Raw genomic sequence first — 142,059 nt, forward strand, 5'->3', positions numbered from 1 at the left:
TCTTGTGTCTTGACTGGTTCATGAGGATGGGACCTGCCTGATATGATTGCTGGAATCCTGGCCCAGAGCAGGTTGGTAACCGTTGAAGACTCAGATGTTGTATCATCAGGAGATGCCACAGCCATGTTACACAGGCACCTGTCATGTGTTCTGTGTAAACAGATAGCTCCAAGCTAAATTCATGTGGGAACTCCTCCCTGCTGATCTGCACTGTAAGGAAAGTGCAGTGATCTGAGCCAGGAAGTCATGCTTACAGACACACTGTATGTCCTGGGACTACCTCCCCAGTAGAGGACCTCAACTCCAGCTTAAGATACCTCCAAACCTCAGGTGTCACTACTCTTCAAAACAGTCTCACTATACAGAACAAGCTGTCCTGGAATATGCTTTGTAGCCCAGGCTAGACTTGAGCTCATGATTCTGCCGCCTCAGCCTCCCAAGGGTTGGGATCACTTACAGAAGTGCACCGTTGGACCCACACCTGACTAGAACTGATGCTGTTTCCTGCATGAAGTGACGGACTGGGCAGGGTTCTGCCAGCGTCACTGATGAGGGAGGGGAGGTCAGGTTGTTTCTGAACTGCCTAGCATTTTTCAGCTAGAGGAGATATGACCTCCTTGGCTCTTGTTTCTTTGAAGAAAAAAAAAAGCTTGCCATTCTGTACATTGCAGGCTTCCTGGGTCCCTTGGGGTAAAGGCCTGGAGCCTGGGTACTTCTGGTATCTCCTCACTGAACCCCAACTTGTGTGCTGGACCCAATCTGAAAGGGTGTAAGTGTAACAGACCAATGGCCCCAGGGTTACACTGCAGTACTCTTCCATCTCAAGAAGACTAAGAGGCACATTTGGAGAGGGAGCCCAAAGTCCTCTCTAGAAGTTAAGAACAGAAGGCAGCATAGCTGACTCCAAGGTTCAGAGCACTTGCTGCTCTTGCAGAGACCCGTTCAGTTTCCAGCACTCACATTGGGATCATAGCCTCCTGTGGCCCCTGTGCCAGGGAACCTGATGCCCTCTTCTGGCCTCAGAGGGCTACTGCACACTGTATCAGATGGGGGGAGGAGGAGGAAAGGGAGAGAGGGAGGGGGGGAAGAGAGGAAGGGAAGAGAGAGAGAGAGAATTTTTTTTAATATTTAAGTTAAGAACAGAACGATACATTGTTTCTGAGTATCTTTAAGCCTGGAGCAAAAAAAAAAAAAAAAGGCCAGCCCTTACCAACTTCCCCATATTTGAGTAGTCCTCAACCTGGGTATACATCCTTCCTCTGCCGATCGTTTTATAGAGTGTTTATTTGGGAAAGGAGCAGAATAGGGTTTTTGACAAACCTTCATCAAGTGCTTCCAAGAAAACGCAAAAGCCTGAGCAGAGAGGGTGTGGGGTTTGCCTTTCTCGAGTGGAAGCCAACAGAAGTCCAGGCAGGCCGGTCAGCTCTGGATGGGGCTAGCCCAACCAGGGCAGGGGAGGTCATTTGCAGAGGCTCCAAGGGAGCACCCTGGGCAAAGCTGTCCCTCCAGATCTCACAAGTGGCTCATTGTTCTCCAGACAGCCCAGCCCTGGGCTTGGGAGGGAAGGTGGAGATTGCGTGCATCTGCAGAATCAGCCAGGAGGGTCTGGGATAACCCTGCCATAGAGGGATGTTTGCACTCCTGCCCGGTGAAGAAGAAAGCCAGGGTCAGTTCCAACGGGGTGAGACCCTGATGAATTGTAAATGTGGAAGCCTCTGTTTTGAAAGAGATTGGGAGATAGGAGGAGGGGAAATGGGCAAGAATGAAAGCGGAGACCCTGTGTTTCCATGAAGGAACTGGCAGATGCGGGGTGACCCAGAAAGCCCGGCACTCAGCCACTGCATCTCCTCCTTTAAGGCTCAGAGAAACTGTCACCTGGTCACCACTGTCTGATGCCATTAGGAAGAAAAATTGTTAGAACCAGCTTCAGCCAGTCCTTATCACCACATGGACTGGAACAGGTATGTCACACGCTAACATACACACTTCTATAGGCCCGTGCGTGTGGTCCACAAACACGGGTGGCTGACATCCCTGTCCCTGCCTCTCTGCATCCTGGTCACACCCACCCCTTACCTGAGAGCTGTGCTACACACACCTCATGTCCTCCCCTGGGGAGCTGTCACTGGTGACTCAAGCCTCCCACCCCGCTCTGAGGGCTCTCCGACATTGGTGTTTGATGCAGCAGCTCCTTGACGGAGGACATGGACATCAGGCTGTCGTTGGAGATGCTTCTGTTTACACACTGAAGGGGCAGCGCTGGCCTCTAGTGAGCCGAGGTCAGAGATCCAACGTCCCACGATGCTGGGAAAATACCAAAGGCCAAGCTGGAAAGGATCGTCCTAGCTCCACGGCACAACCTTCCCCAGTCTGGACGACCGCTCCCAATGGAAGGGACATTTTCTGCCTCCTAATACTGAACTCCTTCCCCATGGACCATGGAAACATCTAGAACCAGGGCCACAGAAGACAGCCCAAGCCCAGGATATCAGAATGTCTGGGGTTCCCATAGGGCACGAAACCACCTGCCTTGTGTAAGAATGCAGAATCAGGATGCATCTCAAGGAGCCTTAGAGAGTGACTACTGCGGGCGAGCCTAGGTGGTGAGGGGAGCTCGAGGGTGATTGTCCCTGGTGAGCTCCAGCGCAGCCCCACTTTACCCTGGTGCTCTGCAGGATGGCACGGCAGCTACAAGCCAGCCAGGCTCCATAGCGGTGGAGGGGCTGGCCTTACATACTCCCAGTCAACTGGTGGCTGGCTGAGGGTCACCCAGAGTGGTGCTGGCTCTGACATCAGCACTGGGCTGACAGAGCAGCTACGAGCAGACCTCTGAAGATGGTGCAAGCCCAGGAAGAACAAGCTCTCAGTAGTGAGGCTCCGCACAGGAACGGAGAACCCAGGCGGGGCCCCAAACCGAAAGAACCTGCCAAAAGCCCAGACGATCCGGTTTAAATGAATAGCCCCCGAGGCTCTTCCTAATCTGCAAAATGCTCTTGTCTGTCCATATGTATGCCTGTCCTTCCCAGGAGGCAGCAGAAGGGGAAGGGGAGGTTGAGTCAGGAGCAGAGATGAGACTCTGGTGGCCATTCACAGCGGATCCAGGCCAACAATCCATGCTCCTCCTGTCTCTTCCTCCATGAAAGATCATAATTTGTACTTCCACATATGATTTATGGAGCTGTGAAGTTACGGCAACGCTCGGGAGCTGTGTGAGCTTCCAGAGATGCATCTTGGTTCCTGACACCCTGCTCTGGGCCTGCTCACCAGCTCCAGGTCATCCTTAAGCCATGGAGGAGTTTGAGACTGTATAGGGGCTTTCCAAATATTATTGAGAGTGGCTGGGGCTGTGAGGCCCAGTGGGTAGAGTGTTTGCCTAGCACACATGAAGCCCTGGGTCCCATTTCCTGCTCTGCATAAACCAGGCATGATAGCATACCCCTGTAATTTCAGAGACAGAAGGGTCAGATGTTCGAGGTCATCCTCGGCTATGTAGTGAGTTCAAGGGCCAGCCTGGGCTACATGAGACCAAAAGCAAGCCTAAAGACTAGAGTTCCGGAACTGGAGAGATGGCTCAGTGGTTAATAGCACTATCTGCTCTCCCAGAGAATCAGGATTCTATTCCTAGCAAGCAATGGCAACTCACAACTGTCTGTAACTCTAGTTCCAGGGGATCTGACTGCCTCTTCTATCCAACAGGCATACACATGGTACACAGATATACATGGAAGCAAAATATCTACACACATAAAAAATAGACAATTGTTTAAATTTTAAAAAAAGTAAAGGCTAGAGTTCCCCTCTGCACAATTGCTACATTTGCTGAGGGAGTTGTCAGCTTACTGGGACCACCCTAAAAAAAACTACCAGATTAGAAGGCTTAAGCAATAGAAACATTTGACCCATGGTTTGATATGTGGGAGTCCACACCTGAGGTCCGGGTTTGATTTTGAAATGGCAACAGACTCATGTGTTTGAAGGGTTGGTCCCCCAGCGCGTGGAGCTGTTTTGGAGATTGACAAACAGACGTTTATGATGGAGGCAGATCTGGCAGAAGCGGTCCCTGGGGTTCACCTCTGAGGATTCTAGCATTGTCCTGCTTCCAGGCAGGAGCCCAGCTTCCCTATGACCGCTCCCTGATCCACCAAGATGTGAACAAGCTACACTGCAAACTCCTGCCACCAAGGACAGACCCACCCCAGCCACCAAACCTTCGCTCCCAAGCCTTCCTTCCCTGCCATGCCGGACCAATATCCCTGAACCTGTGGCCAAAAGCTCTGAGCTGTTGCAAGGTTTCTATAAGGACAGAGCCTGGAAAGCTAGCACCTGCCCATGGGGTCCTCAGGGAGGGCTGTTCTAGAACTGAATGGTGACTCCGAGGAAGATGGAGAGGACTCCTAGGAATTAGAATACTCTTCACGGGGGTGCTGGTTCCACAGGTGAGTCTATATCCTGACAGTGTGGCATGTTGACTTGGGGCACTCTCGCCAACAAACCTCAGACTTTAATAAGCCTGAGGCTGGGGTCTGGACCATTTGGCTACGTGCCTCACAAGCGTGAGTACATGCACTTGATCCTCAGCACATGCATAAAGAAAGCTGGGTGTGATGGCACATGCCTGTAATCCCAGGACTGGAGAGAGATGGATGGGTCCCACAGACTCACTGGCCAGCCAGCCTCCTCCAGTCATAAGCCCTGCAACATCCAGAAACCCTGTCACAAAAAAACAGACAAAACGGGGCTGGAGAGGCGGCTCGGTCATTAAGAGTGCTTGCCCCTTGTGCAGAGAAGCAGCATTGAGCTCTTAGCACACCTCAGGAGGCTCACACACAGACACACACTCACACAATGTACTTGGACACACACCTTTTTTCATTCTGAAGAGGAGAAGAAAAAAGTTGAACAATTTATGAGAAGTACAAGCCAATATTATCCTCACCCCTTCCCCCCCCCCACACGCACAGGAGCGTGCAAGCACACACACACACACACACATTAAATTCACTGCTGCTGATGATAACACTACAGACTCGAAGGTGTAGGGGACCAGGACAGGATTCTTGGCTGATGCCAAAACACCGGGGACTTTATTTGGGGTCCCTGTCTCTTGTCCATGCTCTCCATTTGGGCTCACACCCAGCTGGTTAAAAGCAGCTTCCTCCTTGTGGGGCCTCCATCAGCAGGACCTCGGTTTCTCCACCTGCCTAGGGAAAAATGATCGTTTCCGGTTTACAAAGTCCTGTATTGGGTCTTCACTTTATGTCTGGGGAAACTGAGACCCCAAATGAGGGTCATCCCAGGCTCTGCCATGGTTTCCAGGGATTGAAGGAAGAATAGCAATGCCATGTAGCACCGGCAGGGGGCGCTACTCTGGTTGTCTTATACATGTCTTAGCTCATTCTGCCACATCTTCTATCCCCATTTTACAGAAAAGGAAACTGAGGCATGGAACTTCAAGGTTATGGAAGCAGTCTACGCTCCTAACTTTTGCCCTTTGTCAGGTAGCAGTTGGGTGTCTTACTCCACCCGCCCCCCTTCATCCCAACCTTCCACCCCTGCCCTTTCCTTTCCCTCCCCCAACCACACATTCAGCCAGGCTGGGTCCTTGCCAAGTCTCAGCTGTCACAACGTTCCCATCTTTGATCACTAGTCAGCCCAGATGTTGGGCTGATCAAAGGCAGCTGCTGCCTAGACCCTCCCCAGAGCATGTGGGACAGACACGTGACAGACGTGGAACCTGGCTGGGCGGGGCTCGGTGGGGCCTTTGGTGGACCTTCTCCATCCATCACTGGGTACCTAGTAGGAGGAAGGCCGCTGGTCAGAGAAGCTTAGGGATGGCTGGTGCTGGTGGCAGGGGCCTGACTCAAAAGGAACCCTGAAGCAAGAACTCGGAGAGGTAGCAGGCTCCCAGGCACTTCCTGGCGGCCATGACTCCCTCACTAGCCAGCCTCTGAACCTTGGCTCCATCTGTGTTTTCCTTGCTGGGCCTTCAAGAGCTGCAGTGTCTACCAATAATAAGCAGAGTGAGCACTGTGCACTGGGGTTAGCTGAGGCAGGAGAATTGTGAGTTCAAGGCTGACCTTGGTTACATGGTGAGACCATGTCTCAAATAGAGATGCTTAGCTCAGAGACAGAACACTGGTCAGGCGTGTGCAGGGAGGGGGCGGCTGGGCCTGAGCAACACTCCCAACACTCCCAGAACACACATGGTAGGAGAGAAGGGAAGTTGTTCTCTGACTTCTATGCTTGAAGGTGCACAAATGCTCACACATACACAAAAAAAGAAAATTTAATGAGATTTTTTTCTATTTTGGACAATTAATATATTTAGTAAATTTTTATTTTTATCCAAATGAGTGTCTTACCATTCATACATACACATATATAAGTGTGTATATGTATACATACATACATACATACATACATACATACATATATGTCTGTGCATGCCTAGTTCCTGAGGAGGCCAGAAGAGGGCATTGGATCCCCTGGAACTGGAGTTACAGATGTTTGTGAGCTTCCATGTGGGGGGTTGGGAACTGAACTCTGGTCCTCTGCAAGAGTATAGATAGAGCTCTTAACTACTGAGCCATCTTCTCCAGCCCTAACATATTGTTTTTATACAAAAGAGTCTTAAAATTTGAGGCAAATATTAATGTGCTTACTCAGATAAAACTTTCTCAAAGATATAAGCTATTTAAGTAGAGAAAGAGGTGCTAGTGTTACAAGCTAGTTATGGAGTGCCCCCCAAAACTCATGTGTTAGGGAGTTGGCCCCAGATGCTGGCACTATTTTGAAAGGTTTGGGGAGACTTTAGGAGGTGAGTCTGTAGGTCACTGGGGATGGTTCCGTGGAGGAATCTTGTCATGGTCACACATGCACAGCAAACATGAACGTACATACTCCCACACATATACCCATACCACAACAAATACACACACACACACACATATATATATATATATATATATATATATATATATATATATATATAAATTCACCACACAGGACATAAACATATAACAGACACACACACACTCAAGGACCCTTCTCCCCTCCCTCAGTCCGCTCCCTCCCTGCTTCCTATCCACCATAAAGTTCTTAGCTTCACACACTCACACTGCCATGATGCTGTCCACTCACAGCATAGTGCCAAGTAACCAAGAATCCCAAGAGCTATTTATTGAACGCGGGCATTAAGATTTAAATGAAAAGCTTGGCATGGTGGCACAAGCTTGTCATCCTGGCACTTGGAAGGTGGAGGCAGGAGAATCAGGAGCTGAAGGTCATCCTCAGCTATCCTGTGAGTTCAAGGCCACTCTGGAGTGCACAAGACTGTCTCATATCACCTGAAAATTTAAAATAAGAGGCTGGAGGCGTAGCTCAGTAGTGGGTCACTTGCAAAGTGTCTTCAAGTTCCATTCCAGCGCTGTCCCCGAAAGTATACGAGCTTACAGCTAAGTTACATTAAAGTAAGGGTATTACCCAGAATGATTTACTTCCTAATTGTTTCACTACATTTTATTCACTCTGGTCAGTGGGAAATTTACACAATGGAAACCCAGCTCCATATTCAAGGACACGGGCTTACAAAGACTGACCACAGCAGTATTGTCACACACTGAGAATTTTTTTAAATGCATTTATTTTTATTTATGGGAAGGGGAATCGCCCAAAGACTAGGAGAGGATGTCAAGTCCCCCCACAGAGCTGGAGTTACAGACAGCTGTGAGTCTCCCTACATGGGCACTGAGATGGGAAATGGGTCCCTCTGCAAGAGCAGCAAGATCTCTGAACTCTTAACATCTCTCCAGACCCGCACAGCAGGAACTGTCCCCCTCAGAGACCTGCTGTGGTTTATGGAGGATCAGAGCATGAACTATGTTACATAGTTATATCCTTTTTCACACCTAACTCAACCACAGCAAGAGCACCACACTGTCACCCAAGCCTTGTCTCAGCCACAAAGTACCAACTCCTTCAGACACATAAATCAAACAAAGAGCCAGCAATATGGCTCAACAGATAAGGCACTTTCTGCCAAGCCTAAAGACCTGAGTTCAGTCCTGGAACCCACACTGTGGAAGGAGATACCTGACTTCTGGAGATCTGGCATAGAGGTTAAGAACACTTGCTCCACACTCATGAGGACCAGGATTCGGATCCCAGCACCCACTTAACCAGGCAGCTGTCCTACACACGCCTATAACCCCAACCCCAAGTGGGACAGAGGCAGGAGGATTGCTGAGGCTTGCTGACATCCAGTCTAGCTGAAAATGCAATTTTCAGGTTCAGAGTGAGTCGGTGTCTCAAAGAATAGACAGTCACAGAGGAGGACACCCAAAACCACCACACACACACACACACACACACACACACACACACACACGTACACACAGAAACATACATTCACACACAGATTACTTTGTAAAAATCAAATGAGGAGCTGGGTGGTGGTAGCACATGCCTTTAATCGCAGCACTCAGGAGGCAGAGGCAGGCAGATCTATGTGAATTCTAGGCCAGCCTGGTCTACAGAGCGAGGTCCAGGACAGGCAGGACTACACAGTGAAATCCTGTCTCCAAAAAAAAAATGAAATGAGGGTCAGCAACAGGGGTGGGGGCATGTGATGTGTTCAGTGTATAATGTGAGCCTTTGGATTCTGGGCATTTCTCTGAGAAGTGTCTTGTGCACTCCAGGCTGGAACTAGACATGGAGTAGAACCCAGGGCTTCGTGCATGATAAGGCAAACACTCTGTGGTCTAAACCCCAGGCCACAATCCTCACTCTCTCCTGTTGTGAGATATGGGATTGCTATATAACCCAGACTGGGCTGTAGTTCATGAGCTCCCTGACTCAAGTGCTAGGGTTACAGGTCTGTGCAGCCACGCCCAGCTCATGACTCTATTCCTGTAAACCAGGCTGTGTGCAGACTTGCAGGCAACTTCCTCTTCCTCCAGCAGATGCTGGGACATTCACTGGAGCTTTGGAATACCTGCCAAGGCCCCAACATCACACCTACCCAGGAGTCTTGGGAATGGAAAGGCAAAGAGACCCACAACCCATCAGTGCCCCAGCTGGCCTCTCAATAGAAACAGCCTGTCTTTAGTCTGCACATATTTTATTGCCCAAGACACGTGAGTAGGGTTAGAAAAGAAATCTCTAGTTGATAGTTTGAAACTTGCTGGGCCCATAATATTCCTAGCCCTTGGGAAGCTTAGGAAGGGGTGGTTGAGATTTGAGACCAGCATGCTTTTACCAAAGTAAAGGGAGGTTGACAAGATGGCTCAGTGAGTAAGGGAACTTGCCACCATTTCTGATGACCTGAGTTTGATACCAGGAACCACGTGGTAAAAGGAGAGAGCCAGGGCTGGAGAGATGGCTCTGTGGTTAAGAGCACTGGCAGATCTTTCAGAGGAGCTGAGTTCATTCCCAACATCCACATGGCAGCTCACAACCACCTGTAACTCCAGCTCCACGTGATCTGATTGCCCTCTACTCTGGCCACTGTGGGTACCTACACTCATGTGCACAGACACATAATTTAAAATCTTTTGCCTTTTAAGGAGCAAGCTGACTCTCATTAGTTGTCTTCTGATTTCTATGTGAGTGTTGAGGTACACATATGCACAGGGTGATCCAGGGAGGAGGGAGGGAGGGAGGGAGGGAGAGGGAGGGAGGGAGGGAGGGAGGGGGAGGGATGTAGCTCAGTTTCTATGGTTCCTGTCTAGCACCCACAAAGCCAAATTTGGTTCCCAATACCACTTAAACTGGGTGAGCATGGCAAGAATCAATCCCAGCATTCAAGTGGTGGAGGAAGGAGTATCAAGAAATTCAAGGACATCCTTGGCTACATAACAAGTTTGAAGCTATCCTGGACTATATGAAGTAGAAACTGGAGAATCAGGGCTGAGAAGGTGTTCACCAGGCCACCAACAGTTCAAGTCAGACCTGTGCCTGCTCCCCTCCCCCCTAAATCCTGCTTTGGGAATGCAAAGCTCTTTGGGGGGATGTCCAAAGCTCTTAGCACAGCCAAGGTCTGGTGAAACTGGAGCCACGTTGGAGTCCCCAGCCTGAGTGCAGTGTCTCATTATGTAGCCCAGGCTTGCCCAAACTGGCAATCCTCCTGCCTTGGCCTCCCCAGAGCTGTGTTTAAAAGCGTGTAGCGCCATAATGGGCTTTTTCACAGTCTTGATCAGTAGCATAGAGCCGAGCCCAGCATCTCTGGAAGCCAGTTCCGGGCCCTCAGTGGTCACCAGGGTCATGGCTTCCAGACACAGCACATATGTGGCCCCCCCCTTGGTTGGCACAGCCTGGCAAAAGCCAAGAGGGGTTTATATTTTTCTGTGCAGATTTTGGTCTGTGGCTCACAGCCTGGACAGTTTACCCTCAGGACGCTAGCAGGAGAGATGGATCAGGCCGTGGGAGGTGTTGCCTCGGTGGCCAGCGGCTCTGCCCTGCACTCCGAGAGCCTCGGGCTCCTCACCCTTCCACGCCAGCCCCCAGAGAGCCTGAGACCAAAGCAGGGCCCATCAATCACCAGGACTTTAAAGGCCCTTCGGCTTTTGTACGCCGTGTCCTCCCGATGTTTCTCTTAGCTACATGCTAACACCCGTCTGTTTGGAAGTCACAGCAAATACATCTTGGAGAGGTCTTTGATCCCTGGCAGCTGTGTACGTGTGAGGAGCCAGCGTCTCCGGGGCAGAGACAGCATGGGAAAGAGGCGAACTGGACTGGTCTCTCTCATGCCCTCTGGGCTTGGTACTTCACCCAAGCTCGCTGGAGCACAAAAGGCCAAGTTTGGACATTAGAGTCCTGGGTTCAAGTCCCAGCTCTGCTGTTTGCCAGCCATGTGATCTTAGACAAGTCCCTCGGCCTCCCTGGGTGTGCCCAGCCTCAGGTGGATCAGTTTTTATTTTTGTCAGGCCTCCCCCTAGGAGCCCATCCGTGGACTCGGGGAGTCCACATGAGTCTGTAGAAAGAGGCCATCTGAGCTAAATAGAGGCATCCCATGCTGTATGAATTGTCACTCATGCACACCTAGGAGTAATGAGCTCTGGTTTGAGGTTGAACATCTTTCTCTGGCTTCTGTCACAGGCAACCAAAGTCAGTGTGGCTTAAAATGGCCTGGAGTCCAGGCTAAAGGCAAGCACAGAGGTGTGCTTCTGCTTGGCTGTTACAAGCAGGACTGCTGGGCACTGGGTCGAGCGCCCTCTGGTGGCTACAGGGAGTAACTGTCGGCTGCAGGAAGGAAGGGGCCTTCATGATGTGGGGTCTCTGGCTGCCTGGTCTCTGAGACCCCGTGTCTTTCAGTGTGTCCTTGAAATTGCTGCTCTGTTGACCCTGTGTTCTGCTGTCATCTTCTTAGAAAAACGCCAATGTAATTATAGGCCCCACTGAGACCACATATTAATGTGATCCCCTCGATCTCTAAATAAGGTCACATTACGGATGTCAGGAATTAGCCATCCAGCACTTCTTTGGAAGGAACACCATTCAACAAAGAACCAAGGCAGGCGCCCCACTTTCCAAGTAAGATGAACAAACTGAGATTCGGAGAGATAGTGTCTCCCCAAGATCACACACCTGAACGGTGGCTGAAACAGGACTGAAACCTAGGACTGGGGGTAGAGGTTTGCTTCTGTGACGACACTGGTATCATGGGGACAGAGTACTAGGCTGGCTCTTCAGAGCAAATCAGAGCAGTTGAGTGATTACCCCATGACCACACAGCTTCTAAATTTACCACCAGGATTTTGAACCCCCAAAGCCAGCATTCTCTGAGCCTTTCTGAATACCCTGGGCCAGTCTGGCTCAGATTGAGGGGTCTGGCTTTCCTGCAGGCCGGGCTCCCTGGGAGACAGCTGATAAGTCAGGCCACCTCCACAGCCCCCCCCACACACACACACATACTTTCATTCATTCTCCTTTCTCTGGCCCGGGCCTCTGGCCTCTGAGCTCCTAAGACATGACAGCAAGTCAACAGTTTGTTCCTCCTTGACCTAAGAGCCGGGCACTGACCCTACAGATAACTCTGAGCCCCCAAAGCAGATGATGACGTGCAGCCCAATGTCACCACCTACCCAGCTTCCTCTCTGCTCCCGCTATCCCGTGAGCACCCGTTGGACACACTGTGGTCCATCCCTCGAGTCTGCCTCCATGTGGATTTGGCCAAAGACGCCGTGATGGATGAGTTCAGGAAGGGAGATGTGATTATCTGAAGTCGTCACGGCCTGAAGTCCTGTCTCGAGCTTTCCCTGCTCATGTGTGGTCACCGCCCTCCTGAGCTTCCCCCTCCTCCATCCCTCTGTAGGAACAGGCCACCACCTCATGCTGGGATGAGGCCATGTCTCCAACTACGTCCTCACTGTCTCTCTTTAGTCTTTCCAGTCCCACCAGGTATCTACCCGGAGTATCCTGGTCTTATACTCAGAGCCCCGCTCTTCATCTGCAGGCTCCACTAGAATGGACCAGGTTGCTGGTGCCAGGAGGAGCCATTAGAGGCCAAGAAATCACAGTGCACCTCAGTCGCTCAGCCCCTGGTGCCTTGAGCGGCCTTCTTCCTGGAGATCCAGAATGCATTGGAGTTTAGAAAGATGACGAACAGGGAAGGCAGTCACAAGACCTCTGGTGCTGTCCTGCAGGGCCCAGGGAGAAGTTTAGCCTGCACAGAGAGGTAAAGCATCATCGCTGAGGTAACACAGCTTGGAGGGCAGAAGTAGAGTTTCCAGCATAGGTGAAAACAGGTCCATGGCCTCTATCCATTCTTCTGACTTTAGGACTGGCCTTCCCCTCCTCCCCCTCCTCCTCCCCCTCCTCCCCCTCCTCCTCCCCCTCCTCCTCCCCCTCCTCCTCCCCCTCCTCCCCCCTCCTCCTCCCCCTCCCCCTCCTCCCCCTCCTCCCCCTCCTCCCCCTCCTCCCCCTCCCTCCTCCCCTCCTCCCCCTCCTCCCCCTCCCTCCTCCCCTCCTCCCCCTCCTCCCCCCTCCTCCCCCTCCTCCCCCCCTCCTCCCCCTCCTCCTCCCCCTCCTCCTCCCCCTCCTCCTCCTGGTGGTGTTGGTGGTAATGATGCTGCTGCTGTTTCAGATGGCAGCCCATCCTGACAGCCTAAGCCCACTACCTACTAATCAAATACTCTGTCCCCTGCAGGTCTCCTGCTTGTGAAGCATATGGACAGGATGAAGGTGGCTGGGAGGTCCCTTGAGGATGGGACTCCTGACTCTTAGAGGTACAGTAACCCAGCTTTCCCACGCTCAGAATCGAAGCTTGCAATCAGATATGTGAAACCACACACACACACACACACATACACAACCAGTCGAGGCACCTTTTGGAACATGTCCTTAAAGACCCAAAGTTAATCCCACAGTGATGTTCTACTTCATAACTCTAATTCTGTGCCGTTATGAGTTGCAATGGCAATATCTGTGTTTTCTGATGGTCTCAGACAACCCCTGTGAAAGGCTCATTCAACTCCCTCCAAGGGGTCTCAGCCCACAGATTGAGAATGGCTGCCCTAGACCTTAGAGGAGGGGAGATGCTGGCCCTGGGTTTTCCACTTGTGGGATGTTCCAAGCCTCCCTCTGCTGAAGGGTCCACCCCTTGCCATCTTGAAGTCTGACCCTGTCCTTGCATGGCCTTCTCTGTGTTTGTCATACCTCCCCCTCCTCCCTCTTAGGATTCAAGTGATGGCACAAGGGACCCTTGGGCCATTACCCTAAAATTTCCCATCTTAAGGCCCTTAACTTCACCACAACTGTAAGGGAGCTTTCCCCCAGGAGAGAAGTGCTTCTCAGGCTACTGCGGACCGCACATTGCAGGTCCAGGTTCCCTGGCCTCCCCTGGTGTCCTTTACTGTGCCCACACCTCCCTCCGGGGACCAACTCTCCTTCAAGTGGCTTGCCCATCCCTGACAAATCCTGCTGTCCCCATCCAAATGACTCTCCGGCTTCTTTCAGTTACTCGGTATTCTCAAATCTATTCATGTTTGCAGAAGTATTTACCAGCCTGCCCTGTGTCGGTCTGGATGGTCCCAGCCAGAAAGCAGGATTGGTTTGTGCTACTCCACGGTCCTCTTGCTCCGCCTGCTGGCAGCTCTGTGGAATTGTAGGCAGCCTTGCTAACAGCCTCGCAAGGTAAGACAAGACTTGCGGTGTTGTGGGTGGCAGATAGCAAAGAGGACAGAAATCCAGACCCAGCCAGTGCGACAGAGGGATGCTGGGGTCGAACCATGAGCAACTACAGATGGCATGGCGGGTAGGACTCGATGCTGCAGCCCTGACCAATGCTCCCAGTTGGGGAAGCTCGGGCAAGTTGCCTTACCATGCTCCCATTTTTGTCCTCCATAGTTGCATGGATTATTGTGAGGTTTGGAAGCTAGTCTCGACAACGCACCAAGACATGGTTTTGTTGTTACCACTGTTGACCTCGTGATAACTAGTGTGGATGCATTCTCCCTGGTCCTCACGTGCACACACCCTACGCTGAAAGTGAGTGTTGGTAGGCTTGTTTCACAAATGACAGACGAAGTTTCCAGAGAGGATGACTGACCTATCCAAGCTCACACAGCAGGAAGTGTCAGAGATTGAATTTGATGCCAGGTCAGGCTCCCCTCTGCTTCCCTCCTGCTGAGTGTGGGCTGGAGGGAAGGTGGGATGTGGTTGTCACAAAAGGCATGTTCACTGGACATTCGAATGACACCTGTAGATCTCATGAGTGGGAGTTGGGACCATGCAAATAGCAGAACCTGAGTGCAGTCCCCAGAACTCGTGGAAAAGCTGGGTGAGTGAATCCCTAACTGCAGAACTTGGGGTGGGGATCCCGGGAACTGACTGGCTTGTCAGACTCCTGAATCTGGAAACTCAGTATTCAGTGAGAGGCGAGGCAGAGGAAGGGATTCAGGAAAACACCATGTGTATGCCCTTATATGTACTCACATACATACATGCAGAGAGACACAGGTTAAGTAACGGTTTCAAATAATGCTAACCCAAGGGGTCTTGGCAGCCCCTCCGGGGTGATCCCTTCATTGGGACAAACAGCAGCTAACACAGGAAACCAAGAGCTCCTGTGAAATTCCTTTCTCCATCTCCCAGAGCAGTGTTCTCAACCTTCCTAACACTGCGAAGCTTTAATGCAGTTCCTCGCATCATGGTGACCCAACCATAAAATTATTATCACTGTTACTTCATAACTGTAAATCTGCTACTGTTATGAATTGTGATGTAAATATCTGCTTTCTGATGGTCTTAGGTGACCCCTGTGAAAGGGCCGTTCAACCTCCTGAAAGAGTCCTGACCCACGGGTTGAGAACCACTGCTCTAGACCTTTCCAGAATCTCCCTGGGGCTTGCCTTTCCCTGGTTCTGGTGCCTCAGGTTCCAAATTCATTCCTGAACCACTGTGGCTGGAGCTGCTGGGACCACCCTGGGTTGTTTTTGTTTTAATTCCAGAGGCCAACCTGGGGGTTCCAGATGCCTCCCTAAATGCTAGGAGGAGAGGAAAAGGGGGCAAGAGGTAGGGGGCAGGACAGGAAGACAGGGCAAGAAGGGCACAATAAAGCTAAGGCGAGCAAGCTTATTAACGCATGGGGACAGAAGGCCACGCACAGAGCGGCCTTCCAGACATGTGGCAACCATATTTCCCAGACCAGCGTGGGGACATGGGATTCATAAAGAGCATTCCATTTTCTTTTAATACCTTTAAAACACCTTTCTTAGTTGAGGTGTCTCTGGGGGAGGCTATATTTAGTTGTATGTTTTAATAACAGCAGTTCATGAAAAATAATAAAATCGAAGTCTATGAACCTGGGACCTGGGGAAGCCGCCTGTGCATGCCCTTCACTTAAAGACTAAGCCCCCAGAGTCCCCCATGAAGATTGAGCCAGCCTCCTATCCTGGCAGGGTCTCGGGGTGTGGTCACATCCCTCATTGCCACTTATTAAGGACATTTCAGTACATTGAAAAGAAATGGGACAGAGTCAAGGAACAACTTTGAAACACGGTGACCCTGCGTTGTCCCCAGAATCGAAGGTATGTTTTAAATTAAAACAGTAATAATAATGGTTCACATGTAATGATTGTATTTTCTTAATCTCATGCATGTGTGTGGGTGTGTGTGGGTGCCATGACATGCATGGAGTTCAGAGGACAATCTCAGTGTTTGTTGTCCACTTTGTGTGAGACAAGGTCCCTTTGTCATTTGCTGCTTCTCTTCCAGGAATTCTCTCCTGTCTGCCTCCCTGAGATTATTGGCGTGTGCTACTGTGCCTGCTTATACATGGGTTCCAAGGATTTGAACTCCGGTCCTCAAGCTTCAGCAGCAAGCGCACTGCCCACTAAGCTGTCACCACAGCCTGATGGATATATTTGCATGTAGGATACAGTGTAACATTTGAATAGATGTATGTAGAAGCAGCAGTCTGGTGGTCTAGAGGTTAGGAGTCAACACGTGCTCAAAGCTATGCATGCAGTGTGTTCTCATCAGGGTAAATCCACATGTCTACACCCACTGCTTCTACTTGCCTTTGAACAGAATTGAGCACCCTTCTCAGAGACGGCGTAGCTCACCAAACCTGAAATACCAAACCTCTGCCCTTTAAGGGGAACTCAATCAACCCATGTATTCGTTTGTTTTCTTGTTGTGGGACAAAAGACCTGATGGGCACAACTTAAGGCATCACGAGAGCAGGAAGGGTTTATTTGACACACAGTTTGGTGGTGCAGTCCATCCCGGTGGGGAAGGCATGGCATTGGGAGCATGAAGCAACTGGTCTCACTGCATCTGAAGTCAGGAAGCAGAGGTGGATACTGGGACCCCAGCCCCAGGGATGATGCTATGCACATTTGTGGGTCTCCCATCCTCAATTAAGTCTTTTTGACAACTAAACCACAGATACACCTAATGTGTGTCTCCTAAATCCATCCAAGTTGACAATCTTTGCCTTTTGTGTGCCCCCTACTGTGGTGATATCTTTTTTAGCCTGTCTGGGGGTCAGAGACTAGAGCTTGCCATGAACTAACCATAGCGGTCTGGAGGTCTGTACAGACAGACAGGAAGTGACATAGCTGGGAAGAAACAGGATATAAGCAGGGAGAAACAGGGAATCACTCCTTTTACACCCTTCCATGCCTTGGGTGATGGCCTCCATGATCATCATTGCTGACCGGATTCTGTGTTAATTTCACCATAGCTATATCCACATGTAGTTAACACTGTTATTTATTAAAAACAGCCAGTAGTTGTTTTGGTGTTTGGAAAGATCAAAAGGACAAATCTCTACGCAATATAAAAGATGTCTTTTGGGGGCTAGAGCAATGGCTCAGTGGTTAAGAGTGTTTGCTGCTCTAGCAGAGGCCCAAGCTTAGTTGCCAGCACCCACATCTGGTGATTTCACAACTGTTGGTAACTCCAGGGTATGCAGTGCCCTCTTCTGGCCTCTGAGGGCACTGCACTCACATTCTCTTGCCCATGCACAAATTATAAATACTTTTAAAAAGATGTCTTCCACCTGCACACTTCTGTTCTCTTTCCACAAGTGGCAATACCTCCTGTCACCACCTCATGGGCCTGTGAGATCATCTTAGCTAATGCAATTGGGTTTTGTGGGGCTTGGTTTTTGTTGTTGTTGTTATTGTTGTTTGCTTGTTTTTAGTTGGTTGGTTGGTTTGGGGTTTTTTGTTGTTTGTTTTTTGAGACAGGGTTTTTCTGTGTAGGCCCTGACTGTCCTCGAACTCAATTGTAGACCAGGCTGGCCTCAAACTCAGAGATCCATCTGCCCCTGCCTCCAGAGTGCTAGGATTAAAGGTGTACACCACCATACCCAGTGGCTGATGAGATTATTAAAGATTGAATATAAACCTGGAGGTGGTGGTGCACACCTTTTATCCCAACACTTGAGAGGCAGAGGCAGGTAGGTAGATCTCTCTGAATTTCAGGCTAGCTTGGTCTGCATTGTGAGCTCTAGTACAGCCAGGGCTATATAGAGAAATATATAGCCCTGTCTCAAAATGGGGGGCCCCCTGCTGGAATGATGGCTCAGTGGTTAAGAGCACGTGTCTGTTCTTCCAGAGGTCCTGAGTTCAATTTCCAGCAACCACATGGTGGCTCACAACCATCTGTTTTTTGTTTTGTTTTGTTTTGTTTTTTTGGTTTTTTTGAGACAAGGTTTCTCTGTATTGTTTTGGAGGCTGTCCTGGAACTAGCTCTTGTAGACCAGGCTGGCCTCGAACTCACAGAGATCCGCCTTCCTCTGCCTCCCAAGTGCTGGGATTAAAGGCGTGCGCCACCAACGCCCAGCTCACAACCATCTGTAATGGGATCTGATTCCCGCTTCTGGTGTGCATGAAGACAGATCACTTATATACACAAAATACATGAATAAATAAATCTTTTTTTAAAAAAAGGCAGGGAAAAGAGTTTGGAAAACACTTAGAAATTGAGACCTTCCTAACTCTAACGTTGAGTGCCACATGGGGGAACCTTATTTGGAGACAGGGTCTCAGAGGTTAAGTGAAATCGTCAGTTCCCCTGGAGAAAAGGCAAGGCGTGGTCTTGCAGTGTGCAGAAGGAGGATGCAGTGCGATGTGTGTGGGGGAACAAAGATGAGCACTAAGGAACACTAGACACCCAGCTAGGCAGTGCCCTGTGAGGAGGAGGAGGGGAGAGCCAGGAGCCGTGTCTACGTGTGAGGCTGCCATGGCAAAGACAGTGCACGTCCTGTTTCCATGCCACCGCCCCGCCCCCTATAGTTGGAAGATGAAGTACGTGACAGTCTTTGGTACTTGGTTTGCTTCTGTCTTCCAGTGTATCATAGAGGTTGCCTGTGGGCCATTCCTAGTAGCTGGTCCCTAGTCGGCCATCCCTGCTCCTTCGCTCTGCCCTGTGCCCCTTCTGCATACCCCTGTCCTTGGTCAGTGTGGTGGTTTGAATGAAAATAACCCCCATAGGTTCCCTTATCTGCAGGCTTAGTCCCCAGTTGGTACACTTTGTGGATAGATGATGTGTGTCCTTGTGGAAGTGTGTCACTGGGAGCAGACTCGAGGTTTCAAAAACCCACAGTAGGCCCTCCCTCCCTCCCCCCTCCCTCTCTCTCCCCCTCCCTCCCACCTGTGATGGGGGGGGGATGTAGTTCTCAGCTACTGCACAATCACCATGCCTACTCATGTGCCGCCATGCTCCCCTCCGTGATGATAATGGACTAAGCCCCTGAAACTGTAAGCCAGTCCCCAATTAAGTGCTTTCTCTTTATCAGAGTTGCCTTGGTCGTGGTGTCTCTCCAATGAAACAGAACAGTGACTGAGACAGTCACCAAGCCCCCAGATTCTGGTTGGGTGACCCAGTGTGAGACTATAGTGGGAAATGGAGGGGAGCAGGCAGACCGAACTGTGATGCCCTGCCCCCCCCCCACAGTCCCTGGGAACTACCCCAGCTGTCATGGGCTCTGCCCTGTGCACCACCCTTCAGAGTTCGGTTTGTGGGGGAGGGGACTGCTAGACCCTGTGCTATGGGGCATGCTGTTTCTCCTGCTTTTTAAAAACATCTTGTTTTTATTTTAGAGGACGTGTACATATGCATGTCTGTGTGTAGTTTTGTGCATGTGAGCTCGGTGCCCGTGGAGGCCAGAATAGGCTGCTGTCCCTCTCAGGTCTCTAGTGAGAAGCCTGAGCTGTGGTTTTCCTTGGGGCCGCACCCCTCTCAAGGTTCTCTGCACACCTGGTCCAGTTTCTGGAGCTACCATGCTTGTCTTGGGTGACATCCACCCGTATCGGCCTCCATCTTCCCACCCAGGGACACTTATCAGTAGATCCGGGACCACCCAGATCTTCCAAGCTGATTTCTCAGGGATTCCGGGGAACCAGGACAGGGGCAGCTTTCAGAAGGGGCCACCATTATTCACCACAACAGCCACATTCTAGCTCACACCCCTCAGATTTTCTTCAGTTGGATCCCCTGAAGTGCCACATCCGCCTCCTGCTGATTTCACTCCCTCAGAGACCAGGCATAGCCACCAGGCTCTGTTCACAAACCACCCAGATGTCTGAACTATAGGGAACTCCACCAGCGATTAGCATTCAATAAACAGCTGTTGCCGACTCTACCTGGCTCCTGGTGGGGAGCTTCGGGAAGGTGGGTCTGATGAGGCCTCTTTGGAAGTATAATCAAAAGGCTCCTTGGTTATGGCTTAGAAATCGGCAGAATATATTCCTGGCAGCGATGTCTTAGAAAATTCCCGAAAATGTGTGTGTGTGTGTGTGTGTGTGTGTGTGTGTGTGTGTGTGTGTGTGTGTACACGTGTTTGGCTGCAAGCTCCTTTGCCCTAGGAGCCATGTTGCCAGCCAGAACCACACTTTAAGTGAGTAAATTGTGTGGCGTGTGAACTCTGTCTTAATAAACCAGCCAGCAGTAACGACAAAGGATACGGGAAAGTGGGGCAAAATGTCTTTTAGAAGAAAATCGCAAAGGCTTTGGGGGAAGTGTCAGGGTGCAGCGGAAGCATCGTGGATAATGATAATAGATTGTGCTCTTTCTGTAGAGAAAACAGGGGTCTCCATCTAAAACATCACTTGCCTAAGAGCAGGTCCAGAGAAAGTTCCAGAACGCATTGGAACAACATGTTAAGAACTGAATAATTTGACACCCTTAGGCCCTAGGATAGAACCCAGCTAACTGAAGCAGGCACAGACCCACAGAGGCAAGTCTGGCCAAGAACTGAGCCCCCAGGCTGGCAGATAAGAGGTTAAAAGCCCCCCCCAGCGCCTAGGATGCCTATACGATTGCCCTTGAACCTATTGGTACTCTCCGTAGGGCTCTGGGTTCTAATCTCTGCCTTTCTACTTAGCACCTATGTCTTGAATCAAGTTGCACCACACATCAGGCCCGCGGTTCACCTGCCTGCAAAACAGGCTGTAATGGCCAGCACTCACACCCTATAACAGTATCCACGGAACATGCTCATCCATCGAGTCAGTGCCTGGCAGCTTCTCTAAGGCTCAGTTTCTCTATCCTAAAAGGGAAGCACCGGGGATGGTGAGACGGTTCAGCCGGTTAAGGCGCTTGCTGCCAAGCCTGATGATCTAAATTTGATCGCGAAACCCATCAGAAGAACGCCTGCAAGTTGTCCTCTGGCCATCACATGTCAAACCTGGAACATGTGCCAAATGTATGCGCAAAAAAAGAAATAAATGAATTTGTAAAATGGTTTTGTTTTGTCTGTTTTTTTTTTTTTGTTTGGTTTTTTTTTTTTTTCCCGAATCAGGGTTTTTCTGTATAACAGCCAGAGAACTCGCTCTGTATACCAGGCTGGCCTTGAGCTCTGCCAACCTCTGCCTCCTGAGTGCAGTGAGTGCCATCACTGCCGGGGGCAGAGGGTGGAGAAAAAGGTGGTTTTTTTCTTCGAGACAGGGTTTCTCTGAATTGTTTTGGAGGCTGTTTTGGAACTCTGTGGACCAGGCTGGCCTCGTACTTACTGAGATCCGCCTGCCTCTGCCTCCCGAGTGCTGGGATTAAAGGCGTGTGCCACCAACGCCCGGTTGGGGAAAGAGTTTTCTTAAGCAAAAATCCCTACTCTTTTTCAGTAGTCATCCTGCGGGCCTTGGCCACTAGCGCTCCCTGCCAGCCTTGTTGAGCAACGGCATCTCCACGCCCCGGAGGAGAAACTGCGCCTGCGTAGAAGGCAAGCGCTCAGTCCTCCCCCCTCCCACTTAAGGGCGTGGCTTCCCTGGAGAAGCTCTAATGAGGCCACACCCACTTCCGGGCGGAACCTAGCAAGGGCCACGTGACTCGCCAAAGATGGCGGCGCCCAGTGAAGTAGCGTGAAAACTTGTGGAAAGTCGGCGTCGCGGGGTGCGTGAATCAGAAGCGAAGAGGACCTGGGAGCCATGTCGCGACTGATCGTGAAGAACCTCCCTAATGGGGTGAGCAGGAGTCGGGGGAGGTTTCCGGAAGTGAGAGCGGGGTCCGGAAAATGAGGCGAAGGGATGGAGGGATTTTTAAGGCTTGGGCTGGACTAGGGAGGTCGGGCACCCAATGGGGCGGGACCCTGTTCTGACTGCTAGAGAGCGGGAAAAGAGGCTGTTATCGTTATAATTGTCACCATTGATTATTGTCACCTCATGGGTGCCTGACTCCAAGTCCTGCTCCAGGGAGATGCCAGCCCCCACCTTGTGCCTCGGACCCCGGTCTCTTCAATGCCGCTGTTGATCCCGATAGATCCCCGCAGTCCTCTCTCCCGAGACCGTTGTGGGAAACAGGAGGGGAGGTGACCCTAAGGTCCTGAGTGACGGGAACGGCATCCAGTGGTGGTGGAGACGGGGTCACCCAGCCTCCTCGATCACTGAACCTGGCACCTGGCAGGCATTCGGTAACTGCGTGCCGTGCCAGATAAAGAAAGAAACCAAGGAGTGTGTGTGGTGATAGGCGACTAGATGCCGAACACTCGAGACCCCTCCTCGTTGTGTTGGCTAATTCTGGTCTATTTAACACAAACCGGAGTCACTTAGGAAGAGGGAACCTCAATTGATGAGTCGCTCCCGTCTGATTGCCCTGAGGACAAGACCGTGAAACGTTGATGCGTGATTGACGTGGGCCCAGCCCACTGTGGGTGGTGTCGCCCCTCGGCAAGAGATCCTTGGCTGTGTAAAAATGCTAGCCAAGCGAGTAAGTCTGCAGGCTTCCTCCATGGTCTCTGTTTCAGTTCCTGCCATGGTTTCCCTGAATGATGAACTGTGATTGAGACATGTAAGCCAAATAAGCCATTTTCCTCCCCAAGTTGCTTTTGGTCTTGCTATGTATGGCAACAGCAGGAAGCAGAAAAGAACACTTACTGTCTCACTATCACAGAGCAAGCTCAGCCACGGACTTGTTTCAAAGCCAAATGTGGTGGTGCACACCGTTGCTGGCTTCCGATGGGATGGCAAGTTCGAGGTCAGCCTGGTTTACATAGCAAGTTGTGTGACAAACAAATAAATACTTTGTTTTGGCTGTTGGTGGGGCCACATGCACTTAGAGCAGTGGCTGTCAGCCTTCCTAATGCTGCGACCCTTTAATATAGTTCCTCATGTTATGGTGAACCTCTACCATAAAATTATTTTTGTTGCTACTTCATAACTGTAATTTTGCTACTACTATCATTGTAATCTAATTATCTGATATGCATCCCTCAAGGGGGGGATCGAGACCCACAAGTGGAGAACCTCTCCCCTAGAGCCGCCACACACACAAATCTGGCTGGTATGAGACTGGTAGGAGCCAGCCGTCTACACTGTGGGACTTCTAAACCATATTATAGTAATAGCATGTTGATTTCCCATTGCTTCCTTGGTAAAGTGGTTGAAACAATATTTGTATTTTGTTGCTTTTATTTTTATCATGTCAGGGGTCAGCAAGCTTAATGTCAAAGTATTGTCAGATGCTGGCAGCAGGCAGGGGTGTCTAACCTTTTGACACGACAGCACCATGGCTGCAGGCTGCAGGTCGGACTTGGCTGCCAGCCTGTCTGTTTAGGCTTCCTCAGCATCTGCTTGGCATTGCTCTCTCTGGTTCATGGCCACTTGTGTCTCCCCCATCCTTCTAAGTCCAGAATAGATCTTCTGATTCTCTCCCCAACATCTTCCTCACTCTGATTGCCCTACCTTGATGATGTCATTGAAATACCAGGAGACCCAGAATACTCTCTCATTGGGATTTTGGTTTTGGTTTTTTTGGGAGGGGGGGGCTTTGGAAAAACAGAATATAAACTGGTGGTGGTGCACACCTTTAATCCCAACACTCGGGAGGCAGAGGCAGGCGGTTCTCTGTGAGTGCAAGGCCAGCCTGGACTACAGGGTGAGTTCTAAGACAGTCAAGGCTATGCAGAGAAACCCTGTCTTGATAAACCAAAAGAAAAATGAAAAACAGAATCTTAGTTTGTAACCCAGGCTGACCTTGAAATTGCCACCCCCCTGCTTCTGCCTCACCATACACAGCTTCATCTCGGGATTCTTTTCTTTTTTGAAACAGGGTCTGGTTAGTAGCCCTGGCTGGCCTGGAACTTGACATGTAGACCAGCCTGGCCCACAACTAAAGAAATCTGCCTGCCTAAGCCTCCAGTGTGCTAGGATTAAAGGCATCACCATGTCTGGCTTCACCACCAGGTTTTTAAACATATCCTAAATATCATTTTCAAAATATCTGGGTCTGGTGGAACACGCCTGTTGGGACTGGGAAAGGAGGCAGGTAGATCTCTAGTTTGAGGCCAGCCAGGCTGCATGCTCCCTTTGTAGTGTTCCACAGTGCAATCCAGGTGCTGGGGATCAGGGTGTGGGCATCTCTAATGGACTCCATTCTCTTCCATGGTTAGTAAACAATTACCCCGTTTTGCTTATTTATTTGTTTATTTGGACAAGCCTCAGCCACAGATGGATGCTGTCATTGATATGGACCGCACAGGGAACACTATAAGAGACAGCGCATTTGAGTTGTTCTAGGGTCTCATTTCCTCATCAGAGAAGGGGATAACCTGCTTAGGGGTGCTCAGCTGGTATCAGGGTCTGAGCTGAAACCTGGCCACCCCAAAAAACACACATGTTGCCATCTTTTCATCTCAGGTCACCCTCCAGGACCTCTAGATTCTCAGCTTGTGTGTCCCTTTGCTCTGGGAATCCCGAGCTCCGCTCATTATACCCCTCTGTCCTAGATGAAGGAAGAGCGATTCCGGCAGCTGTTTGCAGCCTTCGGCACACTGACTGACTGCAGCCTCAAATTCACCAAAGATGGCAAGTTCCGGAAGTTTGGCTTTATAGGTTTCAAGTCAGAGGAAGAGGCCCAGGCGGCATTGAGCCATTTCAACCGGAGTTTTATTGACACGTCCCGGATCACAGTGAGTCTGAGGGAGTCTCAATCCTGCCTGCCATAGAGAGTCTAGGCCTTATTTCAGGGATACACAAGCTTTCGAGTACCCAAGCATCATAGCCTGAGAGTCTGCTAACTGTTCCCTGGGCCCTCTCCAGAGTCCTGAACTAAAGCTTTTAGCCCTCATGGTACTCTTTTCTGTTGTTTGACCTTTGTACCCTGAACACGCTACAATTATGGTGGAACTGATAGAAACAGTTGCTTCTCAAGGGATGCCACTGGGATAAAGTGGTTTGCTGATCAATAACAGCCTGGAATGTTTGAGTGTGGCTCATGGGAGTGTCCTCCAAAAACTGCCTCTGAGTGTGTATCTGAGGTTCCAGGGCCAAGGGATACATCAGTTCATGTGTGGTCCTGGCATTCTTCCACATTCCTGATGTCCACCCTGCTGTCCCTGTTTCCCTGGGCTTGTTTTCTGCTGTGACTGAGCTTGCCTTTTACCCTAACAGTCATCACTCCCTGTTGGCCTGGGACAGGCAGGTACTACCTCCCTGACATCCTTTATTAGATTAGGAGATGAATGTGGACTCCCAATCCCCATGTGCCCCAAGTTCTGTTTCTGCTCTGTTGTCACCTGCTTTCTGGGCCACCCAGGCTCTGCTTTAACCTCTTGGTCTGAGCAGAGGGAACAGTAGCATTTCCTGTCACCTTCTACTGGAGAGCGTGGGAGGCAGAGCTCATCCCTCTGTAAATGGCAGCAGCCAGAATGACTTTTTGGAGAACAATGTCTAGGTTGGGTAATTCGCTTTAATGCATTCAGCTAGTCAGTGACCACTGCATTCTGGGAAACCCATGCTCCTGGAGCTGAAGGGGCCACATGTGCCTGGGTATCGCAGCAGCTGTGGAAGCTGGCTCTCTTTCCCATACAGGTGGAATTCTGCAAGTCCTTTGGAGACCCAACGAAACCCCGAGCCTGGAGCAAGCATGCCCAGAAGCCAAGCCAGCCCAAGCAGCCATCGCAAGACTCCAGTTCCTCAGACACTAAAAAAGTATGTAGGCAGAGCCCGCAGCCCTGTGCCCAGTGTTGGCAGGGTGGACCCTAGCTGGGAGGGAGTTGAAAGTGTCTTTTGGATGGTTTTGGAGGGTGGGTGTGCCCAGGGAAGCGCACTTGCGTCTTCCCTACCCCATCATCTCTGTGACCCTGTCTGCCTTCCACTTTCAGGATGACAAGAAGAAAAAGGTGCCCAGTGACCTGGAGAAGGTGAGTGTTCTGTGGGTAGAGAGGAAGGGCTGGGAACATGGAGGGCTGGAGAACTGAACCTCCTAACCCTCTGCCTCACATCGCTCCTTCTGCCTCTCCTACCTGGCTGCACTGCCACAGCTGAAGAAAGATGCCGAGTTCCAGGAGTTCCTGTCCATTCACCAGAAGAGGACCCAGGTGGCCACATGGGCGAACGATGCTTTGGATGCTGAACTCCCAAGAGCAAAGACCAAGGCATCAAGTGACTATCTGAACTTCGACTCCGGCTCCGACTCAGGACAGGAGAGTGAGGAGGAGCTGGCTGGAGAGGAACCTGAAGGTGAGTATGCACCCTGGGTACACATAGGCCTTTGCCTGGCCCTGACCTGATGGGCACAAGTATGATATACTTGGCATAAGCATACAAAGGACACTTTGTGTGACATTCTCTGGTGACACAGAAAAGGGACAGCCAGGTGCTTCCCTCTAGCCATCTGAGGGATGACCAGCCTGCCTACAGGTGTGTCTCCCCTGGACAAATCTGGTCACCTCGCTCAGCAAGTATTCACTGAACATGTGCAGTGTGCCAGGCACAGCTTTGGGGACTGTAGACACAGCAGTGAGAAAAGACTCCAACATCCCCTGTACCTGTAGAGTGGGCCTGCCAGTAAGCGCAGAGGGACAGAGGCAGGTCGCTCCCAGATGAATATGTATGGTGACAGGTATGTCAAGGAGGCAGGACAGGGTGTGGGAAAGCTTCCTGGAAGGGCTCCTCAGCTCTAGCGGATAGTGGTAGGGTATCTTGTCCTCATGGGCCCTGCTGTGACTGATAAGTAGCCAATCAGAGTACAGAACATAGCCCTGTGTGCTGTGACCTGCCATAAGAGTTGCTCTGGTTTATCGGTGAGGATGTGGGGCTGACTCAGCTCAGCCTGGTTAAGTCTTCTGCATTGAGGACCATGGAACTGAGGATGGAGAGGCAGAGGAAGCAGGGAACAGCCTTGGAAAGGAGAGGACGGCCCAGAGCTGGAGAGGCAGGCACAGCCTGGTTACAGGTTAGAGCAGAGGGAGCCAGGGTTAGCTCCACCCTGAGCACTGGAAACCACTGGAGGGTGCTGAACAGAGCTGCAGCTCCATGGTGTCCTCAGAGGGTCACACAGGCTGCAGTGTAAGGGATGACCATCTCTCCTCTGCTCAGACAGGCTTCCCGTGCCTGCTTCTTCTCCCGAAACTTGTCCACCAGGTGTCCTTTGCACATTAGTGTTACCTGTACTGTTCACCAGGGACACCAACAGTAAAGGACACAGAGTGGCAGGTGTCTAACACAGACACATGAAGAAGCCTAGTATCTGACAAGGACCGTCCTCGGCCCTCACGTGGAATTTGCTGAACCAGTAGATTATAGTGGCCTCTGCCATGAGCTGTGTTGCATGTATTATTTCAATATTGTTCGAAGATGAATGTACAAGGGAGATCTTGGGGAGCTGGGGAGATTGACTCAGCAACTGAGTGAACTTACCCCTCATCCAGAAGTTCTGAGTTCAGTTCCCAGAACCCTCAGTGGCTCACATTTGCCTGTAACTCCAGCCCAAGGGGATCTGGTGCCCTCATCTGGCCTCTGTGGGCACTGCACTCACATGCACACATCCACACAGAGACACATGTATAACTAAATCTTATGGGGGAGGGAGGGCTGGAAAGGGCCAGGGTAGTGAAAGAAGCAACACATCAGCATGTGTCATGGGCAGGATGGAAAGACACGCAAAGTCGAGTGTGGCCTCGTCCACTGCCAGGTGTTGCTCATCAGAGAACTGGCTGGAGTTGATTTGTGTGAGGGCCATGGCCATGGTGGGCGTATTGTCTCTGCTCACTAAGGTCGCTGACCTTCTGTGTCCCCAGAGGAACAAGGCCCGCAGCCGAAGGCAGCCACACAGAAGGAACTGTCCGACATGGACTACCTGAAATCCAAGATGGTGCAGCAGGCCGAGGTGTCCTCTGAGGAGGAGGACCAAGAGGACAGTGAAGATGAGGCAGTGAACTGTGAAGAAGGCAGTGAGGCTGAGGAAGAGGAGGGCTCGCCTGCCTCCCCAGCCCAGCAGGAGAGTGTGAGCCGGGGAGCCCTGCCTGGGAGCCAGAGACCTCAGGAAGCCGCCGTCAAGGTGTGTGTTATCTCCGGGGACTGAGGGAGAGGCTGGCCTGGGTCACCCAGCATCATTGTAGCCCCTTTCCTAGGGGACTGACTGGGAGGGAAGGCTATTTACCCACAGGGTGTCTTGCAGCTTAGGTTCCTGAACTGGTGTGGGGAGACTTCCTGTTGCTGGAGTTGTGGGGTATCGATGAACCGGCTGGGTCTTGCCATGTACTTACCAATAAGATGGGTAGATGTGAGGAAGCTTAGCCTTGACAGACGAGGTCAGTGAGGGTTCACTGCATGCTGGGCAATGTTCCTGGCAACTCGCTGGCTAAGTCCTCTGCACACGTGAGGAAGCAGGTCTTGGGAGGGGCAACGGTTCACCCATGCTGAAGCTTTGAAGATTTCAAAGATGGCCCAGACCTTGATGACGCCCCCGCAAGTCCTCCACTGAAAGGTCCTCTCTGCTGCAGAGACAGGACACTTGGACGCTTGGGTGGGATTGCATCTCTCCCCCCAGAGCCATCCCATCTCCTGCCCTGCTCTTTGCTCTGCAATGAGAGGGAGAGAGGCCTCCACTCCTCACTTGATTCACTGCCGGTCAAACCAGCATGCCCTATCCAGGATACGCAGCAGTGTGGAGCTCACATTGCAGCACTGACCCTCCGTACCTGTCACCCCTGGGTGAGATGTGCCCACCCCACAAGCCTCTAATCTCCACTTGGACTCATGGCATGTGCCCCTATGGTGCCAGGGTTGGTCGTTCAGATGCATGAGGACGACTGTGGTATAGTCGCCCTGCTTGTGCCCTGCAGCTGGAGCCAGGGCAGCCCTTGGGGTTCGTGTGGTGAAGGAAGTCAGGGGTACACAACAGCCCAGGACAGGGCTTTGCCAGGAAGAAAATTCCAGTAAGGACAGGTTTGAGCTTCAAAGGGGAAACTGGGAGTGGCAGAGCTGTTGGAACCCCAGAACTCTGGGCCTGACCTCAGCACTCCTGTAGAACTGCACTGCCCACATGGACACTGGAAAGTGCTGGGCAGTGTGGCCAGGCCAAGCTCAGCCTCAATGCTATGTCTTCTTTCTTCCTGTGGCCAAGGCTCTGCATGCAGCTCTGTCTCAGGTGCAGTAAAGACTCTGCAGCTGCCTGGTCTGTCTCCAGCTAAGCTCAGCTCACAGCAGCCAGGGATGCTTGTGGGGTTGTCCAGGTGCCCCAGCTCCAGGGTGTCCCAGCCACCACCGGCCATGTGGGTATCGGGTGCTCCCCACACAGTTTTCTCTTTGTGATCCCTCAGGTAGAGAAGCCAGCCAGCAAGAAGGAACCCACCACTCCCTACACTGTGAAGCTCCGGGGAGCCCCGTTCAATGTCACTGAGGTGTGTGTTCACTGAAGACAGAGAGGGTGGGACACCAGGGTCAGGTGAAGCCACAAGCCAGAAGTGGACGTGGAGGCTGCTGAGTAACACCCCGGGCACCAGCGTGGGAAAGAGAGGTGTGGCGGTGTGAAGACTGTCTCATTCCCTCACATTGGTGCCAGGGTGGACAGGCTCACTGTTTAAAAGGGAGAGGGGGGTGGAGAGACAGCTCAGTGTCTGAACTATGTTCCCGATCGGGTTGTCAAGTGCTTAGAATCCTAAGAGAAAATGTTAGAGTTGCTAGCTGTCCGACTGCTAATTGTTAATTGTTCAATGAAATATGTCACTTGTAGGAAAAAGAAAAGGGGGGAAAACACATTTCTTTTCCTTTCCAGAAAAATGTTACAGAGTTCCTGGCACCCCTGAAGCCAGTGGCCATTCGAATAGTGAGAAATGCTCATGGGAACAAAACAGGTGAGGGAGAGAAACCACCCTGCGCTGAGGCTGCCGACCACAGGCTGCCCTAAGGACACCGTTTCTTTTTTTGCCGTCTGTTGCCCTCAGTTCTGTGTAGTTCAGTGCATAGACAAGGGCCTCCTGTCCCTGCGTCTGGTGGCCTGATACAGTGACTCCTCTCCAGCTGCGTCTCCCTCCCTCTCAGCTCCACGACACTGAGGCTCACATGGGTTGCTGACAGATGGGAACGGGTCCAGGGTCGGCTGCTCTGTCCAGAGGGCAGTCCTACCTTATTGAGTGTATGTGATGTGGCCTTTGGCCACTTCTCCCAGGATTACACTCTGGTCAGCCAGGGTCTCCTGGTCTCAGAGCACTGGGTTGGGCTGTCATAAGGTAGAGAGTCTGGTGGTCAGCCGGAGTTGGAGCTGGGGGAGGTCGGCACCAGGAAGAAGCTATGGAGATGCAGCATCAGGACTGTAGCCGCATCTTTGAGGAGCCACACCAAGGCCCTGTGGCCTGGAAATTCACAACCTGCAGTCTGTGAGGGGCCCTTGACAGGAAAAGGCCACCTGGGCAGAGCACTGGGGGATAAAGTACATTGCATTGGGGCAGTCTGGTCACCGTCCCGTGTCTCGTCTTTATCACATCTTGTATCAAGTCAGTTCTCGCCTTAAGTTCTGAAGAGGGCATGGGGGGGGGTACAGGGCCTCAGTAAAGGAGCCTTCACTGACACTTCTCTATAGAATGTTCTGGAACAAGTTGGGGCTGGCACCGGCAGGAAGGCCCTGCTGTTCACTCCTGGGATTCACTTCTCCATTTACACAGGCAGCCCTGTGGTCTGAAGCTGCTGGGGTGTGGGGTTGTCTGTGTCCCGGAGGCTGACAGACAGGTTCTCTGCCTGTGACTCCCCTTGTGTCCGTCCTCTCTCAGGGTATGTCTTCGTGGATCTCAGCAGCGAAGAGGAAGTGAAGAGAGCGCTGAAGTGCAACCGGGAATACATGGGTAAGGGTGCGGTGGACATCAGTGAGGGCCGTCCCTCTCTTGACTGTACACAGTGGTGCTGAGATACTCCCGGGGACCCAGCAGGGGCAGAGTCCCAGTCATCACACACACACACACACACACACACACTCGAGAAGCCACAGAGTGAACACGGGAAAGCGGCACATAATGTAATCCACCTGGGTGACACGAAGAGGAGCAGGCTGTGTTGACCTGAGCTCTGGCTCCCTGGAACAGCTTTCTGGGTCTTGAGAACAGCCTGTGACACTGGCGGACTTGGGAGGACACATCCTTACCCATCCTGGCATGGTCAAGTGGCTTAGATGCAGGGTAGGGCCATTGACAGAGGAGTCACACTGAGGGAGGATGGGAGTCTTGTAGGCAGGTCAGGTGGTGGTTTCTGACGGAGCACTGAGTGGATGAGGAGGATGGGTGTCGGTTGAAGCGGGGTGGACACCTGATATGTGTGGTTCGTGCAATGGTTCACTGGGGCATCGCTCAATGCCCCAGGTTGGATTGTCATGTGACGTCTTCCCAAAGCAGATCAGCCAATGTGGGGAGTAGGGAGGCCCCAGAACCCAGCCACTGACTCCCTAAAAGCTCCTCGGGGCTGTGGCAGCATTGTCTAGGTGAGCGAGGTCCCAGTGGATCCAGCTGCGCACTGGGGTACAGCCTGCTGCAGACAAGATCGTACATAGAGACAGCAGGCTCTGAACAGCAGCACAGCAGAGGCTAACGGGACCCTCGGGAGGCTCGCCCAACCTCAGGCTCCCACAGCTGTGATCCCTGTCTTCATGCAGGTGGACGCTATATCGAGGTCTTCAGGGAGAAGGCCCCCACAGCCCATGGTCCCCCAAAGAGCAGTAGCACACCTTGGCAGGGCCGCACGCTTGGGGAACATGAGGAGGAGGAGGACCTGGCCGACTCTGGGAGGCTCTTCGTGCGGAACCTGTCCTACACCAGCTCTGAGGAAGACTTGGAGAAGCTCTTCTCTGCCTATGGTGGGTGCTCCCTCCGCTTGGTCCTGGGTGGTATCTGCATCTATCAGCTACAGTCTCTGGAAAGCCAACACCTCTGCCCTGTGGATGGTGTCTCTACCCTCTCAGACTGTGGAGCAGAGGGGAGAGTGGTGTCTCCCTCAGGCTGTCCATACTAGACACCGAGGGCATCTGGCTATCAGAGTCCTTTTTAATTTAGAAACAAAATCTTACTATTACAGCCCAGGCTGACTTTGAATTTCCAGCAATCCTCCTGCCTCAGCCTCCTGAGTGCAGGTATTGTCAGCCTGTACTAGGATACCTTTCTTTTCTTCTAAGACAGAGTTTCTCTGTGTAGCTCTAGCTGTCCTGGAGCTCACTCTGTAGATCAGGCTGGCCTCGAACTCAGAGATCCGGGTGCCGGGATTAAAAGCACCAGCATGAGGCTGGTCTTTTTGTTGGGTGTATGATACTATGTTAAAGGGAGCCTTCGGCTCCTCCAGCCTCAACTCTGGTTCTTGCTTTTAAAAGGGGATTCAGATGCAACATGCACATCAAGCAGTCAGGAGTTTAATTGGAATAGACAGAAAGCAGGAATACCCTTTAGCAGATGAAGGAGCCAAGCCCAGCAGCAGTGACCCTGGCCCTCGCAGCTCCTAGCTCCCTCTTCCTCTACTGTCCTCTTCTCTGTGCTTCCCCCAGGGTGGGCATTCCCAGGAAAAAGACACATTCTCCGTAGAGGCCCAGATCTCAGGCCATAACAAATACATGCATAAACTATGCCCAGGCGCAGAGGCACACGCCTCCAGCCTTTGATCCCAGCACTCGGGAGGCAGAGGAAAGTGGATCTCTCTGAGTTCCAGGCCAGCCTGGTCTACATGGTAAGATCCTGTCTCAAGAGGAGAAGAAAGATATAAGACTATGCCAGGGAGTTGAAGTGCCCTGAACTTGAAGCGTTCCCTAGGGGAAAGGTTAACAGCCCTCTACATGTACTCCCCTGGCGCCAGTGCCCCTGAAGCCAATGTGAGCTGTCTCAACTGGTTGACCTCTGCCTCCTATTCTATCCTCTTTTCATCCACTCCCCATCCTGCTTTCAGGACCCTGAGCTGGCTTGGCTATAGAGACCACGACTATGTCCTTTGTGTCCTGTTCTGGGGACCAGTTGGTTAGTCCCTCCCAGAGCTAACCTCCTTCCTAGTAGTGTTGGGGCTGGACCCCAGGCCTTGCATGTTGGTCACTGAACTACACCCCAGTGCAGAGGAACTGTACTCACTGTTGCCGCTGTTGTAGTTTCTTATGCTGAAAACTCACCAGCCAGTAGGTCGTCTCATCACGGGGCTGTATTTGCTCATGGGGTCAGGGTTATCACACAAAGGGCAGCAGGGCTCTACCTGGGGCCAAGACCGTAACAATTGCAGCATGCCTGCAGTAGCTCTTCCAAGGACGGCCTGGGTGTGGAGGCTCCATGGGACCCGTGAGGAGGCAGGGTGGTGAAACCCCCCAGTGTGCCCACAGCTGTCCTGTCAGCCAGACCCTCCTGCCTCCTGCCTGACATGACCAGACTGGACAGAAGAGGGATTGTCCTAGACTGTGGGTGTCCATTTGGGAAGATAGGGGCCCCTGGTAAGAGCGTGATCATGCCCTGTGTTCAGAGTGGGAAGCACTGCCTGGCTGGTGAGGTGATGTCATGGCACTTACATGTCACCACCTGTAGGAGGCACTCTTGGCTATACTCCTGTGTTAGCACAGCTCACCCCATACCTGTCCTGTGAGCCAGGGAATTTGTGGTATTCTATAGGTGAGGAAACAGGCCCCTGTGTGTTAAGTGATGTGTCCATATAGGGACAAGGGAAGGCCGCATATAGAGCAGATAGCAGAGTGGATATTTAGCTCACACCTCTTCTGAGGATTGACACACATTAGTGCCTTTAACACTGCACCGGTAAGCCAACTGTCACTCAGCATGCTCTCCTGTGGGACCCAGACAGCTGTTTGTTGATCTCAGCAGTCCAGGCCTTTGTCCGGCCAGGGCCTAGCACTAGTGCTCTGGATCACAGCTGACTGACATTTCTCCCATCTCCAGGTCCCCTGTCAGAACTCCACTATCCCATTGACAACCTGACCAAGAAGCCCAAGGGCTTTGCCTTTGTCACTTTTATGTTCCCTGAGCACGCGGTGAAAGCATATGCTGAGGTAGATGGGCAGGTATTCCAGGTAAGTTTGCTCAGGACTAGTCAGGCTGCTGGGCTCAAGGAAGGGGGGGGGCAGGGGGCATGCATGAGTATGTGCTTGTGCATTTTAGGCCTTAGTGCCCACAGTGACTTGCCATGCTGTCACCTCAAGTGAACTTTTAGAGGGTGGAATTTCTAAAGGCAGGGGTCTGGCCTTGCCATTTGTTGTCCGTGGCAGCCTGGCACACACTGGGTACTTTGAGAATATTCGTTGAGTGAAAAGTGTGCCTCCTGAAACACTTCTTGGCAGAGAGTGTAGTGGGAAGCATGGTAGCCATGGTGTTCTCAAACACCTCCAGCTATCTGCTCATGGTAACAGGTAGTTTGTACTGGACACCTGTCCGAGTCCCAGGCTGCCTGTTTGGCTTATTTGTTCCTGGTTTATAGATGTCATTGTTATCAGGCTAGACCTGCACCTACCTGTGTAGGTCTCATGTTTTCTTGCTGTGAAGGGATAGACAGGTCAGGATTTAGGTTTGTGGGGCCCTGGAGCTGCAGATGTCTTTGTAAACAAGGGGAGGCAGGGGTACAGTTTCCAGATCTGGACCCACAGTACTCAGGAGGCAAAAACAGGTGCATCTCTGTGAATTCAAGGCCGGCCAGGGTTATATATACTGAGACCCTGTCTCAAAAGCAGGGGAACAACAACAAAAAGATCAGAAAAGAAAAATGACCTTCAAAGGACCAGATACACATGGTGCACATACATACACTCAGACGCAGGCACACACACATAAAATTAAATCTTTTTTTAAACACAGTGTTTTCTGCATGCAGTGGTGTCAGCTGGCCTCACTACGGTGACAGGTCCCTGTGTCACATGGATGTCTTAAACTCGTAAAGAAAGAGCTCATTGGGGCTTACAGTTTCAGAGTGTTGAGTCTGTGACCATGGTGGGAAGCATGACAGCAGGCAGACATGGCACTAGACCAGTAGCTGAGCGCTTACGTCTCCATCCACAAGCACGAGGCAGAGACAAAAGCCAACTGGAAATGGTGTGGGCTTTTCAAACCTCAAAGCCCACCTCCAACAAGGCCATGCCTCCTAATCCTTCCCAAATAGTTCCACATGGGGACCAAACGTTTGAATATGGTCTCTCTGCTGTCTCCCCCCAGTCAGCCGTGGATCTAGTGTACTTGTGACCATAGGTGTTATCTTAGTTAGGATTTCTGTTGCTGTGAAGAGACATCGTGATGCAATTCTTTTTTTTTTTTTTTTTTCCAAGACAGGGTTTCTCTGTAGCTTTGGAGCCTGTCCTAGAACTCGCTTAGTAGACCAGGCTGGCCTTGAACTCACAGAGATCCATCTGTCTATCTGTCTCTGTCTCCCAAGTGCTGGGATTAAAGGCGTGTGCCACCACCGACTGGCCAGACCATGGCATATCTTAAAAGGAAAACATTTCATTGAGGTGGCAGCTTACAGTTCAGGAGTTTAGTCCATTGTTACCGTGGGGAGCATGGAGCCATGCAGGCAGTCATGGTGCTGGAGAAGGAGCTGCTCCACGTTAATGAGCAAGCAGCGGGAAGTAGACTGAATGTCACACTGAGGGAAGCTTTAGCCCACGCCCACAGTGACACACGTCCTCCAACAAGGCCACACCTACTCAAACAAAACCACACCTCCTAATAGTGCCACTCCCTTTGGGGGCCATTTTCCTTTTAACCACCACCGGTGGCATCCTTGAGGGCGGAGCTTATGTTTACATCCTCCTTCTATTCCCTCCAGGGCAGGATGCTCCATGTCCTCCCTTCCACCATCAAGAAGGAAGCCAGCCAGGATGCAGACACCCCGGGATCCTCTTACAAGAAGAAGAAGGAGGCCATGGACAAAGCCAACAGTTCCAGGTCCTAGTCAACCCACAGTGGCTGCTGGGCCCCAGTTCCAGAGTCTGCTGCTCTCTTTCCCTCTTCCTGGTGCTCCTAGTCCAGGCCTTTTCAGGGCCTCAGTTTTCCCACTTGTGGGATGTGGAGAGCAGAAACAGGTCTCCCCACCACCTACAGCACAGGGTGCATCGTAAGACAGAATGTGTTCACAGTCCCTGCCCTCAGCTAGGGCTGACACTTGGCTTGAGAGACTGCTGGTGCCTCCCTCAGTCTCCTGGTCTTCAGGCCTCATGGGCTTGGCCTATGGCAAGGAGTGGGAGGCAGGGGGAGGGGGGCCACCACATGACCTCTGTTCTGCCCCTGCTCCTCAGCTCTCACAACTGGAACACACTGTTTATGGGCCCAAATGCCGTAGCTGACGCCATCGCACAGAAGTACAACGCCACCAAGAGCCAAGTGTTTGACCACGTGAGTGAAAGCCTCCGTGTGTGCGTGTATGGGTTATTTAGTATTCTTTCCCGGGGCAGGTGCTGGACCTGGACCGCTGCAGAGTTACCTTAGGCCAAACCTGAGGTGGGAACATGCCTGTGGCCCGGTCAACAGAGGAAGCCTGTTGATTTTACTCATAGTTCTGCCCCTCCCTTGTCATTTACCCTTCCCCAAGAAGGGAAAGGGACACTGACTCTGGACACCGAACACACCTCACCACCTATGTCATTTCCCCTTCCCCAAGACACGGGGTTAGTACTGTCCCTGTACACTAAGCACAGCACCACAGGTGGTGATCGTGTTTCAGAGAAGCAAGGGGAAGCAGGCTGGGTTAATTTTCATGACATTTAAAGCCAGCATATCTAACATGCTACTATTAGAACATGCACCCATTATGAAAACCACCCAAGCCATTTTTTCCTTCTTCAGTGTGTATTTAACACTTGGCACGGGACTGAATAGAGTGGGCTGCATTTTAGTGACACTGGCCACTGTTTTGAGCTGCCACAGCCTGACCAAGAGGGACAGTTGCTGCTGCTAAGGAGCCCAGCCATGCCCAGGACAGAAGGGGACTTGCTCTCTGATGGCCTCTAGTGGAGGGAGACACAAATGAGAGATCACAGCCATCCTGGGCTGCTCAGCAAGGTGGTGACAAACACAAGAGGCTGGGGTAGGAGCTGGCTGAGACTGAAGCCCCTGCAGGCAGTGAGCTGTAAGAAGAACACCAGGGCCCTTATGTGAGGAAAGCCAGAGAATGGCATTGGGAGCCATCGGGACAAGGCAAAGCTGGAAAAGGACCAAGGGATCCAGGGTTTACTGTGCAAGTCCAGAGGAGTCATAGTCCTGGGAGCCTCCAGTGTGGAGGATGATGGGTGTGGACCACGGGCGTTTCCCTCTGAGCCACCTCCTGACAATACCAGGCATCTTCCTCCCACAGGAGACCAAGGGCAGTGTGGCTGTGCGCGTGGCTCTGGGGGAGACCCAGCTGGTCCAGGAGGTCCGCAGCTTCCTTATCGACAATGGCGTCAGCCTGGACTCTTTCAGCCAGGTGAGTCCTTACTACACACAGTAGGTCTCAGAATGCTCTAGCCAGTGGCCTCTGCAGAGCTGGGAGAGGGTTTCCTGAGAGACCAGAGAGATGTGATGGATCCTGTGGGTGATGGTAGCCTGAACCAAGAGGAGGCCGCAGGAGTGGCCCCTTAGGATGTCCCCTGCAGAGGGTAGGGTGTCCCCAGGGGTGTGCTGCCGGGAAGGAACCTGGCCACTGAGGTGTGGCTCTTGTCCTTTGGAAGCCCATGGGGCCACCCTGGGAGTACCAGTCTGGGCTGAGGTTGGGGACTGTTGGAATCTGTGATTTGGGGGAGGTGTAGTTCTGGAGCTGTGGTACGGGTGTGGAATTAGCAATGAATCAGCATGTGCATCCTGCCCCCCAACCCCTCAGGCTGTCCACAAGGGGCCCTGATGGGGCCTCTCTCCTGGAGGCCACCACCAACGGTCAGTACTGAAGCCATGCTGAGATCACCTTCCTACTGTCACACACATGTTCATCTCTTCCCCTCAGGCCGCAGCAGAGCGAAGTAAGACTGTGATCCTGGCTAAGAACCTCCCTGCAGGTACACTGGCGGCGGAGCTCCAGGAGATCTTTGGTCGCTTTGGCAGCTTGGGCCGTGTGTTGCTGCCTGAAGGTGGCATCACGGCCATTGTAGAGTTCCTGGAGCCCCTGGAGGCCCGCAAGGCCTTCAGGCACCTGGCCTATTCTAAGGTATGGCTGCTGATCTTGGTGGGGCCTTAGACACCAAGAGCTAGAGTTGCCCTCGAGCTGGCCTGGGCCTGGCATACACAGCCTCGCCCAAACCCACATTGGAGCTTGCTGCTGTGAGCTGGCCATGAGCTGGCCATCACTGCTGTACCCGGGGCTGCCTCCTGACTTCTGATAAAAGAAAAATTATCAGGTGTGAGCTTCCCAGGCTACTGGCACAAGTGGCCACCAGCTTGGTGGCATCAGACTGTTGAGTCTGGGCACTCCAAAGCTGGCAGCCAGGAGCCCAAGCCACCAAGCAATAGGTTCTTTCCCTCTGCCAGCTGTAGGACAGTCTGTCCCCTGCTTTCTTCTGATAGTCCCAGTGGCCCTTGGCTTGGTAGTCACTCCAGACGCACCCAGTCACCTCTGCTTATCCCATTTCTCCCTCTGGACTTTTCCTTGTTTTTGTTTTTCAAGGGTTTCTGTGTAGCTCGGGTGTCCTGGCACTCACTCTATAGACCAGGCTGGCCTGGAACTCACAGAGATCCACTTGCCTCTGCCTCCCGAGTGCTGGGATTATGGATGTGTGTCACCCCCCCCCCGCCCAGGGACTTCTTTATTAAATTTAGAGCTCACCCAGGTAACACAGGGCGGTCTCACTCCAGAATCTGCCTCATATTGCAAAGAAGATCAGTCACAGGCTCTAGGGCTCAAGGTCAAGGTGTGGCCATATCTTGGGGAGCTGCCAGGAATTTCTGTCTGTCTGAGTGCTTTATACTTCACAGACCTCTGTAGGCTGTACCCTGGCATCTGGCTTTACGAGGGGCCCTGGCCCTGGCGGACACAGGAAGGGCTCTGTGTCTGACTTCTCCTGGTGCTATCACCTCTGTCCCTCAGGCCCTTCTGTCAGGTGGCACTGAGTCTCAAAGCCAGCTCTTTGATGGCAACCTACAACCTTGGCACCCCTGTCTCTGCAGTTTCATCATGTTCCCCTGTACCTGGAGTGGGCTCCAGTTGGTGTCTTCGGCACAGCCCCTCAGAAGAAAGATTCCCAACCTACACAGGCTACAGAGAAAACCGAGGCAGAGCCAGAGACGGGTAAGAGCACAATCTGGGGTCACCGTGTCGTGGCATCTGTGGGAGGAGGGCAAGGGGCAGCTGAGACTGTCATTAGACCTCCGGCCAGATACCCTTCATTCTTTCTCCAGATAGCTCGCATCAAACGCCCTTTGAAAAGTAGGCCATTGGGATCCTGTCACATGAGGTGGCCAACTTTTAGCTCTTGGTGGAAGGTTTTGGGGACAAAATCTTTGAGTCTGTTGTCAGGGATGGAAGAGGCTATGGGAACCTTGTCTCCATCATCAAGGTGGCTGCTGGAAGAAATGGTCCCTCTGCAGCGGCTTGGGTATCACAGTGCCCCCTAGTGTCTATTGACTGCATGGTCAGGAAAGGTCCCCTTAGCTTGTGCCTCATTTGGAGGGAGGGGTACATGACATCAGGACCAGGATAGCTCTCCCCCATTCAGACTGACAGCTCAGTCACTCTTGAGAACTTGAAGCATCCAGGTAACATCCCAGCTGCACCCTGGGCAGTGGAGCCAGCAAGCCTGAGGCGTGTCAGACTGCTGTGAAGTAGGGGCTATCGACATGGTGTATTGGAGTTTGCTGTCTTTTGTTGTTTGTTTCTGGTATCTTACGTAGCTCAGGGTAGTCTTAAACCTCCCATATAGCTGAGGATGACCTTGTGCAGCAGAGCCCCTGTCTTGACTCCTGAGTGCTGGAACTACAGGCTGGGGTATTGGTGTGTGCCACCACATCCCATTCCCTGTGGTCTTTGTATAGTAATGTGTGTGGGCGTAAGACTATATTGCAGAAAGGAAAGCAAAGGCGAGTAATTAGGGTGGCAGATGCAGGATTTGGATCCTTGCTCAGATTGAGTGACATCTTTTCACACTGTCCACTGAGGGTCCTCCCCATGCCATAGTTCCAGGTGGGAAGTCACTCTATCTCTGCCCTTTGACCCTGACACTCTGTGGCTTTCAGGTTTGTGTAGCTGGTGAGACCTTCTCCACACCCTTTCCTCAAGCCTGCTTATGATAAGTCAAGAGCCGTCCCTTCTCGTGGCCCTGGATTTGTTATTTCATTAGTGTTATAGGTAGGACCTCAGGTGCTTGTGCTGCAGGTGTTGAGCTTTGAGTTGGCCACCTCTGTCTGGGTTAGTTCTTCCCCCACATGACCCCAGACCTCCAGCTGCCTTCCTTCTTGGCATTGTATTACACTTGAACCTGCATGATTCATTTTGGCATAAGGCAAATACTCCATGTCAAACACTAAAATTAGCCAGGGCCATGGTTCCTGAAGACACACCCTAGGAAGTCCGTCTCCTGGCTGGGCAGTAGCATCAGCCTGTGAGGCCTGGATCACCCAAGATGCTGTGTGACTTTGCTCACCTGGTCTATGTCTCCTGATGCAATACCCCCCAGGTGATACTGGCCAGACTGTCACTGCACCCTGGGTGCTCAGCGTCCCATGCAGCCATTAGCGTAGGGCTGGATGGCTGCAGAGATAGACGGCAAAGCAGTGAAAGATTGTGGGAAGGATGTGACTCCCTCCTCTGCAGGGAGGTCTGGGTTACGGTGGTGCTTATGTCCTGAGCCTCTGGAGCACGAGGTTTGAAAGTGACTTTGGGTGTTGGTGGCTCCAACCAATGAATGGTCAGTGACACTGAGGTGTGAAGGTGACTTCAGGTGGTTGTGGCCGGAGCCTGTGAGCGGCCAGTGGAATTCTGAGTTAAAGGTACGGTAGTGGCGCTGTTCTCAGGGAGATGCGAGCCGCCCAGTGCGTGAGCGGCCTTGTGTTCCTTGCCATGGCTGGGGAGCATCTCCCTTCCCTGTGCTCTGTCTTTATGTCTGTAGCATGGCTGATGGCCACCAGGATGACCAAGGTCACTGTGGTCACCCACAGGCTGGGAGCCAAGTGGCATCACTCCACGTGCTCTTGTAGCTACTTACACAGAGCCTGCTCCCCAGAGTTCCCAGCTGGCCTGGTGGGGTGGGGGAGGGACTGAGAAGGCTGAGAAGTACTAGTGGCCTTGGGTGAAGACATTTCTCCAGAGCTAGAGAGATTTCCTAACACCGGTGTCAGGGGCGGGGGTGGGGCTGGAGTTGGTGCTCTGTTGCCTTGTCCTACCAGGCCCTGACCCTGGGAGGGGTTGGTTTCCAGGACCACAGCCTGTGACCTGCACCAAGGTCCTCATCTAGGAGAAGGGCCAAGCTGCTCACCCAAATTTGGACCGGGAAGCTCTCCTGGCTACACCCCTGTCTGAAGCTGTCCTGGCTGTCTGTACCCCTGTCTGAAGCTGTCCTGGCTGTCTGTACCCCTGTCTGAAGCTGTCCTAGCTGTCTGTACCCGTCTGAAGCTGTCCTGACTGCACCCCTGTCTGAAGCTGTCCTGGCTGCACCCCTGTCTGAAGCTGTCCTGGCTGCACCCCTGTCTGAAGCTGTCCTGGCTGCACCCCTGTCTGAAGCTGTCTTGGCTGCGCCCCTGTCTGAAGCTGTCCTGGCTGCACCCCTGTCTGAAGCTGTCCTGGCTGCACCCCTGCATGGCCACTGCATCTGCATCATCCTTACTGCCACTTCCTGGAACCATCTTGGCCCCCGTGGCTCTTTTCACCCTTATTTTAGTCCACAGTCCCCTTTCTGTCCCCAGTTCTCTGTGCCCCTCAACCCCTGCCCATTGCACATTTTTTCTGAGGTACCACAAGCTCTCCTGTCCCTGTTGTGTGAGGACCTGAGTGCTGGGGCCTCAGGCTAGGATCTCACAGGCAAGGAGGAGGGGAAGGAGAGGCTTTTCCTGAGCCCCCCTGGTTTCTGCAGTGAGCTTCTGTTCCCTGCATGGGTCCCGAGGGAGAGGAACAGCGTGTTTTATCTTCCCACAACCAAGACCCTCACCTCCAGATAAAGGGCTGTGAGTCAGGGGAGGTCCCACAAAGCTGCTTGCTGCTGATAACAGGCTGTCGCTGTGGGCCTCACAGGAGCCCGGAGTGGGGAGGGACTGGGGAATCCTGCAGCCTGATTATAATGACGCCCCCTGTGGCCACCCGTGACTGGCTGTCATTGTACTGAGGTAGGAGCGGTTTTTCCCTGCTCCTCCCGGTCCCTGCAGCCCACCCTGCATCTAGCTTCTCACTCCGACCAGCCCTTGCCCGGCCCTCCACCTTTCTTACTCCTTCCTCCCTCTCTGGTTCTTCTTGCTTTTCTTATCATCCATTTGGATTCCATGGTACCCAATTTTTTTTCTTTCTTTTGTTACGTGGGGTTAAAGCAGAAACAGTTTTTTAAAAGTCCTCATTTTCACCCCTCTGGTGCTCAAGCCACCTCCAGCCCTTCCTTGGCCCAGGTGCAGAGCACTGCAGGGCTGGTAGTTAGGCCTAAGGTGGCTGGGATGAGGTCAGGTTCCTGGATATGTGATGATAGCAGGCTTTCTCAGAACCCACAGAGAGGAGACGGGGAGAGGTCAGCTCAGAATTATAGGGACTCACAGCTTTTCCTTTGGCAGTTCCAGGAGGGCCCATCAAGCAACGTACAGTACAGGGAGGTTATGGATCAGGAAAGTTATCTTGGATGCTTGTGGCAGGCCAGTTCCCTGGTTCCTCCTTGATCTTTCTCAGAGCCTTCTGCAAGCAGAGCCTCTATTGACACACTTTGCAGACAGTGAGAAAGAGGGAAGCCTGGAGAGGTTGCAGGACCTGCATGAGGATCCTACGGACAGTGTGTGATTCAAAGTAATCAGGCCAGTGTTTGAGCTTGTGTCTGCGGCCCCACAGCTGCTCGGAAGCACAGTCAGTGTGGTTGCCAGCCTGTGTTCCAGCATCAGGTTGAGTGTGACAGACACATTTCCGTGGTGTTTAGGGAATGGAGATCATTTTCCCAGACCCAGACCCACTACTGGTAAGCTCCCCTCCTACTTGAGACACACAGACATGAGCCAGTGGGGGGTGATTTCCCGGTGGGGCTGGGGTTCTGAAAAGAAGGGAGTAAAGGAAAGTAGTAGAGACTAGCTGAGTCCTTTGTAACACAGTAGACAGGCAGAGCTCTCAGGGAGAATGCTTATGGTACCTGATGGGGCTCTAGGAGATGAATATGACTGGAGTGGGCGGGGACAGCATGTGCAAAGGTCCCGTGCATGCGTGGATTTGGTAGGCCTGGCGGCCAGCAAAGAGGCCAGCACAGTTAGTGTGAGTGGAGCAGAGAAAAACCAGGGATGAGTCATGAGTAGCTGATAAGCCAGGGGCCAGCCCCAAGTGGGGGGGGGGGGGCAGCAACCAGGTGACCAGAGACAGTATTCAGGCATGTTGATGAGGTCATGGACAGATGTACTCCAGAACGGCCCGGTGCACTGTGAGTATGTGTGTGCATATGCATGCATGTGTGCCCTATGCCTGTGTACTACGCTCAGTCTCAGTAAACGCCACACTGAAGGCGGGTGCTAAGGCAGGGATTCAGCCACTGGCTCCAGCATAGCTAGTGCATGGCAGAACCAGTATGGCCTGCACATGTGTCATAGCCCCATGCCACCCTCGGTTTCCCTACCTTTCCAGTACCACGTGGATCAGGATGAGCATAGGGAGCCTAAGCTGTGAGAAGAGGGCCTGCAGTACTAAAGCATGTCATGTATTTGCAGTGGGATGTTCTTCCTAATGTTGGGGGAGGGTGTGGGTCGACTCATTGGAAGTTGGAGAGGCCATTGACACTCTTCTGGCCAGACCAGCTGCACACCTAGGAATAGATGCTAGCCATTCTACTTTCTGAGGCTGGGACTAGGAGCAGCTGGCCTGCTAGGAAAGGACCTACCCATCTTGGATACTGACCACAGCCTTTCTTAGCTCAGCGTGTTGCTAAAGCTGAGTGTTGTCTCCCTGTGACCATCTGAACACACTCTGAGGCACAGGTCAGGGAAGAGTCCCAGGTGCACATGGCAGGGGCTGCCAGGCTTCTGTCCCCTGGATGCTGCTGAGAACTGGCTGAGTCCAGAACAGGGACAGAAGGAGGGCAGGATCAGTAGTGTGGCAGCCAGGGCGTAGAACATGAGGCTAGCAAGCTGGTTCCTTTGCTGGCCAAGTGCTACCAATTTAAGTTGCAAGAATTGATAAACTGGCTTTTGAAAAACAGCTACATTTTCTTCTTGAAAACTCCATCCACCTTTCTGGTCACACCGAGGTGACCTCCCCATTTCCAAGACGGGACACCCTCTCTAGTGGGCTGCACACTTTCTGAGCCATCATCTTCCCTACCGTCTCCTTCCCTGTGGAAATGTCTTTCCCGACTCTGATGGACCCTTGCACCAACCTGAGGCTGCCTGAGGGCTAGGGCTCATATGCAGAAGCCTCCAGAATATTATGTAGCCTCTCATTTCGTGATATAACACCTCATCAAGGTCTTGGCCCGTGTGTTCGAGATGTCACAAGCCTCCTTTGAGGCGAACTAGTGGGTGGGACTGTCATTCTGTCTAAAGCTATTCTTCTCCCAAATCTTCCCTGGGACCTGATGTCCCCAGTCCCCGTCATGAGTCACGCTTTTCCTCCTCTTTGCTTTGCAAGTGCAGGCAGCTGCACTGTGGCGGCACTGCCGGGAGACGTATCTGTTTGCCAAGGCTTGAGTCTGGGTTCTGGGCTAGGCTGGAAGAGTCGAGGCACAGCGACATCTCCCACTGTTTCAGAGAGGGGGCAGTGTCACTGCACCATTGCCATCCAGATTTCCGCCGTGGGCTTGTGGTGTTGATACTCTGCTGCACCTAGTTTGAGGCTTTCACCAAAGGGTGGGAAGATGGACAGAACTGAGCACCGGGACAGAAGCCCCACCCACACTCAGAAGCTGGACTAAGAGCTGTCGCCATCACTTGGGCTCGAATCTCTCAGCAGTGCTTCCGGAGGCTTGAGTCGAATCCCTTGGGCCCATGGTTATTGAGAAGGGTCCATTTCACCCCCATTCTGCAACTTTGGGAAATTTAAGATTGGATTTTAGTCTGAAAGTTCATTAAGCACCCTGGTTTTTTGTTTTTGAGGAAAAATAACATTTCGTTTAGGTTTTTGGTTCAAGAAAATAGTCCACATAGTAATTTAAAGTTAAGTTAGTGCGGCCTAGGCCTGTTGAACACTCAGGTTTTTGTGTTCAATATTCTGTTCTCTCTCAAATGGGGCCAACAGCAGGGTATTTGTGTGTCTGCCTGCCTGTCTTATATTCCTCTCCCCCTCCCTCTCCCTTCTCTCTTCCCCCTGCTGAGGCCCAACAGCGCCTGCAGGGCCCCTTTTACCTAGCAGGTTCTGTGCTTTATTTAATTGGTCCCTGAGACTTCTGTGCCTTTGCAGTGACCCCATGTAATGCACTGGTTTGTTTGTTGATAGGGCCAGTTCTCGACCCAGAAGGTGAGAAGGCCTCAGAGGAAGGAGCAGAGGCCCCCACAGGTGTGGAGGAGGAGGAAGAAGAGGAAGATGAGGAGGAAGAAGGCGTCCCAGGATGCACTTTGTTTATTAAGAACCTCAACTTCAGCACCACAGAGGAGACGCTGAAGGAAGTGAGTGAGGTTGTGGGGGTGGAGGGATGTGAACCCCTAGTCTGCGACCTAATGACAGCGTACCATACCGTCTGCCCTGCCTGTAACTCTTGCGACCCCTCGTTCACCTCAGGGGCGGGGTCCTCACGTAATGGAGTGGTGGTAGCTGCGGACTGTCTGTCTAGAAGGCAGCCGGTGACAGGCGTCTGTCTCTGCAGGTGTTTTCCAAAGTGGGAGCTGTGAAGAGCTGCACTGTGTCCAAGAAGAAGAATAAAGCAGGTATTTACCCTGACTCAGCAGAAGCGCTTCCTGCAGGAGCCCGTGAGGGACGGAGACGGGACCACCAGCAAGGCATCTCCTCTTTGCTTTCCAAGTGTCACCACCCTCCTGTCCAAACTGGTCCTTGGTCTGCTTCAGGCCTCCTGCTCTTCAGCAAACCCAGCTGAACACACTGGGCTCTTCTGTCTGTAGAACTTTCTCCCCAACAGTGAGTGGCTTTGAAAGAGTTCCTCAGGATCAACTGTGTGGGGCAGAAGCCTCCGCCTCCTCCTTTATCTCTGTGTTCTGGAACTTTCCCAGGCATGTCAAGGAATGACTGGCCTTGGACTTTCTCTCCTGTTTTCCAAGGGAAATATCCAGAGGCAGGTTCTAGAGCATTCTACCAATTCATTAATCCTGTGCCTCCCTGGCCAGGGTGTAACTAGGCCTCACGCCTTTCTTTGGCCCAGGAGTTATCCTGAGTTTTCTGGAGGTCCTCCTTGCTTCCTGTAAGAGATGGGTAGGGCCTGGCCATCCCCAACTGAAGTCCCTTTGGTTAGGCAGGATTGATGGGGATACAATGTAGGCTGGTCCAGCTTGCTTCTGGGTGGTGATGGATAGCCATGACACCTCAGACAGGTCCCGAGATCCTCCCCACAGATGGGAAGCAGACCATTAGTTACAAGGTACCTGTCCCCAGGATTGTCCAGACTCTGCAGACGATGAGGCAGTGCACTCAGCACAGTGCTAAGGGCTGTGGTGGGCAGAAGCCCTGCAGAGCAGCGCTCATGGCGGAGAGACAGAGCCATCAGATGGCAGAGGCCTCAAGCTCAGAGCACTGTGAACCTGTAGAGGAAGTGGTAGGAGGAGGTCTAGGAGGGTGGGCAGAGCCCAAGGAATGAAGTGACTTACATGTCCTTACAAGTCTACAGTGGCCAGATGTTAGCGGGAGCCACTGGGGTGTAAACAGATGTGGTCCATGACACCCTTCCACTCAGATTGCTGTGACAGAGAGCCCTAGTCTAGGGGTCAAAGTCACCAATGTGTCATCTCACCATGGTTGAGACTGGAAATCCAAGATCAATATTCCTGCACTGGCAGGTATGTTCCAGTGAAGATGGAGTTCTGTAGTTCCCCACCCCCTAGCCTGTGGGTAGCCATCTCCAGATCCCTATGGTATGCTGGTTGTGTACGCCTGTCGTGGGTTCAAATTTTAGCTTATTTTCGAGGTAGGGTCTTTCTGTGTAACCCAAGCTGGCCTTGAATACACAATCCTGCCATAGCCTCCCAAGTGTTGGGAGTATAGACATGTGTCACGATGTCTGGTCTCTCCCCAGTTTGTGAAGGACCCCGACTGTACTGGACTAGGGTACACTATGATAATCACACTTTACTCTACTACCATCGTCAAGAACATGTCTCAAGCAGGGTCCCATCCTAAGGAACATGGGCTTCTACATGAAGACCTAGAGCACCCAGTACTGCCTGCCATTCTTGGTCTTGAGGAGCTTCCCACCAAGTGTGGAACACCAGCACATACAGCAGTGTACACATTAAGACATGTCTGTTCTGAAGGCATGAGTCTGGTGGAACGTCCTTGAGAACTCCTGCTACCTAAACTATTGCCCCTCGCACCCTAGAACATGAAAGAGCTGTGGTCAGCCTCCCTATCCAGATTTTGTTATCTAGGACCCAGGTATAATTGGATGTCAGATGCGTATAGAAGGAGAGAGGCCACGCCGTCTATAGCCGTACTCACCTCAGCCTCAGGCATGGCAGCATCCTGGCCAGGTTGAGGCTTTGCTGCTTGTTACAGCCATGGTCATCCCTGTTACTTCCCACTCCCTCTTAAAGGGAGACTCCAATTAAGAAGTTAATATGGCATCAGTTGTCTGCTAGGTACTAGTCAAGAAGACCCCAGGTAGCAGCCCTGCAGCCCCATTGCTGATTTATGCCTGGTCCTAAGTGTCTGCACGAGCTGGTTGTTTGTTTGTTTGTTTGTTTTTAATAAAGGGGTGTGAGAAAGGAGGAGACACTAGGTGTGGGTCCCTCCATGGCCTCTTCACAAGTGATCTGGTCTGTACTGAGCTCTACCCCCTTTCTCTCTCCCTCTTTCCCTCAGGAGTGCTACTTTCAATGGGGTTTGGGTTTGTGGAATACAAGAAGCCAGAGAAGGCCCAGAAAGCCCTCAAGCAGCTCCAGGTAAGCTGGGGATTCTGGGCCAACATGGTGGGACCGTGGCCCAAGAAAGATTAAGCCCCACCCCCAGTCACTCTGACGCATCCATTCTTTTACCATGCTTCCATACATACTTGTTGTAATCCGCAGGCTCTTTATGGAACATTCCAACCCACCAGAGCTACATGGAACTGGGCTCTTTGACTACAGTCCCTAGACAAAAAGCTGGTGATTAGCAAAATGACCCCTGGAAATCCCTCAGATATCCCAGGAAGTGCAGCACGTGGGGCTATATCTATCAGATAGTCTGTGAGACCATGACTGTGAATTAGACTCTCTCCTTCCTCTGCTGAGAAAGACAAGCTTCTGACCTGAACAAATGTGCAAGAGCGAGTCGGGTGCTCTGTGAAAATAACACCCCCCCACCAGAATATTCCAGAAAACACAAAGAGGGTTCCTTAAGGAGGTGGCAGGTGAGCTGATACCTGTCATGGCAGAGAGGTCATCTGCCCAGAACTCTGGGAGGAAGCAGCTAGGAGGTAGGGATGGTGAGTGCAGAGGCCTGTGGCAGAAACTCCAAGGCAGGAGTGAGCTTTGTATGGTGGAGAAGCAGAGAGAGGCAGGTGGGATGGAGGCAGGATGGGACAGGGTTCCGGGAAAGAGGTGTGGAAGGCTAGACCACCTGATAGGTCCTTTGGAGGGCTAGCTAGCGTCTGGCCCAAAGGTAGTGGGAGACTGAGGCTCTGAGTTGGGTTTTAGAACAGTTCCCTGAGCTACTTCGAGTGGCATGGACAGTCCAGAAGTGACTGGGGAACCCTTGCACCCCTCTCATGACATCACCCTAGTTTGGAGCAAGGCGAAAGTTAGGGGCGGGGCTGAGAAGTGTCTAGACAAAGAGGTGGACTGGACCTGTGGCAGCCCTAGAGGGACTTGAGCTTTGCTTAATAAGACAGCCACAGACCTATCACTCAGGAGGATCTCTGGGTTCCTGACCAGCCTGGTCTGCATAGCAGGGCACAGAGCTTTCTGCATTGACAATCATCTCAGGCCATGCAGGGCAGAGGACACAGTTCAGCATGTGCCTTGTGAAGTTGGGTTTTTTTTTGGGGGGGGGCAGGGGGTGTTTGTTTTTTGAACTAGAAATCCTACTTTGTTCCTGCACCCCGTGTCTTCATTTAACTCATATTCAGCGCTGCAAATGATGGTCCATATTTTCTCTTTCATGTTTCTCAAGAGTTGGTAGCCAGGCATTTGCATGCATGCCATGTGCTGTTCTGTGCACGAACGTGTGTGCACATCACTGTCAGGGATGGAGCATCCAAAGCCCCACACGCTGTATTTCCTGGGATATCTGAGGGATTTCCCAGGGTCATTCTGCTAATCACCAGCTTTGCAACTGGGGACTGCAGTCAGAGCCCAGCTAACGCATGACTCGGGTGGGTTAGAACGTTCATTAAAGAGCCTGCAAACTAGAGCAAGCTGTCTGCAAGCTAGACCTGCGGCTCCTCTCTCTGAGAATGCTTCTAGTGGTAGAAGTGACTCCCTGGGTGGCCAGATGAGTACATCAGGAGGCTGGGTCTCTGGCCACCTGCTGCTTGGCTCAGGGACAGCTTTTCTGTTCAAGCTATCTCAGTCCTTGATTCCCACCAAACCCTCAGTCTGGGACAAGCCACCCCTGTCATCAAACAAGAGACTGAGTGCTGGAGAAGGGCAAGCATGGGTAAGTGACCAGGCCTGGTCATTTTGTGTTCTAGGGTCACGTTGTGGACGGCCATAAACTGGAAGTGCGGATCTCCGAACGGGCCACCAAGTGAGTCTCCTCTTTCCTTGGATGGGTGGCAGCTCTCTCTGCCTGACTATAAAATACCCCTACACACCCCAAGTTCGTCACCATTTGGGGTTCTTCCCAATGAAGGTTTCATTACGAGCTTTGATACCCATTTCCTTGCCCAGCTGGACCAGTCAGAGAGCCTGGACATGCAGGCATGTTTTTATAATAGAGGGGCAGGTGGTGTTGGAGGTGTAACTCAGGAGCATAGTGTTAGCCCGGAATGTATAAGGCCCTCCCCCATATGGTTCCTTCTCACAGTCCTTTATGAGATAGCAGCAATGGGCTTCGTTGGCCAGGGAGCCAGAGCAGTTTGGGAGAGAAGGTAGCTTCAGTCCCTGTCACCCCAAGGAAAACAGGCTCGCTTCCTCTGCTTCCATCTTGGGCCCTTCAGTAGGCCACTTGAAATGACAGGGAGGCGTATTTTGTGGGGGAAGGTAACAGGATTGGTACAAGCAGCTGACACCCCAAATAACCTGTTGTTTCTGCCATCTCACCCCAGGCCGGCCTTGACACCCACTCGGAAGAAACAGGTCTCCAAGAAGCAGACAACCTCCAAGATTTTGGTGCGGAATATCCCCTTCCAGGCCAACCAGAGGGAGATCCGGGAGCTTTTCAGGTGGGTCCTGGCACTGGGCTGTGGGCACAGCACCGGCTGGAGGCTGGAAGGCCACCCGGGCCTTGACCACACTGTTCTAGCACAGTGAGGTTTTCCGAGGATGACCAGGAGTGTGCCTGCATCCCAGGGCTGTCACTAAATATCAGGAGGGACAGCTGCAGCCTGTGGTTCTCCTGTGGGGTTTTCTGACACCCCTTTGTGTGTGCTCTGTTCCAGAGAGTCAGTGCCTTCAAGGAGGGGCCCAGGCAGTGGGACCGGCTCGGGGGAGGGCTAATGTCCTGATGGGAATAGGACTGTTGATCTTGGTCGCTCTCTGGAAAAAGCCATTTGGGGATGACATACAGAACACAGGCCATGGTCTCTGTCACACGGGAGGTAGACTTGGGGCCAGGCAGGCGGTGAGACTTGGAGACAAACTGACTAGCATGGAGGTGGAAGCTTCAGGGCTCTTCTCTCCCGGCCATGACGGCAGGCAGGAACCTAGATTTAGTTAGGCCCATTCTGCTCATGGTTGAAAGATTCGAGGTTTGTTTGTTTGTTTCAAGTATGAATTCTTCCCCCCCCCCAACCTTTTTTTCGTGTGTGTTTTGCTTTCGTTTGTGCACCATGCACATGCAGTGCCCTCAGAGGCCAGAGGAGGGCATCAGATCTCCTGGAACTAGAGTTACAGATGGTGGTGAGCTTCCATGTGGGCCCTGGAAAAGAGCCCAGGTCCTCTGGAAGAGCAAACAGTGCTCTTAGCCACTGAGCCATCTCTCCTGTGCCCCCATCAGTCTGAATTCTTACAGAGGATCCCAGAAGGACTGATGGACTCTATAAAGCAAACCACACAGGCCTCGGCTGGCCATCCCATACGTGTACAGTAGAACGTTTTGATGGGAGGTTGCTTAGATGGCCCTGCACTGAACCCCAAGTTGAAGGAGACATTTCTGTGACCCTATGAAAAGGGGCTACTGTGTGCCCTCAGAACATCAGTCGGGTGCGCTGTGCAGATTGCTGAGGCTCAGCTGGAGTCTTAGTACTTATGGTCCTTGAGTCCCTCTCTCCTCTGCCACTGCTACAGTGGCCCAGTCGCCAGCACTCGGTCCCTGCTTGTCACTTTCTCAGGTGATGTGTCTGGTAGAGTGACCTGTCGGTACCCCGTAAGGCACAGTGGCTACAGGATGAGTGCAGAGCTGGAGAGGGATTTGTCTCTGTGAGACTCGCCTCTTTACTCTTGCTGTGAGGTTAAGAGAGTGGGATGCTATTTGGAGAATCAGCTTCAAAACCCTTCCCGTCTCTGTTTTTCATCATCCCCTGGGGTGGGGCTTTACAGCTGCGGTCAGCCGAACTGATGCAGCGTCCCTTCCCCTCTGGGGTCTGAACTGTGGTGCCTGAAGAGACAGGTCACACTTGGGGGCCAGGGGGCATTTTTCACATACCCGGATCCAGCGCATCAGCCAAAAGGAGAGTGAGAACATTGGCTCGGTGCTTGCCTGATGTGACTCAGCTTCTAAAAAGAGCCCAGTCTCACTGCTGCCACATCAGAAGGAGTGCCTAAGACCGGTGTGCTGATTGGGAACCACATCCCTCCAAGATGACAGTGTCGCTTGGTTCCACAGTGTTTTGGGGATGACATTTATCCAGGGAAACAAAAGATGGCAAGGCAGGAGACAGAGCTTTGTTTGATCTGTGTATTATACGACTATTTAGTAGACAGGGAATTAGTGTCTGCTGAATGTACTTACATGAGGTATCTCTTCCTGTCCGCCATTGTTCTGTCTGAGTGGTCATAAACCCTGAAGCTGGAACCCTCCTGGACAGGCCCTGCCTTGCTTTTGTTAGCCTCCCAGCAGACTGAGATCTGAGGGCAATTGCAGCGATGGACAGCAGGGGGCACTGTGAGCCTACCCAGGGATGCAAGACTTGAGCCTCAGGCCTGAATCTAGACAAAGCCACTGACCAGCAAAAGGTCGCTAAGGGAAGGCTTCAGAGCTTAGGAGGATTGGTTGACCTACTATGTCAGGCAGGATTTGGGGGACTTTTCCTGGTAGATACGATCAAAATCACAACCCACGTCCCAGTTATGTGCCTATGTGCTGGGCTCTGTGCCTGGTGCCTGCCATGCTGAGTCTGCTTGGTGCTTGCAGGCCCAGGCGTAGGAGGGCTTCTCCTATGCCCAAAGGAAACAGTCTACCCAAGTCTGCACACCTTGGCTAGCATGACTTTCGGGGCCCTGACCTAGAACTTGATCTTTTGAATCTGTTGTTCTCCCAGGTTTAGGAGGATTTGTCACTCCCAAATTGTCTTGGTGGGGTTACTTTGTGGCAATGTGTGACTTGTATGAGGCGCTGTGCTGGATGCCAGGGAATGCAGCCCTATCAGGAAGGTCTAGAGTCTCCTTTCTTCTGCCACTGCTAAATGCCTGCTCTGGCATCAAAGGGCATGACTTGGGGGAAGGGGGGACAAACAGACAGGAGGGAGGGAGGGTTGCCAGTGTCATCCTCGGCGTATTTCAGGACTTTTCTGTCCCTCCAGCCAGTTCCCAAATAGCCACACAGAGACTTATTGTTAATTATAAATGCTGGGCCAATATATCAGGCTTGTTACTAGCTAATTCTTACATTTTAAATTAACCCATATATCTAATCTTCACTTTGCTGCAAGACTCTGTGCCTTTTCTCAGTACAGTAAGTTCATCTCCTTCTTCCTCTGCATCTCCTCGTATGACTCCAAGACTCCTCCTTTCCTTCACACTTTTTGTCTGCTAGTCCCGTCTAGCCTCTACCTGTCCAGCTACTGGCCAGTCAGCTTCTTTATTCACCCAACCGCAGTGACACATAGTCACACAGTGTAAAGGAATATTCCACACAGAGCTGCCCCCTGGCCATAGACTGGGCTTCCCAATGGCTCCTTTTCTCCTTCAGAGTGACCGCAGCGCTCTTGAGGCCTCAGCTTTCCTCACTTTAGGACGGAAACAGAAAGCATGCCCAACAGAGCTACAGGCATGCGAGAGAAGCCAGAGGATCCCCTTGGTCACTGTAGATTTCACAAAGCCATGTCCAAGGCTTAGGAAGACCAGTGTCGTGGGTCCAAGGTGGAAGGGAAGGCCTGGGTGCAGGCAGGCAGGAAGAATGTGCAGCCACAGCCTCTGATGGGCCTCCACATAGTCCCTGGGCAGTTTCTGCTCACAAGTTCCCACCCTCTTCTCCAAGGTATGGAAAGAAAGCTGTCCCTTTTCGCACCCACAGTTGTTCCCTCCACCTCCCCTCTCTGCCCCTTGCATATATTTAGGTCGTTTACCTTGCCTTCCTAGCCATGAAGCACAGGTGGCCATCTGTGTGAGGACAGGCTTAACTTACTTAAGCTGAGAGGTGTTCACTAGAGTTGTCCCCAGGCCTGCAAGCTGTCAGCTTCCCTTCTGAAAGGACCAGGTGTCTTCAGAGACACCACACTGATGCAACAGACTGGATAGCTAACGGGACATCTTATAGACATGGAGCCCAGGTCTGGAGAGCCTGAGGACTTCTCCTAGTCACTAGCCAGTCACTGTAGAGCTCAGTTGCCTGGCCTTCTGTGAGAAGGCCCCCACTGTTAACTCCCCATCAGTCCTGGACACGTCCCTCTGTCTCAGTTTTCCTCTGAAGTGTCCCTGCTGCTGCCATCATCCAAGAACAGAGCCCTTGGGGTGTGAAAGCTACCCCACAGAGGCGGGGCCTGTGTCTGTTGAGCTCCTAAGTCCTGACTGTTGCTGAGTGTCATTATCACTTGGCTTACCACAACCTGAGGTACCACTGACAAGCTATAGGCCATATATGGCCCGGATTGGTTTATGTGGAGCCACCAGCATTAGAGGTTCCTAAGTCCTGGTTCTGAGGACAGGAAAACCCATCAGCATGGGTCCCCACACAGTTCCACCAACCACCACTCTGTTTACACAGCCCTTAACAGCAAGTCCCCTACCCAGCCCCTTGCTGTCACCTCACCCCACCAACAGGCATTTGGGTTTGAGCATCTGCCAGAATTGAGACTCTGTAGCCCCCTCCGACTTCCCCTCCATCCTTCCCCCTCCCCTCCAGCTTCCCCTCTGAGTGACCACATATACATGCAGAGGCCTCTGACTATCACATGGATGTCTCCTGTATCCTAGTCTTGTCAGACGTGATGTCACAGAGTCTTCAAGGCAGTAAAACAAAGGGCACAGCCTGGGGTGGCCTTTGGGCACCTAGCCCAGTGCCACCATTCCTAACTGTGTGACCTGGGCTTGTTACCCAGTCTCTTTGTGTCTGAGTCTCATCTGGAGGTTGGAAACCCAGAGTGTCCTGTGCCGGGCACAGACCGGGCACATGAGTGCCTCTGCACTTATGGCCGTGTAGGTCAAGCCCTTCGGCGTGCCCTTGACTGGCTCCCTTCCGCTTGGTCTGTCCCTTCCTTCCACTGTGTTCCAGCCTGCCTGCCAGTTCCCCTTCAACTTCTCCGCATTCGATTACCCGCTTATTGAACAAAAACCCTCCAGGTTGTAAGGACACACATGCCACTGGGATGTGCATGGGAGCCTGGTACCCAGTGGGTCTCACAAGATGCTCAGAGTATGTAGACCTACTGTGTGGAACCTTCCTCCAGAATGCTGATGAAATCGAAGTTTGGGAGGCACAGAGAGGGTTAGCAGTTTGCCTGGGTCACACAGCTCTGTGGTGATGCAGTCAGCTGGTACTCTAGAGCCCACCATCCTCCTGGAACTGTCCATGAAGGGCAAGGATAGCCGCTAGATTGGCCAGGCTCTGGCTCCAGATAGAACGGTTTTTTTCCCTCTGCTATTTCCTCCTCAGAGGTGTGAGCCACCTGCTAGGGTGTGAATGGGCAATTCACACCAGGTGTCCGGAGCCCTTAATTACACGCCTGGGTCTCCTGTGCCCTGCACACCTGTTGTGCTGACTTCGTGGACAGCTTAGTCTGTCCCTGTCGGGTCATTTCTTCTCACAGTCACCGTGACAGTGGACGGAAGGCTGAGTGAGGTCTGCCAATGGTCTCCCTCCTGTGCCGGGACTGGAGGCTCTGCTGCATTCCTTCCTGGCTCCTGGCAGTATTTTGTAAAAAGCTTTGAGCTCTTTGAGCTGCTCTGCACAGAGTGGCTGGGATGAGGGGAGGGGACTTCGGATTCCCCTGGCTCTGGAAGAATGCCATACCCTGGCCCCTGGACCAGTGCCGTTCTGCCACTATTGGGCCCACCTGTGCCCACTGGCACCTCATAGTGCATGGTTCTCTTGATAGGGGTCCCACGCTGGCACCTTCTCTATCCTCTATGACATCTGCAGAACCCCATTATCAGAATAGCAAAAGTTTCTGAAGACAAACATTTGGTCCAATGACCTGTTGAAGGTTGGCGGGTATATGGATCACAAGCTTGAGTGTCTACACACCCATACCCTAGCTGGTGCAATCCCCGTAGTTCCTGGTCCTGAGTGACCCCTCCACTGACTTCTGTGCCTCTGCCAAGATGTTGTTTGAGGTACCACTTCCCACCCCTGGGTTTCCATGTTTGTCTGTGGGAGTGTATCCTTGCTGCTGTAAGGTGCATCATGCTGGGTAGGTGAGCCGTTGTTTGCTTGTTTATTGCTGTGTCCTCCTCTGTCAGGAGGCAGTGCTGCAGTGTATGGGGCAGTGCTGTCATGTGTCTCGCCGTGGGGCAGAGCTGCAGTGCGTGGGGCAGTGCTGTGATGTGTCTCACTGTGGGCAGTGCTGTGATGTGTCTCACTTCAGGACAGTGCTGCAGTGTGTGGGGCAGTGCTGTGATGTGTCTCACTGCAGGACAGTGCTGCAGTGTGTGGGGCAGTGTTGTGATGTGTCTCACTGCAGGACAGTGCTGCAGTGTGTGGGGCAGTGCTGTGATGTGTCTCACTGTGGGGCAGTGCTGTCATGTGTCTCACTGCAGGACAGTGCTGCAGTGTATGGGGCAGTGCTGTCATGTGTCTTGCCGTGGGGCAGAGCTGCAGTGCGTGGGGCAGTGCTGTGATGTGTCTCACTGTGGGCAGTGCTGTGATGTGTCTCACTTCAGGACAGTGCTGCAGTGTGTGGGGCAGTGCTGTGATGTGTCTCACTGCAGGACAGTGCTGCAGTGTGTGGGGCAGTGCTGTCATGTGTCTCACTGTGGGGCAGTGCTGTGATGTGTCTCACTGCAGGACAGTGCTGCAGTGTGTGGGGCAGTGCTGTCATGTGTCTCACTGTGGGGCAGTGCTGTCATGTGTCTCACTGCAGGACAGTGCTGCAGTGTGTGGGGCAGTGCTGTCATGTGTCTCACTGTGGGGCAGTGCTGTGATGTGTCTCACTGTGGGCAGTGCTGTGATGTGTCTCACTGCAGGACAGTGCTGCAGTGTGTGGGGCAGTGCTGTGATGTGTCTCACTGTGGGGCAGTGCTGTGATGTGTCTCACTGTGGGGCAGTGTTGTGATGTGTCTCACTGCAGGACAGTGCTGCAGTGTGTGGGGCAGTGCTGTCATGTGTCTCACTGTGGGGCAGTGCTGTCATGTGTCTCACTGTGGGGCAGTGCTGTCATGTGTCTCACTGCAGGACAGTGCTGCAGTGTCTGGGGCAGTGCTGTGATGTGTCCCACTGTGGAGCAGTGCTGTGATGTGTCTCACTGCAGGACAGTGCTGCAGTGTGTGGAGCAGTGCTGTCATGTGTCTCACTGTGGGGCAGTGCTGTGATGTGTCTCACTGCAGGACAGTGCTGCAGTGTGTGGGGCAGTGCTGTGATGTGTCCCACTGTGGAGCAGTGTTGTGATGTGTCTCACTGCAGGACAGTGCTGCAATGTGTGGGGCAGTGCTGTCATGTGTCTCACTGTGGGGCAGTGTTGTGATGTGTCTCACTGTGGGCAGTGCTGTGATGTGCCTCACTGCAAGACAGTGCTGCAGTGTGTGGGGCAGTGCTGTCATGTGTCTCACTGTGGGGCAGTGCTGTCATGTGTCTCACTGTGGGCAGTGCTGTCATGTGTCTCACTGCAGGACAGTGCTGCAGTGTGTGGGGCAGTGCTGTCATGTGTCTCACTGTGGGGCAGTGCTGTGATGTGTCTCACTGTGGGCAGTGCTGTGATGTGTCTCACTGCAGGACAGTGCTGCAGTGTGTGGGGCAGTGCTGTGATGTGTCTCACTGTGGGGCAGTGCTGTGATGTGTCTCACTGTGGGGCAGTGCTGTGATGTGTCTCACTGCAGGACAGTGCTGCAGTGTGTGGGGCAGTGTTGTGATGTGTCTCACTGCAGGACAGTGCTGCAGTGTGTGGGGCAGTGCTGTGATGTGTCTCACTGCAGGACAGTGCTGCAGTGTGTGGGGCAGTGCTGTCATGTGTCTCACTGTGGGGCAGTGCTGTCATGTGTCTCCCTGTGGGGCAGTGTTGTGATGTGTTTCACTGTGGGCAGTGCTGTGATGTGCCTCACTGCAGTACAGTGCTGCAGTGTGTGGGGCAGTGTTGTGATGTGTCTCACTGCAGGACAGTGCTGCAGTGCGTGGGGCAGTGCTGTCATGTGTCTCACTGTGGGGCAGTGCTGTGATGTGTCTCACTGCAGGACAGTGCTGTGATGTGCAATACATGGGCGGTGCTGTGGGCACAGTTCCTGCATTGGGCACAGTTCCTCTGGAATCCATTGTACCTGACTGAGGTAGAGGCTTTGTCCCCATTGTAACTATTGAGTTAGCCCACCTGACTGATGGTGATGCCCTGCCAGCCTGGCTCATGCATGCAGACCTTACATGCTTCCAGAACATTCTGGAATATTTGTTCCCACCCCATTGGGTGTTGTAGCTCTCTGCACTTCCATCAGGTCTCTGGATCTTATTGACTAAGGCTGTTTAAGGCCCTTTGGGGAGAATGTAGTCTTTCATGCAAAAGTGGCCAAGAGAGGCTTTTGTGTCCCCTGTACCTCAGGTTCCTGTGGCTTAATCCAGCTAGCAGCTCTGGATGTGAGGTGCTGGCCACTTGGGGATGGCCATGTGGTTTTGGTGAGGGCCAGGATAGAGGGAAGCTAGAACAGTAACTGAGGCACCGTGGCCAACAGGGCGATGTTACCCCTGGGGTGGAGCCGGTGAGGTTGGCGGTGCCCCCCAGCCCCTCCACACACTCCCTGACTTCCATATGCATCAAAGAGAACCTCAGTCAGGGCCACAATCCAGAGTTGAGCTTTTTGGTTTTTCTATCCAGTATTGGCATAGGTTTGGGCTCCTGGTGTATCCATGGGCATTAAGTATGACATTAGTATTTGTTATGTCCCTGATCCTTACTGCCATGGGACAGGGCTCAATGAACAGTGTTTACTGACCACAGCCCCAGTCAAGCCTGAACCAGTCTATGCCCGGAGTCCCGTGGGAAACTGAGGCTTGCAATCTGGTGGCCCCAGGGCAGAGCAGGGTGCAAAGCTGCACTGCCCCCCATGTCTTTGTGTAATATGTTCGAGACCAGCCACATGTAAATCTGTGAAAGACCTCAAATTTCAACTGGAAAATCATTACCCCAAACTGTGACAGATGGCAGTAGTGAGCTGCCTGTCACGGGAGTAAGCAAGTGGCATCTATGGCAGCTCTCTGTTGGGAAGACTTAAGAAGCTACTGAGTCATGCAGCAGCTGTCTGTGACCAAGAAGGTCCAGGCCCATGTCAGCCACAGCCAGCCTGGTCTTTGCTCAGTAGTAAATCTGCCTCCATGGTCAATAACAGTGGGGAAGAAGCCAGGAGAGAGAAGTCACCCCCTTTTCCTTATGCTGCATAAACTGTAGTACTTAAATCTATGCTAATTGATATGCACCTGGCAGGTACCAACCCTCATGTCTGTGGTATAAAGGAACAAACACGGTGGGGTCGGGGAGTGTCTCTGGACCCTCCCTGGAGGTAGGATGGGGTCTGCAGTATGGGCACAAATAGCCACAGTTCTAAGCCTACCTCCCCTAGTGAGCCCCCCAACACCCAGAACTCAGGACAACACCAAATGATGGTCCCTGTGCTGCTTCACCAGGCCCAGCCCCTTGCTAAGAGGAGAGTTGGGGGTTATCTGGCATCTCCTTTCTCATGTATCAGAAGCTGGCTGTGGGCTTGAGAAGGAGCCAGTGTGATTTTCCTAGTTGACAGGACACCATCAAGAAGGCTGAACTCAGGTCACTGCTTGACCTGTCTTGGCCTGAATTGGTTGAATGCAGTTGTTCCAGCTATGGCAGAGAGCTTATGCCTTCCAAGGCAGCAAAACCCATTGGTCGTGGCTGCCTAGCATCCTGTACTGGGGTTGTGGAGACTGCCTGGGAAAGTGGCAGTGCAGTTGATTAGTGATGTCTGCTGTGGCTGCAGGAGCGGCAGCATTAATGTGTGAGTCACCACAGTCTGCACTATGATAATGTTGTTCGTCTGCTACAAGGGTGTTCCACCCGCCACCCTGACCGCACTCAGTCCCCTGCTGGTGGGGAAGCCAGCACTGGCTTGTGTCCTCTTTCTTCTGCCCCCTGCTGGAGATAGCTGGGAAAGACACAGCTCAGACTGGGCTGGGGCACCCTGGGGGATGGTTCCTCCCTCAGAAGGAGACAGCTCACCAACTCGCCTCTGCACACAGTGTCTGTTCCAACCCTCGCTCTGTCTGGTCTTGCGTGCAGATAACTGTTGGAGCCATCACAGGGCTCTGCCTGTCTTGCCTCCTGGCATCCTGGGTGCGGAAGGCAGTGAGAGTCAAATGGCTTGGGAGATGTCCCCAGAGTATCTTCAGGCCCCTTGCATGTCACACAGCTTTCAAGTGAGCAGTATTCTGTGGGCCTCCATATGGGGCAGACCCTCACCAAGTTCATCGCAGGGTAGTCAGCTCTTGTAGAAGCGAGGAATGTCCTGGTTGGCTTCTTGGTTGGACAGGGTCTCTCCGGGCAGCAGGCTCTGACCAAAGAACCCTTACAGAACACTGGCCCTGCACCTTAGTCCAATGTGGGGTACAACATGCTTGCTGGGTCCACTGAAGCCTGCAATCTTTTTTGCTGTCAGCCTCAGTGGTGGTTGTAGTCCTTCAAGTTTTGGTGTGACTTCCCGATTAACATGGGTCGATTGCAGATGGCGCCGATGGTTCTCTGGCATGTCGTCAGTCCTTGTGCATGGCAGTGGGATATGGCCAGGAGGTCACAGGATAGTGGCTCAGGAAGGGAGCTGTTAAAGCTGGCAGTGTAGGGCCAGGAGCACAGTGCTGTGGGAGTGCCACCTCAAGCACTGTGCAGTGTTCAGCCTGCACAACCTCTTAGGGCAGCCCTAGGGTGCACCAGAGCAAAGTTTCTCAGTCTTGGCTCTGGGGCCTGTCTCCTCCAGCGAAGTCATGTCGGTCTCTGCCTCTAAGAATCCACGCCTGTGGGAACACAGCAGTTCTCACCAGCACTCAGTAAGACAATTCCAGTTACATAGTTGCTGGTACTAACGCCAAGGCTCTCAAACCCTGTACCCAGGAACCCTGAGTGCCACTGTGAGCTGGCATCAACCATGATGGGGCTGCTGCAGACTAGGGGGCATGCGTCTGGGGGATCCCATGAGAACTCGCTGAGGTTCTGAGGGCATTGTGGGGTGCTGTAGAGCAAAGGAGTCTGGGAGCCATAACTAGGTACACAGCAATGCCCTATGCGCGGCTGCAGCCAGAGGGCATGCAGGTTCCTGGCATCCTCCAGAAATGTCTTTCTTTCCCGTTTCCTGCCCCCAACCCCGCCCCTGCCACTCACTGCTCTTTCTTATTAGATGAGTTTCAGAGCCCAGCTTTGGGGACATGCTGCATTTCTCCCAGAAAGACTGAGACACTGGGCATTCCTGCTTATCTGTTCCCACTAGGACCAGCCCCACATGTATGGAGGGTGCTTCCTCAGGGAGCTGGCCTTGGATGCAAAGCTTAACTTCTATCTGGGGCAGAGGTGGAGCAGGACATTCCTGAAGAGTGCTCAGGGGCCAGAGCGGGGTGGCACTGTACACACGGGTTCCTCTCACCATTGCCTCCCTGGCTCTCCCTGTGCCCATCAACACACAAAGGAGCTGAGGACAGTAGGGAGCCCTCAGCCATGCTGAGCGGGGAGAGTCTTACCCCGTGGCGAAGGGGAAGAAAGTGTGTGTGGAAGGGGCCACTGAGCATGCTCACTCGTGTGCACAGAGTAAAGGGAACGCTCCCCCAGCAGCAGTCAGGGCTGGTCCACTTACAGGTGGTCTGGACTCCCACCCTGTGTGGCTGCTATGATGCTTGGAGTCAGAGGGAAAAGCACTTCCTCACAATTAATGTCCTGGTGACAGCTGCTGGGGAGGACCTTGAGAGCATGGCATGGATGACTGTGGTCAGACCCACAGCCAGTTCTCTCTCCAGTGGCTCTGTCTTCTCGTTGCTTCCCCTTTGAACTCCTGGACCAGCCCCTTGTTGGAATTCCTTTGCTGTAAATGTAGCCAGAATGGTACTGGCCACTGTAGTTTCTGCCTGGCCCTTCACATACTGTCGAAACTTAAACACCTTCAGGACCGTTACCTGCCAACAAGTTGAAGCTATGCTCTTAAAGGCTTTCTCCCCATTTGAAAGTGAGTCTTGTTTCAAAGAGCGTGGGAAAGTGAGCAAAAGCCACAAAAGCAGCCATATGCAACTGTCTGCAGTGCGACATGGCACCTCCCCATTCTCTTCCCACTTGCCTCTGCGGTGGGGTCGGCATTAATATCCTCGCTTCACAGATGAGGAGACGGCAAGGCAGAGAGGTTAAGTGACTCGCCTGATGTCTCATAGTCGTCAAGTGCCAGAATGGAGGCCCTGGGGCCCAGGTTCCAGTCTGTTCTCCTCCCCTAGCTCCATAGGCAAGTTTGATGGACGTAACCCCCAAACCGGCATCTCCCCTGCTCATGTGTGCTGAGAGCCTCTTGTCCTTCCGAGTGTACGCTTAAAAGCCTCCTACGGTGGCTGGGCTCACGCAGCAAGCTCCATAGGCTGAGCCTGCCTTCGCTGGCGTTTTCTGTTTAAAGTAGATGGGTGACACAGGCAGCTGATGGAGAACACACATTGTCACACACGTGGGAAGAAGCAAAATGTTTTCCCAGCACAGGCCGGGAATAAAAGCTCGCTAAGGGGAGAGATTTTAGTGCAGGCCTCATGGGCGCCCCTCCCTGGAGCCGAGGCACAGTACTGCGTTAAAGAAGGTCCTCTCTCACAGCCTTTTCACCATCCCAGCCTCACGGACACCCTAGCTCCTTTTAACGTAGCAGACAGTCATGTCGGTGCAGAGCAGCTGATTAAATAGTAAAGAAGCATTGGCGCTGCATCTTTCCTGTGACAAGCAGAGGCAGTAACCAGCCCTGGCCATGGGGAAGAGGTGTCCATTCGACCCCCCACCCAGGGCCTGCTGCATGTAGCTGTGAGCTCCGCCCATCCCAGGGACCCATGGAAACACACCTGATCCTCCCGGGGGCTCATCTGTGGCTTTCTTATCAAGGCGTGAGAGGTTGGCATGGTTGAGGGAGAAAGAGGCCAGCCTGTCTGTGAGTGACAGGGGAGGCAGGTGGCTGATACTCGTCATGGGAAGCAGCCGTGGGGTCCCCTTTCTTCCTGGAGTTCCAGACATGGCCCCCCACATAGTGGGTGGAAGGTACCTCATGGCTTGCATGCACTGAAAGATTCCACATGACAGGTATATCTTGGGGTGGGGGGGCAGGAAACACCCCATGGTTGGGGGATCTTGGACCTGTTCTCAGTACTCTTTCAGAGGTCAGAGCATCTTCCTCAGTGATCCAGGGCTAGCTGTTTGGCTTCTGGATTTTTTCCCTTTTTTGAGCCAGCCTTCCTTCAGAAGCCAGAGCTGCCCTGTAGTGTTCCCCGGCCACAGCAAGGACCCATGGGCTGCAGGACAGTCGACGCAGTCACACGCAAGGAATCACTCATTTGTATCTCATTTTCGAGTTATTATCGAGCTGCTGGTTGAGAGAGTATTTTGACAGCAGCTGTCAGCAAGGTGCAAGCGGCTGCCATCGCCTGCGATTGGCTGAAGACACCTATGGCAGTGCACTGAATAATGCCCCAGCCCCCGTCCCCCCCACCACCAGGAGAGGCAGGGAGGAGGAAGAGCAAACATCGCAGAGGAGGGAAAATGCAGGCTTCATTAACATGTTTCTGACTCCCACTAGAAACAGCGGCCAAAAAGGCCCCGATTGTAGCTCATGTTTTATTTAATTTATTGTATTTGAGATTTGGGGCAATGAGGGAGGTAGATGAGAGAGGCCCCTTCCAAACAACCATTTAAGCTTGTCAGAGCTCATTGATTGAATTAGCGAGGTTTCCACTCCTGGCTTCCAGCTGCCAGAGCTGTAAAGCCAGTCAAGCCAGGGGTGACCAGAAGCCCCACATCTGGGAGCCAGGGAGCCTGGGAGGAGGTGCCCATGGTGAGGGAGGCCCATCAGTCCAACAAACAGTCTGGGAAGGAGGTGATCATGGAGAGGGAGCCCCGCTGGTCCACCAAACAGCCTGCTCATCCTCCGTCTCTGCTTAATTGAAGCTCAGTAGAATGTGTGCATCCTCCCATCTCTCACAGGCCTTCCTTTCTCCCTCCATGGTAGGAATCATATCCTGCATGTTTCTTTCCAAGCTCTGTGCACCCAGGCAGGGGAATAAATAACACTTTGCATTCGCTGCCTTTTACCCGAGCAGTTGAAAATTCCCTGTTTGTTTGGTCGTTGGGTTTGTTTTGTTTATAGGCTTGGAAAAAAAGTCAGCAGCAGAAGGCAGATGTGGTGATGGGGAGGCAGGCACGCTCCGCCTTGCATTGAGGACCCGTGGGGGCCGTGCTCCAGGCAGAACGCTGTAAAAGAATGTAATCTCAGCGAGCCAGACGATAGGACCATGTGTCGTCCTTTTTCCTTCCCCAGAACCCCAGCTCCTCTCAGACCTCCCCCATGAGGACCAAGCCTCCCTCCCTCTGGGCTTCACCTTCTGCAGTTGGGCCTGGTGCTGGCTTTCCCTTGGCTGTCAATACCACAGAATAGAGAGATATGGCCTCAGAATGTGACATTTAGCAGTGTCCAGAGGCATTGGTGTTGTCATGCCTGGGAGGAACTACTTGTACTAGTGTTCAGTAGAAGCCAGAGAACTGTATGCATCTTCCAGAGTGTGGGACACGTGGGGTTCGATGCTGGTGGTGGGATTTGCTGGGGAATAGCAATGGATTAATAGAGGTGGGGTTGGCATGGAGAGACAACTTGTCCTGTGCCCAGTATTCTGCATGAGTGGGTGCCCACCCAAGACTTCCCAGTAGTGTTGATAGTCATTATGACAGCCCAGACCAGCCCCACAGGTGCCCACAGGCCCTCTGGAGACAACACTACCCATTGAAACCTCGGTCTTTAAGTGATTCTCTCTATTGGTAGTCCCAAGTTTGCCTCAGCTTTACAGATGGGAAGACAGGAACACAATGTGATATCTCAAGCCTGCAGCTAAAATCATGCCCAGTAAGTCCTCACTGAGAGAAGGGGGAGAGAGGGAGGGTGATGGAAAGGAGCTAGGCAAGAAGGAAGCCATTGTGCCTGGGAGGAACCTGAGTCCATAGGGGATAGTGATAAGCCTATTTGAGGCCTTGAACCTTAGACTCAGCAATCCTGGAGATGTGACCTAAACCAGATTATAATATCACGAGATCTTGTCTCAAAATAAATCACTAAATAAATAAAGCCAACAAGCCAGTTCTAACAGCACAGGCCTATTAGCCTGAGGCAGAGGGATCCCAATCCCAAGTTCAAGGCCTGCCTGCAAAGCCTAGGTAAACACTGTCTCAGAATGGAAAAGGTGCGGTATGGTGTAGAACACGCCTGTGAGACTCTAGGTCCACCCTGGGTACCCCTAAAAACAAAGTCAGGAGTGAGTTGGGCTGAAAAATACAAAGTGTGGCAAAGCAGAATCAAAGACTCTTTTTGATGGGCTGTTGCTTCATAGGAATTGTGTACTGTCGCTAAACAGATGGGCCCCCAATGCCATTTCAAAGTCTGTTTTTAAATTAAGTTTTTACAATTAGGAACAAAGTTCAGTCTAAAAAGGTCACTTTCTGCCCATGTGTCAGCTCCCTCCCTCCCTTCTTCCATCTCCAGCTCTGTCTACCTCCATGTATCATGCACATAGAGTCTTATCATAGGCCACCTCTATATATCATGCACATAGAGTCTTATCATAGGCCACCTCTATATAGCATACACATAGAGTCTTATCATATCCCACCTCTATATGTCATACACATAGAGTCATATCATAGCCCACATCATAAGCACCAGGCACAGCCAAAGGTAACAGATTTTGTCAGAGCAGACAGTGTCTGGCTTTTTCTGTAAAGGGCAGATAGTGACAATAGTCACAGTTAAAAGCGTTGAGGACTGGGAGGGAAAGGGGCGTGCCTGTTGTGGTGAGTTTCGCTGTGATGAAGGGATGGGAAGTCATACTTTTTTCCTACGGCACACAATGCTCTTGTGAGTTTTGGTTTTTGTTTTCAACCATTCCCCGGTGTAACAACTGGTCCTTCTGGGGCTGTGTGGAGACAGGCAACAGGCCTTCTGCAGCTGTTTCTGGCCACCCTTAGTTAGGTGGCAGTGGGGACACTGACAACTTCTCTAATCCTGTGTTCTCCTATGGGAATTCAGCCCCTCTCTGCCCATGTCACTGACGCCCAGCTGTGACCTCCCGACCGCCATGTGCCAGGATCCCTCCTCCCTGTGCTTGGGACTGTCTTCTAGACATGCATGTTTCCCTCCTTTGTGTAGTTTGATCTCTGCAGTGCTGGGCATCACCTCAGAGGAGCCTTCCTTCGCTTGCCCTGTGTGGCCCAGCCACTCTGGCCTTGTCCCCTGTTGGCAAGTGTCCTGCAGTACTCGCCTGCGGGCACTCGCCCTGAAGGTGTCCACTTCCTCCCATAGATGGGCTCCAATGCCCTCAGTTCTACATCAGTGCTTAACACATTATAGGGGTACATCTCGGCACCCAAAAATACTTGCTTAAAGATAAACGAGCAGATGAGCGCACTGGGGTCCTGTTGCCTGAGTCACTGGTTGAAAGTCAGCTCTCGTGAGGCTCCTTGATGGTGGCCTGTCAGGTGTCCACCAGGGAAAGACAAGGACAAGGGACAATCATTTATGAAAGAAAGCTCAAGAAAAGCATGTATTCCATCCCAGCCCCTAGTGCTCACCCCTAGCACCTTACAGATCCTGTCAGTGTCTGCCTAGCACAAGAGAAAGACCTAGTCCCAGCCTCAAGTCATGACTTTGGGTTTCTTGTTTGTTTTGTTTTGTTTTTTTTTTTAATCTTAAAGGAGACTTGATCATAAGTGCCTGGGTCTGTCACTGGGTCAAATGATAACGCTGAAGATGAATTTGAGCACCTGGTGAGGAGGGGCCTGCTTTTTTTTGTTGTTATTGTTCAGAAGTAGAAAAGTTACAAGAATACCATAAAAATTCATGTTTGGTCTATTCTTTGTTTGTACATATGCTAGTTTTTCTGATCCACAGAGCCTGAAGTTCTAATATATGGGGGTGAACTTCATTGTCACTTCTACCCCCTAATTTATTTAAGGGATTTTATAAAAACAAAATGATTTTAATGACCATAGTCTGTACATTTATCAAAATGGGGTCATTCCAACACCGCTGCTCTGTAACCTGAATGTAATGAGGGAATTATATCCTGACCCAGCGGAACACGTGTCCCCTCTCATCCTTAGCCTGGGGTGGGCTTTAGATCAGGAAGACAGCCTCCTCCTCCTCCTCCTCCTCCTCCTCCTCCTCCTCCTCCTCCTCCTCCTCCTCCTCCTCCTGCTCCTCCTCTTCCTCCTCCTCCTCCTCCTCCTCCTCCGTTTCTTGCAGCTCAGGCAATGGACAGGCACCAACCACTTGCTCTATGAATGTCACCTTGATGGAGACATCAGACAGGGCAGATCCAGGTTCAAATCCTACACCAGCCTCTGGGCCAGTACAGAGTCCCTGTTTTGTAAAGAGGTGTGTGTGTGTGTGTGTGTGTGTGTGTGTGTGTGTGTGTGTGTGTGTGTGTGTGTGTGTGTGTGTGTGTGTGTGTGTGTTAGAAGGCCTGGGAACAGGATCAGACGACTTGGATACCAGCTGTCTCCGACCACAGTTTTGACCTTGGGTGGGTGTGTGCCCTGAACCTCAGCTTCCTCACTCTGAAATGAGCATCATGATGAACTGAACCAGCATGACTCTGGATAGCACTGAGCACATGGCAGGCTCTGTGAATGGAGACTGGTGTTGGAAGGCAGCCTGAGGACTGTTCTCTTCCCTGAATCCAATGCTGGATTCCTTAGGCTTCTACCTCGGCAGCTCGACTGGCTGACCGGTCCTGGCCCTCCCTGCCTGAGCTGGGCAGGGCCCCTCCCTCATCCTCCCACCCATCCTGGCCATCCCACCCCCAGGCCTGTGATGCTCAGACCCCCACCTGTATCCTGTCCGCATTCTGCTACTGTGAGCTTGCTTTGCTGAACTGGGGCCTCTGGGCAATCTCTGGGGCCAGCATTCTCTGGGGACTGTGGTTCTTTCCCATTGTGTCAGTTAACTTTCCTTGAAGCTGAGATCGCATACCTGAGAAAAGGTCAGGAAGGACCCGTTTGCCTGTAAGAAGTTGCAATTAGTTGCAATAGGCTGTGGGGTAACAGGAGGGCAGGGCTATAGGCCCACAGCTAGAGCATGTAGAAACAGAAGGGAATTCCAGGGCCCAGCTCATGGGATGGTGCTGCCCACATCCAGAGTGGGTCTTCCCAATTCAGTCAGACCCCCCTGGAGACAGCCTCACAGACACATCCAAAGATGTTCTCCTAGGAGACCCCAGATCCTGTCCAATTAGCAATGATGACTATCACAGGGTAAGCAGGGGACAGCCAAAGACTCCCACAAACTGTCCCTTTAGGAAAAGACATTTCCGGCTCTGGATGGGAAGGAACAGGCCCAGGGCAAGGAAGACGTAGTCTCCACAGTTTTTTAATTCACCTGTTTCCCTCCCACAAAATGAAGAGGAGAGCACCCCCGCATACACCTCTTGGGGTCCTGGTGGAAAACATTCTCCCCAATTGTGCATCTCCACTGGCTCTGGGAACTTGGATTATTTTTGGAGGTGGGGATGTGAAGCCACATGAACCTTGTCCTCCCTCCCCACCAGATCGTTAAATTATTCCACAGGAGCCAAAGCTCTGAGGCTAAATCACCACAGTGCGTATCATGGCAACTGTCCCCATCTCAGCTTCTGCCACTTGTCTCTGCAGCCACAGCTGCAAGAAACTTGCTGAAGAGAAGTCATTATCTGTGGGGCAGACTGGGGGGGGGGCAAGACAAGAGCTTCCAGCCCCTTCCAGTCCCCACAAACCCATTAGATCAGCACCCTGTCAGGACAAGCTATATATGTGTGTGTCTGTGTGTGTGTGTCTGTGTGTGTGTCTGTCTGTGTGTGTGTCTGTCTGTGTATGTTTGTCTGTGTGTGTGTGTCTGTGTGTGTGTGTGTCTGTGTGTGTGTGTCTGTCTGTGTGTGTGTGTCTGTCTGTGTGTGTGTGTCTGTGTGTGTGTGTCTGTCTGTCTGTGTGTGTATGTGTGTGTCTGTCTGTGTGTGTGTGTCTGTCTGTGTGTGTGTGTCTGTGTGTGTATGTCTGTGTGTGTGTCTGTCTGTGTGTGTGTGTCTGTGTGTGTGTCTGTCTGTGTGTGTGTGTCTGTGTGTGTATGTCTGTGTGTGTGTCTGTCTGTGTGTGTGTGTCTGTGTGTATGTATGTGTGTGTCTGTCTGTCTGTGTGTGTATGTGTGTGTCTGTCTGTGTGTGTGTGTGTCTGTGTGTGTGTCTGTGTCTGTGTGTCTGTCTGTCTGTCTGTCTGTGTGTGTCTGTCTGTGTGTGTGTCTGTATGTGTGTGTGTGTGTGTGTGTGTGTGTGTGTGTGTGTGTGTGTGTCGGGCAGAGTAGTGGGGCCTTTACAGTATATTGGGTGCTCGTATAGATCACCAAATCCTCACTGGTGCCTACAGACTGAGTGGCATTTGTGATGTTCACAGCTGTCATAATGTTTTTATGAACAAGGTGGAAGGAGGGGCCTAATCTTTCCTGATTTTTACCTTTATTTGTTTCTTGAGTGGTTGAACATGTGGTGGAGCTGTGGGGGCCTCGGGGGACAGTGAGACCCTGTGGTCACAGAGCTGGCATGTGGTGGGGCTGTGGGGACCTCGGTGGGACACTTGAGACCCTGTGGTCACAGAGCTGGCATGCAGATGGAGAGCTCAACAGCAGATCGGGTGCAATGAGAAGCAGCTGGGGAATGCAGGCCCCTGGACAGGTGAAGCCTCCCTGAGAGAGCGGCTTTGCCGTACACTTGCAAAGACTGGGCTGGCCCAGTGCCAGGTGCCCTGGCACAAGTGGCTCTGGCCCAGATCCTGTGACCCCAGAGAACCTGGAATGTTCCCCATGGCACTAAATCTGACTAGGGCCTGAGAATGAGCCATCTGTCTTTCTGTCTATTGAGATCTCTGCTATGAGTTCGTTCATATTGCTTTTCAAATACAAATAACTCTTCTTAGTCAGAGCCCCTGAGTGCCAGGCAAACACTCTGCCACAGAGCCTCACCCCCAGCCCCTCACTGGGGGATTCTAGATAAGAACTCTACCACTAAGCAATGCCCCTGACTCCCCCTCAGCTTTGTAAGGTTTTTGTTTGTTTGTTGCTTTTTTGTTGTTGTTTTGTTTTTGTTTTTTGTCTTGTTTCATTTTAAGCTCTCCAGCACCTGGCTCTTTTCATAGCTGCATAACTTGATGGTCCTTGCGGAGAGTGGTCCTGAACCACTGCACCTGTCTTCCATCCCTGTGTCTGTGCATGTTGGGGAACACGAAGCCCTCTCCCCTTGCTTCTGGTCACTGTAGAGCAGAGCTGGGCTGGGGCCCACGGGGACGATGCTGGTTTAGCCTCTCAGCCGTGCTCCCGGAAACAGTCTCATTAAGGCCCCTCAGGTGAATCTGGGAGGCAAGGTTGGGAGGCCTAATGAGGCTTGCTGCAAACCTCCCTAATTACAGGTTGACTGGGTCTTCCCTGGCCTCTCAGGCCTCATAAGCACCTGATTAAGGAAAACAAATGACACTGGGAAGGAGGAGACAGAGACGCCCAGGCCTCCGGGAGACCCGTCTGCGCCACACCCAAGGGTGAAGCAGGGTGCTAGGCTGAGGATCCAGAGTTAAGTTTAGAGTTGTGAGTCATGTAATCCCTGCCACATGCACGGAGTCTCTGGGGCTCAAAGCAGCTGCAGATGACACATCAGAATGTCCCTAGAAGGTCAGATGTGGCCTGTGAGCCACAGCTTGCTGGTCCTGTATGAAAGAGCCAACCAGCTTTCCCCTTTTCCGGTCATTTAAAATGAGAGTTCCTGTGCAGACACAGGACAGCAGACACAGAGCTGCTTCCACCCTGCCGTCCCTGGGCCTCCTGAGGCCCTGGCCACCTGCCTGGCACCCAGCAGGTGCTTCCAAGACTCTCCTCTCCGGGCTCCACTGTCCCAGCCAGCCTTTGTGGCCTAATGGTCTCTGAGGTCCAGCCACAGGTACGCAGGTCCAGTGAAGTCACTGGTAGGCTCCACACACAGACACTCAGCCTCAGGTTTCACACCAGCCGTGAGGGTCATGCTCCTAAGTCATAGGCCAGACCTGATCACATGGTTCATCTGACTTCTATAAAACCTTAGGGTTGGAGGACTTGAGGCACAAAAAGAGCAGATCTGATCCTTAGTATATCATGGAGCAGGTGTGTGTGTGTGTGTGTGTGTGTGTGTGTGTGTGTGTGTGTGTGTGTGTGTGTGTGTGTGTGTGTGTACACCACCCTCAGAAGTCGATTCTCTTCTTCCACCATGGGTTCCAGCGGTTGGACTTGGCTCCCACCGCAAGCACTTTTACCCCTGAGCCATCTCACCAGCCCCAGCCTCCAGGCCCTGAGTTGGAGAAGTGAGGCAGGCGGGAAGGAGTGCCTGGACTGTCACTGTGGTTCCCATTGTGGAGGCAGGTGGGACAAGTGCCTCCTTCCTTCTGCTGCAAAGTGGCTTCTGGTCTGTCCCATTCATTACCTCAGTGCCCGTCACTGGTTCCAAGAACACAGCCTTTGAGAATTGTGTCGTTTTGTTTTGTTTGAGATGGTCTTACTAAGTATCCCAGGTTTGCCTCAAACTTAGCAATCCTGCCTCCACCTCCCACACATTGGGACTGTAGGCATGGGCCACCATGCCCAGCTAGGGAGAGCTATTCATTCATTCAGCCATTCATTCATTCATTCATTTGCTTCTACTTTACCATCTGTTCACTGTAGGCCAACACACATCAGATAGATTAGTGCATTTAATAGTTAACATAGATGGGAGGCCGGGGCAGAGTTGGGGGTGGGAAAGCTCTTGTGTAGAGGCAGTCCCCCCACCCTCCACCTGGGCCCCCACCAACCCCTCCTGGTTTGGCCACACTCTCCTGAGCCTGAATTGAAAGCTGCTCTCGAAGTAGCCACTCTCCACGGGAGTCACCGACACCACATCTGGTCCAGACAGAACTTCTGTTTCACAGGGGACTCCAATCCAGCCCGAGAAACCAAGTCTGGTTTTAATTATCTTCCATCCTGCCCCCACGAGGGTGGGGAAAGCATTGATTATGTCCCCCTGGCAACACCCCCACTCCTACCCCATGGAGCATGTCACCACAGACCTGCCAGCAGAATCTAGTCCCCAGCTGTGCCTTGGGAAAAGCTGTGGCCACACTTTGCATTCTTCCAAATGGAGTGGAGATGTAGGGGTGAGGCACACACTCACAGCCTGGCCTGCTCCCGTGCCATTCCACAGCTATGGCCCCGTCTCCCTCCTTGCCACCTCTGTGAAGACTGCGGCTAGCACTAATGGCCACAGACAGGGTCTTCCCCCTTCTCCGCCAATCCCCTTCCTCACTTCCGCCACAGCACCCTGAGTTTTCCCACACTCTAATCCTACCTGGCCCTAGTTGGATTTTTTGTTTTGTTTTGTTTTGTTTGTTTGTTGTTTTTGTTTTTTTGATCATTGCCTCCTTTAGCAATGGACCCACCTGCTGGAAGACAGCTATCCGTGGTCCTGTTTTTGTCCCAATCCCTTGGTTCTCGGCCACTAATGGACCCCGCAGTTGCCCTATGGAATAGAATGGAGTCCTGTACTGGTTTGTTTGGCCCCAAACAAATGGTGCAGCTTGCAGATTCATCTCCTGCTCTCCCCTCCTCTCAGAACTCACTAGCCATCATGGCTGTGGTTGTTTATTACTGTTTTCTTTCCTAGACTTTTAAAAATAACAGTTGTCCCAGGCTGGGCAAGCTCCCTCCCCTCTACTGGCAGGCATGGTAGCATGAATCACTGCTGCTCCCCCCCGCCCGCCATCTCCCTCACCCCTGGAAGCCTCTGAGGCCTTTCGTCCAGCTTGCTCTCCAGACATTGTCTCTGTCAGCTTCTGCAAAGCATCTCCTCCCCAGCCTTGCGCTTAGCTGTCTCAAATGCTGAAGCAACACACTACAGGCTATTGGTCTGGAAAGGTGGCCACCTCCCAGCCATCAACCTGGCATCCCCAGGACTTCCTAAGGCTTCCTTACAATCCTGAGCTGAGCTGGGTGGGTTCTGGGACCTTTCAGTGCTGTGGGGGTGGGGATTCTAGGATCTTCCAATGCTTTGGGGATAGAAGTTCTGGGTCTTCCAGTGCCATTGGGATGGGAGTTCTAGGGTCTTCCAGTGCATTGGGGGGGGGGGGTTCTGGGTCTTCCAGTACCATTGGGATGGGAGTTCTAGGGTCTTCTAGTGCATGGGGGGGGCAGGGTTCTGGGGCCTTCCAGTGCCCTAGGGGTGGGAGTTCTAGGTCAGTTGTCAGAAGAAGCATCCAGAAGGCCAGAGCTCTTCAGACTGTCTCCCAGAGCTGTTCGCTCACAGCGTCTTCACTTCCTGCTTTGCCTGCCTGCTGGCTTCCCAGGGTCTGGAGGCCCCAGCTAGATACTCAGGAGCTATTCAAGGACAGAATGTGGCAGCTATGTCTAGAGTTGGGGGCTAGGGGTTCCGGTAAAGCAAAGTGGGAAGTCAGAGACTTCACAGCAAGACCCCAGGGCAGTGTCACCATGGCTACCCCAGAGGGTCACTCTGGTCCTAAAGGGAGGAGCTAACTCCCCTGTTAGGGGCCTGGTCATGATGGGGGTGGGGGTCACAAAACAGAGAAACCAGAGAAAGCCAAACTTTGTAATTGTGGCTTACTCAACAATCAGTACATGTCTTCCTCAGAAGGTACCACGTGCCATTGGCACCATCCAGGCATCAGCAGGGAGGCACAGCATAAGTGAATAGAAGGGAGGCTTCCTAGAGTCTATCACAGAACATGGAGGGAGAGAACTGGTCAGGTGACCAACAGAGGCCAGCCCCCTGCATATGTTCATGGAGGCCACCCTGGGGTGGTAGCCCACCTTGCACTTTGCTCCCTTAGTTGCCTATCAGCCAGGGTTAAAGGTCGTATGTTTGCTCAGAAAGTCTCCAGATGGATAGGTTGCTGTCTGGTTCTGTGCTCTAGGGACCAGCACTTGAGCTAAACACAAACTTGCCCAGCCCAGCTTATCCCTCAAGGCTCTGGGGGAGGAGAGGTTTCCTCTGCAGTGCCTGCCACCCTCTGAGATTCTGAAACCCTAAGCCTTTGAGAGACTGTCCTTAATTCCACCTTCTGCCCTTCCCTGCGTGTCCCTGGAACTTCAAGTTATCCAGCACAGGGGAACCACCGCTCCTATGCCACAGAGCCCCTTGATGCCATGTTTTTCCAGTGTTTTAATAAAGTTTTATCAGCAGTCAACCATGTCTGTACACTTACAGTCCTGGCTGCTTTCCAGGTACAGGGAGAGCTGAGTAGTCACAACGCCAAAGCCAGTTACACTCTGACCTTTATAGAAAATGTGTGTGCACCCCACTGTAACAGTGGCTGCCAGCTGTCACTACCTAAAGTCTTTTGGAATCTGCCACTATTAACCCTGTGCCCTTGTCAGCCACTCTGGGAAAAGGAAGGAGAGGAGCGAGGGTCTGACTGGGCATCTGTCCCTCCTTCTGGAGTCCCTGGGTTTTAAATGAAGGAAGGCTGCCATCCTGGGCAACTGTGAGAGTCAGACCACAGTGACAGCAAGAGACTGCCCTTCCCTCTTAGCCTGCTCACAGTCATTTTGAGTGTTCCCTGGAGGTTCTGCTTCCCTGTACCACATGGGGAGGTGGGGGAGCTTCCAGCCACCACAAGAGTACTTCCTAGAGACAATGTCAGGAAGCCATAGAGGTCTTTCTGAGTCTTAGGGTACATCACTTTGTACCCCTGCAGAGAAGGCAGCACCAGGTAGCCATGTGCCTCCTTCAGCTCCTTCCTCACTGTCCCCGGCTCCTGTCAGGTGTTGGATAATAGAGGTGACCTGGCTGTCACTCAGTGGGGCATCTTCCACCTGCCCAGGAAGATCTACCTCTCTCCTTTTCCCTTCCCATCCTCCTGGCCATCATCCATGGTCAGGATCCAGTTTGCTGGAAGGTTCTTTGCACTTAACGTGAGACATTAGGATAGGTAGGCAGTGACTCGTTTCGGAGCACAGTGTAGGCCTGTGTGAAGCAGCTTCATGGTGGTGTGGTTGGTGACGTGCAGCCATCATTACGTTTTGAGTGTCAGAGCGGTTTGTGTGTGAGGGATGGGGCAGAAAGTAGAGTGACCAGTCAAAGCCCACTGCGTCCTGCTGCAAGCAGGTGTGAACAGATAGGACCATGCATGAAGTCTTAACTAGGTCTGGCTCAGGGCCAGCAGGTGTGGTGGCTGCACCCTAGCTGCCGTGAGCCCGTCGGAGCAGCTGTGGGCCAGTGGCAGGATTGTCTTCCTGCTCAGAGCCCTGGGTTCGCCCTGTGGGTCCCAGCCCCTGCTCACCCCATCTTCCCCGTTCCACTCCTCACCATGGCTCACAGGCAGGCATGGAGACCCCACTCATAATGAAGACCCTGGGACAGTTTAGTGCGAGCTGGAGATTCTGAACTCGGCAGTGGTGTACCCTGGGCCTGGTGTTCATCCTCGGGGTCATTCTACAAGAGCAAGATGAGAGATGGCAGAGCAGCATAGAACACGTCTCACACAGCCATAAACACATCCAGCATGCCTGCACCTCTGAGGTGTCCTCAGTTGGGGTAGAAATAACAGCAAAAAAAAAAAAAACCCCGAAAACAAACCCTTGCTGGTTTCAGCCAGTAAGAAAGGCCAGGTTTTTTTTTTTTCCTCTGTCTCTGTCTCTTTAAACGTCTGTCCTCCCTTTCTGTCCCTTTCTGTCTTGAGGATAATGACAACGGAGGGTGTTGAACTGGCTCTGGGCGTCCACCTCTGGCCGCTGCATGCTTGTAACGATTTCATTAACCTAAATTATCCACTTTATTTTCTCGTAATGGGATTAGCTGTTCTCCAGGCAGTTGAAGAACAGAGGGGAGAGGGCTGTGTGCTCCATTACTGCACCAGGTGGAGGGCAGGACTGGCTGAGTGTGCACCCTGGGCCAGAGGGGGCTGCTTTCCATCCCTCTCACTGCAAGAGGGACTTGCTCTCCAGATGGGCTCATGTGGCCCAGGGAGAGCAGAGGCGCTGGGCACCTTCATGGTAACCCTTGTTCACAGCGCCTTTTAACATCGCTGAGACACGTGTCAAGACAGAGACCTGCCTGTCTGAGCGGGTGAGGAGTGACTAAGCCCCTCCTGCTGTCTCTGCTCTGTTGGGCACATGCGGTCCCCGGGGAGGCCTCGTTTGCTTGGAGCCAGCACAGATGTGGGTGGCAGTAACCACAACTCTCACTTGCTCAGGTCCTGACACTGCCATGGATTCGACAGCCATCCTGTGACGGTGGGTGTGAGGGCAAGGTGTGGGACTGGACTTGATTCCAGATCTCCCTCTGAGGCCAGGGTGATTCCAGATCTCCCTCTGAGGCCAAGGTGCTTCTCACATCAGAACTCTGCAGAGTGACCCACGTGTAGTCCCTGGAGATTCAGAGTTGTCGCCTGTATCTCAGAACCAAGCACTCCCCAGTCTTCTGTGGCTCCTGTGTCCCGAAAGATGCTAGTGGTGTTTTGCCCAGAGGTACCAGAGATTGGAACCCAAGGCCTCACACATGATCCACAGGTGCTCAGATGCGGTATGCTCAGCCTTCTTATCACTTCTCAGGAATGGTCTCACCATGTTATGCTATCTGGCTTTAAACTCAGTAGCCCAGGCTAGCCTGGAACTTGGAGTTCTCCTGCTTAGCTTCCTAAGTATCTGGGATTGCAGGGATGTGCTACCACATCCCCTGAGTTTATTCATTTGTGCAAAGGAGAAAAAAAAAAAAGACAGGTTTGGGGGCCAATTGAGTTTGAGAAGCACTACAGCCCTTCACCTCCAGACATACTCTTTGTGTCCCTATGTTAAAGGCACTGGCAAGGCTACAGCAGAGACAATGGCCACACTCCACTAACACTGACTCAGTCCCTGCAGGACAGCTTTGACCAGCACTGGTTTAAAAGGGTACTGCCTCGCTTTTAACCCCCCTTTCTCTGATGTGTTTAAAGCAAGTGAGTCGTGTGAGGACTCCATATGAGCCCTACACCTAAGAGCCTTGTGTGTTTGGGCAGATCCATTAAACAGTTTAGAAGGCCCGGTGTCCTGCCTCTCAGGGCCCCCAAGGACCTCATGTGGCAGTACCCAGGGTACACTCTGTGGCTCAAAACATTCCTGGTGATATAGTCAGAAGAGAGTTCATTTCTGTTTAGGTGTTACAGTGCCCTTTATGTGTGTCTAGTTTGTATGTGTGTGCGTGCACACACACACATCTGAGCATGTGTGGTAGTCAGAGGTTAACCTCCAGAGTCTTCCTCAATTGCTCTCCACCTTTTTTTTCCTTTTTTTTTTCTTTTTTCTTTTTTCTTTTTTTTTTTTTGAGACAGTCTCTCGCTTTTCCATGAGGCTCTCCAAGGGGGCTCTCATGGAGTCCAGGACCCTGCTGGCCTCCACCCCACAGGCTGTGATCACAGAAGCCTGCCTCTGTGCCAGCTTTTCTCTGGGTTCTTGGATCCAAACTTAGGTCCTCTTCCCCCAGGAGAGCAAAGCCTTCAAACCACAGACTTATTGACAGCACCTGGCGGGGGGGGGGGGGGGTCAGCACAGAGCTCAGCCTGCTCGGAGAGCACAGGGAGGTGTTGGCCAGCTGCGTATGAGGCCCCCAGGACCCAAACCCTAGGACTCCGGAGGATCCCCTAGAATGTCACAAGTCTGAAGGGTGGTGAGGACACTCACTGAATGGACCTACTGCAGGTGAATCTGCCACTGGGGCAGACCCTGTGTGTCCTCGTGGAACATGGAGTGCCCATAACTCTCTCGTGTAAACGTGAACCCCTGCATGGCCATGAAGGAGAGACTCTTGATGGGGAGGGGTGGGTACCAGATGTGGACTGGCCCTTCAGGATTCTTTGGACCAAATCGGATCAGAACTCAGTCTTGGAGCCAGTGCTGACATATGAGGTGTCTAGCAATGCTAATGGCATTTTTGACTTTGTTGACATCATTTAAATCTCTCAGACCAGTTTCCTTTTCAAGAAGGGAAGCGTGGCCAACCTGGAGTCCAAGTGTCCACCTGAAGGCCAAAGCTGGGCTACATGGACCCTGCCTGCCCTGGTGGAAAAGTGGCCTTTGACACATGCATGCGTCCATTCATTCAGCAGCTTGGTCACACCCCCCATGGTGTGTGATGAGGGACATAGACCTCTGACAGCCTCAGGCAATGTGGGGAATGCTCTCTCAGTGACCTGGTGTGGAGTGAGGACTGCTCTCAGTGACCTGGTGTGGTGTGGAGGCTGCTCGCTCAGTAAGGATGGAACTTCAGCTACCGACTGCTCCTCACTGAGGACTCCTAGTGAACTTGTCCCACTCTGCCATCTACCTGGCCTGTGAGTCATGAGTTTAAGCCTGGTCAACCTCCTACCCCTTCTGCCCATCAGCACAGCCAGGCAGTGCTGGAGGTGCAGTCAGGCCAAGGGGCTGCCTTCCAGTGTGCCCTCCATGAGGCTACTCTGAAGAGACTCTGAGGTCCACCTGGAACCTAGCCCTAGCTCAGATTCAGAGACTGTGTTTAACCACTGAGCCCAGGATCTCCCATCTAGAAAATACAGAGACCGTACCTGCCTGGCAAGGGCCCTGTGAAAGGCTATTGAGAGACGCTAAATGCTGCCCTCCACTCCTCTCACTTGCTTGGAAACCAGGCCATTTTTCAACCTTCAAGAGACAAAAATGAAAGGGAGTGTTGGCTGATGGTGACTGGGTAACCTTTTTACATCGGCTCTCACCAGGCCGAAGCGCCGGGTAATTGGAAGGGCTCGGTGTAAAAGGCACTCTTTAAAGAGCCAGTGTGAGGACAAAGAGGGGAAGATTCCATTAACCAACCCTGCGCCATCTCTTCCGCTGAGCAGGTCCACCACTGCCATTCGCATGCGCACGCTTGCTTGTCCACGCTCGCTTGTCTGTGGTTCTAGGGGAGTACACGCATCCCACTGAGGTGTCACACCCAGCCCACGTCATCTTTGGAGGGACCGCCTCTTCTCTTTCCTGCTAACCAGGAAATTGTTGAGAAGGTCATTGTCTGGGGACAGCTCCATAACAAGTGTGGGACAGGCCTTTCTCTCCTGCTGTGACTTTGTGACTGGATTCAGAGAGGAGCGGTGAGTCCTTGTGATAACTCTTGGATCACCTTACATCATGGGCATCATCTTAAGACTGAATGTCCTGCCTGCACATGTGATTGCCTGAGTGGATAGTGGGTGGGGCTGTGTTTGACACTCAGAGATAACACGGAGTGTTGACTCAGCAACTAGAGAGAGGTGGGGGGTGTTCCTCAGTGCTGGGTGTAACTCCATGGACTCAGTTGAGTGACAGGACCCTGCCGTGTCAGAGTGTATTTTCTACTTTAGCTAAGGAGAGGGAGGTATAACGGCTATTCAGATGGCGATCAGTCTTCATAGTGCTAGCAGGGTAGAGGAGGCAAAAGGCCCTGAGGTTGGTGCAGACTCAAAGGGAAAACTACTGTAGGTCCTTAACAGGTGGGGAGGGGCAGGGAATGACCTAGTTGGCATCAAGAGAGGTGAAGGTCCCACGGCATTGAGGCTGTGGGTCTAGCCACAGACATGATGTCCAGGGCAGATGTGGCCCCTAAATATGCTGTGGGGTGTGCACAGCTTTAAGCTTATTTGCAAGGTAGCCTGTACACACCATCCCAGAGGCTTGAGTTTTGTGCATCCCAGCAAAAGTGGACTGTTTGGATGCTCACCCTGGGCTCAGCTGTGGACATTGTTAGCCAAGCTGCAGGCCTGGGGACCAGATGCCCATCAAGGACCCAGCTGTTCCTTGTCACCTAAGAGGACCAAGATCTCCCAGGTGACCAGCCTGGGTCTCCTCCCTCTGTAAAGCAGAAATGGCAGTGCCTTGCTCTCCAGGGCCATGTGAGTCCATAGTCCAGGCTGCCCCACACACTGCAAGGCATACCGAACTGAATGTACTGGTCACCGCTTGCTGTGCTGCACGGGTGTGTGATGTGATAGTTAATGCTGGGGACATCTCTAAAGGACTTTTGCATGGCAAGAAGACACCTGAAGTTTGCCTCTGTCACAGAGCTTTACTTCATCTTGCTCATATCACAGTGCTGGTCTCTGGGTCCCTTCGGTGACAGCAGACTCTTCCTCAACAGCACTGAGTGCAGATGGGGAAAGGACTTGCCAGTGAGTAGCCCACGGGACTCCACACACAACTGGGGAGTCTGAGCTCCAAGTAGCATGAGGACTTGGACCCTAGAACAGCCGGGATCAGGGCGTGCCCCAACCGCTCCTTTGTGGCAGGCAGCGTGCACACAGCGAGGCCCACTTCCCAGCGTCCCCATGTAACCCAAGGCCAGACTGTAGAGCAGCTGTGTCCAGCTCGGCATCTGCACAGGGTCCTCTCCTTACCTTCCCCTCTCTTCCTTCCACTGAGCCCATCTTCCTGGCCATGACCATGCAAATTGAGTCAGTATAGGGAGGGGACCCACAGGCAGGGGGACACATACCTTGACCTGTGTATACAAACAAACCTTGCACACCTAACCAGATGTAATTGATCCACAAGTATCTCCTCCCACCACACACACACACACACACTCCAGTTGTCATTGAAAACCCACAGACCCGCCACCAAGCTTGGTGGTGGCAGCGTGGCAGAGGGGGTGGGGCTGCGGTGCAGGAGTAATTGGTGAACCCGGGGTGAATGAAATAATTGGAAAAGTGAGGTGTGAGTTTGTTAGGGAAGTGTGAGCCTGTGGGGGAGGGGAGGAGGGCTGTGTTTAAAAGCCCGCACTGGCCTCTTTATTCACAGCTTCTGATACAGTAATTGCTATTTTGTGGTTTCTATTATCTACACAGTGGGGAGCGTGCGCAGCTCCGTCCCCCAGCGTGCTGGGCTGGGGATGAATCCCTGGGTGCTGCAGTTTCCCTCTCTCCCACCCTGGTCCTGGTGGCCCTGCCCAGCCTCTCCCCACTGACCGTGGCCTTGGCTCCCAGGAGACAGGGTTCACGTGGAACTCCCTTCAAAGGCCTCTTTTAAAAACTGGCCTCACAGACCTGGCCAGCAGATAAGAACCTTCATAATGACTGGCATTTATATGTCGCTTATCTCCTTGGAGTGAAAGGTACTTCATTGATTTTTTTTTCTTCCTCCCCCAACCTTCTCTTTTCTCTTTAATTCTCTTCAGCTATCTCTCTCCAGTCCTTGGTGCTGGCCTCCCATGATCCCACATCACACAAGCACCAGGCAGGAGCCAGTCTCTTGCCAGCCCTGTCCCTGAGCACCAAGGGCAGGAGCTCACCTCGAACCTGAGTCACTTTTGCCCTCTGCCCCTTGCTTTTCTCATCTGTTAACCAGAGGTGGTGACAGTGTTGACTCCAGCACTGTTACATCTGGGAGTGGCAGGTAGCCCGTAGGCTCTCTTTTATAACTGGGGTGACATTGACAGTGTCCTGAAGCCTCCACTGTACATTTCTAGAAATGTCTACAGATACTGGGAAGTTCTTCGGAAAATCTAACCCTGACTCTCCAGCTCTTCCTCAGCCTGCCTCTCTTGCCCTGTTCTTAGAAGTTGCTTTTCACGGGGAGCCATTTCCCTGAGTGAAGTGCCTGGGGTCTTCAGGCACTTGTTTCCTTGGTCATTCAGTTGGCAGTCTAGAAGCCCCAAGCCAGGGCTCTGGATTTCCTCAAAGGCCACCAGCTCCCATCCCCACCCCGGCTCCTCAGCGGTTCTGACTGCCATGGCTCCCCCGCCACATTCAGATGCACATCCTCAGACCACAGCCACTCGCCCCCTTCCACCTCCTTGCCAGCTTCTTTCTCCACCTTTTAATTATTTTCCTCGCTTCCTCCGGCCCCACAGCTGCTTACCATGCACCGAGCATCCACGGCTCATAGCAAGCTGCAGAGGGGAGGAATTAACCTCAACAGCACCCCCTCCTCTGTCTCCCTTCCCCAACCCCCTGACATAGAGACAGACAGACAGAAAGGGGGTGCACATGGGCCTCCCTCTCTTCCCCCTTGATCCTGGGTGGATCGATAGGACCCTAGATTCTGTGCAGGCCAACCACCCCCACACAGAACACACGAGCGCGCACGCGCACACACACACACACACACACACACACACACACACACACACACACACACACAGAGGCTCCTCTTCACCCTGGACTTGGTCACATTTTGGGAAGAAAGAAGCCCCACTTGTGGAAGAGACTGGTAACTATGGGGGACAGACCAGGCTTGAACTGCTGTTTCCCACCCAGAACCAGGCTGCTTCTCCAGAACTCCGTCGGTTTGTAAAACAGGGCAGAAAGACTTGAAATGATGAATGCCATAGCTCCTTTCTCAGTCACCCCCACCTCTGTAGGCCACCTCCCATTGTTTGTTCGTTCTGGAAGTGACTCTAGCTAGCAGCACCTGCACAGGGCGAGCCTTGGGCTCCAAGCCGTAGGCACAGACACAAGCAGGATTGGTGTGGTTTCTTCCACTGCTAAAGTAACACAGCACCTCCTCTCCCTCGCACACACACCCTCAGGGGCTGGTGGAACACAGTGGGTGGTGACTTGTGAAGGTGGCTAACAGGTGGCTGGAGATGGGGAGGATCTGGAGAGCCAGGTGTTGGCATCCTCCATTCTGTCAGAGACAACTGGCCTAGTTGCCCCAAACCTCCTAGCCTCCTTACATTGTATGTAAAGCCCTCTGACCTGGGCCCTCAATGTCCCCAAAGGTGTCATTGCCAGCAAGTGACCAATAAGCCGTTTCTGTGGACCAGCATGGGAGCAAGCCTGTGCATCCTGGCTATCCTTATCCCAGGCAGTACTGCAGACTCACTGGAACTGGGTCCAGGGACCAAAGGCCATGTCATGGGATGTGCAGGCCTTTAGGTGGCAGAATAAAGCAGGGTTTGCCAGCTGTGTGCCTCTATCCACTCTCCAGGCTTCTCATCTGACCTGCTCAGACTCAGGACCCCTCCAAATCAGCTAAGAGTTCCCTCTCAGCAAAGAATCTTGCCAGGTTCCCCTCTGCCTCCTTCCCATCCTGGGGAGGCTGGCCTTGTCACCAGCTCCATTCCCAGCGGCCTGTGAAAGAGTGGGGGTGGGGGCTGCCGGGGAGAGCTGGACGTGCCGATTCATTTTGAGGCTTCATAATGCTGCATTTACACACTGTCCTGCTTCAGAAATAGGGCCGGCAGATGCCTGCTCATGCTGTCAGGGCTGCGGGTTAACGCCTCAGATTTAACTTATATCATTTTGTGAGTGCTTACGGCCTGCGCTGTGTTCTTTACCCAATCGGTCCTTGGCCTGGAACATCCCAGACCATGGCATGTGACTGTGTGGACCCAGAAGCCACCAGAGAGTGTAGATTTTCAAATAAAAATAACACTCTCTCTGGATGCTGAGCGCATTAAATATTTATCGGTGGCAGTGTGCTTGTACATATTTGATAAATGGACATTACAAAGGGATTGGGGTTGGGGCATGCGGCCAGGGGACCCCGAGGAAGCCCGTTCCTTTTGTCCTAGAATCTTTCAAAGGTTAGCCTGGTGGAAAGGAGAGGGGTGACCCTAAGGCCACCACAGTTCCCTGATGAGTCTGTTCCAGAGTGCTGCTTGACTTTAACAGTATCAGAAGGGAAGCTTGTGGAGGGCCCGGGGCTAGCAATGTGACTTCAAAGTGCTGAGCCCTCAGGCATCTCCAGACCTCAAGTCCTAGGTTTACAGAAAGGATTCCATGGCTTAGGGTCAGTTCACTTAGGCTTGGCATACCCCTGCCTCCAGAGTAGAGGCTGCCTGGGAAAGGTCAGGGGACCCCACCGACATCCTGAGCCTTGACTGTCAAGCACAAACAGTCCCTTGCTGTGGCTAGGATCTTCCTGGCCTGGCACAATGTGTGCATGACTCATCCCATGGGGAAAGGACAGGTGTCCCCCAGGTGGCAGAAGAGGCACCAAAAATTTCCCATCAGCACCTCCAGCCCGATGGTACCCTCCCTCCCCCACTTGGTGGCCAGCAGGGAGAAGGAAGCCACGCCTTCATAGTGAGGACTGGCAGTGAGGAAGTGGGAAGCCACATGAATGTGCCTGGGTGGTAGGTGTTCCTGAAACCAGCCATCTCTGTAACCTGCAGGGATTGGCTCCTGAACCTCGGCCCAGAACCCCTGCCTCCCTCGCAGGCCTCCATCCTTAATCTCTGCTGTTGGCCTTTTGTCTCTAGCACCTTTGGGGAACTGAAGACAGTGCGCCTGCCAAAGAAGATGACGGGGACGGGCGCACACAGGGGCTTCGGCTTTGTGGACTTCGTCACCAAGCAGGATGCAAAGGTGAGTGCTACCGCCCAAAGAAGCAGGGATCCTCTGAGTGCCGCTACCTCATGTTGCCGACTCTCCCTGACTGCTAATTTAGCCAGTATCCGTGGAGGAAGAGCAGAGTGTGGGGTACGAGGGCCAGGTGGTATGTGTCCGTGTGTACATGGGTCCATCATACATGTGCAGGAGCCTAGGTTGACCTGTTTCTCAGGCTGCTGTATGGCAGGGAGAAGACACTGGAACTGGGCGTTGTAGATGTTTAAAACAGCTTGGGCAGGAATGGGAAGGGTGTCCAGAAAACAGTACATGGGGTGGGACCTGGCTCCCCCCCATCCCTCCACTTGTGGCCAGTTCCATCCTTTGCTAGTGACACCAAGGGCCACCCCTGCAGCACACATGCACACGTGCAGATCTTTCTCCAGTATGCAGAGGGCAGAACAGCCTTGGGGGTTGCGGTTATTTTTGCTTGTTTGCTACATATGTGTTTGGTACGTGTACATGAGTGTGTGAAATGTGGAGATCAGAGGACAATTTGCAGGAATTGGTTCCCTCCTGCCCATGGGTCCTGGGAATTGAACTCAGGTCATCAGGCAGGCACCCTTACCCAGTGAGCCATCTTGCCATACCCCTGTAACCACCACCATCCAGGGCTTTGAAGCCCAATGGCTGCTCTGCGTTCAGGCCAAGATAGCAGCCAGGCTGTGGTCCTGCCAGTGTCTAGGAACCACTCTCATGGCCTCAAGTTCCAAAAGGCCGGGTTGTGCAGGAGAGGGCTGCTGGGCTATCCCGTACCCCATACTGAGCACTGCGTGTACAGCCGTGACCCTCCGTTGCCCCTAGCTTTCCTCCCTGGAAAATGGAGCATCCAGGACGATTCCCAAGCGGCCAGGGCTCCTCCCCCCCCAGGGGGCATGCTGCTGAAGAGCAGAGTGGCTCTGAGAGCCAACTGTGGTGTTGCAAGGGGCCCCTTGCACAGTGTGGAACAGAAGGGACAGCTTAGGATATAACCACTACCTAGACAACCTGGGCTCCCACAGGCACAGGGTACCGGTCACCTCCATCTCCATCACTCCACTTCAAGTGCCTGCTTCGTTGCCTAGACACTTGTCCTCTCCCTCAGCTGGCAGCCCTTCCCTGGTCACCTCCAACAGTGACAGAAGGGACAACACACTGCAAGCACTAGGTCTTGGCAGCCAGAGAAACAGTGACACTGAAGGCAGCTTGGCCTTCCCTAGCCTTGCCCTGTGCCTTGGTTTTCTTACCTATGAAATGGATTGATGGTAGTGACCCCGCTCCAGTTTTGTGACAGGTGAACCTGTGACCCCGGCTCACTGGCACATGGCAAATGCTTAATACCAGAGGCCCTGAGCCATCCACCCCTCGCTCTCAGGTCTGCACACCCATGACACCCTGTCAGCAAGGCAGCAATAGGAGGCTGTGAGCACTGTATCCAACTCTGTTCCCGGGCATGGGATGGGTGGGTGGGGTGGCAGAGGTGCCATTGTCAGTTTCCTGTCCAGACAGTGCTGTCCTCTCTGCCCCCGAGAGGTCTTTCACCAGTGTCAGCCCCAGACTTGTGCTCACCGTCTGTGAAGCCATGGCTTCCCCTCAGTGCGACCTCGGAAAAGTGACTCGCCCTCCTTGCTCCTCTCAGCTCTGACAGGGCTGCTGGGGTGATGCTCTGAGACCAGGGCCTAGCCCCTTCCACACAGTGACTGCCCTGCCCAAGGTCAGTGTCACAACTGGCCTGGCACATGGCCTGAAGGGACAGGCTCGGGGTGGGTGTCCACACCCCCACTTCCGTACCACAGTACAGTCCTGAGTCCCTGGGGCACAGGACAGTCTACACCCAGTTGACTGTACAGTACCGAGGCCGGATGCAATTCACTCCCAACCCCAAGCCAGCCCCCTCAGCAGTGAGGTGATGGCTTCTCCCCTCTGTCCCTTTCCATTCTTGGCTCCTTCCAGGAGAAAGAGCAGCTGAGGACAGCGAGGGCTCTGTGCCCTCCCTCACTAGTGCTAATTTGGGCCTCTCCATCCGTGCAGCAGTCCCCTGCCCTCCCCCCCCCCATGCCAGGACTCACCCTTTGTTCCCCACTGTGCCAGTGAGATCACCTTATGGAAGTGGGGCGAGCTACGACCCCCTCCCTCCCGCAATAGTCCCTTGCTCTTGTTTCTTGGGTCAGCTATGTCTCTCCCCCTGATTGATCCCCTTGGTCTATCAGCAGAGCTGGGTTGTATGCTGAGTGGCAGTATGGGTGCTTTTCACCTGCCGTAGATGCATGCGCCCTGCACACAGTGTGGCCACACTCTGAACATGGAGCCATTCTTTAGCTATGGCTTGTGGATGGGGTTGCTCTGCGGTGGAGAAAGGGTGGAACCCAACCAAGCTGGAAAAGGGCCTCTCGGGCCCCGCCTCTTGGAACATGTCTCCCCAGCCTCCTTTTTGCATGTGATTTTGGGGGGGAGAGGGGGGGCTTTAGAAACACCTGGTTCTCCCAATGGTCTCTGACCCCCTTGAATGCCTTCTCCTGCCTTGACCCTTCTCCATGCAGACTAGCAGCCTGTCACTGGGTACCTGCAACCTTGTAAACTAGGAGGCCTCCTCAAGCCATCCTCAGACATAGAAGGAAAACCAGAAGGGAAGAGGCATGGAAGAAAAGTATGACAGCCACTAGGGCTGAGGCAGAAGGCTACGTTCATTGCTAAGTGGAGGATCATGAGGCCGGAAGGCCCAGAGAGACTCTGGTCTTCGTGGAGGGGTGGACAACCAGTCCCCACTTCATCCCAGCCACTACATGTCATCCTGGTGTCAGGCTCTTGCCCTGGCCCCACAGTGTAAATGTCATGGTATACCTTCCCACAGAGGCCCACTGAGCCCTCAACAGGTGCCCACTCCTTACCCTGGGATGAGGAGTTTGGTTCTCTCGCCACGCCTTACCTCATGCCTCACGTATCCTCAGGGACTGTGACCCCTCAGGCACATCGCCCTGCCCAGCCCAGGGTACCACATCAGGTGGAGAGTAGCATCTCCCTCTCCTGACCTTGCAGAGCCCCAGGCCACCCCTGGCTGATACTGACTTCTCAGGCAAATAGGAGAAAGGACTGGGTTACCTACAGTCACAGGTGCTGGTGACCTGAGCCTCGGCTGTTCGTGCAGGCGACTTCTCCCTGACGAGGGTGTGTGATCAGCCTCATGTTCTCGGCCGTAAATGCCAGTCCTGCTGCCCGCGTTATCTCAGCCTCCATGTTTCTCGAGAGCCTAGCCCTGTATGAAAGAGGGAGGCCCGTGTCAACTAGGAGACCGTAGCATGGGGCAGGAAGTCACGTGGCATGCATCCTACCTACGTGTGGAGTCGGTCTCTGATGATAAAGCCCTTCTAATGCCCCATCTTTGGAGTGCCCCCCGGGGTGTTGGTGGTGGATTGTTTGACGGGTGGGGAGATAACTCGGTGTTGTACAGCCGTGCCCCTCCCTCCTGCCAGGCACTGGTTTACCAGAGTGCTATCCTTCTTCCAACCTCACCCATCCCTGCTACCCAGCTTCAGTGCCTCACCCTGGAAAAGTGCTCTCTGGGTAGAGACAGGCAGAGAGGCCAAGAGGTCCCATGAACAGCTTTCTGAGGAGCAGCTGCCTTCTGCACTGCTGAGCTCCCTCCTGCCCACCCCAGCTCATGGACAGGCAGGCAGTGGAGACTCCTGGGCAGGTGGATTTGGCCCCCATTGGCTAGACAGCCACCAATAGGCACTGGGCTTCCATTCAGGCCCCACCTTCCTTTCTTTACATAGCCCAGGCTGGCCCTGGAGGAAGGAAGGAGGAGCAGACAGACACCCAGAACCCAGAATATTGATTGTGCCCCACACAAGGTGCCTTTTCTCCCTCCCGAGCCACGCTCCTTTGTACTTTTGTGGTTGCAGCTGTTTTAGCCACCGACACTGTTGTTTTAAAAGGCCTATTTTCACATAGAATGTTATCCAATTAGCAGAGCAATGTGTTGGCTTAAATAAACACTCGGGGGGAGCCGGCAGCCGGAGATGCGATGGCGGCTGGCGTTGGCAGGCAGAGCTCGCTGTGATAAACAACCGCCGCTTTAATTGTAGGGTCGCATGCGTCTCCTTCCTCTTTCCTGCTTCTCCGTCATGGTGGGTGGATGCCCAGGGAGCGAGCGACAGGCTGCATGGCCTGAGCTCATGCTGGCTGGTTATGCCATGTGGTGCAGCGGGCACTTCAGTGAGATGGGGTGGCAGAATTGGTGATGAGCAACAGGACAGAGCTTCAGTAGCGTGTGCTTAGCACAACTGCATGATGGTGTGCAAGGGGGAAGAACAAGGCGTCAGTACAGTGGGGTCTCAGGGATGACCCCCAAGGAAACACCCCTCTTCCAACCAAGCAGTGCCAAGCGGGCACAGAGCAGCCCAGGGCTTCAGAGCTGCTTTCCTGCTCCACATGTGGGTCCCTGCGCCCAGGCGACCCTGCCCCACAGCAGGAGCTGGGGACACTGCCCTTCGGGAGTGGCAGGGCATGAGAACAGATGGTGTGGTGCATGTGCTGGGGACGGGGAGGCAGCTGAGTCCTGGGCTCTGAGGTTCCCTGCTGCATTGAAGCCTGCATTGATCGGTTGTTCTGTGTCTGCCAGAATGCTGCCAGAGTTAACCCAGGCACTGGGGTTTCAACCCCAGTTTTCTGTTTGCATGTTATGTGCAAGATCACACTGGCATTTGAGTGGTGCTACTTTGCCAGGCTTCTGTCACCACAGTCCAAAGGTATAAATTCTAGTCATTTCAAGGCAGGGGACTCAGACTCCGCCAGCACATGTGAGCTAAGATCAGGTACTGCCCAGGTCACCGCCGAAGCGTAAGTAGGATCACACTGTGCCATGCTGCCAATTGCAGCCCTGTAGACCTCTATGGGGATCGAGGCCTGCCAAGGCACCTTGTAGACCCAAGCAAAGACCTGGCTTTCAGACCTGTTGTGTACAGTGTGAGCCAGGGGAAGGTAGAAACCCAGCCATGAGGCGTGCATAGGACCAAGGAGCGTCCACTGCCTTGCTTAGGTCACTGACTGCCTCTAGAGCTCACAGTTCCTCACACGGAATTGAGAAAGGGAAATGTAGAGGAACTTGTAGCAGGTTACTGGACAGTGCAGGACCCAGCCTGGTCATCACTGCCTATCACTTCTTACCCTGGCCACCTGGCTCCTGCCCTCCTGAGGGTGCTTTAGACCTGTAGAGACAGGAGTGGAGCCCCTCCCTGATTCACCCCTCTCTGCTACAGCATTTGTCATTTGAGTCAGGGCTGTGTCCTCGGAGCTTAAGTTGACTGGATTGAGCTGCTGGAATGACTGGGGGTGCATCTGTCTCATACAGTCAGGTGCGGTCTGCAAGTGGGCCTGTGGCTGTTGGTCTTGGATTGTCACCCTCCACTCCTCAGTGTCTAGTGGTTTGAATAAGGATGGTCCCCATAGGTTCCCAGGAGTGGAACTGTTTGAAAGAATTAGGAGATGTGACCTTGTTGGAGGAAGTGTGTCACTAGGGATGGGCTTTGAGTTTTCAAGTGTGTGTGTGTGTGTGTCTGCAAATCAGAATGTAGCTCTCAGCTGCTGTTCCAGCACCATGCTCCCCGCCATGATGCTAATGGTCTAAGCCTCTGAAACTATAAGCCAGTTCCCCAACAAAATGTTCTCTTTTTGTTTTATAAGAGTTGCCTTGGTCACGGTGTCTCTCCACAGCAACAGAACAGTGACTAAAATAGTGTCACTTTTCCGAATGGACTATAGAAGTCACTCCATGTTACACAAAGAGCTAGGACACACTCCTACCTAAGAGGCAACTTCTGGGCAGGGCAGAAGCAGCTGGGAAGGAGTGATGACCCCTCGTACAGGAAATGCAAAGCACCATGAGAGACAGACTCTCCCCTGGAAGTCCCTACCTGGTGTTCCTTCCAAGCCTGATAGGACTTGGCTCCTCTGTCCCCTATGCCCAGCGGCCAGGCCCCTGCATGCACATGGCCACTCCTAGCCATCTCTTCCCTCCCCCTCCCCCTCTTCCCCTTCAGGTTTTCCCACAGATGATTAGGGCAGGTTGGTGGTGTCAGTGTTAGGGTACCTGTAGCATCTGCAGTCCTCTGGCTCTCCCAGGGATGGCACCCAAGTAGCAGAGGGACAGGGCCAGGAGGCCGCTGACATCTAAACTAGGGTCCATCCTTGCCCCTGCCCACAGCGAGGGATCAGCCAGTCCTCTGTAACCAAATGGGACCGAGTCCTGCCGAGGGCACAATATGGTTTTGGTTGCTGGGAGAAATGTTGTCATCAGGGAAACTGCATAAAGGTCAGGTCCAGCACGGCTCTGGCAGCATTCCAGAACCTTCCATGGCCTTAAAAGATAGCCACCAGGTCCAACTTGATTGCAACCTGGGTTGGTTCCCCACTTTGCCTGAGCAGACTGGCTTCCAGGAAAGATCAGGACAAGGAGACAGGAGACCGTAGCCCTGCACCTAGGAGCTGGGCCATAGGCTTCCTAGCAGGCCAAGGTGATGGTGGATATGTCTTTCCTGTGCCATCAGGTGGGTTACTGTGTCCATTCAGCAGAGCCAGACCCAAACCATGTCATCACCAGGTGTGTGGTGACCCTAGCTATGCTGTCACTGTGTCTTTGTGCTCTGAAAGTCAGGGTTGAAAGCTATGATGACATGTTTAAGACAGAGCACACCGACCATCCACCCAGTGTGGAAACATGTTCTCAAGACCGTCAGTGAAGGGGACTCTGGTTTACTGAGAGCAGTGTCCCACTAAGGAAGGGATAGGGTGCCTTTCCTCCAGGGTTCAGGGTGTGCCAGGCACAGGGTGGCAGAGCCTTCTCAGACAAGGCCACTGTCTCAGACAAGGAGGTGGAACACACACAGGCCCTCAGTTTGTCCCTTGTTGAAGTGGGAGACCAGTGACTCTTCAGTGGAATAAGCAAGCTGGAGTCATGTGGCTGGTGGGGACTCCCTGGGCCACAAGAATACTGTTGGTCTCAGGGATAACAGAAAGCCACAAGACTGCATGTTCCTCCAGGGACAAGCCCCCAGGCTGTTTTGGCAAAAGTGTGTTCCCTGAGCCTTGCCTCTCTCCGGCCAGGTATAGGGGAGAAGCTGCCAGCGGTCCATATTCTTCCTGCTCAAGTGCCTAGAATCTTCCATGTATCTCGGGTGTGTCCTTGCTCCAGCCTAAACCCCCCCCCCAAAAAAAAGTGGGCCTTTCCTTCTCATTCTATCCCTAAGATACCTCAGACAGACAAGCATCCATCACCTTCTCGGGAAGCTTGTGCTCTGTATTCCCTAAGACTGGCTTTAGCCTCTAGTCACTGTTCTACCCCATGAGGAAAGTTTAAGAATACCACAGTCCAGCTCAGGAAGTGGGCACGCGGAGCATGACCTGGTCTCTATCAGCCCTCAACAGTCAGAGCTGGGAAGGGCTCTGCTATTTTTGGAGAACCCCATATTGTGTTCCAGAAAAAAAACAAGAGCTTTTGTGTGCAGGCACATGTTGTACCCGACAGCATTGCCTCAGGACAGTCAGTCCTCTAATCTGACTAAATGACTCCCTGAATCTCCCCATCCCCATCTGTGTTGCTGTTTCATCTACTTGTGATGAAACCTAAGTTCAGAGGCCTTAAGCAGCTTAGCCAGCGTCACACAGCTTGGAAGTGGTAGAACAGGGATTTGAACTGAGGTAGCCTAGCTGCAGAGCCACAGCCCCCACACCTCCAAGTACTTGAAAGCCCTTCTGAAGAGGAACTAATAAAGTGCCAGAGGGGTACAGAGAGGGAACACCAGGGAGAGGCTCTTAGCAGCTCACACAGTGAACAGAGACATCACCCGGCCTTCTGAGGCACAAGGAGAAAGAAAATGAAGGCTGGGGTGGGGGCAGCTTTCCTGGGCCTCCCTGCCCGGATTAAGTGTGGGTGGAGTCGTCACCAGATGCAGCCCTGGCTGTCCCAGACTGCTGTGTCCCCAGGATGCAGCTCCTCCGAGACCCTCACCAGACTCCCTACCAGTTCCTCTCCCGGTCTTGAGGGACTTGACTCCCCCAGTCCCACGTCTCCCTGCCTTGCCAGCTGAGCACTCGCGCTTCGGAGCTCAGAATGAGCCATTTCGGCTCGGGGGCCAGATGCATTTTTATATCTGCCTGGGAAAAAATGGCAGGGGTTCTGCTGGCAGTCAGGAGAGGCTTCTAAATTAAACTTAAAAAAAAAGTGTTGGGGTGGGGGCTGCACCTGGCCCTTCTCAAGAGTGCAGAGAACAAAGCGTGAAAACCTTCCTTCTCGTGACTATTTAATGCTTCTGCCCCACCCCACCCAGCCCATCCCCAAGCCCTACCGTCCTTCCAGATTCTGTTTGTCCTAAAGGACTCTAGGTGCCACCTTCATAACTTGATCTAAGTCCTGTAGCCTTTCCAAGATGGAGCATGACCCAGCTGGGACAGTGACTAGCACAGGGCCCCAAACCAAGGTAGTGTGGGGTGACATGTGACCGGAGCCTCCCTCCCATTTGCTGGCCACAGCTGGTGATACTTGGTATTGGGTGGCTGGTAGACTCGCCTCCCTAGGCCCTGTCTCCATCTCCACGTGATGCGCCTGTGTCTCATGCTAGTCCTTTAGAGCTTGCCCCAGTGTGACCTGGTTCCTTGAACCACTGGTTTCCAGCACAGTCACCTCCCAAGGTGCCCAAGGTCAGGATCCGACATGTGTTCTAGGGGATGCATTCCAACCATAGTGGTCACATCATGGGCAAGGGACAGTGACTGCTTCCAGGCCTCCCTGGTCAACCAGGTGTCAACAGCACGTGAGGAGCAGACTCACAGCCCTTCTGGTCCCATCTCACCATCCTCCAGATGTCACCCCACCCCCTCCCGCAGGAGCCCAAGAGCATCCGCTAAACCTTAGGGCTCTCCAGAGAAGAAAGCTGCAAAGAGAATTTGTCTGGGAGCACAGGAGAGGGGCACAGTGCTTGTACCCCTCACTGTGTTACCGCATGTCCTCTGGGGTCCCAGGTCTAGGTGTGTTCACCCTGCCACTTAATGATGCTGAACCTAGAAGGTTCACTTCATCTCTTGTAAAAAGGAAGCACGGGGTCTGCCTTGCTCCAGACATGGTGACTCTAGAGCCCGCAGACTTCTTGGCCACCGACGTCCTGTGTTAGTGACCGGACTTCTTCCTGAAGAATTGGAGGCCGTCCCTGCACAGGGCCACTCAGTCTCACAGCCAGCCATGTTTACAAAGGGCTTTGGTCGGTGCTGTCTGGTGATCATATGAATACCCAGGGTGGGCACAGCCATACAAGCAGAAAGTGGTCTCTATGAGCTGGGAGAAGAATTGGGGGACTTGAGGAGTGACAGCCAAGGTGCTGTTTCTTTTGAGGTGGTGATGGAATGTTCTAGAATGCATATGCTGATGAGTGCATATAAATACACAGATCTCAGTTTAGTGTTTAAGGGAGGGGGAGTGGAGCTAGGCAGCGCAATGAGAAAGAGCCTGTTTGAGGCCTGAGCTGCTGAACTGGGCACAGGAGCCTGTGGTGGAAGGGACAGGGGACCCGTAATGAGACAGCAGAAACAGACAGGACAGAATCAAAGAACAGATGGGGGATAGGCACAAGGACAGTTAAAGAAAGTGGCATCAAGTAACCATGGGGACTGTGTCCTCTGGTGACCAGGCAACTGGGTTTCTCACCTGACACCTTGTCAGGTGGGGCCGCCCTTCGCATGGGCCACCCTGACCCGGGCAGTGGATGTGTGGACTGCTCAGTGGCTTGTAATTCTTTCCCTTGAAACATCCTTTTCTAATTAGGTGGGTGTGCCAACAGCACCCCAATGCCTCACCAGACACCCAGAGTCACAGGGGTGGAGGGAGGGAGGCTGTGCGGAACACCTACAGCTCCTGTGCTGCTCTTTCTCGCCCCCTGCAGAAAGCCTTCAATGCACTGTGCCACAGCACCCACTTGTATGGCCGGAGGCTGGTTCTGGAATGGGCAGACTCAGAGGTGACGGTGCAAGCTCTCCGGAGGAAGACAGCCAGGCACTTCCAAGGTAGGCATGGCCTGGCACTTGCCTGGCTGATTCGGGGCCTCTGGGATTGGGACTTGAGACAGGTACTGCCTGGAGAGCTGTTCTCACTTGGGTACAGCCCCCGAGGCCTGTTGTCACTCAGCCCCCTTGTGTCAGGACAGCCACACGCACTGTCTCCTTGTCATCTTGGAGGCAGGTAAGGCAATGGGGGCCAGGCAAGCAAGAAGGGAGGTCAGTTGTCTCCACCGTCCATATTGTGGTCCTTGGTCCGTGTTCTAAAATTGCTCCCTCAAGCCCAGAGCTGCTGGCAATGGGTCCTAGAGGCGGGCCCTAGGAACCACAGGGTCACCAACTTCCAATATGCCTTTCTTAAGGGCTGTCCACTTCCTGCCTGAGCTCTGTGCTCGCAGAACTGACTCATCAAGGTGACACTCTGGCCTTAAAGACTATTGAGCTGATGGCCAGGAACTCCTGAGCCCTGCTCACACTTGGGACACCATAGTGGCTAAGCAGGGCCGTGGGCACAAATGAAGGGGCTGGCCACTTCCCTTCATGGATAGCCTGGGCTGAAGGTCTCCAAAGTTAATAAACAGGAGGCCCATTGTGCCTGATGCTGAGGAACAGAGGGAGTCAGAGGGAGCTAGAGTCTGTGGGGCTAGACCAGGGTGTGCACCCCTCACTAGGATATCAAGGCTTGACCTTGAAGCCTGCCTTCCTTAACGGTACCCTCACAGTGTTCCCCAGGAAGCAGAGCGCAGCAGCTACCATTGCCTGCTGGCTGTATATCCATTGGTTTCATGAGAGCCTCGCAACTGGAAACAGGTCCCCTCCCTCTGCTTGCCAGCAAAGTCAGGTTCTGGGTTAGGCAGGGACATCCCTGTCTGCAGTGATTTGATGCTGTGATCAAGGGTCAGGCAGTTTCTTCTTACCTGGTCATCCTAGCACCAGGTATTCTCTGGCTAGGGGCCTCAGAGACTACTGTTGTCCCCTGGAAGTGTTTGCTGTGAGTTCTGTCTATAGAGCTGCGATCAGGAGCCGTCTGTCCCTGCTTCTTGCCAGGGATAGTGGGAGGACCATAAAGGGACGTTGTCCTGGGAGGTTATGAGTGGTCCACCAAGAATGTCCTGGGCCAGCTAAAAACCACAGAAGCAGCATGGGGCCACTGACCACGGCAGATCAAAGCCTTGGAACACAGACCCTGGCCCTCCATTGGCCCTCCATTGGCTCTGCCCACCACATTGGAAGTGTGGTGGGCAGAGCCACGCTACCTGCCCACCACACTTCCTACAGCAGTGACTCTCAACCTTCCTAATGCTGCAACCTTTTAATACAGTTCCTCATGGTGTGGTGACCCCCAACCATAACATTATTTTCATTGCGACTTCATAACTATAATTTTGGTACTGTTACTAATTGTAATGCAAATATCTGATATGCAGGATATCTCTTATGTGACCTCTGTGAAAGGCTCAATTGACCTCCTAAAGGGGTTGCAACTCATAGGTTGAGAATCTCTATCCCACGGAGTTCATTGCCCCCTCCCCGCCCCAGCGTAAGACAGGGCCTTGTGCTCCCACACATGCTGTTCCATACGATATAGTACGTTTCTCTCTGCTTTTACTTGTACTGTGAGTGGCGTGGAGACCTGTTCAAAGGACGGATGCGCCTTCGTGCAGCCATCCCCTCCCTGCCCTGCCCTCCGGGTATCAGCTGTCAGTCATTGCCTGTCTTTTGCTCCTCTGCCCCGTGCGTTCTCGTTTTTTTATCTTCTTATATTCTGGCGAGGCTCAGCCGCCACTGCCCCCACCTGCAGCAGCTGTGATGTGCTGTGTGCTTGTATCTGGACTGGTCAGTTCCTATCCGGTGCCCCTGTTTAGTTCAGGCTCTGAGGGGTGCCAGGCTTTCCACCCAGGGCTGGGAGCATTCCAGCCCAAGCAAACGCAGAGCTGGAGAAGCGGGAGGTTGCACGCTCAGTGGCGGGCTCACAACTCAATAAGATCCCAAGTCCTGATGGGCAGACATCGACAGGCCAAATGCACCCGTAGGCAAATGTTTGTGGAAGGCACTCTCCTGGGACCGAGGTGGGGCCCCCCTCCCCTGTGGTCACTCCACCACCCAGCCCAGGCCTGCGAGACTGCAGGCTCAGCACTTCCACTTTGCATGGACAGAAGCCTCTTCGATAAATTGAGCTCTGAAAACAGCCTCCTCTCCTCCCAGGTGAGAGGATGCAGCAGAAGCCAGGCCTTGGTGTGGACAGGCATCTCCATGGCTGCTCACAGCCACAGGGCCCCAATAGGCAGGTGTAGTGATGAAACTGATGAAGAGACATTGAGTCTGCCTCTCCACAGACCCAAGGTGGCCACAAAGACCAGGGCTCCAGGCATGGCTATGACTTCCATCAGGCATTTCCCTGCAGGCCCTGGGGCAGGTGCAAGGCCACCAGGTGTGCACATGCCCTGGAAACAGTGTGCCCTCCACCCTCTACCTTGTCCTGCATGTGTGCACAGCAGCCAAAGTCCTCAGAACAGGGCCGCAGGCCTTTGAGCCTGCCTTGGCCTCCTTTTTCCTCTGCCCTTTTCCCTGCCGTGAAAAGTACTGGCTCATTTGTGTCGGAGCCCGCATTGTTCTGAGCATCCAGGGTCCAGGCCAGAGCTGGGCACGAGTCCCACTTGCCCTTGGGTTCTGCCAGGAAGGCACTCAGACCTCAGGTGGAAGTCTTGAAGTGCTGGCCACCACAAAGGCTCCCTGAGGGCTGCAGGCCATGCCATCAAAAGCAGGGCCCAGCCCCAAGCTTGCTCACGATGCCGTGGCCTGAGCCGTTCTCGGGGCTAGTGATGGGTAGCCAAGGCTCCTATACTGGAGTTTTAGCACTGACCAAAGACTTGCTATGGCTAGGACAGCCAGTGGGAATCTCCCTGCTCCTGCCCTATACCTTGCCCGAAGCCCTGCTGAAGTCACGAAATCCAGGGTTAAAGTAGACAACTGAACTGTAGCTCAGGCTAACTGACATAGCTCCCACTGTCATCGCTAGGCCATTCTTCTCCTGCTAGGCCTTGCCAGGAACCAGACATAGGCTGTCGTGTTCTTGATCCTGCAGGACTCAGGGAGGTAGATACTGTCATTGACCATTTAGCAGATCAGAAGAGGCTCAGAGAGGGCAAGTAACTTATTAAGGGGCACCCAGCCACTCATAGCACAGCTGGAACTCAGACCTAGGTTTTCAGCCATTCTCCTGACCAAGCCTCTGCATTGGCTGATCCGGTCAGCACCCTTATGTTAGACTCAGTGTGTGTGTGTGTGTGTGTGTGTGTGTGTGTGTGTGTGTGTGTGTGTGTGTGTGTGCGTGTCCTACTATCCACTCTGGTCTCTGGTGAGTCTCAGGCTCAGCCTTGCCATCTGTACAGTAGGCACAGGGTGCCAGCACCTCGAAGGCCTGTGGCTCCAAGGAGATAACACATGGCTGCTTCTCACCACTCTCCCAGGCTTAGACTAGTGCAGACGAGGGTGTGATTGGGTGGAGAAGAGGGAGAGCCCATGCTCCTGAGTCTCCAGTCAGGGCACAGGGCCTGGCACATAGAAGGAGGGGCCCAGGCTCCGCCCACCGCAGGTTTCCACTTACTGATAGCCACCAAAGGAGATTTGCTTTAAACCCCACCTCCCTGTCTTTCCCATGGGATGCTCCTCACACCGTCCTTTGTCCCGGGTGATGGCAGGGCACTGCAGTGTCCCTTACTTATCTGGTACTTGGGAGGCACCTGGCAAGCTAACAGTACAGGCCAGGCTTCTGGACCTGGCTGGGAAAGTCACCCTGAGTCAGGTCCCTTAGCGGACAGGGGAGGGAGACTGCTGTCCTCCCCTTGGTTCCCTACTTTCATTTCCCCCCGGCCCCCTCTCCCCAACACACACACTCCTGGACTATCCCAATCTGGTCCTCTCCCCACTCCCGTCTGGCCAACTCCTGTCCTCTGCTTGCTCTCTGCCCCCAACCCCTCCCTGGTCAGGAATCAGATTTCTGGTCTGCAGCCCCTGGCCCTGTGGTAGGTGAAGTGTTATTCTTCTCTGCCTGGCATGTGGGATTGAAAAGAGGGCGCAAGGGGGGACGAAAGAAGAAAGTCTGCCTCTGGCTGTGTCCCTTTCTTCCTGAGCATGTTACAGACCAGCAGGGCTGCGGGATCGAGAAGCTTTCAGGGCTTGGCAGGCCAGGGTCACCACGAGCACGGGCGACAGAATAAAATGGCCTGGAAGCAATCCGCCGCCCAGCCCTGTCTTAAGCACTCACAGCCGGAGAGGCCCGGCACATTGGGCTTTTATTTGGCCCAGAGCGTGGCTCGGCGTCCCTCTGTTGTCTTATTCCAGCTGGGGAGGCCTGATGGGCTGTGGTTAGCGGCTGCAACTTTCACCTCCAGAGCAGGAATGCAGGCATGAGCAGCATGGCAAGTGGCTGGCGGTGGCTCATTCCCTCCACCCGCTCCCGCCCCCACCCCTGCCTTATCCCCTGCCCACTGAGCCTGGCAACACTGGCCAGAGCAGAATATAGATAGAAAGCACATACAGTAAGAGCCCTTGAGCACAGATAGTCCTGGCTCTCTGAACCAAGCCTCCTAGCCTCACAGGACAGGGACGGAGTCCCCTGTCCCATCAGTCCAAAACCAGGCCTCAGTTCAGACATACAGTGTTCCTCCCCATGCTCCTTTTTCTCTCATGCCTTGACCCTCTCCCCACACACACGTGCCCTCACACGTGCAGCTGGGTCCCTTTTCCCTGTAAGCTTAACCCTCCAGGGGACACACTCTCTCCCTGTGCCCTAACTTACTTTGCATCAAGCATCAAGCTGGCTTCATAACTGTCCACAGAGGAGACAGATGAGCCCCGATAAAAACCAGTTATGGGTGTGGCTGATGTTAACTGAGCATCTAGCATGTTCTGGGCCCCACGTGGTACTAATTGCAGCCACTCCACATTAGGTATAGGCATCCGAGCTCAGCACAGCCAGTCAGTGACCCCAGCTTGGAGTTATTTAGACTTGGAAACATCCAGACAGGGCCCTGTTTGGAGCCTGATATTTTCACCTTGTTCCTCAAGCTCTGTGCATCTGCAGAGACACAGCCCTGTGAATTCTTTCTAAAGATGAGATCAGCCTCAGGGAAGCCAGAGAGAGCTTTGTCGAGGGCCTTTGTGTGGCAGCAACACGCAGCGATTTTACATACAGTTGAAAATCCCGGTGGCACTTTAGCCTAACACACTCAGAGACAGACAGTCCCCATGTTACAGTGCTGACAGGCCCAGGGAGGTCTGGTAACTCTGCTAAAAGCACACATCTCTGGACCCGTGTAGAACAAATACCATTTCCTCCTGCCCACAGTTCCCGAGTCCCAAGTGGCGTGTACACACATCCTAGCTAGCTCTCTCAGTGTAAGCTTTCCTGGGAGAAGGCATGTGGCTTCGTCTCTCGCTTCATTCCCTCACGGAGGTGGTGTTTGAGTAGGAGGGATGGAAGTGCTGGCGGTTCTCTGAAGACAATCAGAATGGATGGCACGGTATAACTCAAGGGAAGGCGAGTCGGTATTTCTATGTGATTGCAAGGGACCAGCCAGCCAAAGACCTATGGGAGAAACATTCTAAGCCCAGGGAACCACAGGTGCAAAGGCCCTGGGGCAGAAGTGTGTTCTGTGCCGGGGCTGCAGGGCAGAGAAGCCAGCAGGGCTCTGGTCAGGGGTGGCAGGAAGCCCGGCTTCCCCTCATAGAGCCTGGGGAGCCCTGGAAGACCAGAGGGGAAGGCAAACGTCAGACTAACCAAAGGCTGCAGGATTTAAAGCAGCGGGGGGACTGGTTGTTCTGGGACTGGCTAGGTCTGCACGGAGAAGAAAGAGAAGTCAAGGGTGGCGCCCAGGCCGTGCATGAGCAAACCTAGAAGCCAAGAGCAGATGCAGGGTGGGGAAGACATTTGTCTGACGTCAGCCAGGATGTCCGAGGGATATCAGCACACAAATGGATGAGTTCAGAGCTCAAGGGCGAAGGCTGAGTTGTAATATAAATGTGAAGTTATCAGCATACAGATGATATTTAAAGCCTGCCACCATTCTCACAAACCCCCAGTCCACACCTCCATCATCGGTGGAACGGCACACTTTTAAAAGAGCAGGGACCACGAGAGCCCGTTATCCCCCCCATCAGCCCCTGCAAATGGGCCTCCTTGATCTTAGCCGTGAAGACATAATCATCAGGCTTTCAAAATCACAGGCAGAAAGTTCAAGCCAGTATGTGAAGTCAGAATTTATTATTCAAAATATCCCCTGGTTGCGCTTCCTTCAGCTCCCTGGAGATGGGGGTTTTGCGTAAGCTCCACATCTCAGCCCTTCATCTGGGCCCCTCTCTTCATAAGACCTGGAGTGTCAGTCCTTCCTCTGGACACCCCAGACTGCCACTGAGGGTCCCAGGAGGGCATGGCATATACCAGAGGGCTTCCATCCTGGCTCCTGCTTGCATGGATGACTCGTGCCAGAAGAGGTCAGGAGCCACCAAGACACTTTGTCACTCACCTCTGATTGCCACAGCCCATGAAGGGGATGGAGACCAAGACTCACAAAGTGAGCCTGTGTGGGTCCAGGCAGCTCCTGGCCAGAATGCAGATGGATGGGGGGTGTAGAGAGGCCTCCAGACAGCAACCTCATCTCCCAGTGAAGGTGCACTGGGAGCCCGCAGGTCCTTGGGACTAGCTGGGGCAGGTGTCGCCCAACCACACCCCTGCCTCCCTCTGGCCCCACACACAGCCGAGCCTCCCACTCCAAGCGATTTGACAATATCCTGCACACTCTGCCGCCCTCCCTTGGGAGCAGCTGTCCGTGCGAGGAAGGGACCTGCTCCCAATCCCACTAAATTGTTATTGACTTGTGTTCTGTGCGTTCTGCAAACATTTCACTCAGCCGTCGCCGGCGAGCCCACGAATCCCTGCTAGGGCTAACGGGGAAGCCAGCTGTGCCAGGCCATCTCGCCTGCTCCTTCTCATCGATCACAGAATTAAACTGACGGGAGCGCTGCAGGGCGGTGTGGGAGAGGCAGGGCCCGGCCACCATCCTGGGCGGGGCTGGAGGCCCGGGGCCCAGAGGGTACAGGCTGGCCGGCATACCTGACATGCAGCTTGGCCCAACCGGAGGAAACCAGGGAAAACAGCTTCAAAGGCTGCCTCCAATGGCAGTGATAGGCAATGAAGAGCACGTAGACCAGAGGCCACCAGCTGAGCCGTCGGTGCCTTGCCTGCAACATGTGAACACAAAACAGTATTGGATTCATCATTGTTTGACCACTAGAAGATCTGACCTGGAAATCAGTTTCAAGCCACTCTTAGGAAATCAGGTCTGGCCACCCTGGTCCCATATCCCACGGCAAGGCCTGCAGAGCCACTGTGCATTTATGTGACACGTGCACTCCCTGTTGATTCAGTTGTCCAGTGTGCCTCCATGCTAACTCCACCTGGCCCTTACACTGGCATATCCCTCCGCATCGCCTCTGCTTGGACCCCAGTAGAAGAGGAAGATAATGCAGAGTACAGCTTTCAGGACAAGCAGGGCTACGGGAGCCCCCTGCCAGCCTCCCTCATCCTGTGCTTACTCTCTCTGCAGCAGGTCTCCCTGCCTCGACACTTGCTGCTCTCCCCAGAGGGCACAGGGTTCCCACACTCATAGACTAATTACAGAGGACCCCAGGCCAGCGAGCACCCCTTCCTTTAGGCTTTGGATCAGGGTCTGTGTGACTGCTGCCCCATGGCTGGCACTTCTGTCGGGACCCTCAGAGGGTGAATCCACTACAGGGCAAGTGTTCATGGGACCTTGGGCTTGGCTGTGGTGTAAGGAAAAGGTCCCATAGGGAGCTCAGCCCCACATGGAGAGCCTGTACCCAAAGGACCTCCTCAGAGCCCAGGGAGCATACACCCAACTTGTGGGATTCCTAGAAAAGAAATCCACACTGAGCCTGCTGCAGCAAGCCCACAGGTGCCTAGAGCCCCATTCCTGCCTGGGTCCCAGCTTTACCATGGCAGCCCAGACCCCTGATTGCCAGGTGCTGGCCATCATAAACGTGTGATGGCACATTTAACACTTCTTGTCCGTCTTGGCTCATGCCTTTGGACAACTGAGTCTTCATCCTTGTACTAGCCAAAGTCTTGAAGGCCTGTGACCAGTCGCTTGTTTCATTTTGAAATGGGATCTCTCCATTGTGCAGACTGGCCTCACACAACCAGGCTCAGGCCATCTTCCTGTGCCAGCCTCCCTGGTGCTGGGGTTCCAGGCACGGCCAGCAACTTAAGAACTGTGTTCCTAAGCAGCTTTGTCTTCATTCAGTACCTGAGCCCAGACAGGGTAAGCATCTGGCCTGCTGGCTTCCCATCCTGGGCTGTCTGTGTCTTTCCTCTTCTTCACAGGCCCCTTCCAGCATCCTTTCTCCTTGTCAGCCACGCTCTCATCCCCAGCCTGCCTCTCCTCCCATGAAGTGATTTCTCTTGTCCTCCCTCAGGCCCCCACCCGCGCCTTCCATGCAGGCGACATTGCCAGCCAGGGAAGGGAGAGATGCGGGCTGGCATTCTGTCAAGGAATTAATTGAAAAATAAAACCATTAGGTGGGAACTGGAGAAATGCAGAAGTGGTGTTTGGAGGTTGGGGGGAGGGGGCAGGACTGGGGGGCTGTTGGGGGCCGGCCGAGCTTTTTGTCAAGTTCATTTCTCGGTATTGATGTTTGGTGACAGTCACTTGTTGTTTATCTTCAGGAGCAGCTGCGCCGTGGAAAGAAAATGCACGGCTTGTTTCGTTTATTTATTTCACACCTTCCCCGGGTTCTGCTTTGTGTTTGTTTGGTGAGGACCCACCGAGGCTTCCGATGTGGGGAAGTGGGGTTTCCACAGCTGTTCCTGCCAGGCGCGCCGGCACTCCATGTGGAGGCAAGCCAGTGGGGGGCTGGGTGGCAGCAGCCAAGACACAGGGCCCAGCCTGTCCTACAGGGTGAATGGGGCTTTCAACCCAATCCTTGGCTGTGGACTTGAGCCAGACTAACAGCAAGGAGAACCTTTTGACTCCCTCATCCTCACCGCTGCCCCAGGACGTGGTGGGACATGCTCAGAGTGCCTTGGCTGCTGATGGCAGAGTCTGTTGGTCTGGGGTCCTGGAGTTGTGGGCACCCTGTGTTCCAGGCCCCCAGCACCTCCCTGGAGGACTTGTTTTCTGTTTTACAAAATGTATTTACTAATTATGTATATAGTGTTCTGCCGGCGTGTGCCTGCAGGCCAAAAGAGGGCACCAGATCTTATTATAGATGGTTGTGAGCCACCGTATGGTGCTGGGAATTGAACTCAGGTCCTCTGTAAGAACAGCCAATGCTTATAACTGCTGAGTCGCCTCTCTAGCCCGACAACTTGTTATCTTAACCTACAACTGAAGGAGTGACTGGTTGGTCCCCAAGCCCTGGGCTCCTCTTACTGGGCCAAGCAGAGAATCACCAGAAACTGAAGTCACAGTCACTTCCTAGGAGAGGCCAGGCCTTCATGGGGTCTGGTTCCCTGTTGTGGGGACTCTGGAGCCTCTAGAAGGGACCTGGTCTGACACTGCCACCTCCTCCTCCCAGGAAGTCCGAGTGTGAGCAGTGACACATACATAAGGGTTCCCCAAGTGTGCTTAGTGCCAGTCAGCACAAGGAACCCCCATGAGCTCCAGGCTGTGGGGTGAGGGTCGATGTCACAGACGGCCCAGTGCTCCCTAAAGGCAGAGGGTGAAGCATCCACTGCAGGGCAGGAGACCTGGTGGCTCAGGGAATAACCCAGGCAAGGAGACACTCCCTGCATCTGCGTGCTCGAGACGGCGGCTGTTCACAGGGGGGCAAAGGTCTGTGTTGCCATGAGCCCAGGTAAGGGCAATGGGTGCCATGAAGCTGTCCCCAAGGCTTCCTCACCAAGGACTGTAGCAGCGCAGTGTGCAGAGGCCCCAGCCAGGAGTCAGTTGGATTCCGACTGTGGCTCCAAAAGCAAGTGTTGTGTGAGACAAGTCATTGGGGGGGAAATTCATGAAAAACATCTTTCTTTCTGGTCCTCCTGCCATAGTCTGGTTCATTTTGTTGTTGCTGTTGTTGTTGTTGTTGTTTTCGAGACAGGGTTTCTCTGTGGCTTTGGAAGCTGTTCTGGAACTTGCTCTTGTAGACCAGGCTGGTCTTGAACTCACAGAGCTCCACTTGCCTCTGCCTCCCAAGTGCTGGGATTAAAGGTGGGCACCACCATCCCCCGGTATTCTGGTTCCTTTGAGCCCTACTGTTTCCTGGCCATCTTCAGTCAATCCGTCACTCAGCAGACATTTACTGAGGGCTGCCAGGTACCAGGACAGTCCCAGCAAGAGAGACAACAGTGAAGCCAGAAGATCATGCAGTTCTGTGGGAGAGCCAGGGACGCATCACCACAGAAAAGAGGCCCCCGAATGGTCCAGTAGAGCATTCCAGACAGGTCATGGCAGTGCAAAGGCCCTGGGGTGAGAGGAATGGGTACCAGGGTCAATGCTTGTGCACCATTCACCAACAGTGTGACAGCTTCGGTTTCCCCCAGGGACAGGGCACAGCAGAGGTACTGCAGTGTGGTGGGTGGGCTCTGGCATGGTTTGATGGTCTCTCTGGTTGCCTCGAAGGCAGCAGCGGGAGGGGCATCAGACACAGGCTGGGAACCTGCTTTGTTGTTGTCTATTTCCAGCCCTATTACCTGCCCACGATTCAATTTCCTGAGGCCATTGTGCAGCGGGGATGAGGCACCGAGTGAGGAGAGGACACGGCAGGGAGCCCGGCCGCTTCCTCCCTTTCCATAGTTGGCCATGATGGGCATAGCTGCCAGACCTTGGCTCTCAGCCAGTGTCGTCCCCCACGTCCTCTCCCCACAGCACAGCCTCCACCCCAGCCCTGGCTCTGTGCATGCATCTCCCACTTGGAGCCTCGTGTGAGCTACAGCTGGAGACAGTGTCCCCAACAGAAGGGCCCGTTGCATAGCGGGAGAGGAGAGGCTGTGGCCAGGGAAGTGTGGGGAGCCGGGGCAAGGGAGACCAGGGCGTGGGCTCCGAAGGCCTGAGGGTGATTCAAAACACAGTGTGGCATCTACAGAGGGTTGCCCGTGGGCTCAGGTCTCCTCAAGGGGTGACAGCAGCTCATGTGTGCAAGAGTTCCCAGGGAAAGGCAAAGTGATAGGGTGGAGGGTGGCTGGGACAGAGAGGACCACCATGGAGGAGGTGGGCAGGGATTCCAGGAACCACCCCGCCCCCAGGAGGGAGCCGAGGTCATCCATCCCTGAGCCATCTGCTGCCATGTAGAAGTGTGAGGTAAATGTAGCAGTGGGGGGGGGGTCACACAAGGAGTTAGTCTCCTGAAGGTAGGGGTCTGCGTGGGCAGCCTCTTTATAAATTAGACCTTGACTAGTGAGGGACTGGATGGTTAGGCTAGCAGAGAGATTGATGGGGCAAGCAGCTCAGAGCCAGTCTCGCTGTGTCCTTGCCTGTGGGGTTGTTGAGGTTACTAGTGCCATAGCATACAATAGGTACTCAGTGGCATTTGGAACCGCTGTATGTGTAAATCCCCCTTTGCCCCTTCCTCATAGAAAACTCCTCTGCATTCATCAAAGCCCAAATCAAATAACCCTTCTCATTATTATGGTCCCCACACCACTCTAGATTCCTTGGGCACTGCAACTACGCACCAAACATTGACTGAGTTGTTGATAGTCACTCAGCCACATCCTGGGAGTCTGTGGCTGCCACAGAAACAGCTGGCCCCTGCTTGTCTGTCCAGCTGTTGCCTGGGTTGACTAGGCCTTTGGCCGGCAGGAAGGAGGCAGGTCTCAGGTGGCCACTGGCTCCCTAAAGTGGGTCCTTTGCTCTGTGGCAAGGCTGGGAGAGGGCGCAGAGGTGGCCAGCAGCAGTGGGAGGCTGGAGAGAGGCACCTGACTGAGACTGGACTGACCGGGGCCCTGTCTGTTCTCACCCTTCTCTCATCCCCCACCCGTGCTCTCCTTATGCCCACCCCACACACCTCTGCTTCCCCCACCTCCCATTTAACCCTCTCCTGTCTTTTCTCCTCTCTGCCATCTGCCACAGAGCCCCCAAAGAAAAAGCGGTCTGCGGTGTTGGATGGGATCCTGGAGCAGCTGGAAGATGGGGACGACGATGACGGCAGCGAGCACGCTCTTCAGCTGTGATCTAGCACGGCCAGGCTGTGTGGTGCAGGGCCCTGGGGCCGGGCAGGGCCCGTCAGGAGGCCTCGCATGGGTCAGGGTCACAGGAGACAAAGCCTGTGGCCGGTACGGGTGCCAGAACGGCTTTTCTGCAGGCTCCTCGCCGGTGATGCGTTCAGCAGCCACTGACCGGGCATCGGCACTGGGCACCCACAGGGCACAGACCTGGCATCCTCTTCTCGCACGGCGCTCCCACCCACACCTGGCTCCTTGTCCCCGAGGAGCAGGGACTGGGGTGGGTGGCAGGGTGCACAGCCACTGGAGGACCCATGGAAGGAGCCAGCTGCTGTCCAGGCAGGAACACGCAGCTCAGCCTTGGTCACCAGCCTCCCAGGCCCCACCCACCAGACTCCTGCAGCCATCTCACCCTCCTCAGGACTGCTGGCCAAGGATGGAGCTGGGGACTCATCACCCAGGGCCCTCCCCAGACCACCTGAAGCTTCACATTCCGAGCCCTGATGCCAGGTTCACAGACTGAACTGTGTGCCATCGCCATTGCATCTCATGGTGGAGGCCCTGGGAGCCCCGTCAAGGTCAGAGGCTTCGCAAGCTTAGCGCTGGCTGGTACCCTAGTGCAGCCTCTCCATGGATGGCATCACGCAGGGAGCAGGGCCTCAGCCCCAGCACCACCACTGAGCGTGCCGCTGAAGACGCACATCATTTTGCGTTCAGGTACTGTCTACGCAGTGCAGGTGACTAGCGTGGTGGCCTCGGCCAGCCACACCACCTTCAGCCATCCAACCCAGGAAGACCTGAGAAGACTCTCCTCCCACCTCTGAGCTGCCGTCACCACGGGCTGCCGGTGATGGACAGGACCCTGACCAGGGGCACCAGGCCTTCTGACTTTATGGGAGACTCTTGGTCTGGGCTGTTTTGTTTGTTCGTTTGTTTTTTTTGGGGGAGGGGGATCAGGCCCTACTTTTCAGAGTGGCCTGGACCAAAGCTGAGACCACACCCTTGGGTGGGTCGGACACATTGTTACAGTCCAAGGGCACTGAGAATAAAGCAATAAGTCAGAACCTAGAATGGCTCAACTCTGCTCTGCCACACACCTCAAATGTCAGCCTGCACCAGCCTCTACCAGTCCGGAGGATGATGCTTGTCACACCAAAACTTGACCATCAGAAACCGTGGCCCATGTTGCTGTGGGTCATTGAAAGACAGGGTGGTAATCTTCCCTGTCCCGCCATTCCAAGGTGTGCCCACGTGTTCCAGACAGCCTGGGGCAGAAAGTTGTCTATGTCACCAGCATAAACTCCCCAGGAGCAGCTAGAAGCTCCCCTTCGCAGCAGGACCTGGACACCTATGCTTGGCCAGCCTGGCCTCTGCAGCAGTGACCATCTAAGCCTACAGCTTAGCAGGCAACTTTTGAGTCCCCCAGCCTCCTGAGTTCAGGTCCCCAGCACCCATACAAAAGCCAGAAAAGGTGGTGTGCACCTGTAATCCCTGATTTTTCAGGGTAGAGAAGGACAGATCCTCAGGGCTCGATGGACAGCCACCCTAGCCAATCCGTGAACTCCAGGCTGAATGAGAAACCTTAGTCAAAAAAAAAAAAAATGGTGGCGATATACTGGAGGAAGACACAATGAAGCTCTGACCTCCACATGTGCCCCCTGACTCCCCCCCCCACACACACACATACATATAAATAGGAGCTTGTGGGAGGCCAGTGCCCAACGCAGCTGGGGAGCCTGGAAGAGGTGGTGGAACAAGCCTGGGGTCTCTCTGAGCCTCAGTAGGCAAGAGCCTGTGGGGCCAGCAAGAGCCTGGAGGAGATAGAGATGGTTTCTGGTCGGAAGACTTGGGCAGGAGACTAGACTCCACCCAGACTGTGATTCCTCACACCCGCAGGCTCTGGTGTTTAGGACATGAATACCCTCATGTTGCTGACTGTCCCTAAGCCTTCCAAGAGCCCAGCTGGGACTCCTGGGCCAGCAAAGAAGGGAAATCCAGGAAGCAGAATGGAGTCTGAGCTGGCATGGAGTTCTAAAATGGAGCGTGCCTTGTCCTGCTGGCCACTGTCCTGAGCACAGGTTCCAACACGGGCATCCTGACTCTGGAAGAGTACCAGCATGTCACACTCCAGTAAGGGACAGACATATCAAAACATCCATCCTATAGTGAGCGGATGGGGAGATGCCAGGGTCAGCGATACCTGGCCTTCGTTTATGCATCCTGTCACCAAACCCTGCTGAACCTGGTCCTGAGGACAAACCCGGGTGCCTCCACATCTTTCTTGAGACATGGCATTCCTCACTGGATGGACTCCAGAGACTGCCCCAGGCCTTGAGATGTACACACGGGATGCTAGAGAGAAGGTGTAGCAGTTAAGAGAGTGTGGCTCTTCCAGAGGACCCAAGTTCGGTTCCCAGCAGCCACCTAAAGTGAGTCACACTCGCAACTGCCTACAACTCCAGCTCTGGGGGAGCCAGTGCGGCCTTCTGGCTTCCACGGGCACTTGTACTCACGTGGCACACAAAAAGATATGCACCAATAAAAATAAGTGTTTTTTGAGAGATAACTACTCACATCAGGTGTGAGACAGCCCTCCCCACCCCGTGTCCCCTCACCTCCACCACCCCAACCCTCTCCACCCAGTCCCGATGCAGGGGATCCCCCCTCCCCAATGTCTCCAGCCACCACAGCTGCTCAGGATGGCTGAGGCAGGATCAGCTGGGGCTGCACACTCAGGCTCTGCCCAACAGAGCTGAGCTCGGGCTCAACATCTAATTCAATTTGTTCTGCCGAGATTGAAATATGAAATGGTTGCCAGTCAAAACGTTCAAAGGACGGGGAAGGAGGGAGAGAGCGCCTGCTGGAATTTAAATTTTAATGAAAATGACTTTAACCCTTCGGTAAGGCCTGGAGGAAATAGAACCAGTGCTCAGGTCCTGGGAATGAAGCCCCCAGGACTCTGTCTGCCCATTCCCTCTCACACCACCTCTCCGGGAGTAGCTAGGCATTTTTTCCTGCAGAATCGCATTTTAAAGCCTAGCAGGATGCTTGCTTACCAGTGATGTATTCACCCGTGCTGTCAGGGGCCCACTGACATGAGTGCCTTCAACTGCTCCCCACGTTTCCCACTCCCTTCGGGACACATCAACTCCATCAGAGCTGTAACACTACCTCCTTGTTTCCATTTATCCTAGTCCTGCACTCCTGGACTCGGGCAACCCCAGCCTCCACGCGCAGGGCCCTGTGCCCACCCCTTGCTCCTGTGGCAGCGGGTTATTTGGGGTCAGCCCCATCCTGACTGTGAGTCCCAGCAGGGCAGTATCCTCCTAGCCTGGAAGGCCCTTGGGGCTTAGTGGGGAGCAGAGACCCCCCCAGTTTCTCTGGCAGGGTCTCCTAGAGGTGGGTGATATCCCTCAAGGTACCAGTGCTGCACAGAGGGTTGGCGCCAACTCCATCTGGCAGTAGGGACAAGTAGGCTTCAGGGTCACCATCCAGACAGAGCCCTAAAGACCCAGACCCAAAGTAGGCTTCACCTAGTAGCGACTAACCTGCAGTGGCTGCAGAAGGGAGCCTGGGAGGAAGTGGCAGAGTCTGGACCAGTGAGAGTTGGGAGCCAGCGGGGTCTGCAGTCGTGTGACTCTGGAAGGCCATGGTGTGTCATCTGAGAAGGAAGTGGCAAAGAGTGGTTAGTGAGCAGGCTCCAGGGAACCGTGGGCTGGGTTTTCAGTGACCACAGGCACCATGAAGATGTAGGAAGGCCTCAGGACGTGGGTCAACAAGCAGGAAACAAGCGATTCAAACCCACATGGAGGCTGCCCTGCCCAAAGCTGGGGAGTGGGGCCATCTCCCACAACCCTAGCACCTCCGTGGCTGGAAAAACACCAATCTGAAACTAGGTCTAGAAACAGGAAGTATGAGCTCGAGGCAAGGGGAAGACATCAATTCGTAATTCACTCACTGGCAGTTGCCACAACAGGTCCACAGGCTTTTCCGAGCTCTCCAGACTACTAACAAGAGGGCCAGCGAGACAGCTCATTAGGTAAAGGTGCTTGCCTCGAAGCCTGTCAACCTGAGTTCAGTTCTTGAGACCCACATGGTGGAAGGTGGAAACAAGCCCCCACAAGTGTCTTCTGACCTTCACACACGTCCCTTGGCATTCACACGTAGCACCTCCCACACACACTCAAATGTATACATAATTCTTAAATAAATAGGACGTTATTGTAGATAAAAAATATTGAGAGTTGAAGGGCCAGATCCAGACACTATGTGTTCACATAAAGTTTTATCCAAACACCTCTGTGCCAGCTGAGATTCCATATTGTCTATGGTAGAGCTGAGTCACCACGGCAGATTTTGTGGCCACTCTTGCCTAGTCACCAGCATAGGCAACCTGAGCTGAGTGTCAGCTCTGTCACTTGTTGATTGTATGACTTGGCACTGGCTGTTTGGTCTCCTGGTGCCTCAGTGTCCTTCCAGGCAATAACAGGACAGGCACAGATGGATGGGATGATATCTTAATGGCTTCTATTGCTGCAGTGAAACCCCATGACCAAAGTCAACTTGGGAGGAGAGGGTCTATCTGGCTTGCATTGCGTATCATTGTTCATCATCGAAGGAAGTCACAGAGCAGGAACCTGGAGACAGGAGCTGATGCAGAGGTCAGGGACAGGTGCTGTTCATTGGCTTGCTCATCATGACTTACTCAGTCTGCTTTCTTATAGAATCCAGAACCACCAGCCCAGGGATAGCACCACCCACAATGGGCTGGTCCCTCCCCCATCAATCACTAAGAAAATGCCCTACAGGCTTGCCTATAGCCCTATCTAATGGAGGCATTTTCTCTACTGAGGTTCGTAAAATTAGCCAGTACAGAGTCGTAAGTCAGGACATGTCAAGAGCTAGGGAAGGTCCCAACACATACACTATAAAACCTTGTCTGTGGTTATCCCATCCTGCAGTGCAAAGAGAGTGTTCTCATCCTACACACCTGGCAGGCTCTCCCAACTCCCAGCAGCCCTGGGCTGAGGTCTGCCCTATGAGTGACAAAATAAAAGGGACCTGCAAGTTCATTACAGCATTGCCAGACAGCCAGGAAGCCTTCGCCTCCAGCTTCCTTAATAGACCCCACTTCCCCTTAATTGCGGCCTTCCTGACAGTGATCCACTGGGGCCATGGCGCCCCTGCCCTGGGCTGGAGCCAGCAATAAACACATCCATCTGTGCAGACCCGCACAGCAGCACTCCTGCCTCCTCCTGGGAGCACTCGAGAGTCCTCCCTTCCTACGACTCCAGGTGGTATCACCACCACCCTGGACATCTGCAGTTCAAGGTAGGGACTATCACACAAGGGGAAAATGAGGCTGGAGAGATGAATATTCCAGAAAGGTGCAAGGGGAAGGCAGGTGCCCCCTCCTCCCAGGTCTCACCACATGGCTGACTAAAGGCTGGGCCTCTCTTTCCCTTTTGCCTTATGGAAGGAAAAGAGTCATAGTACGCGACCATCCACAGAGTGCAGACAGAAAACACCTGTCCTGTCATGAGGTCTCAGACTGTAGTCCCCAGAGGTGTTGGAGGGATGGGTCTAGAGAGATGGGATTCAGACCCCCAAACCCTTCTTCTCCCAGTACGAGCATTTCTTGGTGGTGGTTCAGCATGAGATATTTTGAAGAACCTAAAATACAAGGCAGCCTTGTACCTCGGTGCTCAGTGAAAGAATCTTGCAGACTCCAGCTTTGGAGGCTCCAGCTGCACTGGTTGCTGAGTGAGCCCAGGTGAAGGCATGTTTTGGCTTCCGTGACCAGCCCTGGCCTGGGGGGGGGGCGACTTTCAAAACCAAGGCAAGTCCCCAGAGTGACCGTGTGAAGGTGAGCGTGACTGGTTTGGCAGGTGCTGCCCATAGGGGAGCATGTGTCCTCACACAGCCCAGAGGATGCTCTCTCCACCTGCCAGGAGGAGGAAGAACTCCAACCCTGCCCCTCAGGCACACGGCCTGGAGTCCTCCTATGACTCCTGCCATATTCCTTTGGCCAGGACATGGTAACCTAGCTGCAAGGGATTCTGGGAAACAGTCTATGGTAGTTACCTTTCTCATTACCATGACCGAACACCTGACAAGAGAAACCTAGCAAAGGAAGGCTTTGTTTTGGTGCCTGGTTTGAGGGTGCAGTCCATCATTAGGCAATGGCTGACAGGTGTGCAATGGATCTGGGAAGATGCTGCTTGCTTACATCTTAGCAGACCAAGAAGCAGGGCCAGGCTGTGGACCAAAAGTTCCACCCCCAGTGATCCACTGCACCCCCAAGATTCGGCTTCTAAAAGGGTTTACTCCCTGCCCAAACAGCACCACCTTCTGGGGACCACGTGGCACATGAGCCCTCGAGATCAAGGAGTAGATGCCCAAGGACAGTAGGGAACCCCTGAGGACCCATGAGTAGTCTGTCTGCCGTCAGCCAATCCCAACCCAACTCTAACACCCCAATACCCAGTGACATGCCACATCACCACACACTCCCGAGGAAGGAACTACCATGGCACCTCTCCTGTTCCCCTCTTCGTTCCTTGTGTGGAGTTCAGCCATCTCTCAGAAAGAACGTGCCCATCATCTGCCCAGAACGTCACCCTCTGATATCTCCCTGGTGGCTGGGAAGCCCCCTACAGTCCTGTTAGTTATTGTCCTCGTTGTTATGACAACTTAAGGGATTTTTAGCCCAACATAGTAGCTGGAGGCTGCTAGTCATGTCATGGTGACCAGGCTGTTACTTCCAAGGTCTGCTTCCTCCAGCAAGCCCCCCCATCCCAAATGCTTCCCAGCTTCCCAGAGCAGCTCCTCGGAGGAAGGAAGGTAGGTGTCCCCACGGGCATGGATCTGTTCAGTCAATGGCAAGACCACCTTCAGGTCACCATACCTGGACCAGGCTTACAAGCCAAGTGTCCTTCCCAGAAACCTGAAGAGATGAGTCTGTGGCCCCCACTTGATGCAGGGGGAAACTGAGGCACAGACAGGTGACGAACCTTGGCTAGGGTCAGAGGCTGTTAGCAGAAGGGTACAGGGAACTGCAGTTCCCCTTTCTCTGCCCACGGCCGGGAAGAAGCAAAAGTTAAAATGCTGCCATTCAAAGAGCTGTCAGAGTCCCTGTGAGAATCTGGGAAGTGGGAGCATTGTGAATTCTGATGATGATATTAACTGGACCAAATGAATATATATTAATGGGGTGAGAAGTTGGTGACTTTTCTCATTGCTGCAACAAAATACCTGACTCAGAAGCAACTTAAGGATGGAAAGGTTGGGGGAGGGCTGTTTGTTTGTTCGCTTTCCTCATGGTTTGAGGGAAAAGTCCACTGAGGTGGAGAGGGCGTGGCGGCGGGCGGGAGTATGAGGCAGAGGTCACATGACGTCCACAGGAAGTGGGAGAAATGAATGCTGGTGTTCAGCTCTCTTTCTCCTTTTTCCCTTTTTCCTCAGCCCAGGCTCCCAGCCCATGGGAAGGCGTCCTCCACTTTCTGGGTGGGTCTTCCCACCTCAGTCACACATGGACGGGAACACCGTCCCAGATATACCCTTTGAGAGTTCAGGCCCTGCTGAGTTGACGTTGAAGGTACGCAGCGAAAGCTTTGCGTAGAGGAGTTTGGTCCCGTATGAATCCGTGACATCAGCTCCGCTCCCCTTCCTGAACCACTTAGCCGCTGCCACGAAAATGCACAGAGAGCACCAAGCCCAGTGGCACAAGAGACAGCATGTAGTCGAGGGCTGTGGATGGCCTGTTCTCACCTCAGATCCGTCTTCCAGTGCCTTTAGCTGCGGGTTCGTTAGCCGGCTCTGCAGATCTTGGCTGGCCTCTTCCCCATGTCGGGGCTCATTGCTTGTGTGAGCTGACTCGGTGTGCCCTCCGTCCCTCCAGAAGGCCAGCCAGGGCATCTCCTTTCGGGGAGGGCAGAGCGCAAGAGTTTGCTTTAAAGCCTCTCGGGTCAAGTGTGCTGTTGCCCACAAGGCCCGTGGGGAGACCGAGAGTCAGCAGGGATGCAGTACTCAGTGGAGAGTGCTTGCCTAACACGGCTCTAGGTTCCATCTCCAGCATTACTTTAAAAAGAAAAGAGTTCAGAGTCAGTGAGAGGGGCCATGTCCACAGGCGTGGGTATGGGGGAGGAAAGACATGAAAGTCGGGGTCATGCGTGCACTCAGTCTCCCATACATTTTAGTGCACCTCTCCCTGGGCACTGCTCTAGAAGCAGACCCACTCTGTGACTCCTGTCCTCCCCACCCTTCCCCAGTTGCAACCTGGTTGTCATATCTAGACACCCTCAGAGCAGCATTCACCAGACCCTCACTATACCCTTGTCTGGGGCCTCCATCACCTGGCTGTGAGCCTCTTTAGGACAACAATGGTGTCTTCTTGCCCCCTGCTGCTGTGTCAGGACCCCACTGCCTTCTGCTGGTACCCAGGCAGATTCCTTTCTTAGCAATGTGAGGCTTGCTCTGCCCAGCCCAGGAAGGTGTTGGCCAGGCAAGTGGCTTGTCTCTCGACTTTAGGAGCGGGAGCGTTGCTAGGGACCTGGTGGTGCTCCTCGGAGCCCCTAGGGTGTGGGTGGGTGTTCCAGCTAATGCCCCTGGGAAGGCCTGGGTTTTGTCTTCCCCTGCAGTACATGGGAAGGGGCGCCACCATCCCTGGCAGGGTAGCCAGTGACCCGAGCCCTTGCTCTTGCCTCGCTGGGGCAGCTGAGGATGGCAAAGGGTGCCCATCCCTGACTGAGAAGGTGCTCAGGGACCCCACCAGCCAGATCCAGTTCATCTTATTCCCCCAGACTTGTCCTTCCAGACGTGGGTGCCCCAGGGAGAGCTTTGAATTTAGATAGCTTCGTCTGGGATATGGCCTCATTTCTCTGCGTTCTGGTTTCTTTGCAATTCCCCAGGCCTGGCCGCCCTCACTCTGGAGCCCGAATCAGAGACAGAGGCCCCACTTCACCCGTCTCCCTAATGCTGTGGCCTCGTTTCTGGGGGACCCCTGGAGGAGCCCCTCCCTCCTGCCCCCAGCAGGCCGGGTCTGAAGATCAGTGGCAACTCTGCCATCTCCTGTCCTGTTAGGTGAGCCACCTGCTGTTCTCTGCCCTATGCCTGCTGGCTCCCGAAGCTCACAGGGTAGCAGGTACTGGGGCAGAGGCAGCTGGTGTTGATTGTTTGTTTTTGTTTTTGTGGGTTTGTTTGATTTTGGTTTTTTGTTTGTTTTTGTTAGTTTGTTTTTCTGTCCATTGTTTTCTTTTATCCTAGTCTAAGAGTGTCTGTTTCTGGAGCAAAAGCCATCCTCTTTCCCAAGATGAGACCATGCCCAAGAATCCCCATCATCAGTTTGTGGGGTTAAGGGCCACCTTTTGACCCAGAATCACAGGCTGGAAACCCCACACAGCCTACACTCTGATGAGAAGGTCCCCAGATCTGTCTCTGCTTCGGCACTTGAAGACAGGGAGAGGACCAGTCCTTCCAGATGGTTCCGAGGGGCCAGAGGATGTTTATCAAGCCAGAACCAAGTATCAGGTCCAAGGGAAACGTGGCAACCATCCATTCTGCAGAGTTTTGCTGATCACTGTCCAGCCCTAGGCAGTGGACAGGAAGCCAGGGAAAGAAGTCCGGGTCCCCATGTCCTGATCCCCAGAGACCAGGGGACTAAGTGACAAATGATACCTATGTGGCATATGCCACAACAGTGTAGCAAGCATGAGTAATGGGGAGGCCAGCTCAGTGGTAGATCGGGATTCTGCATTCCAGCCCTGATCCCCAGTAAAACGAAAAGAACGATGGAAGGCTTGTATGGGGGGGGGGGGCGGGAGCCTCTAAAGCAAGGAAAGAGGGGCCACTGGTGGGGAGGCCATGGCTGCCCAGGCCTCTCAGTCATTCTGGCTGGAAGCCCCGCTGCTGCCCCCAGGTCCTTACCACTGCGGAGATAGCATGCTGCCAGCCAGGGGCTGCTCCCAAGACGCCACTGTCCCCATCTGAGGACCATGGCAGTGTTTCAGGGCTGCACACATCCCCCTGTCATCTTGGAGGCCAGGAGCAGTCACGTGGCAGCTGGCTGAGGCCTCAGATGTGTCGGCTCATGAATATCAATCAGGCCGGGTAATTCACAGAAAGAGGAGTTCCAGATTGGCTAATAAGCAACGCTCTCACCCCAAACCGGGCCTGGGGAAGCAGAGCTAACGCAGCGGGCAGGTGTGGGCATGATGTGACCAGAATTGGAAAGCCAGACAGCAGAGTTGTAGACGGTGAGGTAGGGGCCGCCAACCAGCTTGAGGAGTGGGTGTCCCTCACTGGTAGCAGGCGCGGAGCCCCAGCCTAGAGCATTCATAGCGTGAGATGTAAAGAACTCAGTCTTGCTGGGAGGGGGGGGGTGTTGTGGCCTTTCAGAGGTAGGGGTGTGTGTGTGTGTGTGTGTGTGTGTGTGTGTGTGTGTGTGTGTGTGTGTGTGTGTGTGTGTGTTTTGGAGACATACTCCCAGCATCCAGCTGGTATCAGCCATGGGGGAGACCCCTCAGGTCACCTCTGAGCTACCTGAAAACCAGGTCCCCCTGGTCACAGTTGTGGCATCCACTTGTGTCCCCCAGAAAGAGGTGGGTTATCTGGGCAGGCTGTTCCAGCAGGCGGGGCCTTCACCAAGAGAGGAGGGCAAGGCCCTGGGAGGGTGTTTTAAGAGGTCTCCGAGGGTTATCCACCCTCAAACTGCCCTGAGCACTTCCTGTGACCCTGCAACCCCAGTTTCTCATCACAACAAGGACTCTGGAAGACTCCAGGATCTGAATCACTAGAGGTTTAGTCCTGTTACTTACAAAGCTCTTGACCCCAGGAAACTTACTAAGCTATCTCATGCCTCAGTTTCTTATGATATACATGGGATCAGAAACACCTCCCCACAGACCCACTGAGTAAGCTACCAAAGTTATGTATGTCACCAAACCTCTCTGAGCCAAGTCCCCATGTGTAGGACAGGCTCCAGGCACAAAACTGGGATGTCTAAAGCCCCCAGCACATTGTGGACACTGGGTGACACCACCTCCCTCTACTTCCCCCACTATAGACAAGGCTCTTCCACATCCTTAAGTGACGTCATCACTGTGTACATACATGTCAACCCATTTCATAAGCAGGACCCCATAAGGCAGGCACCATACACTGTTTTATCCTTAGCTCCAGTGCCGATTTTGGAAACCGGAGCGGTTAGGAGACTTGCCCAAAACCGCACAGCTCACAAGTGAGCCGAGGTTGGAAGCAGACAGAGCCATTGCGTTTTCCACTGTGTGTCCCCCCAACCCCGGACAGCCTCTGTCTGGAATCTTATAGACCCAGGAATGCCACCCTGCCCTTTTGAGAAGGCAGGGGTGAGGCTCGGAGAGGTGGAACCTTCCTTCCCAGTGCACACAGGGAAGGGTGTGGCGATGCTCGGCAGAACTGATTGAATGAATCTTTCATGTGTGGGGTGTGGTCTGTGTTGGTGGCCCTGGCCCCTCACTGCTAGGATGAGCCGTCTGCATCAACAGCACGTGTGTCCCACCTGTGAATCCTCACAGAGGATGGTGGGGACCAAAGCAGGTGGGGGGGGGATTTATTGATGTGACCCACATGCACTGAAAGCCACCCAGCTCTGAGATGCAGCACAGAGGAGACAGAACGAAAGTGGGGAGACTATTGCACTGGGCTGGAGACACTGTGTAGATCAGAGCAAGGAGCAGGGTTTCTTCCCATGAGGCCATGCACGGTGACCTCACTGATAAGGGACAGTGAGGACACAGAACTCACTGGGTTCTATGAGTGCAGACAAAGATGAAGCTTCCCAGGGACCCGCAGGAATACAGCAGGTGCTCAATAAAGGCAACCAAGGCCCAGCTGGCCACCACAGCTTGCTTTTATCTGTACCTGCAATGAGCCTGTGGCCTTGATGCCTTGGGAATATGGTGGGGACAGCAAGCACCTGCCCCTAGTCTGAAGCCTCTGGTCCCCCTCCCTCCCCCGTGTCTGTCTGTCCCTCCACTGAGGCTAGCAGCTGGAGAGGCCTCGCTCGGCAGGCCGCTGCCACCCGTGAAACCCCGCAGTTTCTCATTTTCCCCTTGAGTGGTTTCTCGGCCTGGCTGGACCCACAGCAGAGGTTGGAATGGAGGACCCAGGCCTGGGGAGGGGTGATCAAGTGCTCTCTCTCTCTCTCTCTCTCTCTCTCTCTCTCTCTCTCTCTCTCTCTCTCTCTCTCTCTCTCTCTCTCTGCCCTGCCCTGCCCCTCCCCCAGGACGAATGGCTGAACAGTCAGGGAAGGTTCTGGGAGAGGAATTTACAGGGGCTCACCCTGCCTCATCCCCAGAGACAGGATGAAGCATGAAGCCACTAAACTCCTCCCTTTCAAAGCATTTTGGTTCATTTTCCTAAACTCAAGTTGGGCCTCCTAATTCTTTCACGGTTTGGGACACTCAGGTAATCTGCTGAGGCTGTGACCCTGTGACCCCAGAGGGCTTGATGCCCACAGCCCACCTCACACCTGCCCTTGACTCATTAGTGGGGTTCATAGGCTCAGAGAGCTCTATAGCTTTGCCCAGGGTCACACAGCTTAGAAAAAGCAGAGTCGGGCTCTGGGTCCTGCATCTGCCGGACCCCACATCCAGCGCCCTTGCTTAGAGATGCTGTGTCAGGTGTGACAAGTGGGAAGAGGACAGGCTGTGACGGCATTGCCCTTCATTCGGACTCCCATGCTCTACCTCTGAGCCCCACCCCAGCCTGAGTCTCTGTCCTAGACACTGGGTCATCTTGAGACCCTCCCCACCACCACACACACTACCCATCCATCAAAGATCCTCCATTCCTGTGTGCCTGCGAGGGAGTCCTGCCCTGCATGAATGGGGAGCAAGGTCCCCACACCCCATCACCCTGGCTGGGTCTCCTAGTACCTACCAACCTCACACATGCTTTAATCACTGCCCATTCCTCCTCATCCCTCGTGTTCCAGAAAGTCAGGGTCTGCTCTCATGGTCACTTCGGACACCGTGGTGCCCAGCCCAGGTGCACAGATGGAGAATGAATGATGGGTGTGGGCAGGGATATTTCTTTTCTTTTTTTTTTCTTTTTTTCTTTTTTTTGGTTTTTCGAGACAGGGTTTCTCTGTGGCTTTGGAGGCTGTCCTGGAACTCGCTCGGTAGACCAGGCTGGTCTCGAACTCACAGTGATCTGCCTGCCTCTGCCTCCCGAGTGCTGGGATTAAAGGCGTGCGCCACCAATGCCCGGCGGGCAGGGATATTTCTTGATCATGTCCTTATTGCCCCCACTTCAAAGATGGGAACACTGAGGCCTGAAGATTGTCACACAGCTTGCAGGTAGAGAGCTATATATATCCTTAACACCAAGTGGTCATCCTGATACAGAGGCCAAGAGCTGGTGTCTCACCCCCGGGTGGTACCAGCTTGGCAAGACTCTCTCCACAAACAAGGGAAGCTCAAGACAGAAGTTGGAGGCTTGGGGCTGAGTCCCAACAGGGCAGCAGCCACTGTGGGCACTGAGCTTGTGTCACAGGCCTGGGTCTGGCTGCGGTAGCTTCGTTAGAATGCAGCTCTCAGATCAGCTTCTCTCTGATGGCTGCGAGTGATTGACACTTACAAATTACCCCGCCGAAAGTGTGGAGTCTTTGACCCCTGTGTAACATCCTTGGCAAGCCTGAGGTTCGCCAGCATTCTGTCATCTAATTACTACAAATCCCTGGAAACTTCTCTGGCCGCTGAATTTTTAATGCGGGGCAATTTCAACGTGCAGCCTGGCCCAGATGGGTTCCACACTTCTCCCCTCTCTCCTCCTACCCTCCTGGTTTCCCTTATTTTTCTTTAAATCTCACCAACTTCTAGATGAGCAGAGAGCTCGCCCCAAGAATGCGCAGGCAGTGAGGAGTGTGTGGCGACACTCTGGCCTCCCAGAGCTCATCTGTAACCCTGCAGTGGGCTCCTGTCTCCTCCTACCCAGCCTGGCTAGCCTAACAGGCAGGGTGGCCATGGACCAGGCTTCTTGGGGACACACGGTGTGGGTGTGTGAGCAGCCGCTCTGCTCCCCACTCGGCAGGCGACAACCTGCAGGATGGTCACCCTCATAGGGCAGGCAGGCAATGCAAGTATTTCTCAAGGTGACCACCTCACTATTCTTGGGGAATGGTGTCCAGCTAGGCGTGTGGTACAGAGCTGGAGCTGGGCCTACCAGCTTGTTCTCTGGCAGTGACCCTGCGGCCAACCCTGCTTTCTCTGACCCCAAGGAGGGCCATACTTCTCAGAGCAGTGGCGCCTGGTTACAGGATAGACTCAGGTCTACCACCCAGTGGAAGCCAGGCCGCCCCCGCCTAGACTCCCTCTTCCAGGAGCCCAAAGATGCGGAAGTCTTCAAGTGAAGATGGAGTCCAGTGGCACGTGCTCATTGTCGCAGCACTTGGGTGGCTGAGGCGGGAGGACTGTTCAGAGGCAGCCTGTGCTACGTGGTCAAGCTCGATACAAACCAAGCAAACACAAGTAAACTAAATGACCAAGAAAATGACTTCAGTCTCAGAAGAGTCTCTCTCCTAAGAATGTGCGATTTTAAATCTTTCTTTCTCCTTCCTTCCTCCCTCCCTCCCTTCCTTCTGCTCTTTTTAGTCTCCCTCTCCCTCCCTCCTTCCCTTCCTCCCTCCCTCTCTCCCTCCCTCCCTCCCTCCTTCCCTCCCTCCTTTCCTCCCTCCTTCCCTTCCTCCCTCTGTCCCCCATCTCTGTCTCTGTCTCTCTCTCTCTCCCTCTCTCTTTCTTGACAAGGTCTCTCTCTATATTTTTGACTAGCCTGGAACTCCTTATGTAGCTCAGGCTGACCTTGAACTTGTGACAATTCTCCTGTATTAGCTTCCCAAGAGCTGGGGTTGCAGGAATATACCACCACACCCAACACCCAGCCCAGCTTTAAAATGTTCACTTTCCATTTTCACTTTTTATATATGAATATATATACATATACATACATATATATATATATATATATATATTTCCCCCAAATGCCTTTTAGACCTTGTTCCCGACAGCCTCTAAGTGACCATCTTCCCTAAGTGACACTCCTCAGTGTGGGAGCCTGTACCTGGTGTGGAAAGAAATCCCTTCCATCCCCACCACCCCCTCCCACCTTCCCCCTTTTCAGGAGAACGAGGCTTGGCTTTTCAGGCCTGTTTTTTCTTACACATGTACACGGCTGATAAAATATTCCACCTCACCCCTTGTCCCTGTGGGACCTGCTGTCTTACCGGGAAAGGGTTTGTATGACAGTGAACCACAACAGACACCACCATGTCGCCTGGAAACCGTGGGGTGGAGGTGGGGGACGCTACTCCTTATTCAAATTCTCCCTTTGATAACAGCATTGCTGGAGAGGGGAGGCACCGCCTTCCTCTGTAGGCTCCACTGGGCTGGAGGGTCCCCTCCTGTCCCCTAGAGGAAGATGCTGTCTGAACCTGCCTTTGCTTCCCTCCATGGGCTTCCTGGGGAGAACTGAAGACTTGTGGCCTGCACATCTATAGAGCTCACTGACCAGCAGGCGTTTTTTCTGGGGGGCCAGGCATGAGTACGCCCTCCCTGAACCCCAGAGGCCGAGCAGGGCTTTCCAGGAGGCTGTGCAGGTGGAGTCATGGCTACAGACACTGTGCACTCACCGTACAAGACTCAAGGCCCAAGGTGGTTCATGGAGGAGGGGGACTCAGGAAAGCGGTGGGTTTGTCCCAGGAGGCCTTGGAAGGGAGTTCCACAGGACACCTTCCTCACAGAGGCTTGGCCTCACTCACTTCCGTCTCTGCTCTCTCCCTTCTCTCCTGGCTCCAAACCAGAATATCTCAGAATGGAGTGTGGGGCGCAGGGAGGCTTGTGGAGTGGGGAGCCGGACCTGCCTCCCCACTCCTTTCTCACCCCGCTTACCAAGAACATCATGTGGTCACACACAGGGCAGGGACGGCCCCCCCAGAGCCACAGACCCTGTGCTTGAAGGACCTTTGAGGACATGAATGAATGAAACCCACCCCAGGGGGGAGATGCACCATGTGAAGAAGATGAGAAGAAAGAGGCGCCCACAGCAGAGGCTGCAGCAGTTAGCAAACCCTCCCGATGCTGTGTCCACCATGCAGGCCTCACTGGGAATGGCCTTGACTAAGAGGCAGTCTCTCAGAAGGGGCTGCCAAGGTAGGAGCTGCCAGGGTGACCCAGCCATGGTGGCCTTCCCACAGACCCTGAGACCCTCTGGCTGGGCAGAGCTTGGAGGTCTGTGTCCCAGCCTATTTAAAAGACACCCATGGGTGCTGTGTGAAGTTACAGTCCAATCCCTCCCCACAGTTGGGTCATCATGGGTTTGCAACACCAGGTCCACATAGAAAGAAAGCCTTGAGCCCCAGTGTGAGCCCAGCTGATTTCAGGTTCAGAAATGGTTGTAAGCCTTGTGTCCCCAGGGGGGAGGACAAATTAGAAAGGGTGCTGCTGAGGTATGAGGTTGTCCTCACTCATTTTCCCATTTGCCAGTATTCCCAGGATCCTCCCCCATCGTACATTATTTTGGAGTACAGTATGTGTGTGCTTGTGTGTGTGTGTGTGTGCTTGTGTGTGTATACATATGTATATGAGTGTTTGCAGGGGTGTGTGTGTGCGCGCGCGCACGCGCTCTTATGCCCATACTTGAGCACATGCCTCCTGAGTCTAACAAGGGAGCTGCCGTAGCCATTTAAAGTTCGGGGTCTCTCTTTTCAATGTTATATTACACTGTATTTACGCATTGTGAGACATAGCCATGCTCAGGGCAGAGGACGATTTGCAGAAGTCACTATGTATATCTCGGGTGGGAAGCTTCTAACATCATGGTGCTCCATTCTGCAGGACCCTCTGGGGTCCAGGCAGGCTGAGGGTGGGCGCATCACCATAAAGAACAGGCGATGGCACCCACTTGTTACCCCAGCCCTTTGCAAACTGAGGCAGGATCAGGCCAGCCTGGGCTACATAGGGTGACTGTACTGGCTGGCTTTGTGTCAACTTGACACAACCTGGAGTCATCAGAGAGGAAGGAGCCTCAGTTGAAGAGATGCCTCCATGAGATCCAGCTGTAAGGTATTTTCTCAATTAGTAATCAGTGGGGGAGGGCCCAGCCCATTGTAGGCCATCCCAGGCCATCCAGGGTGGGTAGGGCCACCAGCTACCCCTGGGCTGTGGTTGTATAACAAAGCAGGCTGAGCACACTAGGGAGAACAAGCCAGTGAGCAGCACCCTCCATGGCCTCTGCATCAGCTCCTGCCTCCAGGTTCCTGCCCTGCTTGAGTTCCTGTCCTGACTTCTTCAGTGATGAGCAGTGCTGTGGAGGGGTAAGCCAAATAAACCCTTTCCCCGCCAACTTGTTTTTTGGTCATGGTGTTTCATCAAAGCAATAGAAACCCTAGCTAAGACAGAGACCATTAAAAAAAAAAAGCAAGTAAATAACCAGTGCACATTATATAGCGTGTTCAACTTCACAACCAGGATGGACACAGATAGATAGACATCTGGATGTGTGACCCAGCTTAGAAGCCAGCGCTGATTCACTTTGTACTTGGGGCGTCACCTGGAGGGTCTCTTCCAAACCCTCAGTGCAGCCTTACCCTTGAGACTGAGAAGCCCACATGCCAGATGCTGGTGACATGTCACATCACCTCATGGGGTGACTGGGATGGAGAGTGGCCACTCGTTATTTTGCTTGGTTTCAGTGTTTTATTCTTCTGTTTTCAGACAGGGTCTCTGTGTAGCCCAGGCTGGTCCCAAACTCACAACCCTCCTCCCAGAATCTCTGCTTGGATGAGCCGGCCCACAGCAACCTGTGGAGTCCTCAGTTCCCAAACTGCCCTGGGCCTTGAGGCTTCATCTCAAGAATAAGCCTCCAATCTCTCTCCCTACGAGGAGGAACAAGATCTCAGAAATAATTAAATGTTGGGATCGCTTCTGCCTCTGAGAAACCTCAAGAAAGAGGAGGGTGGGCAAGGACCTGGTGTCCGGGAAGAGAAGAGTTGCTGCAGAAGTGTCTTAGTCAGGGTTCTATTGCTGTGAAGAGACACCATTACCCCAACAGCCCTTATGAAGGAATACATTTAATTACGTCTGGTTTGCATACAGATTCAGAGGTTTCATCCATTATCATCATGGAGGGGAGCATGGCGACTGACAGGCAGATGTGAGGCTGGAGAAGGAGCTGAGAGGTCTACATCCATAGGCAGCAGGAAGAGAGAAAGCCACTGGGGCTGGCTTGGGCTTTTGAAACCTTAAAGCACCACTCGCACGCGCGTGCATGCACACCCGCGCGCACGTGCTCACAAACACACAGTATCCAACAAGGCCACACCTCCCAATCCTTCTCAAGCAGTGCCACTCCCTGATGACTAAGGATTCAAACATGTGAGCCTATGGGGGCCATTCTTATTCAAACCGCCACACCATACCTCAAGATAAATGCTCCAAACTCAAGCAGAAGAATGGACAGATAAGTGGTCCAGGTTGGAATGGTATACAAGGAAGCTAAAGAGGCAGGCAGGTCTTGGTAGTGTGAGGAGAACCCCCCATCTTTCCTCCCAGCCTGGAGCCCCTCCTTTGACTCTTGGCTGCCCTCTCTCCCCCTCACCACAAAGCTTTTATGTGCTCCTCCACTCACCTCCCTACAAGGTAATCTCTCTTCCTGCCACTCATCCCCCCTGTTAAGACATCAATTTTAAAATGTCATGATCATCACTCCCAAATGTGCCTAAGGACAGACAGTAAGTGGCAGGTTGAGGAGGAGCTGAGGGTGTGTGCCTGCACATACACTCTCGTGTGTATGTGTGTGCAGGAACATTTTAAAAACCACACTGTTTACACCACATGTGCATCTGTCATCCCGGCACTTGGGACTGAAGCAGGGGAGTCATGAGTTCAAGACCAGCCTGGGCTATATATGCAGGCAGTATGATTTTGCCTACTGACTTGCAGCAAGGGCCCTGTGAATACGGCACAGTGTGTATGTGTGGGGAGAGAGAGAACAGAAATGTCCATAAAGCCCCAGGCTTGGGCAAAGTTTTGGGATGTGATAGAACAGAGAGCTCAGTCATCCTGAGGTGTGGCTGGCAGTTCAGGACTGCTGCCTTTCCCCAAGCCTGCCATGTGTGCGCCCACATATGGTGCCCCCAGGAAAATCTGCAGGTGCCTGGAACCTGCTGCAGGCGCAGACCTAGCCCCCCGGGGTGCTCGGCACCATCTGCAAGTGTGAACACCCCCACTGCATCTCCCTGAGTTCACACGATGGGAGATTCTCATTTTCGCCCCGAGACAGCCTGTCTAGTAGAGAGCTTGGAGCCTACTTCTATTTTTTCCCCTGAATGATAATTTCCCCCTCTTTTTTTTTTTTTTTTTTTTTTTTTTTTTGTAGCTAAAAATCACCCAGGCTTGTCCAGACGCGAGGGCAGAAAATGATGCGGCAAAGGAAAAGGGAGATAATTTCTTTGGGTCACAGGCGTTCTCGCTTGTCATCTGTCTGCAGGGGAAGTGGGGGGGGGGAGGAAGAAAATGAGGCCCAGCCCGAATCCATCACTGTCCTCCTCATTTCTCCCTGGGGCGTGGGGGACGGGCTTCAGAGGGAGAGGAGGAGCAGAGGGAGGCTCAGATGAAGCAATGGCAGGCAGCAACTAGTCCCTGCGAGCCCTGACTTGTTACCCCAGCCAGACTTGGTTTCCCTTCCGAGGAGAGGGGCGCCCTTGCTGCCTGAGCCCTCCTGCTGTGAGGTTGTGTGGCGTGGGAGGACACGGTGTGGGTGGCCACCACCAGACAGATGAAACCTGCAGGCTGGGGACCTGGAGGAGCCAGAGCTGAATCCCAGCGATGTCCGCCAGGAATGCAGGAACATCACAGCTTGGCTGGACCTCGGGTTCACATCAGAGCGCAGACCTATCAGAGCCACCCAGCTCCCGGTTTAGTGTGTCTGGATGCTGTGCCTGCTCAGTGGCAATCGGGCTGGGCTGATGACTCACTCCCTAAGGCACTTGCCTGGCAAAAGTGAGGACCAGAATTCGGATCTCCAGAAGCCACATAAAAGAAGTTGGGCGTGTGGCATGAGCCTGATGTCTCAGGGAGGGTGGATGGGAGAAAGAGACAGGTCGATTCCTGGAAGTCATGGATCAGTCTGCCTGGATATACGATGAAGTTCCAGGTCAATGGGAGACCCTGTCTCAAATAAAACGTGGAAGGTGTCTGAAGACAGATACCCAAGGCTATCCTCTGACTTCCACATGTGTGTACCCACAGGTAACACACACACACACACACACACACACACACACACAGTCATGGGGCAAGGTAGACGGCTCGGTGGCTTGGGTGCTTGCTAAGGGAGCCTGGGGACATGAAGAGTTCAAATTCCTAGAACCCACATAAAAACTGATGCTTCGTGTCCTAGGGGGAGCCGGGAGGAATTCCCGTGCTCATTGGTCCCCTCACCTGGCAGGTGCAGCAGAGGACAAATGGGAACGAACACCAAGCTTGTCCTTTGCCCTCCATGCGCACTGTGCCTTGATAAGCCCACATTCACAAACATGAGTGTGCATACATGCACACACAAATGAACCACAAAACAATGAGGGCTCAACCAAATCTCCCCCCACCCTCCGCACCAAGTCAACCCTGGGAGCTCCATCAACTGACTGAAAAGTGCTCTAGAACGGCCTCTGCTGTGGGGAATATGACTTCAGCGGGTCAAGTCCCACTTTACTCTAGGGGTGGGAGTGAAAAAGCCTGGAGTCGGCAGGGTCTGGAAAGCTCTAGGCTCCACCAGAGTGCATTGGCTTTCCCCACGTTCTATTGGCCACACAGGTCACGTGGCCGGCTTAGCCGGCACCAGACACATAGATTTCATCTCTGCAGTGGAAAAGGCCCAGAATCTAGGGTAAGGCGGGTCAAAAGCAGGGAAACTGATTCTGCCCTTTGGTGGGAGGGACTGAGACTCAAGGGTGGGGATACAGGCTCCACCCTTTAGTGGGAGGGGCTTTAAAGTGCAAACGGAATGCCACAGCCATTTGGGATTCACAGGGCTCTCTCCCTAGCTACTGCTGAGAATGGACAAGCGACAGGTGACAGACAGGGAACGATGGAAGCTGGTCCTCCCTGTATCACACATGCCAGGCCCTCAGTCCCCAGAGCCTGGATGTGAGGCGGAAGGTGATGGGTGGGGTCTGCACCTGGCCCCTCAGACGCCACCCCCTCCCCTCCAGCTGCGATGGAGCCAGAGCGCAGAGCGCAGCTTTTCCAAAGTTTAATTAAGTGATCTGCCTGGCAGCCTAATCCTGTTATCACTGCCCAGCGCTGACCACAGGGGAACCGTGTAAAATGTCACTGTCTGCAGGGCCTGGCGGGACCTGAATGCCTCTGGAATTCAGGACAGCAGGAGTGGGGCGGAAGCCAGAGCTCCCGGGAGGCAACTTCTCCAGGAACACAAAACTCTGTTCAGTCCACCCCGGGTCAGGCCACTAAGAAGTTTCTGTGGACTCCGCTGGGGTGGCTGCCCACAGGGCCCCACATTCCAGAGCAGAGCCTCCAGCTGCTCACATCCTGTCTTGCAAGACTCACTGCCCCATCATTGTCTCCCCCCCCCCCCCCCCCAGAAGGAAGACACGAACCAGTGCAGGGCTTAATTTGCTGGGATTCTAACCTGTCTCCCGTGTGCCTTGAGGCAAATGACCTAACTAACATTTCTGAGCCCCTGTTGTACCAGGGGGTTGTGAGATCCACCTACAGTGCGACTAAGAAGACTGAGCCTTGCACACAGTAGGTGCTCCTTCCTCTTCCTCACACACCCATGGATTCCCAGGGAGCAAGGGTTGGGTTAAATATGGGCCACTTTGAGGGTGCCCCCAACGGTGTGTCACCTTACAGTAGCTGCCTGCTCCCGTCTCTGGCCCGGCTCTGCCCTGCCTCAGCTCTTTGCACATTGATTCATTCATCCAACAACACAGACCCTCTGAACCTCCTCTTTTATAAAGTGGGGTGTGGGACACCTAGCCACACAGACCCTCATGGCTCTCTGCCATGTGATTTCTGGGGATACCGGGAGTACTCCACTTCCTCCAGAAGGCATCCGTTAGTCTGCCCCCTGACTGAGGGATGGCTGTCCATACAAACAGAGATCCTGGCCTCGGGACTCAGGACACACATAGGATGGAACAGCATCTTGGGAAATGGGCTGTTTGGGGAAAGACTTGGGAACTGTAAGCAGGCTGCAGTTGGGTAGAGGACAAAGATGCCTGGGAAGAGAGGACATAGAGTGTGGCCTGAAATGACCCTGGGGTTGTCACCATGTGTACATACTGCCCTTAGCGCCTACCATCATCAGACAAAGTTCCCGTGTGGCTGAGGACACATGGCAGGTTTATCGGTGACTGACTGTCAGCCAAGCTCCCAGTTTATAGCAGCCTATGCTCAACCCTGTCTGCCCCATAACCCGTGGCCTCAGTTTCCCTCCTGCCAGAACCTTCAAGGCAGGCGGGTGGAGGAACCTTCCTCTAGGTTCTGCTTTCCTGACAGTCCAGACACAGTGTCTGTCACAGACATGGAAAGCTCAGCCTTCTTGGCACAAAGCCTCTGCCACCAGGAGCACAGGAAGAGAGGGCCACTGTGGTCACGGGAAGTCACATGAAAATGGCATCCCCAAAGCAGTCCATAAAATCCAAGTGTAGTGAAGTCAGACTTCCCGGAGGAGTAATTAGCACTTCCCAGGGAGCATGAAAACCAAATGTCAGCTAGTGCCCAGGCCGTTAGCCTTGTGATCTTCCCAGCTCCTGACCACTGCTGCTGGGTGGGCTCTCTATCCCCACTGACCTTGAAGTCCCAGAACATCGAAGAACAGGGGCTGCCCGTGCCTGGGGACCAGAGGAGGCTTTTACATTATCCTCATCCCTGCCAGTGGCCACTCCCATTGCTAGTCCTCCCTGTATGCTAAATGAGTACATCTGCCCACAAGGTCATAGGGAGTGTTTGGTTTGGAAGTATCTCCAGATTGAGGCAGAGTCTCGTGTAGTCCAGGTTGGCCCTGAACTCCCTCTGTAGCTAAGGATAACCTCAAACTTCCAATCTTCCTGCCTCCACCTTCTGGGGGCTGACAGCACAGATGTGTACCACAACACCAGATTTAAGCTGTCCTGGGCATCGAACCCAGGGCCTTGTGCAACTGAGCCAGTGATGCCTCTAGGTTGTTGGGCGTGAAGAACCCTTGTTGGTGCAGGAGGTTCAATCCCACAGCTGAGGAGTGCAGGCACAGGGCAGGTGTGTGGGTTCCCTGGTGGCCTTACCCATCCTCCCCACACACACCCCCCCCTCTACTGTGCTGTAACTGCTGCTGTAGGCTCTAGAGGTTGGGGAAGTCGAGGCTGTGTGAATGGCCACTGGCATGGAAGGGAAGCTGAGCCACCCCACTGAGTGGTGGGTGTGGCTGGGGGTGGGGAACCAGGCTAAGGCTTCCCAAATCCTTTCCTCTCCACCCACCCCACCTCCCCAACATTCACAGGCTCCTCTCACCCTGGCCCCCGAAAAGAATCGCTTGAGGTCGTTGGGGGTTCATGAGTGACATGTAAAAGTCACGATTTGTTACACCACAAAATGGGTCTGAGGCAGATGAGGCAGGTGGAGTGCCTAAGGCAGGGACTGGGGGAAGCAGCAGCTCTTACGGCTACAGAACCCTGCAGACCCAGAACCATTAAAGAACTGATCTGGGAAGGGTCAGCTATAGGGCTAAGAAGATGGCTCTTGCAGCCATCCCTGATGAGCTGAGTTCAGTCCCCGCTCCTGCAAGTTGTCCTCTGATCTACACATGCACACCCTCGCACAAGTAAATAAGTTGATCGAGAGCAATGTATGACAAAATAGGCTGCAGTGGGCAGAAGGTCATAGTTATTCGGAGGTTGACATGGACCTAAGTTCAAATCCCAGCCCTGCCACATGACCGGGTTTACCACATAACTCACTTTTCTCCTCCACATCCTCCAACCAAGACAGCTGCTTTTTGTTTTATTTTGTTGAGAGAGTCCCAACAGGTAGCCCAGGCTGGCCTTGAACTCGTGATCCTCCTGCCCCAGTCTCCTGAGCAGCTAGGCTGAGAGGCCTGTGCCCCACTCTGGTTTGAATCTGATTGCCCCACAGTGCCCCCCCATACACACCCAAGGTGAATATTAACATAGCTGTACCAGGAGGCCAGACCTCCAAGATGTGGGGTGTGTGGCCATGGGAGCAGGTCCTGGTAACTAACTCTCAGCAACCCCACACACATCCCCCACCTGACACCATGCACCAAGAAAGAGTCCCTCACAGCACCGGGCACTCAGTAACCTCTTTTCTTTATAAGGTGTCCAAGCGTGGGTGCGCTGTTACAGCCACTGAAGACGGAACCAAGAGAGTAGGCACTGTGACAGCCTTTGAGAGCACTAGGAGCAGTCTGCGGAAGTGACTGAAGACACGGTGGCTTCTGTTCTGTTTTGTGGGCCTGCCCCTGCCTTGTGGACCTGATGGTTCTGATACCTATGCAGGATTCATTTCCAAGGATAAGTACATTTCCTTTGTCACCAGTGTCAGAGTAACAGGTGACTGCCTGGTGAAGGGGATCTTTCTTTTTTGTTTTTGAGATTTACTTTGTGTGTGTGTGTGTGTGTGTGTGTGTGTGTGGACATTTGCACCCCAGAAGAGGACATTGGATTCCCTGGGACTACAGGTAAAAATGGTTGTGAGCCATCATGTGGGCATAGGTGCTGGAATTAAACCCAGGTCCTTTTGAAGACCACTGAGCCATCCTTAAAGCCCCAAAGGGAATCTTTTGGTGAGGGTGTGATAAAATAAGGTGTGTGTGGCAGAGTTTTTCATTGTTGTGACAAAACACCAGACATAAGCAACTTAGGGAGTAAAGATTTCTTTTGCTAGCCAGGCCTGTGTTATCAGTTACATGTAGCAAGGGATTCACAAGTTCAAGACCTGCCTGGTCAATTTAGTGGGACCTTGTCTTAAAAGAAAATAAAAGCACAGGAGGGCTGGAGGTACAGTTCAGTAGTAGCATGAAAAACACTCACACAATAAAAGAAAAATAAATCTAAAAAAATACGCAGAGGGGTGCGGAAATGTGCCTGTCCGGTGAACAGCAAACCCTCTATCTGTTCGCAGCACTCACGAAGCCAGAGTGAGGTTACATGCCTGTGGTCCCAGTGCAACAGGAAGATCGGAAGTTTAAGAGGCATCCTCAGTTACATATGGAGTTCAAGGGTATCCTGGACTACATGAGACCCGGTCTCAAAGATGGATGGATGGATGGATGGATGCATAGATAGATAGATAGATAGATAGATAGATAGATAGATAGATAGATAGATAGATAGATAGATAGATAGATGAATTCAAGCATAGCCTAGATAGACTATATGAGACCCTGTTTACAAGATAGATAGATAGATAGATAGATAGATAGATAGATAGATAGATAGATAGATGGATGGATGGATGGATGGATGGATGGATGGATGGATGGATGGATGGACGGACGGATGGACGGACGGACGTGCTAATAGGGGGTGTAGCTCTGCTGACCAGTGCCCTCAGATGCCTGTGTAGAAGGGGACATGAACCACACCCTGCCCTTGAAGCAGGCACTGTGGTGCTGCGCTCTACACATCAGCCAAAGGCAAGGGTCATAGATATGACCATGGAGGAGTTGGGGTCATAGGCTCGCTGGCTCTTTCAGAGCATGCATACATAGATGGTAGATTCAGGGATGTTGCAGGCCGTAGGGCAGAAGTGACTGCATTTGCAGCTTAGTTCTGTCACTCACCTGCTGTGTGACTCTGCACCCTCTCTGAGCTTTCCTTATTGAGAAAGGAGAGTCGCATCCAGAGACAGACTGGCTGAACCCAACCCCAACCCTCCGTTCCAGCTGTGTGACGCTGGACCCCCAAATAACCCTTCTGTGCCGTTTCCTGGGCTGCAGGAGGAGGCGGCAGCGGAATGTGACATATAAGGGCAGCAAGACAGCTTAATGTATTAAGGAGCAGCCACCAAGCTGGAATTTATTTACAAGCACTCGAAGCATGCGGCTACCGCCGCTGCCCCTTCTGGGATCATGGCATGGCAGCATTAGAAGCAATATTAGAGCGAGGCAGGAGCCAGCTTATGTCAAGCGGTGTGCGGGGGCCATCGGACCCTCTCTTCTGATGTGCTTCCGGACGGAGTCTGCTGACTGACCCACCCCAATTAGGTGACTCTTGTGTTAATATTGACACACAAAGGAGCCAGCTGGCGACCTCTGACCTCCTCTCACTTGGGATCACAGGCTGATTTCGGCCCTAGCCCTCAGCTCCAAGAGCCGGGATTCATAATCTTCTTTGTCACCAGAACAAGTTGGCCTCACCCTGACCTTTGCTCCCTGCTTTTCTGATTTCCGGTGTTTCTGGGCCTGATGGTGGATGGAGTGGACTGAGTGGAAGGCAGCCTGGATGGGCCAGTGGCTGCTGTTTGGAGGAGGCACAGGTAGGGACAGTTGTCATCAGTTATTGTAGGATGCTAGGAAGAAGTGCCCTGTCAACTGCACCTTCGCAGAGACTGGGCAGTGGCACCTCTGCATCTCCATCCCAAACCATGCCAGCCTCAGCCCTGCCTGTCCCCCAATCCTGAACTCAGGAACGGGGTGATGCCCAGGAAGAGTTGCTATGGCAACTGATGTGCTGCTAGGGAGGGGTGTAGCTCTGCTGACCAGTGCCCTCAGATGCCTGTGTAGAAGGGGACATGAACCACACCCTGCCCTTGAAGCAGGCACTGTGGTGCTGCGCTCTTTACATCAGCCAAAGGCAAGGGTTGCCATAGATATGACCATGGAGGACTTGGGGTCATAGGCTCGCTGGCTCTTTCAGATTTCTCTGTGATCTTGGTCCTTTCTGCTTCTGTTTCTACTTCAGACTCTCTGGTTGGTGTTGAGCCAAAGCTGCCTCCTGTGACATACCTGGGCTCACGAATACTTCTGAAGTAGGAAGAGAAGGGATTAAAAGAGGGGAAAAAATCGAGGTTAAGAACAAGGGTTCAGGATTCAGACTGCCTGGGTTTCACCCTGCCTCTGCTACTTGCTGCTGTGTGACTTTGAATCAGTTTCTGAGCGTCTCTGGGCCTCACTGTCTCAGCTGCTAACCGGGACTTACTTTATGGACTTGTGGTAGGACTAAATGAATGCTACTAATGAATGTCTAGAATAGGACATTACAGTCTGTGATCACAGACTGTAGTGTCCTATTCTAGGAATAAAGGATACATTTCTGCCCCAGGGCCACAGAGTGTTAGCCAGGTACAGTGAAGCCCACCTGTAATCTCAACAGTTAGGAGGATATGAAATTCAAGGTCAGCCTTAGCCACAGCATGCCCAAGGCCAACCTGGGCTACATACAATCCTTTCTCAAAGTATCAGAAGGCCTGGGGAGATGACTCAGTGGTAAGAGCACTTGCTGTGCAAGCACCAGGACCTGAGGACATGGGTTCAAACGCCAGGCATGGCCACGCATGTCCGTGATCCCAGCACTAAAGACCAGAGATGGAGACGCAAAAGCCAGGCAGCCTTGAGACTGACAGGCTGTGTTTCCAGGTAACAAAGCTGAGAGCAATGGCTTCTTGCTTTGGTCTCCATGTGTGCACAGTTATGCTCATCCATACATGCATATGCATTCAACACACACACACACACACACACACACACACACACTGTTCAGTTCCCAGCACCCACATGGCAGCACACAGCCATCTATAACTCAAGTTCCAGGGGGACCCAACACCCTCTTCTGGCCTCTGTGGGCACTATACATATAAGATGCACAGACACACACACAGGTAGACACTTTTGCACAGAACCTTTTACTAAAAACGAATGACTGAGAGTTGGGCGTTGGGGAATTTAAACGATGGGTGTTTTAAATAAAATGCAGTAGATGACATACTTCAGGGTGACTGCCCGCACCCATGTCTGCTTTCCCTGTTTCCCCTCAAATCTAGCACCTCCACGCACAGCTCTTCTCTCCATAGCCTGAACATGTCACTACCTATAGGAGACCCCATCTGTTTAGTTAGTGTTCTAATGGGTAAAGGCACTTGCCACTGAGCCCAGTGACCTGAGTTTAATCCCTGGGACCAGGGGGTCACTCCGTGAGGCCAGCACTGGAGAGTTAGCTGAAGCTGTGCCGTAACAAGCAGGGTGTATAGGAGAAGGAGAAAGCTTCCAGAAGGACATGGTGCGAGGGGCGGGGGGGGGGGGGCATGCAGGGCGGGTGACTGGATGAATCGGGAAGACTCGTGGTCACCATTCAGCTTCTTCCTTTCTCCCACACACCTTGGATCATGGAAGACATCTGAATTGCCCGAAGAGGTGACATTTACTCCACTCTGAGGAGTCAGGACCAAAGCAGAGAGTCCAGGGACTTAGATCGTGGTATGTAAGATAGGGACACTGGCGGCAGACTCTGGTTCCGACCTTAGTTCTCGGGACCTCTGAGCTTACTCCGGGCTGCTTGGCCTCTTCTTCGGCATGCAGCATGCGGATACTGATTATAAATATTAGACCCTTGGATAACAGGGTCTAATACTTCTTCATTGAAAAGTTTTGGAAGTTAAAAGCAGCTGGCTCAAAGCCAACACAGCCCCTCTCACCTGAATTCTCCTTCCAAGACCAAAGTTGAAAACCCCAACTCATTGGGTGAGCCACGACCATCGGGGGTTCCCACGACTGCAGAGAGGACCCCATGCAAAACTAAGGCACCGGGCTGGTTCTGCAGGTTAGGAATGGTCTCCCAGGACTTGTCCAATCCTCATGTCACAGGTAAGGAAACTGGGCTACAGAGGGAATGACCCCCAACTGAACACTAATAGTCATGAACTGGGGGTGTGGCTTTCATGAGACCCTGTACCCAAGGGTGGAGCCAGCTAGCCTGCTAGCCCCTTACCGTAGGCAGATGGAATACATCTCTGCCAAGGAACTGAGGGCAGGGAGGCAGAGTCTTGGACCCCAGCCCTCCCACCCACTTCAGCCCTCTGGCTGCAGCAGGACAGGGCCCTGCCCCACACACTTGCTCTCCGGGCTGCGGGGGCCAAGAGTTGATGAGGGAAGGAGCCTGGGCTCGAGAGAGGGACAGGACTCGTCAAATCAATCATATTTAAACAAAAGCCTCTCCAGCCCAAGGGCCCTTTTAAAAGCTGCTTATTTAATTAAAAGCGCCATTTTCCATATTTATGGCCCTTATTCAGTTAAATATTAACCGCTGGGGCCAGGGCTGGTGTGTGCTTTTCCAGTGCGGAGCGGGAAGGTTCATTACCACGGCCGGGATTTATCAGAGGCAGCCGGGATGGCGATCAATGCCCTCACCCTGGACAAACACGCTCACACTGGAGGGCAGGACAGCCACTGCGTCTCTGTCTCTCTGTGTCTATCTGGCTATATCCTGGCCCTGAGGGCCAGTCACTTGTGCTCAGAGACAGAGACACGGAGACACCGAGGGGCAGAGAGATAATTCCAAGGGAGACAGGCAGTAAGATGGTCTCCATCAAGAAGCATGTTCTTCTTGAAGCAAAGTGAGGATGTGGGGGTCCCTCACTCAAAGTGAGGTTCTGTGCTTCCTACACGAATGTTTCCCAACCATAAAGAACCAAGTGATATCATTCACGGAAACCGGCTACCACTAAATGTGAACCTTTGGAGAGAATTTAGCCTGTCTCAGAAAGACAAACATGTTCTCTCCCATCTCTGGCGCCTAGATTTTATAGACACATAAAATCATGAGTGGATGTATATTTTAAAGTTGAAGCAAGACTGTCTGTGGGGGGAACAAAGGGGTCTGATGCGGGGAGGGAAGGGAGAGGAAGGGAGGGCGGGTGGTTGGGATGTGTTCAACATACAACATACACACGTACAAACCCTTAAAAATTGGTTTAATAGAAAGAAGGAAAGTGACTGAGTTTCCTGTATCTGTATTGTTTGTTCGGTACAGGGCAGCACACCCCCATCTCAATACATTTGCTCCTGAGCCTGGGGTGGCTGAGGTGCCAGGCGTGGGGGTATAGAAAGTCTCTAGCATTCTCAGAGGACTGGAGGATGCCAGAGTCTCCAGTGGACCTGATCCCACAGGCTCAGGGGCAGTGGGGACAATGCCTAGGGCTCCTCTGGGCTTACCACATGGTGGAGGCTGTGGCTGAAAAGAAGGAGCCACAGTGTGTGTGTCGGGGGTCATCTGGCTCACAGTGGATGCACATGCTGTCCACACCGTCCTCACCCTCGGAGTCTTGTCCCAGGCTGCCCCGAGCCAGGCACCTATAGCTACTGTACATGATTAACTCATTAAGCAATCTCACTTCCGATTTTGGTCCCTGTTTTATACTTGGGGAAACAGAGACTCCAACAGGTCGTGTACTGAGCTCAGGGTCTCTAGCCAGTGAAGGGCAGAGCTGGGACACTGGCTCCATAACACAGAAATCTCCTACAATTCAGATCTGCCTACAGGAGGGACTCTTCTGTCCTCAAGTTCCCAAGTGCCTCTAAGACTCAGTTTCCCCGCCTGTAACTTAGGGGAGAAGAGCCAGTGAACCTAACTCTGGGGCTGCTCTCTCTTGATGTGGACGCTGTCTGTCAGGGACAAATCCAGACTGAGCCATCCCCACCTGTCCTGGGAATCTATACCTTACGGCTTTAGACTCCTTGGCTCTGCCGTCCACTGAGACCACAAACTTGGACTCCTTCTATCACTGTCTGAGCCTCGGTTTTTCCATCAACAAGATGGCAGTTGTAGCTCTTCTAGAGGTCTGAGGCTTGAAGGACAGTTCTTAGAAGTGACTGAGCTGTGCCTGGCGCACGTTGACCCTGTGGCCAAAACCTTCAGCCTGTGTGTTGGTCAGGTCCCCTTTGGGAGACAGTATGGCTTCAGCCCCTACCCTACATCTTGTCAGTCTGCTGATGGCCTGGCAGGGATGCATGCAGGCTCCAGTGCCACCCTGGTCCTTTTGTGGCCAGGGGCCGGGCACATGCTGCTTCTGCTGATCCTGAAACCTCAGCTTACCCGGCTATGGAATGGTGGGAAGAATGGTTTTGGGGGTGTCTCTTGGGGTCATTTTCAGGGCGAAGCAGCGTGTGGGAGAGTTGGGACTGAATAGAGGCATCATGGCAAATGGGAGGGCAGGGGACAGCGCCTCTCCCTCTCTCTCTCACACACACATGCACACACGTATGAGCACACACACACACATATGAGCATGTGCACCCACATGTGTACACACCCCACACCACACATGCATGAATGAACCCCAGCATGTTCCAGTTCTGCCTCCTTTAGGGGCTCCCTTCCTCCCGGCACTCCTCTCCCTCCACAAAGGGAAAGAAGTCTGCAAGGGGCAGATTAGAACTTCACACAGCATCACCCAGAAAAATCTATGTCTCATTTTCCTATCTGGTAAAATAAAATGACACGGAACATTCTGGCCCCTGGAGGGGAGTGCGTGTGTGGAAGATGAGGGCGGAGACCTCCTCGTGGAGTGGGGAGCCCTGGGCCTGGGGAGAGGTGGGGATGGATGGCGTGGCTGGTAGGTCTCCTCTGGGGGTCTGCAGGCTAGACTGGGGGGTCCTGGGAAGGGTCTCTCCGTGGCATGGAGGAGAGAGAGGGGAAAAGAAGAGGAATGCAATGTTAGGTATGGTAATGAGAGAGAGAGAGAGAGAGAGAGAGAGAGAGAGAGAGAGAGAGAGAGAGAGAGAGAGAGAGACCAGGTTATCAGAGGAGTGTGAAGACAATAACACAATCTGACATTTCTGAAACAAGACCCCCCGGTTGCCATGGCAACGACTCATGTGGGAGCAGCTCCCAGGAGACGGCTTCGAGATGTACTATAAATGATGTTTGATTAGAATTTAAATCATTTAGGCAGAGAGAAGATAGGCCTTTTGTCAGCAAGGGGGCCTGGGGGAGGGGCGGGCGGGCAGGGGGAGGGGCGCAGGTCCCGGTGCTGGCGGTGGAGCCCAGTGAGGTCGTCCGGGTTGATTACTTTTGCCCTCGGCTTCATTCCCGTTTACTGTAACCTTTCCACGGTGGCCTCAGGGACGAGAAGGGCAGGAGAGCAGAGGCCTGGGGGGACCTAGGGATGTGAGGGGAGGAAGAGATGGAAGGGATGGGAGAGGCCGAGAGGCATAGGGAGAGAGAGGAGAGAGAGGAGAGAGAGGAGAGAGAGGAGAGAGAGAGAAAGAGAAAGAGTGAGAGAGAGAGAGAGAGAGAGAGAGAGAGAGAGAGAGAGAGAGAGAGAGAGAGAAAGAAAGGGGAGAGAGAAGAATTGGGGGACAGAAGTGGGAGGAGACTGAATCGGAGGGAAGGGGATGGAGAAGAGAGAGAGGGTCCTGGAGATGCAGAGCCACAGCCCGGGGAGAGCAGACCTCGCACGCAGTAACCGCTCCCCAGCCTCTGGAAGTGCTTCAGGTCTGTGGGTGTCTGGGAGCCCCTCAGCCTTCCCCTCCCTCTCTCGGGCTCCCCAGCGGGAAAGGTCCAGTGAGACGCAACATCATGGGGGGACTCTGGAGGGGGCACCTCAGCTTCAGTCTTCCGACTGCCTCGGAACACCTTAAACCAGCCTCTTTGCTGAGCTGGGGCCTCAGTTCCCCCGTTTCTCCAAGAAGTGACCAGGCAGAGGGCCACACATCTGTAACCCCAGCACTCAAGAGGCAGAGGCAGGAAAAATGTTCTTGCAGATTTGAAGCCAGTGTGGTTGACATAGAGAGTTTCAAGCCAACCAGGGCTACAGAGAGAGACTTCTCAAAATAAATGAACGAATGAATGAATGAATGAGTAAATAAATAAATAAATAAATAATAAGTGACACAAATTAATAAATTAGTAAAAATAAAGCAAGACATGTGAGCTGCTGCTACTTGTATATAACCAGTCAAGTGTCGTGTGTGTCCCGTCCCGTCCTGTCTGCCCCCCCCTCCGTTCTGTCTAGCTGTTTTTTTCTTTTTGTGATTTATTTGCTGGCCTTTAGAAACAGAAAGATATCACAGAAATATTAATATTTAATCTCTGGGTTCTTTTTATAACAATAGGTAGCCCTCTGCCTGCTGACCCCTATTTCTCCTGGCAGTCATGTGCTGGGCACGAAGAGTGGTCACCCTTTTCAGCAAAGCACGAGGTCTCTAGTTTACACCAGTCCCCACTCTGCCCTATCACCTCACTCCACCTTTCACGAGTATGTGGCTCCTACCTGCCCATTCTGGGCTTTGAACCCACAACTCTGCAAATGACCAGCTTCTCGTGACTCTAGTAATCCACTCACGTGGGCTGAAGACCTCTCCCTCAGTCGCCGCAGTGTAAAACGGGGTACCTACAAAGGACACAACCAGATCCAGGTACACATGGATGCTCATGTTTGATGAACACAGGAAGAAGAGCTAACATGGTCAAGGAGACTAGGTTGGGGACCATGATGGGATGGTCCAGCTAGTACCTGTGAGACAAAAATATACACCACCAGGATTAAAATGCTCTGACTGGGGCTGAAGAAGCGACTCGGTGATTAAGAACACAGGCTGCTCTTGCAAAGGACATGAGCTCCATTCCCAGCACCCACGTGACAGCTCACAACCGGTGGTGACTACAGGACCGTGATATCTAGCGCCCTCTTCTGGTCTCCACGGGTATCTGCACATGGTGGTGCACAGACATGCATGGAATCTAAGGCTTATTATACACATTAAATAAAATAAAAAATTAAAAAGTGTTCTTCCAAGGACTATTTTTTAAAATGATCTGCTTAGCAGGTCAAGGAGGTGACTCGAAAGTGTTTGCCATGAAAGCTTGAGGACCTGAGTTCAAGTCCCCAGAACCTCTGTGAAAGACCAGACATGGTGGTATGCGCTTGTCACCTCAGCCCTGGGGCAGCAGAGACAGGAGGATCCTGGAGCCCACTGGCCAACCAGCCTGGCCTAATTAGTGAGCCCAGATCCCAGTGAGGACCCCTGCCTCAAAAAATAAGGGTGGGAGCGGTGGTGGCACACACCTGTAATCCCAGCACTTCCAGAGGCAGAGGCAGGCGGATCTCTGTGAGTCTGAGGCCAGCCTGGTCTACAAAATGAATTCCAAGATAGCCTGGGCTACGTAGAGAGAGATGCTGTCTCAGTATATAGAGGATGCGATGGCTCCCTGTGTAAAGTGCTCGCTAGATACATACTTGATGACCCAAGTTCAATCCCCAGAACCCATGTAAGGTAGGAGAAGAGAACAGGTACACAAAGCTGTGTGCTGACCTCCAGACACATGAACACAGGAACACACGTGCGTGCGCGCGCGCACACACACACACACACACACACACACCCCTACCTACCTGCTGGAAGAGTCTAGGCATCAGATGGAAGATATGTATAAGAAAGGGCCTTGCTGCTATGGAAGAGATGGCCAGAAGTCTCAGTCTCATCCTCCAGGCACCTACCAGACTCCTTCACCATCTGGATGTCTGATGTTTATCGGGACACATGCGTGGTGCCTCTTTCCCCAGGACACCGTGTCCTCTGTGAAGAGAGACGTCGCATCTGGTATATTGAGTGAAGTAGCTGCAGCACTGGGACATAGTGAATCCTCAGAGAACCCCCGATGTGTGCGTGGATGATTGTGACCTCGTCTTTGCTCACACAATCTTCCCATTTCTGCTCTGAGTTCTGTGAGGCTCCCAAGCACACCCTGTGTTGTTATGTTCAGCTTGCCTTTGTGTTTTGTTCATACCAGTACCTGGCATATAGTAGTTGCTCAATAATGGAATAACAAGTTCCTATACAAGAAGTAACTATAGTGATTATGGAGCCTTTTGGCTCTTATCTGATCCAACTATATTGGCCACATCTGCACAGACCACCTTGTTGAGAAAAGATGTGCCAACCTGCTGGGACTCAGTGAGCGAGGATGTCATGATTGATTAGTGATGCCTGCTGTGGGCATCACTGGGTGGAATGGCATATCATCCCGGGGATCAGTGCTTCAAGCTGGGGTGGGTGTCAGTCGGTGAGCAGTGTTGCAGTGTGTAGGTCATAGACGCTTCCAGAAACCTCTGCACTCCACAGCAGGTTCCAGAGACTTCCCACAGGTGTGGCGATAAACCCAGCAACAAGCTTTTAGCTAACAGGTTAGTCCTCTGCACTTGATTCTTGTCTCAAGCTCTGCTTCCAGGTGAACTTGAACTAAGACGGTGCTGGGTTGCAGTGACAGCCAAGCGTCT

The 142,059-nt window shown here is 53.2% G+C and overlaps 1 protein-coding gene across 1 annotated transcript; it reads left to right on the top strand.

The window, feature by feature from the left end:
- The first annotated feature begins 21,743 nt into the window (after positions 1-21,743).
- Positions 21,744-107,863, top strand: Rbm19 (RNA binding motif protein 19). Its single transcript, XM_013119817.3, has 24 exons — positions 21,744-21,908; positions 24,668-24,850; positions 25,752-25,871; positions 26,045-26,083; positions 26,204-26,402; positions 27,962-28,221; positions 29,486-29,566; positions 29,941-30,019; positions 30,932-31,003; positions 31,804-32,004; positions 34,064-34,194; positions 35,937-36,055; positions 36,406-36,502; positions 37,461-37,571; positions 38,085-38,285; positions 39,242-39,362; positions 45,666-45,835; positions 46,033-46,093; positions 48,195-48,274; positions 50,005-50,060; positions 50,581-50,697; positions 84,468-84,573; positions 94,503-94,623; positions 106,704-107,863. The coding sequence occupies exons 1-24, from the start codon at positions 21,873-21,875 to the stop codon at positions 106,802-106,804; spliced, it is 2,862 nt and encodes a 953-aa protein (XP_012975271.1). The 5' UTR covers positions 21,744-21,872; the 3' UTR covers positions 106,805-107,863.
- The last annotated feature ends 34,196 nt before the right edge of the window (positions 107,864-142,059 follow it).

The sequence above is a fragment of the Mesocricetus auratus genome, unplaced genomic scaffold (genome assembly GCF_017639785.1).
Source record: "Mesocricetus auratus isolate SY011 unplaced genomic scaffold, BCM_Maur_2.0 Super-Scaffold_100025, whole genome shotgun sequence".
NCBI classification, from domain to species: Eukaryota; Metazoa; Chordata; class Mammalia; order Rodentia; family Cricetidae; genus Mesocricetus; species Mesocricetus auratus.

Coding starts and splice junctions, on each gene's coding strand:
- Rbm19 (XM_013119817.3), top strand. CDS start 21,873: ATGTCGCGACTGATCGTGAAGAACCTCCCTAATGGG. Junction 26,084..26,203: donor TGCCCAGTGACCTGGAGAAG/GTGAGTGTTCTG, acceptor GCACTGCCACAG/CTGAAGAAAGATGCCGAGTT. Junction 36,503..37,460: donor AGAGCCAAGTGTTTGACCAC/GTGAGTGAAAGC, acceptor TTCCTCCCACAG/GAGACCAAGGGCAGTGTGGC.